The 144,179-nt window shown below is 35.1% G+C and overlaps 12 protein-coding genes and 1 pseudogene across 13 annotated transcripts in view; 7 read left to right on the forward strand and 6 right to left on the reverse strand.

The window, feature by feature from the left end:
* Nucleotides 1-6,467, forward strand: part of LOC110711422 (protein NRT1/ PTR FAMILY 1.1-like) — a 9,725-nt gene extending 3,258 nt beyond the window's left edge. Inside the window, exons 3-4 of the mRNA XM_021889800.1 lie at nt 371-942; nt 5,300-6,467. Of these exons, the coding sequence (XP_021745492.1) occupies nt 371-942; nt 5,300-6,170 (1,443 nt within the window). The 3' untranslated portion in view covers nt 6,171-6,467. The remainder of the gene's footprint in view (nt 1-370; nt 943-5,299) is intronic.
* A 5,985-nt stretch (nt 6,468-12,452) lies between these two features.
* Nucleotides 12,453-16,782, forward strand: LOC110711400 (protein NRT1/ PTR FAMILY 1.1-like). Its single transcript, XM_021889777.1, has 6 exons — nt 12,453-12,788; nt 13,013-13,230; nt 13,423-13,979; nt 14,491-15,364; nt 16,576-16,643; nt 16,740-16,782. Exons 1-6 carry the CDS (start codon nt 12,638-12,640, stop codon nt 16,780-16,782), a joined length of 1,911 nt encoding a protein of 636 aa, XP_021745469.1. The 5' UTR covers nt 12,453-12,637.
* Nucleotides 16,783-22,259: 5,477 nt separating this feature from the next.
* On the forward strand, nt 22,260-23,253 carry LOC110711401 (protein MAIN-LIKE 1-like). The gene is made up of 2 exons (XM_021889779.1): nt 22,260-22,608; nt 22,697-23,253. Exons 1-2 carry the CDS (start codon nt 22,260-22,262, stop codon nt 23,251-23,253), a joined length of 906 nt encoding a protein of 301 aa, XP_021745471.1.
* Nucleotides 23,254-32,658: 9,405 nt separating this feature from the next.
* LOC110711402 lies at nt 32,659-33,429 on the forward strand. Its single transcript, XM_021889780.1, has one exon. The coding sequence runs from the start codon at nt 32,659-32,661 to the stop codon at nt 33,427-33,429; it is 771 nt and encodes a 256-aa protein (XP_021745472.1).
* A 5,123-nt stretch (nt 33,430-38,552) lies between these two features.
* Nucleotides 38,553-39,446, reverse strand: LOC110711403. The gene has a single exon (XM_021889781.1). It carries the CDS (start codon nt 39,444-39,446, stop codon nt 38,553-38,555), a length of 894 nt encoding a protein of 297 aa, XP_021745473.1.
* Nucleotides 39,447-41,370: 1,924 nt separating this feature from the next.
* LOC110711413 (5'-methylthioadenosine/S-adenosylhomocysteine nucleosidase-like) lies at nt 41,371-46,675 on the reverse strand (the record flags this gene model as incomplete). Its single annotated transcript, XM_021889792.1, has 5 exons — nt 41,371-42,148; nt 45,168-45,410; nt 45,879-46,034; nt 46,204-46,271; nt 46,489-46,675. Coding segments are annotated over 5 exons (1,011 nt in total), but the record flags the coding sequence as incomplete, so codon positions are not given.
* Nucleotides 46,676-52,348: 5,673 nt separating this feature from the next.
* Nucleotides 52,349-60,781, reverse strand: LOC110711411 (annotated as a pseudogene).
* A 4,070-nt stretch (nt 60,782-64,851) lies between these two features.
* LOC110711406 (probable beta-1,4-xylosyltransferase IRX9H) lies at nt 64,852-68,742 on the reverse strand. The gene is made up of 4 exons (XM_021889784.1): nt 68,399-68,742; nt 66,935-68,227; nt 65,475-65,715; nt 64,852-65,045 (listed from the first exon to the last, which is right to left on the reverse strand). Exons 2-4 carry the CDS (start codon nt 67,879-67,881, stop codon nt 64,875-64,877), a joined length of 1,359 nt encoding a protein of 452 aa, XP_021745476.1. The 5' UTR covers nt 67,882-68,227; nt 68,399-68,742; the 3' UTR covers nt 64,852-64,874.
* A 7,546-nt stretch (nt 68,743-76,288) lies between these two features.
* LOC110711404 (protein FAR1-RELATED SEQUENCE 5-like) lies at nt 76,289-79,526 on the reverse strand. Its single transcript, XM_021889782.1, has 6 exons — nt 79,272-79,526; nt 78,861-78,906; nt 77,743-78,734; nt 77,111-77,584; nt 76,890-77,030; nt 76,289-76,768 (listed from the first exon to the last, which is right to left on the reverse strand). Exons 1-6 carry the CDS (start codon nt 79,524-79,526, stop codon nt 76,289-76,291), a joined length of 2,388 nt encoding a protein of 795 aa, XP_021745474.1.
* A 3,472-nt stretch (nt 79,527-82,998) lies between these two features.
* LOC110711423 (ER membrane protein complex subunit 1-like) lies at nt 82,999-89,329 on the forward strand. The gene is made up of 12 exons (XM_021889801.1): nt 82,999-83,289; nt 83,391-83,518; nt 83,612-83,674; nt 84,277-84,398; nt 84,662-84,771; nt 84,866-85,673; nt 86,338-87,069; nt 87,218-87,439; nt 87,560-87,655; nt 87,769-87,963; nt 88,047-88,160; nt 88,755-89,329. The coding sequence occupies exons 1-12, from the start codon at nt 83,189-83,191 to the stop codon at nt 89,013-89,015; spliced, it is 2,952 nt and encodes a 983-aa protein (XP_021745493.1). The 5' UTR covers nt 82,999-83,188; the 3' UTR covers nt 89,016-89,329.
* Nucleotides 89,330-93,870: 4,541 nt separating this feature from the next.
* LOC110711415 lies at nt 93,871-95,686 on the forward strand. The gene has a single exon (XM_021889794.1). It carries the CDS (start codon nt 94,228-94,230, stop codon nt 95,299-95,301), a length of 1,074 nt encoding a protein of 357 aa, XP_021745486.1. The 5' UTR covers nt 93,871-94,227; the 3' UTR covers nt 95,302-95,686.
* Nucleotides 95,687-100,863: 5,177 nt separating this feature from the next.
* LOC110711421 (L-gulonolactone oxidase 3-like) lies at nt 100,864-104,780 on the forward strand. Its single transcript, XM_021889799.1, has 4 exons — nt 100,864-101,195; nt 101,702-102,136; nt 102,702-102,957; nt 103,848-104,780. The coding sequence occupies exons 1-4, from the start codon at nt 100,923-100,925 to the stop codon at nt 104,696-104,698; spliced, it is 1,815 nt and encodes a 604-aa protein (XP_021745491.1). The 5' UTR covers nt 100,864-100,922; the 3' UTR covers nt 104,699-104,780.
* Nucleotides 104,781-107,775: 2,995 nt separating this feature from the next.
* On the reverse strand, nt 107,776-115,363 carry LOC110711397 (protein EMBRYONIC FLOWER 1-like). Of its 2 annotated transcripts, XM_021889775.1 has the most exons (7): nt 115,012-115,363; nt 113,270-113,483; nt 112,472-112,845; nt 112,115-112,207; nt 110,545-112,001; nt 108,997-109,840; nt 107,776-108,924 (listed from the first exon to the last, which is right to left on the reverse strand). In XM_021889775.1, the coding sequence occupies exons 2-7, from the start codon at nt 113,425-113,427 to the stop codon at nt 108,236-108,238; spliced, it is 3,615 nt and encodes a 1,204-aa protein (XP_021745467.1). In that variant the 5' UTR covers nt 113,428-113,483; nt 115,012-115,363; the 3' UTR covers nt 107,776-108,235. The 2 variants fall into 2 exon arrangements, with proteins under 2 accessions (XP_021745467.1, XP_021745466.1); XM_021889774.1 differs by having other exon boundaries at nt 107,776-109,840.
* Nucleotides 115,364-144,179: the final 28,816 nt, after the last annotated feature.

Below are 144,179 nucleotides of genomic sequence, written 5' to 3' on the forward strand. Positions count from 1 at the left end.
CGTAATTTATTTGTTTCCATTATTCCGTTATGCATGATTTTAGGTTTTAAAATATTAAGGAGATACTTAATTCGGTTGGAATTAGGTGTCTATGTAATGTTTTAGGATGCCCGAAAAAATTGTCACATATATGGTACGAGTATGCAAGTCATAATATTCCACGATATACGATTTAAGTGATAGGTGAACGTAGAAATGTATTAAAATATCTTTTTGTATGATCATGAGGGATTGACATAATATGGACAGAAGAAGTAATAAACGTGGATCGAAATTAAAAAGTTGCATGCTTGCATCCAATAACCTTTAAAGAAAAAATTTATTTTGTTAATTAATTAACTAAATGCATGACATTGATACTATACCACAGGGGACGATGCTTCTATGGTCAACAACTATGATCCCAGGAGCAACGCCATACAAATTCGAATCCGTCGCTAACACTAACCCATCTCCAACACCATTTCAGCTCATCCTTCTTTTCTCTTCTTTTGGCCTAATGTCAATTGGCACAGGTGGAATTAGGTCTTCTACATTAGCCTTTGGGGCAGATCAAATAGCAAGAAATGGAGTAGACGAAAATGCAAAACCGAATTGCGTTGGATTATTAGAGAGCTTCTTCAATTGGTACTATTTTTCGGTCTCAATATCGGTTCTCTTTGGTCTTACATGTGTTGTGTACATCCAAGATCATGCAGGGTGGCAAGCTGGCTTCGGAGTTCCTACCTTGCTTATGTTACTTTCGGTTGTTTCGTTCTTCTTGGCTTCTTCGTTTTATGTCAAGGTGAAGCCTCCTAAGGCTAGCTTGCTTACCGGATTCGCTCAAGTCATCGTTGCTTCTTGGAGGAATAGGCATTATGAGTTTCCAAGCGAGTTGAATGTGGACAAAGTTTATCATGTTGTGAAAGGATCTACGCTAGAATTTCCAAGCGAGAAACTAAGGTGATGTCCCTTTCTTTTTTTTTTTTCTTGAGTTAATTTGTTTCTACTTATTGCTTTGTAACTTTGTTTATTTCAAGCATGGTTGTGCAACGACCTTCACCAAAAGGGATACATAATTACCAACCCCGTCCCAAAATAATATGTCACGTGTAGAGGTGTCCACTGTGCGAGTTGTGCGAGCTGGGTTAGGGTTAGGTGGTTCGCGGGTTGGGGTTTCATGACACACGGCACGACACACGTAGGGTAGGGTGGGCCGGGTCGTGGGTTGGGTCGGAGAAGTTGGACACACCAGGGTTAGGTTCGTGGGTTAGACGGGTCGTGGGTGGGTCGAGCTGGGGTCGTGGGTTAGACGGGTCGTGGGTGGGTCGAGCTGGGTTAGTGGGTTAGACGAGTCAAGGTGGGTTAGTGGGTTAGGGTGGGTTAGTGGGTTAGGGTCGGGTGGGTTGTGTGGTGTTTTAATTTTTACAAAATTAACAATTTGATGGCTTGCTCAGTTGCTCTTAATTGAGATGCCTACATATCCTTATATTATTATAAAATAAGGAATCAAAGCCAACGTAGTTCTTATATTGTACTTCTTTTGGAATTTGGGGGGAGGAGGGGCTTGGACCTATCTTTAGAAAACTAAAATTTAATTTTGCAATTAAATTGTAATTTTCGAAAAATAAGTTGCCTACGTATCCCGAAAGAATCAAAGCCCACGTAGTTCTTATATTGTACTTCTTTTGGAATTTGGGGGAGAGGGGCTTGGACCTATCTTTAGACAACTAAAATTTAATTTTGCAATTAAATTGTAATTTTCGAAAAGTAAGTTGCCTACGTATCCCGAAAGAATCAAAGCCCACGTAGTTCTTAGCGTACCTGATTTAGACTTTTCTAGCCACCCATGTTTGTTGCATCATCATCCCCGGAAGCTGCATTATCCGTTGACGACTCCAATATCATCACAGGATCATCTTCATCGTCTTCGTCTTCCTTTAAACCTTGAGTTCTTCTTTCAGCTTGATCCCAATCTTTCTTACAAACACAAATTTGAATGCTTTCCGGAGTTAAGCGAGATCTTTTTTCATCTAACACTCTTCTACCTGCACTAAAAGCAGACTCGGAAGCAACGGATGAAGCGGGAACTGCAAGTATATCTTTTGCAATTCTCGCCAATATAGGAAAACTTTTTTTATGTTCTTGCCACCATTTTATAATTTGAAAGTTGTTGTTGGTCTCATGTTGATATGACAAATAATCATTAATAGCAAGTGTTGAAGAAGATGATGATGAGAATGATGTAGATGCTTTGTGTTTTTTTTCATAACTTTATCAAGAAAACCAAATCTAGAATCGGAAGTGCTAGTAGTAGTTGGTGTTGCCAAATCAAAACCATAAATAGATGCATAATGATCATAAAGGTCTCCCAAAACAGATTTGCATTTGTTAATATATTTACTAACATCATAATCGATACTTAAACTTGTATAATAAAATTAAAAGATTTTCCAAATCTTCAGCTTTGACACCGGGATCAAGAATAACAGCAATTTCCATAAATGATTGGAAATTCACTAAAATAAGTATGCCACTTACGTTTCATGCTATCAAGAACGGGACGAAGTCCATCAATCATCATATGCTCTTCGATGGTGTGAGCAACTTTAACACACTCAATTATGACTAAATGAATATTAGGCTCATAAATATAAGAGAAAATATGAGTTGCAATATCAAAAGTATTTAAAACATCACGAACAAAAGAAGCATTAGTCCAATGACTTTCGCTTATTAACTCAGTAGGATCAACACGAGTCTCATTGTAAAGTTGGGTCAAACTGTCACGATACTTTATAGCATCACTCAACAACTTGAAAGTAGAATTCCAACGGGTAGGGGTATCAATAGACCATTGTCTTTTCTTAAGACCTCTCTCTTTACACAAAGCTATGTACTTTCTTCTAACTGACTGAGTAATCCTAATCCATTTTATAACTGTTCTAATTGTGTTTAGCAATGGTTGCAACTCAGCGAGACCCTCTTGAACAGACAAATTCAAAATATGAGCACAACATCTAACATGCAAGAGACTACCACCCAACAACAAATGCAACTTAGAGTCATTTTTCAAATAGTCAATACACTTTGTGTTTGCAGTTGCATTATCAAGAGACAAAGAAAAAACTTTATTATTCAAGTGAAATTCTTTTAAACAATCCAAAATATGAACTTTGATGTTAAAACCGGTATGCTTTTCTTCCATAGCTTGAAAACATAGTATACGTTTTTGAATAAACCAATCATCATCCACCCAATGAGCAGTAATGCAAAGAAAAGGTTCGCCAAAACTAGAAGTCCATGTATCACTTGTAAAACTAACACGACCATCAAAAGTACGAAATAATTCAATCAAACCACTCCTATACTTATAATAAGAAGTTTGTGTATAACGTCTTAGGGTATTTCGGGGGACACGAGTAAATGCAGGTTGTAATGCAACTTTATTAAAATGCTCAACGTTTGCATTTTCACCGTAACTAAAAGGGTATTCATTAGCAATAACTAAAGTACTCATTTCATCAATCATTCTATCTTTACTATAAATGAAAGGTGTACCTCCGCCGGGTTGGTTCATGTATCCACCCAATTGTATTTGGACGCCACCCACCGAAGGACGGAGGCCATTTTCGAACAAGTCGTGTTTATTTTGCAAATGCCGACTTAAGGTTCCGGTTCCATCTCCCGTTTTCCAACTATATGACTTGACATTTGCACCTAGCGCCTTGCAAACTAGGCATGTACACGTGAACCTCTTTGGTTGACCGGGTTGCCATCCCGGGGGTGTGACCTCAACTCGTTCAAAATGTTTCCACACCCAAGAAAATTGTGCTCGACCTCTACTTTCACCGCCACCACCCTTTCATAAATCAAATTATTGAAATTAATTTTAAACGCTATTCATGAAAAGAAGCTTTTAAATTTTAAATATTTTAATTATATTTATTTAAACGCATTTTTCATGGTAATTAACTAATTGTAAATCATAGAAAATTGAAAACTAAACTAACTTTATTTTTTTAAATATTCATAACAATAAAAATTTAATTAGTAATTACCTTGAGATGAAGGTTGAGATGTTGGTTGTGATGTTTGTTGCGATGGAGGTGACATAGTTGAAATCGATGATTGGTGGGAGAAATGTTATGGTGGAGACGTTTGAATATTTTGCCTATCTCCTAAACCATAATCTCCATATTCATTGACAAATTGGTTTAAATTTTCCGTATTAATTTCATACGTAAAATTTGCACCACCACTCCTTTGGCCACCACTTCGACCACCACTTTGATTCCTTCCCATTCCTCCTCTTGGGCCCATTTTTTTTTTTTTTTTTTAATTTTTTTTTTATGATTACTAATTATAATATGGAGAAGAACTTTTTTTTTTTAGAATCTTAAGAATACTAATAATAATATATAGGAGATTTTTTTTAACAAAAATAAAACTCTATATAACACTTGAGAATTTGAGAACAATTAAGAATTTTTGAGTAAGAGAGAAAGAAAGCTTGAGTTGTGTGGAAATTTGAGTGAAGTGTGGAATTGGTATTTATAGGGAAAATTGAAGGGATGATCATACACTCAAAAAACTAGCCGGTACATACAAAAAACTAGCCGTTTTTTTTTTAAATGGATGTTAGGCCGTGTGGGTTGGGCGGGTCATGCGGGTTAGGTGGGTTGGGTGGGTCATGCATGCGGGTGGGCTGTGCGGGCTGGGTTGTGCGAGGTGGGTCGGGTTAGGTGGGTTCACGGGCTAGGTGTGTCGAATTAAATTGGTTAAAACGGGTTGTGAGAGTTGGGTCGAATCAAACGGGTTAAACCGAGCTGGGTTGAAATAGGTTGTGTTGAAAATTTTGGACCCACGACACAACCCGGGTTAAATTCGAGCTGTGTCGGGCTGTGCCAGGTTAGGTTAGACCCACGTGACCCACCAGCCGTGCGGGTTAGGGTGGGCTGGGTCCAACCCGGCCCACTGGCCACCTCTAGTCACGTGTATATTTATGTTTGTCCAAATTTCCTAAATAATATGCGTGTTATTTCTTTACATTCCTCTTAACTTACTTTAATATGAACTCTAGAAAATAAATACATTTGTGAGGTGGAAGGTGGATAATTTCAAATAAATACTCGTGTTAATGAATAGGTAAATTTTGTGTAAAATGTAAAAATTTGGAGTAACATTAAAGATTAAACCCATTTTATACACTACTTTTCTAGTCCAGCTAGGTTCATTTTTCATTTATGTCATGGTAAAACTTTGGTCTTAAGTAGTTGAGGACATGAAAAACTATGGCTCATTGTTTACATTTTGATAGGTCTCTAAACAAGGCGTGTATTGTGATGGACCCTAGACAAGACCTCACCCCAGATGAAATGGTGGTTGATCCATGGCGTTTATGCACAATAGATCAAGTTGAAGATTTCAAATCAATCATCAACTTAATCCCATTATGGTCAACCGGAATCATGATGGGTGTGCATGCAAACACAACTTCATTTCGAGTCCTTCAAGCATTCTCGATGGATCGACATATCCTAACCCCAACCTTCGAAATTCCTCCAGGCTCCTTTGGTACCTTTGGACTAATCACATTGATGTTTTGGCTCATCCTTTATGAACGTGTTATCATCCCTATGGCGTCCAAGGTCATGGGCAAACCCGTACGTTTGCACGTTATGACACGAATGGGAATTGGATTACTACTCTCATTTGCGTGCTTGTTGGTGTCCGGAATTGTGGAGAGTATCCGTCGAGATATGGCAACTAAAGGAGAAATCTTAGAAGATAAAACCTCTTCCACGGTGCCTATGTCGGCATTGTGGCTAGTGCCACAAGTTTGCCTCTTTTGCTTGGCCGAAGCCTTTTCAGCTATCGCTCAAATCGAGCTTTTTTACTCGGAATTCCCTAAGAGTATGTCTAGTATAGCATCAAACCTTCAAGGGCTAGGCATGGGTATTGCAAGCTTATTTGCAAGTTTAATCATAACTGTTGTTGACTGTGTTACTAAAAAATTTGGGAAGGAGAGTTGGGTATCTAGTGACATTAATAAGGGTCACTATGATTACTATTATTGGATCCTTGCTGGTTTGAGTTTGCTTAACTACATATATTTTTTGTTTTGTAGTAAGGCATATGAGCAAGGAAAAAGGGATTTACAAGATACAAAGGGGATTAGTGATGCATGACTACATAGTACATACTCTTTTTAGATAATTAAACTTTGTTTAGTGAAATTAATGTAGATATATTTCTATTAATTTTCATAAAAGAAAAATTTACTTAGGCCTATAAAAATATATATGTACTTCAATGTTTGGGTAGGTATAACTTGTTGATCGTATTCCTAAATGTATGTGACATGAATCATGGGATGGACTTCTTTGTGGCTATTAAGATAAGACTTGCTATGTTTTTCATACAAGTATTTGGTAACTGGTTAGAACTATCGATGATCATAGTGAATGCCTTGTGAAGTTGTGATAGGAGGATAACTATCTTTAAGGTCTTGTTCATTTCACCTTATTTTTGCTGAATTTAAATTATTTTTACTGAACTGAAATTAATTTTGCTGAACTGAAATTATTTTTACTGAACTGCACTTTTTTTTTTACTGAATTGAAATTATTTTTGCTGAACTGAAATTATTTTTACTGATTATTTTTTTTAAAGGTGAACTGAACAAGTGAGCAGGTCCTAATTCTATACTATTTTCTTCTATTTAACTATCGTTTTGTTATTGACTACATTACTTGGTAGGATTCGAACTTCAAATCTCTAGCATCTTAGGTAAGAAAAAACTTATCAAGTGAGCCAATAATTTGTTGATTTTGTAGTAAGCATATGAGCATGAAAAAAGGGATTTACAAAATACTGGAGTACAAGATACATAGTTTAATTTTCATGTCAAAAAAAAAAAAAAAAAAAAAAAATCTTCTTTGAAAGCATGACTACTCATGTTAGATAATTAAACTTTTTTGTCGAGTATATATTGTAGATATAATTCTATTTGTTTCATAAGAGAAATATGTACATAATTGTTGATCATCATCCTTACGACTTGAATCACGGACTTTTTTTTTGATATGAATGACGGACTTCTTTGTGGTAAGATATTACTTGTTACATGTTTCATAATAAGTATATGGTTAATCAAAATGGATGAACTATCGAAGAACATAGTTAGTACTTTGTAACAATGTAACCTGATAATAATCTCCTTTGTTTTAGTGATGACCTCATTCTCAAAGGTTGTAGTTTTGTTCTTTTAATTAAAATTGAATTTCATGGACAATAAAACTATCTCACATGTATCTTCAACGAAACTAAGCAAAAATAAAATATTTTATATCCAATTCATAGTATCAATCAAGTTGGTTGTGTTGTGACCAAGAACAGTGAAAGGCGGTGATAAATAATAAAGGGGTCGGCAAATTAAGTAAATTATAAGCATTAAGAAGCTATAGTTTTGACTCCTTTTGCCTAATCACTTTGCCTAATCAAATTAAGTAAATTATATTACCACATGCTTTGTGTTTGCCTTAAGTTTCTATTCCTTTTGCCTAATCACTTTGGGGCCGTTTGGTTCACACAGGGGAATCGGAATGAAATACAAAAAGGGAATGGAGGAGAATGAAACGAAACCCTCAAAATTAAGCATAAACAAGTTAGGGAATCACACCACCATTGCACCACCACAACACCTGTCCTTCATTTTTTTCCAGCCACCCCACCTCCCAACCAACAGCCACCCCACCGGCCGCACCTCATCCAGACCTCCACGAACCCAAATCCAAACCCACGCCACCCCCAAGAACCACCAAGACCGAAACCCAGCCAAGCAACCCCACGAACCAAGACCGAAACCCAACCACGCAACCCCACAAACCACGACTGAAATCCAAACCCATGTCCGGTGAGGTGTGACAAAACCACGACCGAAACCTAGCCAAGCAACCCCACAAACCACGTCCGGTGAGGTGCAACCTTTGGTTCCGGTGGAGGGGAGGGTTTTTTAAGGGTTATACGTGGGTGGGGGAAGGGTTTTCGGGTGGGAGGAGGGGCGGCGAGGGTCGGGGGAAGGCCGACGAGCATCCGGCGAGGTGCTACTAGTCCCGGCTAGGTGGTTTAGGGTTAAGGGGTATGGTGGTGGTTGGGGAAAGGAATGGGAAAGGTAGGGGGGGGGGGGGTGGGGAATGGGATTAGGAGGATTTTGGGTAAACTCAAAAATAAAAAGGGGGAATGAGAATGACAAAAGAGGGAAAACAAACACCAACAAAGGTAATCATTCCCATTCCCTTTCCCCATTACAGCGAACCAAACGCCCCTTATTGCTTTCACATTCCCAAGCAATATGCATGTTCCGTTTTAAAACATTTAGGCTAATTTGTCATAAAGAGCTATTTATGGTAATACTTTCGTCAAAAATGGCCTATTAAAAAAAGTTGACGAAAAAGGACCTTATCTAATGAACTAAATTATTCAATTAAAGTTTTGGGGGTCGTTTGGTTCTTAACGATTAATTTTGAAAATTGGCAAAAAATACCGGGAACATTTTGGTTTGGGTATGATCAAAATGAACTTTTTGAGACATTGTTGGCATGCAAAACGAAGCATTTCTGATAATTCTTTGTCAATTTGACCTCAAATTGGATTTTTAAGAACTAAAATGACCCTCAAAAAGTTTAAATTGAGCCATTTTTCCGCACGCAAATTGATACGACTTCGAACTTGCAAATCAAGACATAAATTATAACCACAAGCGAGATTAATTGGTCCGACTCACAAAATTTAGGTTTGATGTATGAGGTATGGGTTTAGAATCGAAATTCAAACCAGGCCATGTGTTTAGTTGACGATTTTAAGAAGTTTAAATCCATACCTCACACGTTGACCCAAGGTATAGAGTTTAGAAACTTACAAAAGAAGTGAGTTTGACTCATATCAATAGTTTCAGGTATCAAATAAAATAATCTTCATAATTGAACTTAATACATGATACACGTATACTAATCAAGGTCTAAAACCATAACATCATTGTTTCATTTATGATTTCAATCAATCTCATATTTACCACTACTATGTGTACTGTACTAAATGCATGGTATAGTACTGAAATTTATGTAGTAATTTAAGTAAAAAACACAATTTAGAAATAAAGTAGGATTTTTGTTGATGTTATAATAATAATGTTTACATGATCTGATTGATCACACATGAAACTTTTATACGATACACAATATTACAGCCAATAATATTATTAATTACTGTCTATAAAACTTGTTGCAATTATAAATAGAATATGGCATTATGCAAATTGGCAAGTTGTAAAAGTTTTTATCTAATTTAAATTGAGTACATAATTATTGTTAATAAATCACCGGAATTTTGCCTTTCTTTGTAGACAAAAGGTCATTATTCAAAGTAGATTAATAGTTTATACTCGAAAAAAAAGCCTATGCATGCACTTGGGAATAAATTATTAGGGAGGGAAAACTAACATTGTATCGGTATCATACCAAATTCAATCCTTAGTACGGAACTCGAATAAAAAATTCGAGAAATTAAAAACAAGTATAGTTTTTTTGCGGCGGTCAAAGGTGATCAATGCAAGTGTTCACATTGTATTGGTCAAAGCACTCCTTAGCCCCCTACAAGAATGATGAGGAAACATGTCAAGCTGAAACGAGTCGTATTGAAAGTCAACATACTTATGAGGGAATATCCCCTACAATATCCTAAAATAATTATGATCCATGTACATTTACTACGTATTACAATTTATATTAATCGTAATAATGTAAATAAATAAAATTTAATCGTAATAACGTATCTTATTTTTTTTCCTCGAAAAAAAGTAATATTCATTTCTTATGTTATGGTCAAAGCACTTCCTAAAAAGGTTAGAGTAAAATAAACAATACTTACCCAATCAACCATAACCCTACTCTCTTTGTTCTCTCGTCAAACTTAGCCATCATAGTTTAAACTCTTTGTTCATTCGTCAAACTTAGCCATCATAGTTTAACCTAATAAGTGCTTCCATTGATACATCAGTAGCCATATCATTGATGGTAAGCCTCATATACTCTTCTTCCTTTTCAGATCTTTAGTCAGTAAAGATCACCTACAATATAGTGATTGCAGTCTGTTATATTGTGTAGTGATTGCAGTCCGTTATATCGAATAGTCAGTTCTCTATAATATAATGAGATCTCATGTTGTTAGTCATGGTGGCTAGGATTCTTAGTTTTATTGTTTGTAGTGTGCGAGGGAATACAAATTAAAGTTGGGAGATTTATATTATAGATTTGTGAAATTGAGTGTCTATTGCATATATATATCAATGGAACACATACCACACCGTAAAAAATGATGCAACCTCTAAAATTATCGGAGAGCAATTCTAAAGCACGATATTATTATTTTAGGAGTGTTTGATAATTTATGTGGAGTATCTCATAGGGATAATGTGGCAAGTGCCGGTTGACTTTTATTCAATAAAATCACCCTTGCATTCCCCTATTCCATTTAATTAAAAAAAATAAATATTTATCAACAAGATATAAAAAAATGAAAAAATAGGTAGTGTCCCCCTAATTTATGATTTTTTTGCCAATTTTATACTTGTAGCGTTGATATGAGCTGCTAAATGTTTGCTACTCTATTCATTTTTCTAATGGGATAAAAGATAAATTTTGATGATGTCACAAATCTTCAATAAGTTTGCCTGAAAATTATCTTTTGTAAAGAAAATTCCTTTATAATTTTTCCTAAAGTAAATAGCTTAATATCGTGCTTATTATGGTTGTTCATCATAAACATTATCTTCAATTAGAAAGTGGGAAAAGTCAACTTGTCATTATTGACTTAAAGTTTTTTTTTTTTTTTTTTTTTTTTTTTTTTTTTTTTTTCATCCTTTGGACTAATTCGGATTTGGGGATCAATTTTGAATGATTAGGTTCCAAAAATCCTATTTTCTAGTGTTATGCCAACCAAACATCTTAATTAAGTTCTATATCTATCTACGTACCTTCTACGAGTAGTAATTTCTATTTCTCTGTGGATAAAGTTTGTTATTAGTCTTGACCCACAACACAACCACAACAATGTATGTATCTCAAATTAGAAATAAATTTGTCAAAACCCATCACTTGTAAATTGTCCATGATAACAATATATAGTCAAATTAATATACACACATGCTTTCACAGAGGATTGAGAGCCATACGAAAAGATAGAGGTTGAAGGAGAGTACGTATTCACATTGAATAATGAAATACTATAGCATATACTTGGACATAATTCGATCCAACTCTCGGATAGACAGATACCACTCTCAAAACTTTATCAACTAAACATCCACCCAACAAGGACAATTTTTAACATATATAATATTCATCCTCTCTGATAAAATATACTTCGTATTTCATATAAATCAATGTTGAGTTTAAACCATGCATCAACTTAAGTTTTTGATTTAAATAAGGGATGAATGAAAATTTCGACTCTTTTTTTGTCACGCTCTCTTGCTACATATTATACTGTATCATCGATAAAAGCCGAAATTAAAGCAACAAAATAACGATAATGCCCTCTAGTAGCTAACAAAAGTGACAATGATGGAATCAGGAATATTCCTATTGTATTTGTATTATTACTTTATTAGGATATTTTCTAAGGGTTACCAACGAGGCCACGAGGATCACGCGTATAGTAAATGGTAAACAAAATCATAAAATCTTTTTTAATTGGGTTTTTCTATATAGCAACCCTTTTAATTTCACTTTTCTGTGTTGTATCCCAATATATATAACTTTTCACACTGTAACCCCAAATATATTTTATTTTCACACGGTAACCTTGCCGTCAATAAATTTTATTAGTGGGGCAGCTCTCCATTAATTAATATTTTTTTTATCGATTTGCGCATTGGAAAATGTTCTGTTAAAAGATTTGGGGGCTATTTTGTTCTTATAGGTCCAAATTAAGCTCAAATTTCACGAAAAAATAACATAAATGGCTTGTTTTGCGTATTAAAACGTGAACATGCAAATCGAGACATTTCTTAATAAGCAAAACGAGGCATTTAAGTTTTTTTTTTTTTTTTTTTTTACCAAATATGAGCTCAATTTGGACTCTTAAGGGCCAATATAGCCTCCAAAACCTTTAACGAAACATTTTCTAATGCGCAAATCGATAAAAAAAATATTAATAAATGGAGAATTGACCCTACTAACGGAATTTATTAACGGCGGGATAACGGCAAGGTTACCGTATGAAAACAAAATTTACTGAGGTTACAGTGGAAAGTGATATATATTGGGACACAACGTAGAAAAGTGAAATTAAGAATGTTATTATATAGAAAAAACTTTTTTAATTTTATTATTACTCTTATTATTTTTTAAGGAAAATTATATAATAATTTAAAAGAGGTCGTAAAGTATTTGGCTATTGACTCAAACACTATGAAAGCATTAATGCAACTAGCGTGTACAGCTTTTCAAATACACCTCCATAATAATCCATAAATATGTTATAAAAAGTCACACTCCCAAATAATTTGTCGCAAATTTCTCATTTCCTAGAAGATCATATCATATTGTATATTTCAAACTCTTTATAGTTTAAATATAAATAGAGGATTTTACAAATGGCTTTGGAAGAAAGCAGGGTAGAATTGACAGAAGAGAAGATGGAAAAAATGGCGATTTTACCAGATAATAACAATAACTCAGATCAGCATGAAACTACTCCTAAGTCTAAGAAAAAGGGTGGTATAATTACCATGCCTTTTATTATTGGTAAGTACATTCTAAAGATTTTGCCTTTTCATATTCCTGTTAATATCTGAGATTACTGATCGATCTCAGCTCATAATGCTAGACTTGCTAGTTCATGTGTGTGAGATTGTTCAATCTCGGATATTAACATATACTCATACTTTAATGAGCATGAATTTAGAAAATAGTCGTTTTTGATGAATTTCTTTGGTTTAACTTTTGTTTTTTTTTCTTTTGGTGGACAGTGAATGAGGCTTTTGAGAAAGTAGCAAGTTATGGTTTGTTGCCAAACATGATATTTTACTTGATGAATGTTTATCACTTGGAAGCTGCAAAAGGAGTTATTGTATTATCGTTATGGTCTGGAATTTCCAATGCGTTGGCTATTGTTGGAGGTTTTCTCTCCGATTCTTACTTTGGTCGATTTCGAGTCATAGCTTTTGGAACCTTCTGCAGTCTTCTTGTAAGTTAACTTTTAGATCGGGTATTTTTTCATTAGTCTTAACTTACGACTTGCTTGGATCGGAGGTAATAAAAGAGAAATTCCACTTTATTTTCTCTTATTACCCTGGTATGCCGTTAAACATTACCCCCAATCCAAGCATGTCGTATTTGATTTCTAACAGCACGTAATAATCGTGATCATTTTCATTAGGGAACAAGTTTACTTTGGTTGACTTCCGTAGTCCCAGCACTAAAACCAGCACCCTGTGCAAAGTCTAGTTCAGAGAGCTGTTCATCAGCTACACCGATCCAATTCCTTGTCTTGTTCGGCTCTTTCGGCCTGATCTCCATAGGAGCCGGTTGCGTGAGGCCGTGTTCGTTAGCTTTCGGAGCTGATCAAGTGAGCAACAAAGACAATCCCAACAATGAAAGAGTTCTAGATAGTTTCTTCAACTGGTATTATGCCTCAACAGGGTTGGCAACTATCATTGCATTGACAGTTATTGTGTTCATTCAAGATAAATTCGGGTGGCCAATCGGATTCGGTGTGCCTGTTTGTCTTATGGTCCTTTCTCTTGTAGCCTTCTTTTTCGGGTCACCGTTGTATGTTCATGTCAAGGTCAAGGACAGCTTGTTTATTGGTATGTTTCAAGTCCCGGTTGCCGCCTTTCGGAAAAGGAATGTTATCCTTCCTCCTCTTGATGCTGAAGAGCTTTTCTTTGGTGGAAATAATGGTTCTGCGAAAAAAGTTCCTAGTGACAACTTAAGGTAATCTTCAAATACTCTCACATTTTTCAGCACTTTGACATTTCTTGGTGATTTTATTCTGTTGATATGATATGAAATTAAACATGCATTTCAGAGCTCGGAATCAATTCATATCCAACCTTATTGCATGATATATGTTCGAGTTTATGACTTGATTGTTTAGTCAATATGATATTTACTTATGTTGGCCTAATTTTAAGTCTAATATTCATGTTAGATTACCAATGAGATCTTGACCTAGTGGTTAATTAAGACTGGGAGCCTGTTAGTCTGTTACATAAGGTCGTTGGTTCAGATCCCTTATCTCCATTTGTATTGCTCTTGTGGCTCATTCGGACCATACATGTCAAAGTGGCTACTAATAGTCACTATTCGACATAGATGAATTAGGCGAAATCAGGAGTCTATGTACGTACTCAACTTAGCATAGATCAATAAGTCTACTACTACTGCATTATCTAGCTATGTGTAGTTGATTGTGATTTGTGTTAGTATCTTTTACATCTTGTAGGTGTTTCAACAAAGCTTGTGTGATTGTGGATCCCGAAAATGACTTGAAACCAGACGGATCACCTTCGAAACCTTGGAGCCTATGCACGGTAGAGCGAGTAGAAAATCTGAAATCAATTTTAAGAATCATGCCAATGTGGACTACTGGAATCATGATGCTAGTGGCCATGAACAACAGCTACACAACCCTTCAAGCGAAATCCATGAATCGACATATCAGTCCAAAATTCGAAATCCCTGCTGGTTCTTTCACCGTCTTTTCTGTTGTAACTATTACATTTTGGGTAGCATTCTATGACCGTGCTGTTGTGCCACTGATGTCCAAGTTTTGTGGCATGCCGCGAGGGCTAACACCTAAGGTTCGTATGGGACTCGGATTATTGTTATCATGTGTGGCACTGATAGTTGCTGCTATTGTTGAATCAGTTAGACGAAAAGCTGCAATCAAAGAGGGCCTGCAAGATAATCCTAGGGGAGTACTCGACATGTCGGCTATGTGGTTAGTGCCACAGCTTGTGCTGCTAGGACTTGCTGAGGGGTTAAACGCAGTAGGGCAGATAGAGTTTTATTATTCTCATCTTTCTAAGAGTATGTCAAGTATTGCAATGGCTATATTTACTCTAGGAATGGCGGTATCTAGCATCGTGGGCACGCTCTTGGTTGAGCTTGTTGATACTATCACTAGCACTGGTGGAAAGATCAGCTGGTTGTCAAGCAACCTCAATAAAGGTCATGTAGACTACTATTACTGGTTGGTTGCAATTCTGTGTTTTATAAATTTTGTGTATTTTCTTGTATGTTGTCGATTATTCGGATCATCTGGTAGTCACACAAGTCACAAGAAGTCTGACGACGACATTGTAGAGCACGAATCGGTTTGATTACATGTTCCCTTTCTAGGTCCTTCAATTTTTGTAATTGTTTTTTATACACCCTATGTTATACTAATATAAGCTTATTGTAACACTATAGACATTGATATTACAGTGATATATACATTTATTTCTTTCCTTATGATATCTTCGGATCAAGAACAAAGTTCATGTTTATTTTTTTAAGTTGTATCGCACTTCCATTACTGTTCAGTTAACATTTTGCACAAGTCTACGTTTGCTACTTTGATTGAGAATTGATAATGTCAAAATGCTCTCTTGAAGGGGTAATTCTCTGTTTCTCATAGTGAGAAACAAGTTTTGTTTCTCATGGGGCATATGTCAAGATCTGGGGCTCCCACTCATGACACATACGCGGTCCCTACTAGTGAAAAACATCACATTATTTTCCAAAATGCCATTGTGAGAAACAAAAGTGTTTCTCATAATGAGGAACTAGGGCTCCCTCTGAATGAAGGGTTGTTTTTATCAAGACAAGTACCTGCAAATATTCAGTCTGATTTATCGAGCTTGATCTAACAATAGTACAATCTTCAATTCTAATTTCTAATTCTAATTTCTAACAGCAACTTATAATCGTTGAACAAACCAAACCATCCAATGTACTTAATAATTTAGTTCATTCGATTATTTGAAAGTATGCTGATTAGCTAGTGACAAATTCTGATAGAATACTTATGCATCAGGAATAATCAGCACTTGTAAAATACGAGTAATTAACTCGATCTTGGTTGATGAGAGTGTGGTCTAGTGTTATACCCTTGACAGCTAGTGCTCTTAAACATGTACTTCCTCCGTTTTTAAATACTTGCAACACAGCCTTGTGACACGTACTTTAAGGTCGATGTTACATAATTTAAACGACTAAATTAATCAAAAAATAATTTTTACACATGATACCTAACCCTTCTCTAATCATAGTGTTAAAATTATTTTGAAAAAGAGTTCGTTTACTTTCACTAATTACCTTCTCAAACTGCATGCCTAAAGGTTGTGTTGCATATAAAAGAAAACGGAGGAAGTATATGATTTTTGATAAGGTGGAGGGAAGTCTGGATTTAGATTATTATAAATTCTTATAGATTTCTGGCAAATTTGTTAAAGAAATAACTTGTCAGAAACCATGTAATTAACATGATATAATACATATTGCATAATTAAGTCAGACTCTTTAAACTACAATTCTGTTTCAGGAAAAGGGAATAATGGCTTATCTGTCACACCAGTGTTTTATATTAAACCTATTGCCTGGATCTAAGATGTAATATCTACTCTATCTGGAGATGAAGCTGACTTCAACCGTATGACTTCATTGACATTACGACGTACATTATACCTTTCACATGGAATGCTGCAGGGGATTTACAGCTCTGAACAGCAGTACAGCACCAGCAAACTGATGTGTTTCGGTCTTTGTTGATCCCAGCACAGCACAGTGATTAAGTTGGGATTAACAGAAGACGCGAACTGGTGGAACGTTCAGTTTCTATACTTCTATACTTCTTTAATAGAAGACGCGAACTTCTACTCTTGCTTTGCTAAAAAACAATGATTGTGCTAAACAGACTGAAAGAGTTCACCATAAAACCAAAATGTTAACACTAGTATTAATGTACAAATCAGTACATAATTACATGTACTGAGTCCTTTGATATTCATTGTCAAATTGAGAGCGGCATAGTCCTTACTAGTAACGTGACAACTAAATCTTAATGAAGGTAACGCATGTTTAACAACCATAGATTGATAGATCATCATGGTAACTTGTACTTCATAACTTTATCAAAGAAAGCATGACAAACATGAGATCGATGTATCTATATGTATAAACTTTAGGCGGTATTAACTTGATTACTTCACTACATAATTTCAACAAGATATGTAACAAACAAGAGTAAAGCATTTACTCCGGATACATTTATTCCTTCACTCTAAGCTAAAAAAGTGAACAAATACGTAGTAGTTTTCATTTAAAAAATATAAGCTGAAAGATAAGTACACAACTTGCTTTCATGTTCTGCCAAAAAAAAAAAAAAAAAAAATCTGCAACCCTCTTACCTCACTACGGAAGGCATACTAAATAGTGAAGATGATGCGAAATTCGTTGTACATAGAACAAATTTTTTTTTTTTTTTGTTTTGTTCGTAACATACTATGCTATTTCCAAATTTTATTATTAGATTACTAAAATAGTTATCATACATGCATATTACCTACTATATTAGTAGTATGTAAACATAGTTTATCATATTCTTGACATGATTAGTTCTTCTAAAGAGTATCATGAGTACATTTCATTTTTTTTTTTTTAACCTAATGGCCTAGGTGCCGATATGATCCTTTTGTGGATGGTCGTTGTACTAAATCTAGTTTTATAGCTTGTATCTCAGACATGTTTATGTTTAATTGTAATGACTTAAGTATTTTAACCCCCCACCCTCGTTGACTCTGTTTTGTTTTCTTCTTCTAGTGCTATTTTAGCACCTAATTAATATATTACCCCCTTTAACCCAAAAAAAAAAAAAAAAAAAAAAAATTATTCCAATTGGTTGTTGTGCAGTATTGGGACTGTATTTAGTAGGGACGACCGTGTGTTTGATCCCACGCAACAATAATTGGAAGAGGACTGGAACTTAACCACCCATAACTGTTCTTAATCCGGATTAGTCCAAAGGGTAAACCAGGTGAAATACCAAAAAAAAAAAAAAAAAAAAAAAAAAAAAAAAAAAAAAAAGCTCAATCTTATTTTATCGGAACATTTTTTCTAAGCGTATTTTATGAACCGACCCTTAGTGTTATTATTACAGTACAGAGTATTATGTATCCTAATTTGCCAATTGTCAATTGAACTTATGATAAATCTGGTCACTCTAGTGCTACCTTGAACTACTATGTTCTATCGATTGTTGTCTCTCCTCCATTTTATTAATTACTGTATAACAAACGAATGGTAAAGAATGCTAAGAGCATGGTCACACATGATGAACTACTACCAGTTCACGGAGAAAAGATTTACCATATATGAATTTATTGAATTTGGTTCACGGAAATAATGAATTAAAAGTAGTTTATGACATGAATGGTTCTTGAAAAATCCCTAGCATGAATTGACTCACTTGCTTAGAAGTGGGCCCCACGAGTTTCGGACAACTTAAATTGATTTCCCATCTGAACGAGAATTAATACATGTTGATCAGCCCATCAACAACATTATATATATATATATATATATATATATATATATATATATATATATATATATATATATATATATATATATTTTTAATTTAAGAAAAATTAAAGTTAATCTGCAAGTGCAACTAATAAAAGTTTTTTTTTTTTTTTTTTTTTTTTTAATAAAAAAAAACAAAGGTAGATTAGTGCATTAATGGAAGAAGACAAATTGTCCATGAGTATATACGGGGAAATTTCACTAGAACAGTGGTTTTTCATCCATACTTGTTCGACATCGAACGACACTAATCTAGTGAGATGATGGGTAACACAATTCCCATTCCTCTACACATGAGATCACCCGACATAATCAAAAGAAAAAACCAAAGACAAAACATCATCTAAACAAAATTAAACCCAACATAAAGTTTTAATTTTACAGCATATTAATTAGCAATTTTATACAACTATAATACAAGAACTAACTTTATATGAAACATACTTATCTGTGATTTCTCTAAATATTTTCAATGTATATATAGAAGTTATATTTCTTTCTAATTTTTAAATTTTATAAAGAACAATGATGTTGATAAAAGCTCGTTCGACAGAATTATCCTCAAACATGAAATTAATTTAACAAATTGATATTGATGTCCAAGAAAAAAGAAGCAAAAAAAAAGTCAAACAAGCTAATAGTACTTTTTTTTAATATTTTTAATTAACTTAATCTTAGGAGTGAAACTGGTATTATTTCCGTTTCTTTTTATTTTCAACAAATGATTTTTTATGTCGTCTCACATAAAAATTAAATAAAGATAGTATTTTTTTTTTCCTCTAGTTTTACCAATTCTTTATTCTCTATATAATTATATTTTCCTTCTATTATTATCTTAATTTAATATACGCAAGTGCAAGATTTAAGTTCAATAAAATTGATTAAAAATTGTTATAGAGTTGTAGCCGTTGTAGGCATAACACATAAGACAATCGATCGCACAAGCATGTGAATGATGTGATCATAGTCATCTAACCTAATAAAGTTATGAGAATAGATCTATAGTCTTCACTCTCATAGATTAACGTAACATCATAATATAATAATCTAGTAATTAACTACTTTTGACATAATATGATATCAAAGCAACTAATTTAGATTTTCTAAGAATTATTTAAGCTCTTGGCGTTACTGTGCTTCCTCTTGGCGTTAGTACGTCTATGTATCATGCAAATCAGGCCCCACAAACATAAATATATACTCAAAATGTAATCATGCTAATAATTGCGATAGCTTTAATGTTTATTCGTATTTGTATATTAATCAACGTGTTTCATGACTTATAACATGTCCCTTTTACCAGCGGTCGATAATGTCTTTGCATGTCATTAAATACGGTCAATATGTCTCGTGATCACTACCAGTGGCGTTACCAGAATTTTCGAAGTGTGGGTTCGAAACTTCGGAAATTTGAAATCGTAATTAACAAAAGAATAAAAATATAATAATTAAATATTCAGTACATAAATAAGTTCAAACTATGGATTACAAATAGATTACACATAGAAAAATGAAAAGAAAAAAAAAAAGGACTACAGAAGCATTATTCGAGTCTTCATACTTTGGAAGCGTTCCAATACATCATCATCACTAACTCTTGAAAATAAATCTCTCTCAAGAAAAGTGACTAAATTATCATTCAATAGTTGATCACCCATACTATTTCGCAACTTATTTTTTACGTATGTCATTGATGAAAACACTCGTTCCACGCTTGTAGTTGCAACCGGAAGGATCAATGCTAGTCTTATAAGCAAGTAAACTAAGTTGTAAGTAGTATGCTTATTTGTTTCAAGCATCATAGAAAGCTCATGAATACCCTTCAAGTCTCCAAACCTTGCATCTTGGCGCACATCATTAATATAAAATTGAAGCTCATGACGAAGTGCAGTCATCGTCATATCATTAGTTGGAAACTCTTTGGAATATAACTCGGCAAGTCTCAACAACTTTTGCATATCAAATGCCGCAAATAAATTGAGCGGGTTTAAGCATGACACACAAATAAGTAACTCCATATTTTCTTCATCAAATCTACTATTGAGCTCTTGGAGTTGTAAATCAATGACTGAATGATAAATCCAAAAGGCTAATTAAAACTATCGTAATTAAAGATTACAGTCAATTAGTAAACGAAATCCAGAAGGCAGAAAACGAAATAGCATATGAAATTATGAAAACCAGAAGGCAGAAAACGAAATACGGAAATAGCATATGAAATTCTACAATGTAACAAAATTAAAAATCCCCAAATTGAGAACTTGAGAAGTAAATTAGCAAATTATAACCAAAGTTCAGCAATTTACAAAAAATCCCCAATTCGTAATGTATATTAGCATATGAATTTCAGGTATTCAACGATTTAGCAAAAAAAAATCCCCAAATTGAGAAGTAAATTACATTTGCAAACAAAATATCCCCAAATTCACTTACCTACATACACGGCTGTCAGGCTGTGATGGTGGGTCTGCTGGCTGCTGCGCCGTGTCGCCGTGTTCTGCTGCGCCGGGAAGAGAAGGAGGAAGAAGTTAGGGTTTTGCAATTTGGGGGAATGAGGAAGAGGAAAGCTGGGAAGGTAAGCTTAGGAAACAAGATAAAAAAAAAAGTGTGAGTTACGGGTTTTGAACCCACAAACTCTTGTGTGATGGGAGGTAAAAATAACCACTGGGCTACAGCTTTACTTTTTGCCATATAATACACAAACATTCTATTTAAACCTATTTCGATTTAATGGCTTCACCCATGATCACTACCTAGTTATATGAAGGAAAAAAAATGATCAATATGACTGATTGACAAGTGTTTATGATAACATGACAATATAAGTACTTCGTACAAGTCATGCATTCATGAAATTAATAATGAACTTGCATTAACATAGATATATATTGACCTAAGATAATACTTGTATTTTTCTTTTTTTCACAAATTTACCTATAGATTTAGATGTTTCCATTATCATCGATCGTTACTTATTCTAAGTATTTATCATTCATTCTACTCCGTACCAAATTACACAACATTGGTGGTTGAACAAATAATTAAAGTTTACTGATGATATGATACGAACTTTAATTAAAGTTTACTAATGATATGATACAAACTTTATTATTATTATTATTATTATTATTATTATTATTAATATTAATAATAATAATAATAATGTTGTTGGTGATGGTGTTGTTCTGAAATTATTATTTTTGAATATTAATATTTGTTGTTCAACTTTAATCAAATAGTTATATTTGTAATTATTGCTGATATTTGATTTTGTACTTATTTAATGTAGGTTGAGGGTTCGGGTGCTCGTCATGCAATATCACGACGTTTGAATACGTATGTTAGGAGGGAATCATGTCGTTCAGTAATTACGGGGGCATCGCTTCGTTATGAGCAGCAATATGGGTCTCCTAGTAGTTGGTCGGGAGAGCATCAGTCACAAGGGAGCCGTTCCATGTACTCGTCGGGTGGACTGCGTACATCTGACGATGAGGACGAAGAGCGGGAAAGTCATGATGATCGAGACGAAGAGTCGACCCTCAGGCTTATCATACGGTATATAGGGGTCAGCATGGGAGATTTAAGAGCAGTCAAGCGAGTTAACCTACTACCAGCTCAGCAGAGACATAGTTAGTGCAGCAGCCGATGCCAGGTGGTCCTGAGGATGGGACTATTATCCCTAGTTTTGGTGGTCACATGGCGTCATATATATGGGGCGGGAAGGAGCGAAATGTTTGGCGCTGTTTGAGTAGGACACAATTATGTTCTGAATTGGTTAATTGGCGAGGTCGTCTTGCACAGGAGCACCTCGAATTGATTGATGGCAGTGGTCTGTCTCACTTACCTGGAATTATGTTTAAGCGTCTCGACTGGTCTTTGATTTATGCTTTTGTTAAGAGATGGCAGCCAAATACGAACACATTTCATATGCCATTTGGGGAGATCATGATCATGTTGCACGATGTGTACCATATTCTTGGGCTTCGTGTTGATGGTTCCATGGTTTCCACTACCCCTAGCACGGACGCCATACGGGACGCAGAGGCCCTTTAGTGTCCATTATGCTGCATACATGTGGTTAGTACTAGGAGGCTCACTGTTTTTATACAAGAGTGGTAACTGCACTCATCCTTCCTTCCTCCACGAGCTTGTTGTTGAAGGTGTTACAATTAATGAGTACTCTTGGGGTTCAGCTACTCTAGCCTACCTGTATCGGCAGTTGGGTACGACATCACGAAAAGATGCTAATTCGATCGCTGGTTGTCTCACGCTTCTGCTCCACTTGATTTACGAGTACTTTCCGTGCTTTCAGCCTCAGCAGGGTACCTTGACGAGGGAGCTTGATATCCCTCGTGCGTCTGCTTGGGATGTTGGATCGGGATGCCCAAACAAGAGCATGGAGCGTCTCTTAGCTTTTCGTGCTAGACTCGATGAGCTGACCGACCGTGAGGTTAACTGGCTCCCGTACGGAGTTGATCCTGCACGGCACGTGCCACCCACTTTATTTATTGGCTGCATCCAGTACCATAGCATCATTGAGTCGTACATGCCTGATCGAGTGGTTCAACAACTTGGATTCGTGCAGGACATTCAAGGAGCATTATCAGGCCTGAGAAGGTTAAGAGACCGACCAACTTGAAGATGTATCGGGTAGAATTTCCGACCGAGATGACATCTGTGATGTGGACTAGGTTTGTCCCTAGTTCGTCTTTCAGTGTAGTTTTAGGTACCCACACCAGACTTGGTCATCGAGCTCCTACGGTCGCTCCTAGTTACATGCAGTCGCTGTATAGATTTTCTCACCCTCGTGTATCTCCTGGGGGTGGTCTATGAAGATTCACCAAAGAGCAATGGATGAGTATCCCAACATGTCGCGTGAATTAAGGGCATTGACTGAGCAGCTGATAGTTGACTGGAAGGCGATGATGGGGTTGTAGATTACTCTTTATGCGTATTAGTGGTTGAATTTTTATTACTTGTCTTCATTATTTTATATTACTTTGTATTCGGCATGTAATGTAAGAACTGAACACTTTTATATTTGGTTTTGTTGGAACTTAGTTTAATTACTTTTATTAATGTATATTACATAGCTACAACTGTTCAACTTTAGTGAAAGTATATAAGTAAGTTCACTACCTAATTAATGCATCCCACATGTTCCTTCTAACTTCATATTGCTGATCCTATCCATTAACACTTGGCTCGTGGTGCTCGGTCCACCAACCTGCAATTGGGGGAAGAGGTGAATCTTGTGCAAGATCAAGACAGATGAAATGTGACCTACCAACTGTAGCGATCACGAACTCTCGAGCGGGGTGCCATGACCGTGCTTCGTGCACGCAACGGTAACACCGTGATGCATAGGTAGTAGCAGGTTGGTACGCTGCCTATACCGAGACAAATTACCCTTGCGTTGAACCAAGTAGCAATAGGAAATAAGTCTTGAATTGCTACCATCCAATGCCGCATATAAATTGCCCCACCATCCCATCGAATACGTTCTACATTCATCCAAACCCTTCCAATCCATGTAAATCCTTTCGTACAACATTGGATGAGCGGCGACCTCGTTTGCTATTGTTTCCCGAGCGGTAAACCATTACGCTTGATAACCAAAGAAGAAGTCAGCCACACAACGAAAGTCACAGTTTCCATCACCAATGACATCCTTCCATGCCGTGATGTAAGGCAACATCGGTCCTGGAAGCAAATGCAAATACCTGCATTGAGTGATGTCACATTGATCTTCTGCACAAAATTAATGGTCATTTATTAGTACGCTACAAGATGAAATACGTGTAATTCACAATAGGCGTGTAATTCACAAGTGCAAATACGTGTAATTTCATGACATACCTGAGGTCGTACCTGTTTGTTGTGTACCACGTTGAGTGTTTCGACGGTTTACATGTTCGAAATAACAAGGATCATGCCTGGTATCATTGTTCCTTCGTTGACCTCGAACATTGTGGTTTACATGTGGTTCTTAAGGTTTGTATGATCCGGATGCAGCTCCTCTTCAATGATGCGAGATACATTTCGAAGTATAGCAGGATCACTACCAATGACCTCATCAACCAAGGAACGAAAATGTGCAGCTTCCTCGGTTGAATCGTTAACGAACACAGGTATATCAACACCATCACCAATAACCAAGGTCTTCCAGAATGGATGGATTTGCCTGATATACAAGCCTGACTGTGCAACTAGCAAATCATGTATATGGCAAGCACATGGTAAACCATGGGTCACACGCATTGCACATCCACAACGCTCATACACCAGGTAACTCAACTCCCTCATCCTTCTCGTCTCATCATCGAGAATTTTCAAACAATGTTGAGACACTTTGCCATTTATACGTGACAGTGGCAATTGTCTGTACTTCTCACCAAATTTCGATCTTGATGCCTCCAAACCATTAAGAATTGCAATGATCTGATTACCAATATGACAATGTACTCGGGCCCATACGGTATCCAAAGAACCTCTCGTTGATTCAGATTATAAAAAAAACATTATGATTTTTAATTAAAAATTACTAAAATGAAGTAAAGATAACAACTACAACATTATAACAACGAACCTGTCGATGATTCAAACCACGTCTTCACTGCCGAATGTTGGCTCTCAACTCTACAATTACTCGTGTTACCAAAGTGAAGAACTTGGTTCGTCCAAAATGTCACATATTTGATTTAATGACAAAGCCATGTTCTCTCAACGTAAGTAATCATTGCCGGATAACTTGCCCACCTAGCTTTCATTGTATCTACAGCAACATTATAATCCGCCTCAGTTGTAGCATGTAATACCCCGTATTTTTATACGTATTTTAATTTAAATAAGTATTTCTTAAAAGTATTTAAATAATTTGAAATGAATTATTTAGGGTTTTTCATTAATTTATAAAGAATGATTTTTATTAAAAGTGTATTTTTAATTATTTAATAATCTTGAAAATATTTATTTTATGATTTAAAAATATTGGGGCATATTATTTTATAAAAAGATAATTTTTAAAAATCAAAGTTTTAAGGAAAGTCAAAATCCTAGTTTGATTAGGAATCCTAGTTTGAGTAGGAAAGTGATTATTAAGGGTAGTAAGTAGGAGGTTATGAGAGAGGGTATAAATACCCATCATATGCCTAAGGTGGAGTGCACCCAAAGGTAAATTCTCTCTCTTCTCTTATTTTCTTTTCTCCTTAATTTTCCCTTCCCCTTTATTTTTAATTTTAACGTTTTAATCACGTTTAGATTCTAACTCGTCCGATTTTTATAAAAAAAAAATAGTGTTTTTCGTATGTAAACAACGTTTTAATCAAAACTCACTACCTTTGGTAATGAACACCACCCTCTCGTGTCCAAATTCAGCCTCTAAATATGGTTTTAAGGCAGTTTTTGATTTTTAACGAAGGTTTAATGTTCTAATACAATTTTCAGATTTAATTTTAAATTAAAATGCCCCAAATTGAAAACCCTAGTTTCTAAATTAATGTCTATTGATGGAATTTGATTGTGGTTAATTAAAACTATTGAAGTGAATGTTTTTAAACTAAATTACAGCAATTTTATAAGTTTTAATCATGCTGGAATTTTTATATATAGGCTATAATTAGGTTTCTTGAAAAGATTTGTAATTACCATTATTGGGAATAAAAGTAAGGTTTTAAATAAAATTTCAGATTATTTTAGAGGGTTTATGAGTGATTTAAAGAGAGTATATATTGCTAGAAATTTGTGTGAAAGAGGTATTAATACTTCTTTATAATTTTGGTATTGTAGGAGACTTTAAATTGAGTAATTTCTAGCATTGTGGCTAGATGGAAAGATGACTTAAGGTACGTTCGCGTACTTGGTAATGGTTAAAGTGTGTAGAAGCATGTTAGGCTTAGTTTAATTAATTCCAAGTAGTATCATGATAAGTGTTGGTTGGAATTGTTGATTTGGATTGATGTTGGTGATTGAATTGTGATGTATGAATTATTTGTGATGAATTAGTGATAGGAATTAATTATGTTGGCATGTTGATTGTGAACCACACTTTTATTATTAGCATGTTAGAAAGCATGTGTAATTAAACTAAATGTTTAATTTAGGTTGGAATATGAAAAGGGAATTTTACTGTGGTTCATATAATTTTTATTGATGCTATAAGCATGAGGAAGGAGCTATTTAAGTGTCTTAGTACACAGAATAAATTATATTGCGGTGCTTATAAGCACTTAAGGTGTTCTAAACACCGAGGGATAGATTTTGCGGTGCCTTATGCACTTAAGGTGTTATTTTAACACCGAGGTAGATTAAAAAGGGTTCAACTATTAAATTTATGTGGTCACTAGTTATTCAAGAATTAAATTGGTATGTTTGATTGCTTGAATGATTTACAATATTTGATTGTGCTATGGTTTGAGAGTCATCACCAAGTATAATAATATGTAAACAATGTAAAGTGAAAGAGATTACACACTAAAACTCTTGGAGCATATATACCTTGAGTATGAACATATGGGGGGAGTATGCGACTTTATATTTGACCATAACTTCTACTGGGAGTACAGGACGCTGTATTTTCCTTTTTATTATTTTTATACGCAGGACGTCCAGTCACTTCATGTGACATTTGCCTACCCGGTTAGCTCCCGGTGTAGTTTACCTCAATTTATTTGAGGCAGGGATTTGGTTGGAAACCCGTTCGATGTGTAATCAAAATTAAAAGAACATCAGTATTGGTCTAGTTAGGTGTTGAATGTTTTGTATGCTTGTAAACAGGTGCTACACAGTAAGTTGTGTGTTGATAGGATGAAAGCATGTTAGTGTGTTTTATTACGCTTATGTACTCAACATTGCTGATTGTGTGTTTGCATGTTTGTTTGGCCTTGTCTTTACCTTGGCCCTACGACAACCCATTCCTAATGGCGAGTAGTGGGGACAAGTAGAGAGGAGCTTTTCAGGTGATGAAGCATTTGCATGATGGGGATGAGTGAAGAGCGAATCATGCTTAGTTCCTATGGGAATGTGATGTGTTTAATTGTTTGGTTATTATTTATTATTTTTACTGTGTTAATGAGACTAACATGAAAGGTTTTAAATATTGGTTTGGTTTTAAGGGCCTACAATGGTTCCAAGTTGTAGGTTGACTTTGTTTGACTTAGTTTGATTTCGTTTGACTTTTTAAAAGTTGACTTGTTTTAAATGGTTTTTAAAAAGTAGTCTTCCGCTGTGTGTCTTTGATATTTGCCTTAACCGTATTCACGGTGGCGGTAATGTCTTAGATTTTCCTATTTTGTATTTCAAAAAGGGCAAAACAAGTATTTCAAAGAAAAGGAATTTCTAGGGTGCTACATAGCATCCATGATACGTTTCCATTTGCCATTTTTAAAACTCGCACCGATCTTCTTATTTTTGAACATATTAGTCACCCTAGCCTCCACATATTTGTTAATGTGCCATCGACAAAGTAAATGCGACGTCTCTGGAAACACTTCTCTCAATGCCGCACAGAGGCCAAGTTCACGGTCTGACAAAAATACCGATGGTTCTTTATCATACCCAATCAACTCCCTTAATCTCTGCAACACCCACCGATAGCTTGTCGTGCACTTGTTGCGCATGAACACATAACCAATGAGGAAATTCTGATTTGTCAGTGTTACACATACTATCTCAAAGAACGACATCCTGTATCGGTTGGTCTTGTATGTCGAATCCATACCGATTACATGTGGGTATGTGCGTAGTATGTTTACCGTGATTGGGTGCACCATAAATGCATGTTGTAGAACGCTGAGGTAATCGGCTATGACCCAGTAAATATACTGAATTTGTCTCGCCAAATGAAGAAATTGCTGAACAACTCCTCTGCCTTCAGACATCTCCGTTCTCAAGTCATTCCGACAATTGTAAATGTGTCTGATGTTTGGATGATCATCAGGAAATTGCTCTGCAAAAGTTGCCATGATGTTACGCGTTGCAACCTTGGACTTTGTCATGTCAGCACAACCTTTTTTGCATCCGGGCTCAAGCCACTAATTTTACGATGACCCTCCTGATACACAATCATTGGATGGTTATATGTCCCAATTTCATCATTTTTTGCTTGGATCTTCCAACTGTCTGTGATGAATTCATAATATATCTTGATGTAGAAAGGACAAGCATTAGCTTTGGTTTTTGTGTCCTTTCGTATTGAGTTCTCAAAATCTCTCGGATTGCTCTCCCGTCCCCGATCACATTTCAAATATCGATACGGCCGACCATCTCTGGTTTTGTTGTAAGACGATTTAACCAAAATAAATCCCAGATTTATGGAAATAGTATCCACCCATTTAATTGCATCATCAAACGTTGGAAATAAAGTGTCCGTGATAAAATTCACACTATCACCGTCGTCTTCAGACTCCAAATCCTATAAAAATAAAAGAAAACATACAAAATTCTCCAATATTATTTTTTTATTATAATATTAATAACAATATTTATAAAACAATAATAATACTATAATATCACTAATCACAAGTTAAATAATAAGATTGATCACAATAATATATTTAAAACACTAAAATAAGCAAATAATAAATAAACCAACATTAACTAATATCACAACATTAACTAATATTAACTAATAAATTATCACAAAAACAATAATAATCACAATAAAAATTGTAATAATAATACAAAGATTACATTAATAAATTTGATTAATTGGTTTTAAAAAAATGATTAATTAATCAATACAACACACAAAAAAAAAAAAAAAAGACATCCACCCAGAATTTCCAGATCCACCAAGGTGGTTTCGGATATTTTAGGCGGATATTTTCATTTCAAAAAATAAAAAAAAGTACGAGGACTTACAAAATCCTTCGACGATGCCTCCGGTGTACGATCGTTGTCGTCGTCCATCGTCCTAAACCCGTCGCTAAAGCTTAATAAATTTTTCTTAAAATAAAAATCTGATTTTTGGTGGTGGATCGAATGTGGTGGGGTTGGATGTCGTGGGCTCGGATGTGGTGGGCTCGGGAATTTTTTTAACCACGTGGTGCTAAGTGGAGGGGTCGGAATAATATTAAAATTCCCATATGTCTCATAATGGACCATTATATAGTCCAATTTACACAAAGGACAATATTGTCCTCCATGTCAAAATGGGAGCGGTGCCTTGTAAAATGGGAGCGTTGTTTAGCAGTTCACTTATTTATTTACTTGTTTTGTGCTTGGGCGATGCCCAGATGGTTGATAAAATTTTAAGATAACATTTTTACTTGAATGTTAAATATGGTCAAATAATTCGTTCTGATAATGTAGGATATTTAGACATACGATATCATATATATGGCTTATATTTATATACTAGTATGCTTTTTGTAGTTTTGTTTTTAAATAAATTTCTATGTTATTATTGACTTGAAATTATTTTTATTAAACTTAAATTAATTTCACTGAACTGAAAGTATTTTTACCAAATTAAAATTATTTTTACTAATTAAAACTTGTATTTACTGATTCTCTAATATATTTTTTAAATAAATTAAATAACAATGCATTTTGTATGCGGCTAGCCACACTATCAAAGTAACTCCTATGAAAATAACTGAATAACGAACCCCTGTAATACTAAGTAACCTCTAACACTAAAAGTTTGTGATTAAATATACTATTATAAATGGATCTTATTTTAAAGAACTTTTTAAGATGAATTTGATGATGGAAATATAAATGAGTTATAGGATATTTATTAAAAGTTATGATTAATTTTGTATATATGAAATATTAGAATTCTATCGATAATAAAACTATATACAACAATTTTATCTTAAAAAATCTACCCAAAAATCGCTTACTTAGCATCATATGTGTCACAATAATACCTATTGGGGTTTATGTTCGGCAGCTGCAGAATGGGCTGCGATTTCCTGTTCATCCGTTAGTCATCAAAGTGTTGAACGGATACAACATCTCTCTAGCTCAGCTGACCCCTGTTAGCATCAAGAGGGTCATGACTTATCAGTGAGTATGCCTCTTCTATGGGCTGGAGCCGAGCGTCCATTTCTTTCGGTGCACGCATAAACTGGCGCCGAACACCCAATCAAGCAAATGGTACGGCCACGGTTGGTGGAAGACAGAGGATGAGAAGGGTTATCTGACCACCTATCCGAATGATACATCAGACAAACATTGGCGAGGCCAATGGATCTGGGTGCGATCCCCTTCAGATGAGGATCACCCTAATTATTTTGGGGGGCCTCTCTATACAAGAAAACCCAATCCTTCGATGTCTAGCATCGGCTCTGACGATTTTACCGAAGCGGATCGTCAGCAGATGGCGCTCTTTGGCCGAACTGTCAATCTTGGCGCTACTGGCCGAATGACCACTGTGCCAACCGTTTGGCTGCCATGTTGTCATTACATCTTCCAGGAGAAGATGTTAGTAGTTGTCGGCCTTAGCCGAAGATACCAAGGTGGTAAGTTATTTGGCTGGGGCCGAAACTTTTACTTTTTTGTTTTTAAGCTTCTGCAGTTTAAGATTTTTCATCTGAACTAATGTTTTTCTCTAATGATTTTTCAGAGGTCTGCGAAGAGAATTCCGGCATTGACTACGAAGTGTTGGGGATCAGCCAAACTAGGGAGCCGATCACCAACACCCCCGTTATCACTACTGTCAAGGACCGTCCTCTTGCGCTGCAGCCGAGAAAGCTAGAGGTGGTCAGCGCTTTTGAGTATCTGGCTCAGAAGCCTTGGCACAAGAAGCTTGATCCCTTCTTTCTTCATTCAGCTGAAGAAGCTGCTGCTGCTGCGCCGAGAGGTGGTATCACACATCCACCCCCTCTATCCGAACCACGGAGAGAGGAGGATTCAGATGAGGAAAACACCGAAGAACTATTCGGGCCTTCGGTAAGTCCCTGATTCTTCTGCATGAAATTTTTTCTAAGTATAGAACTTCAGCATTTTGATCTTTCGGCTTGTGAAGAATTCTTCTAAGTGTGCAGCTTCAGCTTTAAGTACGCATGTTGTACATAACTTTTCTTAACTTGTAAGAATTTTTGCTAAGTATAGATCTTCGGATGCCATAACTTTAAGTACGCATGTTGTACATAAAAGTTGTTAAGTATGGAGCTTCGGGTGAAAGATCTGCGTGCCTTTACTTTGCGTTTTTTGTTTTGTTTGTCTTTTTTTTTTTACTCACTGCTTACACGTCTTCCTGCCCCCTCTTTCCTCTCTTCTGCAGTCTAAAGGAGAAGAAGTAGAGGAAGAAGAAGCTGCCCCTCTTCCTGAAACCACTGCCGAAGATATGGCTGGTGGGAGAAGGGTCCTTGTCCGTCCAGGACAATTTAAGGCGCCAGAGCCGCCTACCAAAAAGCCTCGGCACGAAGAGGTCCAAGAGGAAGAAGAAGCGAGGGAAGTCACCTCTCCATCTCGGGAGGTACTTATAGAAGTTGTTAAGCTGAAGACCTCTCCTTCGCCCCCTCCTCATGACTCTGGGATGTTCTCAGAGAATATTCAGCAAGAAGTGGATGCGCTGAATATCCATGCAGAGGACATTGCTACCGCTGAGGTTGAACCGCAGATGGCTAGGGCCGAAGAGCCTAAAAATGAAGAAGTGCCCTCCATCTCTGTTGCGGATTCGTTCAAGACTTTTCAGTCTTCTGATATGGGCTTTGGTTCAACGCCCTTGGTCCCCGTTCCAGAACATGCTCGGGCCTTGTTCGAGTCCAAGCGCGATACAGCCAGCGCTCACTTCGGCCATCTGGCCAATTAATCTGCACTGGACAAGGCTAGGGCTTGGATTACGGGCGCTACTACCGGGGCTGCCGAGCCTCTTAATAAAGTGCCGAATCCCTTCCTAGGGAACCAGCGGCTGCTGATGCAGGTGAGTTCCCACATAAAATTTTCTCTAGATTTCTCTTTCTTCGTATATATCATTCTATACATGTATATTTTTCGAGAAAATTTCTCAAAGTGCTGGGCCTCGGCTAGTCTCCGATTCTGCTGACTGATTGATATTTTACAGGTTGTTCATAATCATTTCTTGGTTGTAGAAATGAATGAGGAGCTGCAGTCCAAAGCCGACAGGGCCGAGGAAGCTGAAAATCTGGCTCGACTAGCCGAGATGAAGCAACTTAAGGATGAAGATGAGACCTCAGCTACAAAGCTGGAGATGCAAAGGATGGACGAGAATTTCCGCTCCTTCTGTCGAGGCCTGGAACAGACTGTCTTTCCTTGGATTGAAGAGGGTCAGTCTCTAATGAAAGGATACGGAGCCGATACCATTGTTGAGTTCAAGGCTCGTATTGAGAATAAGATGAAAGAAGAGGCTGAATCCCGGCAACAATTAATTTCAGATCATGAAAGCCAGATTGCTCTTATCCGCACAGAAGCTAAGGATAAGCAATCTGAGCTCGAAGCCGAGGTCCAGAAGCTGAAGGATGTGCTGGAAGCTGAGAAGAAGGTATCCTCCAAGGCCTCATCTGATCTCACTGCTGCTGAGGAACTGCTGAAGACCAGGATCTATACTGAAGCAGAATATGCTGAAGGATATGAAAATGGTTGGAAGGTTGCTCGGCGACTGGCCTTCCATCTTGAGCCTAAAATTAATTGGGATCAGGCTGAGGCCTGGTCCATGGATCCAGCAGATGCTCACATGTATGAGGCCAGTCCAGCTGAGGTTGCATTCCTGGCTGGGCAAGCTGAGAATGAGGAAAGAGAGAAAGAAGCCGAGAAAGAGTTGAATGCCGCCCATCGTGCTTCCTCTTCAGCCGATGTTGATGCTTTGGCTGTCCCGAATGACGTTCCCAAGAACGCTGAAGCATAGGAATTCGGGCAGTCGTCTTCTGAGTCCTGCGGATCAACGTGCACTTAACTTGTAAACGCCGCATCAGCTTTTGCCTGTTCTCTTTTTGTTTCAACCTGCCTATGTACAAACTATTTTAACTGTTTTTGTGTACTTTCGGCAGCTGTGTTTTCCGCTATGTTGGCGGTTGCCGACTTTGAATTTCTGTAACTCTAAAATTGAATATTTTCTCAGCGTTTCTGCTGATGTCTTCTCTCAGCCCTGTTTAATTGATTAGCTTTGTCTTTTAACTGCTTTGTCTTTTTGAATTTCTTCAAAATTTTGCTAAGTACGAAGCTTCGGCTCACAAATCATCTGGCTGATAATGTTTACCCCTTGCATGCTTCTTCTGCCTTGCTCGTTTTACTCGGATGTTTTACGGAAATTTTTCCAAGTGTGAGCTTCGGCTGGGAGCTACTACCTCTTGCCCTCCCAGAACTTTGAAGATAAAGTCTTCAGAGTTATGAGATATTGCTTTCACTCTTCCAGCGTAGCTGAACGATTGAGCTTAGCAACATTTTTGACACTTACTAGTTTGAACATTCATGTTTGTTTCTTATATTCTGCTTGGTTTCAATTCATCCGAGGGAATGACTATCTTGGACACAGTGCTGGGGCGATGATCATCCTTAGTACAAGGCATCATTATGCAATACTTCGAGGTGTAACCATCACCCGGAATTGACTTGCCGAAGCACAGGGCATCATTATGCAATGCTTCGAGCCTTTTATCAATTCCTATTTTTGGCTATGTCTTAGATAGGCCTATGACCTCTTTGCCGGGAGTGCAACAAATCCGTCCGAGGTACAGTGCATCACTATGCAATACCTTGAGGTTCTATTTGTTGCCCCCATATCGGCAGGTTCTTCGGCTTGCCGAAGTACAGTGCATCACTATGCAATACTTCGGACAGCACCGGGTGTAAACCTTGAATTTTTCAAAAAATGACGAAGACAGAAATAATGAAGACATAATGAAACTGTGACTAATTGCGGCTCAAAGGCCTTTCATTGATTTGAAGAAGACGTACTTACATATATTTTTCTCCCGCATTGGGATTTTACACATGAAATTTCCTAAGTACATCTGCTTTCCAGTGGTTTTTCAATTCGGTTCCATCTAACTGCCGAAGCCGATAAGTTCCTAGCTGGAGCTCATCGTATATCTCATAAGGCCCTTCCCAGTTGGCCGAGAGTTTTCCATGGATGCGACTTTTCTGGACAGCGGCGACATTCCGAAGAACAAGGTCCCCAACTTTAAGGAGCCTTGCCTGGACTCTTCGGTTATAGAACTTGCTGACTCTTTGTTTGTATGCTGCCATTCTGTCTCTTGCCGAATCTCAGATCTCGTCTAAGAAATCAAGGGATTCTTTCATGAGATGTTCATTTTCTTCGGCTGAGAATTGATTGACTCGAAGACTCTCTGAGCCAATTTCCATTGGTAAAATAGCTTCGGATCCATACACCAATTCAAAAGGTAACTGTCCCGTAGCCTCTTTTTCAGTTGTCCGAAGCGATCATAAAGTTCCTGGGAGTTCCTCTATCCACTTGGACTTTTGGTCCTCAACTCTCTTTTTGAGAGCATTGAGTATTTGTTTATTTGCAGCTTCGGCTTGGCCATTACTCTGAGGATGGCAGACTGCCGAATATGCCAATTTTATTCCGAACTGATCAGTGTACCGCTTCAGCGGCAGATTGTCGAATTGTCTCCCATGATCAAAGACAAACACCTTCGGGATGCCGAAGCGAGTAATGATGTTCTGCCAGATAAACTTTCTGACAGTTTGCTCAGTTATGTTTGAAGCTGCTTCGGCTTCCATCCATTTGCTGAAGTAGTCAATCCCGACTATCAGCCACTTTTTCTGGTAAGGAGCCTCGGGAAATGGTCCCAAAATATCCAATCCACATTGAGCAAAAAGGAGTGGATTCAGAATCAGCTGAAGGTCTCTCGACGGCCGATGAATAACTGGTGCGAATTTCTGACATTTTTCACATTTCCGCACCAGGTCCTTGGCATCTTGGATCATGGTTGGCCAGTAATACCCTGCCCGCAGTGCTTTATGGGCCAGGGCCCTTCCCCCTATGTGATTTCCGCAGATGCTGAAGTGGATTTCCCGAAGGATATAATCCGCATCTGTTGGGCCCACATATTTAAGCAGTGGGGCTGAGAAGGATTTTTTCAGCAATTCCCCATTGTAGACAATGAACCTTGAGCCGACTCTTTTCATTTTTGCAGCTAGGTTTTTGTCCTCGGGGAGGGTTCCCTGAAGCTTATAAGCCAGGATGGGATCCATCCAGCTCGGTTCAGCTACGACGCATTGGACCTCAATTTCTTGGTCAATGCTTCTGTTTCGGCACACTTCCACATATACAGATCGGTTCAGCTCGGTAAGAGTTGAGCTTGCAAGTTTGGAAAGTGCGTCGGCTTGAGCATTCTGACCCCTTGGGGTCAGCTCAATTTCAAAAGTTCTCAGCTTCGCTATGACTAACTTGATCTTGGCGAGGTAAGAGATCATTGAGGGCTCTTTTGCCTCATATTCGCCCCGCATCTGATTAGCAACCAGCTGAGGGTCTGTTTTTTAAACAGACATGCTCGGCTTCGAGAGCTATGCACAGTTCTAAGCTAGCGATTTCTGCTTCATATTCTGCTTCGTTGTTAGAAGCCTTGAACGAAAATTTGAGTGCATACTCGAAGTTTTTGCCTTCGGGAGAGGTAATCACTACCCTTGCTCCCGAACCATTTACGGTGGCCGAGCCATCCGTGAATACGGTCAAAGTCCCCTTCCCTTCGTTGAGTGTCTCCTGATAGGAACACTCGGCCAGGAAATCTTCTAAGGCTTGGGCCTTAATGGCTGCCCTCGGCTGATAGCTTATGCTGAACTTTGTGAGCTCGAAGACCCACTTTGTTAGTCTGCCTGACTTTTCAACCTTGCCGAGGACTTTTTCCAGCGGTTGATCCGTTAAGACCACTATCTGATGTGAGTCAAAATAAGGCCTTAACTTTCGAGCCTCTACTACCACTGCATATGCAACTTTTTCGAGCAATGGGTAGCGCGTTTCGGCATCGGTCAAAGTATGACTGACGAAGTAGATCGGTTGCTGAACCTTTTCTTCTTCTTTCAGCAGAACCGCACTCACTGTGGCAGGGCTAACTGCCACGTATAAGTACAAGACTTCCCCTTCGGCTGGTCTTGCTAGCGTTGGGAGATTAGCCAGGTGCTCTCGGAGCTGCTAGAAGGCTATCTTTTGCTCTTCTTCCCATACGAGCTCCTTAGACTTTGGCAGTTTCAGCGCTTTGAAAAAGGGTAGCCCTTTGTCCGAGGCTTTTGAGATGAACCTGGAAAGGGCAGCCATCCTCCCAGTGAGACGCTGAACGTCCCTCTTTGTTTTTGGCTCGGGAAGGTCAAGGGCTGCTTGAACTTCGGCGGGATTGGCATCAATCCCCCTTTTGCTGACCATGAAGCCGAGGAATTTCCCTGACTTCACACCGAAGACACACTTCTTCGGATTCAGCTTCATTTGATTCTTTCTCAGGGTGGTGAACATTTCGGCTAGGTCAGCCACATGGTTTTTCGCCTCTTTGCTCTTGACGATGGAATCATCAACATAGACTTCCATGTTGCGGCCTTTTTGTTCGGCGAACACTTGGTCCACCAGCCTTTGATATGTCGCTCCGGCATTTTTCAGGCCGAAGGGCATCATTTTATAGTTGTACACCCCAACACTTGTAACGAATGCCGTTTTTGCTCTGTCATCGGGGTGCATGAAAATCTGATGGTACCTAGAAAATGCGTCCATGAAATTAAGCAGAGCATGGCCACTCGTCGAGTCGACTAGCTGATCGATTCTCGGCAAGGGATAAAAGTCCTTCGGACAAGCCCTATTTAGGTCCGTGAAGTCAATGCACATTCTCCAGGTGTCATTAGCCTTCTGAACCATCACCACATTCGCCATCCATTCAGGATATTGGCAAGGCTCGATGAACCCCGCGTCCAGAAGTTTTTTGACTTCGGCTGTGATGTCTTGGTTCTTTGGAGCGGAGTAATTCCGCTTCTTTTGCTTAACTGGCCAACATGTGGGGTCGACATTAAGCTTATGAGAGATAAGGTTCGGATCAATTCCCGGCATGTCCGCTGCTGAGAATGCGAACACATCTCGGTTGTCCCGAAGGAGTTGGATCAATTCAACCCGGAGGCTCGGATCGAGCCCTTGTCCAATGCTGACACATTTTTCAGTATCTCCTTCGGTCAACGGTATTGACTCAGTTTGTTTATCTGACTCCATTGCTTTGGAGCCAGGCTCTTCTGGTTCGGGTCGGCTGTCAATATCAGCAGACCTCCCTTTTTTCGGCTAATCTTCGTCTGAATCTTTCGGTCCAACCGAAGAACTTGCCTTTCCAGTTCCCAAAGATGTTCTTTTTCTTGGGGACCCCTGAGCCGAAGCACTTAGGCCCTTCGGCCTTTTGGTACCTCGCTCTTTCTCTTTTTCTTCCTCATCATCCTTGTCACTGCGGCGACTCTTGGATGGCTTGAGGAAATTGAATTCTCGGGCCTCTCTTTGGCTGCCCAAGATTTTTTCGGAGCGTCCTTCGTCTGAAACGTAGATCATTGCTTGATGATATGTCGAGACGACTCCTTGAACGTCATGGATGAGGGGTCTCCCCATAATGACGTTGTATACTGACGGGGCATTGATGACCAAGAATTCGGCCATGATGCTTCGTCTTGCTCGGTCTTGGCCGAGGCTGACGGGAAGAAGAATTTTCTCGTCTGGATATGAAGAAGAGCCGTTGAATCCAGTGACCGGGTAGGGAACTAGAGTTAAGTGCTTGCTCTCCAACTTCAGCTGGTCGAATGCCTTTCGGAAAAATATATTCGCCCCGCTGCCACCATCTACCAGTGTCCGATAGACGTTGTGGTTTGCAATGCTCGTCATGATAACCAATGGGTCATCATGGGGTTATACCACCCCCCTGCAGTCTTCGGATGTGAACATCATGTTCGGCACCAGAGGTTGTGGCTTTCAGAACTCGGCATGATGAATCTGATGGGTCAGCCCCCTCAGATGGCGCTTCAATGCATTCCGAGAAATACCCCCGAAAATGGTTAATATGTCATGGTTTCCTCCCTCGGGAGGTTTATCACTTTTCCGGTGGTAATCCAGATCCTGCGAGAGTCTCTCTCAGTTTTCTTTTCTTCGCGGCGTTCCGCGACATATTTCTTTAAGTACCCTTTCTGGACCAGTTCTTCAATCTGGTCCTTCAGCTGGAGACAATCCTCGGTGCGATTTCCACGTGATTTATGGAACTCGCACCAATGATCTTTCCCCTTCTTCTGATGCCAAGAAGGAGGTGGCTTTGGTTTCTTGAATCTTCCTTCCTCCCTCGTCGCACTAAAAATCTTAGTACGTGGTAAGGTGAGAGGGGTGTAAGATTCAAAATTTCCCAGATAGGGAGCCTTATCCTTCTTCGGCTCTTTGGTCGAGGGAGGTTCTGAGGCTTTTGCCTTCCCTTTCCTCGACCCTGGAACTTCGACTGGCTGCCTTTTTGGTTTGGCAAGCGCTGATTGAGATTGCAGCTTGGCCTTGTTCCATTCCTCGGCTCGGATGAATTTATCCAAAGCACCGAGGGCTTCTTCCAAGGTCTGCGGAGGATGCATGACCATGAAATCCAGAAATTTTCCAGCTTGCAAGCCATTCCGTAGTGCGAATACGGCTAGGCTTTGGTCCAGACTTGTGATTCTGGATGACTCGTTGCTGAAGCGAGTCAAATAATCTCGGAGACTTTCGTCTTCCGCTTGCTGCAGGCCCATGAGCTCGGCAGTGGTTTTCTCTCGGCGGTTAGCCGTGGAAAACTTTCTCTTGAACTTGTTGGCGAGATCGCTCCAACCCGTTATAGAGCCTTCCTTCAGCCCTTTGGTGATCCATGATTGGGCGACACCTTTAAGGGTTGTAGGGAAGTATTTGCACCAGGTAGCTTCGGACCTGGGGTTAAGGTACATATGCCCCTTGTAAGAGGCTATGTGGTCCTTCGGATCCGAAGTACCATCGTAAGTGATTTGTGCCGGAATTTTAACTGTCGGCACATGTTCCTCCAGTATCCATTTCTAGAAGGGGAACTGGTAGGGATCATCACAGCTTTTCCCTTCTGCCTTTCCGAAGGAACTTCACTTCTCCCTCTTAGAGAGGTGGAAGTGAGGGGTGTCCCTCCACGTGACAGTTCTGGGCGAGAGCCTTCGGGATAGGTGAGACGACTGTGAATGTCCCTCTCCCTTTCCCCTAGGCGCTTGTAAACGCTTCGGCGAGAAGCGTTGTGGCTGCTTGGATTTTCCTTAGAGTTTCGGACTTGGGAATTCTCAAAGTGACCGGAGTCCCCTCGCCGTTCCCGTCCTGTCTTGCCCAGGCTTTCGGCTCTTCCGCTTCCCTCTCTCTTGGAGAGTGGAATCCGCCCTTCCCCTCCCAACGTCAGTTTCCTCTTCCGGCTTTCTGACTTCGGCGGGGGTGAAGGAGGAGTGGTATGCACGGATGGGAGGCGTCCACCCAGGGCTTTCATGAACTCCATGCAGACAGCCACTGCCCTCGCCACCTCTTCAGTCGAAGGACTCTGCTTATGAGCCTCGCTCTCCCTCGGCGAGTTCCTAGCTTGGTGATCCCGTCGGGAGGGAGATCCCTCACGCAGATTTTCTCCTCTCGGAGAGTTAGAAGCAGACGGTGAAGGTGTCCTATCGGTCCCCACCGTTATTATGCCCAACTTTCTCGCTTTTTTGGAACTTTTGGCACTCTTAGTCAGTTTTTGCGTTGGCTAAGATTGGTATGAGAATTTTGGCTGAATTTTTGTAAGAGTCCCCATAGACGGCGCCAAATTGTTTCGGTCAGAAAACAATGGACCTTCGGCAGGTCCTTCTGATGAGTGGAGATGAAGCCCAATTCGAGTGATGACCGAATTGAGGATTTCCTGCACAGTTGAACAAACGTAAACTGGCCTCGGGGGTTGTGCCGAGGAAGGCCCCTCTGATGCCGAAGTCAGTACGAGTGTAAGAACAAGAGAGAGTAGCTATGCAAGAGAGTTTGTTGCTTGAGACAATATTAGTGAATGAATGTGATTATGCAAGGATGTGAGCTTTTATACCTTGTCCCAATTGAGTGGAATGGGCTTGATGAATCAAATGGGCTGCCATTTGAGTGGGCCTTGTTTTACCTGACTTGGCTTTAGAGAATGAGGGTTGAACCTTGCCTATTGGGCTTTATTTATTTTCATTTGTGGACTGGGCCCAAATACAAGTTATTTGGACCCCAAACATGTATTATATTAATTCCTCTTAAAAGCTATAAATCTTTGAGATTATTTCTTGGTAAAATTAAAATTCAAGTACTATAACAAGAGGTCTTGGATTTCAATATTGGATTAGATAATTCGATTCAAATATAACCAGACACGTACCTATCCATTTTCCAAGTCACTATGATACTTTAACAAATTACAAGTCATTCATGCATACATATAGCTAATTAAGTTGTCCCATCTTTATTGTATCAATGTATCACTGAGTACAACATTATAATATACGTAGCAAATCATTAGGTGAGTAATATCTACATTCTTTAGACACAAAAATGCATTGAACATCAACTTTATTGATATTATCAACAAAAAAAAAATTATTTTAAATTACCAAGCAAAAAAACAAAAAATTTAGTTTCAACACTAAATTCGTAAAATCTGACGTTTTAAAAAAATTTCTTCGACTTTCGTATCAAAAATGCGCTATTTAGAGATTTTGGGGGTCATTTTTGGCCTTTGAATCTGATTTGAGCTTAAACTTTGCAAAAAATTAAATTATCAAAAATGCCTCATATTGCATGTATCACGCAAATCGAGGTATTTTTAGTACGCAAAACGAGGCATTTTCAATTTTTTTTTTTTTAGATTTTGACCTCAAATCGGATCCAAAGGACAATAGTGGCCCCTAAAACATCTAAAAAGCATGTTTTTGGCACAAAAATCGAAGAAATTTTTTTAAAACGTTAGATTTAACGTTTTTTAACCGAAAGTGTTAAATGGTGGTGAAATCTAAATTTTTTGTCTTTTTTGGATGGTAATTTAAAATAAACTTTTTTTTTGTGTGTAGTAATATCAATAAGTGGGTTATTTGTGGGTAGTAAAATACAAAAATTCCACTTTATTATCCTTTTCTAATGTTTCTTAGTTTTCTTTAAGTTCAATTTCAAAATCAAATATATGCACCAAACATCATCTCATTCATAATTCAAATGTATTCCATAAATCCAAAATAAGGAACAACATTCTTACTTAAGTTTCATGCATATTTCATTGGACGTACACATTTCAAAAAGAAGCTTTGGAAAGTGACAATTGCTTAATAAATTCTACAAGAACAAGAACAGAATTAGTTGCAGCAACCGGTAAGAAAGTATCAGCCTCATTAGACTCAGCAGAACCACCACCGGCTAAATCGGAGAGAGCGCGAATGGTGATGTGGGGAACCCTTTGCTGGTGGCACACGAGTGCTACACCGGCGCTTTCCATCTCGACCGGGCTTAGCTTGAAATTGTCAAAGAGAAAGCTTCTATAGGCTGCATTGTCTACGTAAATACTTGCACTTGCTCCTCTTAATACTGTGGTCACTTTGGGTGTTGTATCTAAGCATGTGGTTGCATTCACACATTTCTCCAATTCTAAAGTCTGAAAATATAATATTTTATTAAATTGAATTTTCAACATTAGAATTATAATACAAATATTTTTATTTTATTTTTTAAGTTGAAAATCGAGGTTTGCATATGTATAAGTTGAAGGACTTTTCAAATAATTTAGTATGCCCTTCTTAAAGATCTTTCGATTTAATCGATTTAACTTTTATATGGTATCTAATTCACATATTGACCATTAATATCTTTCATTTTGTATTATTAAGAACTTTGCGCGTGGAATTTTATTTTGTATTATTAAGAACTTTACGCGTGGAATTTTATTAGATTTGACTCGATAGTAATTTTGAATTTTAACTTATACCATATAATAAGTACCAATTATACATAATTGAAGAGTATTATAACTTTCAGAATACAATCAATGTTTTCTTATTTAATTTTGAAATCATGAATTAAAGGATGGAGCCAGGTGGAGTTATTAACATTAACAAGAAATAAGCTATTATTAGTTGGTAAAAAAAGTGACCTAATTGATGTACTATTATGAATAAATAATCATTTTATATAATTTTTAACCTTCAGCGTGAATTTGATGAATAATTAATTTATTAAGGATATAGCTAAGCTAGGTCATGATCTTTGATCATGTTAGTAATTTAGAGTGTATAAATGGGGAGAGCCCTATCCCAGTTAGGGAGACGCCGCGGCTGGGAAACAGGGGAAACAAAGCCTCGAAAAGACGCGCCCGCGGCCTTATGTGTCGTGCCCTCGGGTGACTGGGGAAAGCCCTCTCCAAGGGCACGGCCAGCATTCTACAGGTTTCAAAGGATGAGCTCCAAATCATCATGTCCGCGCCCGCGTCGATTCAGTTTTGCGGTTTTTCGTTCTTTTTATTGTGAAATTGAAAAAGAAGAGATACAGATTTTTCAGTTTACTCTCCTCTCCAATTTTCTCTATTCTCTCCACATTTTTTCATTGAAGAATCTTGCAAACTCTTCATTGAAAACTCTATTAATCTAGCCAAATATTTGAGAATTTATCCTCTAATTTCGTCTCTAAGTGCTAAGAACGATTTGTTGTCTTTTGTATCTCAAAGAGAATTTTCGGTAAAAACCCAAGCACCATTGTGGGGGAAATTAACCTCTTTAGGAAAGTGTTTCACAGGCCTAAGACAAAGTATCAAGGTTTGAGACTCATGTGGTCATTGAAATTCTCATGTTCATGTTCGTTTGAAAGGCTTGGAAGTGAGGCAAGTTTGTAATCTTTCATATTAGTTAATTTCATTGTAATTTCTGTAATTCACTGATATAGTAGTGCTTGGTTTGAATACACTTGGTTGTATTGATTTGGTTATATAATTTTATTGTAATTATACACTGTTTTAGGTTTTGTTCCCACATAAGTTTGTATTTAACTTATACTAGAAAACCTAACAGATCATGACTAATGAGGAATGGATACATTGTTATAATGAATGAACGATGATGTATAGCTTAAAATGACCATTATATATATTAATTCTTCTGGTTAGCCTTTGGTCTCCAATTATTATGTTGATTGGATAATTGATTTTGTAGAATAGGAATACGTCCAACCCTTAATAAAATAATAGTATGGTGCTCCAATGAAGTACTTGTTAATTGTAGTATATTTTTTTAAACGGATTTTTCACCATATACCATTCGGTTTTAACTTAATTCATCATATACCACCAAAAACTTTCTAATACACCATAAACCACTGAGTTTAACATAAATGTCACAACATGCCATTTTCCTTAACTCCGTTAGTCATTCTTAGTTAATTAAGCCATGTGGCAACCTCTAATTGGCTATTATTTTAATTAATTAATTTTTAAAAAAAAACTTTTTACAAAACTTATTAAGAAAAGAAAAAAAAACCACCACCATCCCCACCACCTAGCCTTACTCATCGTCACCGACTCCACTGTTCTCCCCACCGTGCCGGCGTCGCACAACCTCCCTATCCTGCGCCGATGCCCGCGTTCCTCCACTAAACCACCATACCCAACTCAAATTCCCTCCCTTTCCGGGAACGAACAACAAGCCAACCAAAATACCTTTGCCGAAAACCAGCATGTCGAAACCCAACGTCGGCGCCCAGATCCCCCGCCCTCACGTTGTCGCCACCCAATTTAGCTGCATACAACCAACCCAAAACCCCAAAACCCAAAATCGAAATCCTAGATTTTGATTTTAGGGTTTTGGGGTGGTGAATTAAAGGGGGGAAAGGGCTAGAGTTGGAAGAGGGAGGGGTGACGTAGGTTCGCCGGCACGGGAAAGGGGTTTGGGCGCCGGCGGTTTGTGCGTTGGTGGTTGGGGAGTGAGAGTTTTTAAGGGAGGGAGAGGGTTTTAAGGTGGTGGGATAGTGGTGATGGCTGGCTGAGCGGATTTCGCGTCGGCTGGTCAGATTCCCTGCTGGCTGGCTGGTCGGCTTCCGCGCCGGCAGGCGTTGTCAGGTGGTGGCTGGCTGGGTGGACGTGGGTGGTTGTTTTTTTTTTCTTTTTTAATTTTTTGTTAATTAAATTCAACAATTTTAAAAAGGAACCAATTATATGTTGCCACGTGGCTTTATTAGCCATAATGACTAACGGTGTTAACGTCTGTTAGTCATTTATGGCATGTTGTGACATTTTCATAAAATTGAATGGTATATGGTGTATTAGAAAGTTTTTGGTGGTATATGGTGAATTAAGTTAAAACTCACTAGTATATAGTGAAAAATCTGTTTTTTAAATTAATCTTATTAAATTAGATCCTTGGAGAAATTAATAAGTACTGAATTATTGTAAATATAGGTTATGAGTCGTTCGATCCATGTAAGGCTACATTCAAAGGTTATGTCCGATTTCAAGTCGAGTATATATATTATAGTCGATCTAATTAGCTATTACTATAGCTTGACATGAGGACATATTATTTGATTTTTAGGTCGGGTTTATTTCAATCCAGGATGTGTAAGTTATTACGTACGTATTATGTATACCAATATTGACTATTATATTGCGACGATTAGGTTTTGTTAATTACCTGAAGGTTTTTGGCAACGGCGAAGTAATGAGGATCAACAGGAACCCAAAAGGCATGTTGTCTTTCCTCTGGAACTCCATCAACTGTGAAAATCTCTTCAGCTTGATACCAAAATCTGTTCAAGAGATTGTCAGCCTCAGTAACATTTGCTGTGTAATCAGCAAATCTCAAGTTGCCATATTCCCTCGAGTAATCTCCTGCTGCTTCTAGGGCTAATTCATCTTCTGGTCCATGTCCAAATCTCTACACCCATCAAAACATTTTTTTATAATTTAGATTATACGTAGTAATTTGTGATGACATTATCTTATAAACAAATTACATTATTCGTGCTTCATATAACAAAAGAGTCAAATTAAGCTAAGATCAACTATTTGCCTTGTAAAGGTTTCAAATTGACGTTAGTTTTTTTACTTTTTCACGTAGTTAAGAAAAAAATAAATGTTTCATACGTAAGTGTTAGAGATAGTATACATACTGAGTATTAGGAAAATATATCATACGTAAATGTTTACATATTGAGTATTAGGAAAATATATCATCAATCACCAAGGTATGTATTACAGGCGCAGGCTTTCACATGAAAATGATGATATGCAAAGTAATAAGTTTTTTTTTCCTACTTCATCATTTTGTTTGACATGGTCATACTCCAATCCGTAATATATAGTCTTTCTTAAGAAATTTCGTAGAAAATATTAAATACTTAACCTGCCAATTCAAAAGACCAAGGTGAGCCCAATATTGAGGAATAGCAACATCTCCAATATGAAGAGAAGGATCAGCATTTCCAGCTATTCCATAGTGTACAACTCCTTCCACTCTAAAAAAATTTAGCAACAATTGCGTTGTTGTAGCTGCATTTACCTGCAAAAATTTTCTTCCTTTTGACATATAGTTTTACTTTTCTCTTTGAAATTTAAGAAATAATTATTCAACTTTATTCTACGTACTTTATTTTATTTTATTTATTTATTTATTTATTTTTTATTTTTTATAAAAATCTAAAGATAGACAACTTTAATTTGTTACGTACCATGCCAAGTCCTGTCATGACCAAGATCACTTTCTTCTCAGCTATAGTTCCGAATCGAAATCTCCTACCTTAATTAAGAGTCCATCATATATAATATACGAAGTAACAGATTTAGAAAGAAAAATCGCGTAATATTAGTTATGTATGGTGTTTATATGAATTTAAATTTCATTATTAAAAAAAAAAATATATTAAAACAATGAGTACTATACGTGTAATGATTAATTAGCAACGGACTATTTTAATTAATTCTACGAATTGGAGTACGTATTTGAATAAATGTACCTGAAAAATCAATGATAAACTTGCTAGCAGAGAAGCTAGGAGATTGAAGAAGAGGGTTGAGCTCAAATAAGTTTGGTATTACAACACCAATATAAGGGCCATTTTTGTTGGCTACATTAATATGATGCATGATTTTTTTGGGTATTTCACCTTGTGCTCCATTTTGAGCATAAATCACAAGGAGGAAAAAAAGTTATAGTTGTTAGAGAACCCATTTTTTCTCTTACAAGATATTGATATGGAGGGTGTAAGTTTTAGGGTTCGAGAACACACATATATATAGAACTTTGCTAGGACATTTTGATTGAAGGTTGTATGTGGTTAACCTAAACATCGTACGGTCGTACCCATTGTTATTATTTTATAAGAAACAATCTTGTCCATTCATTTTTTTTAACTAGTTGAATATAAATATAAAATATAATGTAAATAAGTAAGTTGTTGGTTGATTTATACATAATAAATATATTGATAGTCAAAGTTGAAATTAAAAATAAAAATAAAATAAAATAAAAAAAGGTTCAAGTGTGTCAATAATTCTAGAACGGAGAGAGTATAAACAGAAGAGGGGTTGTTGGGTGATAAATTTTGAGTTGCCCTTTTTACCTGACCCTCACTTAAATTTAGATTGGAATCACTTATAAAAAAATTCTTCAAGATATATGTTTGAAAAAAAAAATGACTAACGACATCCCCAATCCTTTCCAAAATAAATAAAATAAATCTTCCACAATTTTATTTTTTTTTTTTTTAATTTACCAATGTTCACCTTTTTTGTAAACCTTGACAACAATCTTTAAAAACCTTTAATTGAAGGTTTTATGTAAAATGCCCTGGTTAATATATTTGATTAGACCAATGAAACTTTTAGTTTCACCATTTCTATGTTTTACAAGTAACATAATTGGTGTGACAGATTAGACTGTCATAATCTTCCATAAAAAGAAGTAATTAAAATCATTTCTCCTTTCCTATTACATTAACTACTTTATCTTACAATTCATTCGAGTGTTATTTCCATTACTTTGCCAGCCAACTTTTGAATCTTGTTTAGAGTCAAACCTTTTTTTTTTTTTTTTTTTTTTTTTGTACGTATCATTCATTTTCTATTTATTTTTTGAATTTTGTTTTTGCATCAATCTTTTTATTTTGAAATTCTCAATGATGGCCTTGTATTTGTGCTAACGGAGGCCGGAGGGTGAGGGTGAGGGTGAGGGTTTCAGGCTAGTTGAGGTGAGCTGGGTGGGTGTTTCAGGGCTGGTGGAAGTGGTGGTGGTGGGTGATGGTGGAGGTTGTGAGGAGAGGAGCATTAATGCATGACTTTTCCTATCTTTTACTAACCATGGCTTAATATTTAACCAAAATTAGCGTTATGAAGGTCATTTATGGGAATAAATTTTTATTAAAGTCATTTTGTATAATAAAAATAAAGGCTGCTATTTCAATGTAACATAAATACAGGTCACCATTGAGAATTTTATTTTATTTTTTAAATTTTGTTATTTACAATTAATTGAAAAGATAAATTTGATTCTTTATACAAGTACTTTGAATCCACAAAAAAAAAAAAAAAAAAAAAAAAAAAAAAAAAAAAAAAAGTTAGTTTGAATGCATTTCCATTTTGTAGATACAGTCAGCCCAAATATGTAAAATTGTTACAATTTCATGCTTGAAAGATCAATTTATACTCCGTATGAGCTTATATAAGTAATAAGTTTATCAAAAGTTGTGGTTTTGTCAACTCCTTGCGTCCTACCCTACTCTTGTACCGAGTATATATGATATGATTTTCTTTTTGAATATTCCGAAATAAAATCGATCTTATTTCAATTGTTGATTATTTTTCCTTTTAGGTATTCCATAATGGAATCAATCTTATCTCAATTGTCGATAGGGCTTACTTCCCTTGAGATTCATAGGCCGATCTTAAAGATAGGAGGACCTAATTCGCTAGGTCCCCAACAATTTTCTAGTTCTTAAACAACGAACCCATATTTTAATTGCCGACATACGTACGAGAAAAATGGAGTACAAAACTAAAGTCATTGTTCCCTCGAAAAAAAAAATATATATATATATATATATATATATATATATATATATATATATATATATTATATATATATATATATATATATATATATATATATATATATATATATATATATATATATATAAAATTAAAGTCATTGTTGTAATGGTAGAATCATTTTCTTTTGAGATTATTTAGGACCATCCCTTATTCCTTTGCATTATCACGGAGTTGTGAACATTAATTTTTCTGAAAATGAAGGTAATTGGCAATTCAGTGACACCTGACACTACTTTTCCTAGCAAGTACTTTTTGGCAATTTTGGTTAAAAAAAATAGATGATAAAAACCTATAGTTTTTCCTTTAAATAAATGAAGACTTCTTGGTACACATAGGACATAGCCCAGTTAACGCTATTATGACAATGGAGAAATATGCACAATAATTCTTGTGTATCAATTGAATATTAAGCCTAAAACTAAATAACATGAAAATTAATTTTTATGAACATAAGAGTTATAACTTAGGTGATGTTATATTCATTGAAGTTTATATTCTTTTGTTTTAGCCTTCATGCTCTTTGATTGTTTGCTTAATGTTCATCGGATGCACAGTGTGCCATTTGCACGTGTTTCTACCATTCAATTATTGTAAGACTTACTCGTATAACTTATATGACATGATAGTAAACCGATATTTTGTTTGTTAAATAGGGCTCAGCTCTTCTAGGTTTAGAATTTCGAATCCACCTCTGCTACTACTCAAAATCTCCAATCCCTTTAATTTTAATGTTGTTTTCAGTTATAATCGCTACACAAATCTTGTAATAGGTGTTAATAAGTCAACAAAAATGTTTGGTCAGCATGGTATTTGTTTAATAAAATCAACAAGCATGGACCCTTTGATAAACTTGGATTCTCTCTATCCTACAAGCTAAGGGTGCTTAAGAGAATGGGGAAAAAAAATCCTCTAACCAATAAGGTAAAATAGGGAAGATTTTTTTTCCAAGGGATTAATTTAAACAAAAGTTTTTTTTTTTTTTAAAAAAAAAAAAAAAAAAAAAAAAAAAAAAAAAAAAAAACTTTACAAAACAAATGGATTGGAGTAAATAATTTTGAATGCATTTCATTTGCATCAGTACATACGAGTTTGGCTAGAGTAATTTTTAATCCACATGTGTAAAAGTGTTGCACATATAATACGTAGTGACTCAATAATTCATTTATTTTTGGTGAAAAGTGACTCATTAATTTGATTAAACGAAACTTGGTTGATTAAAATGCTATAAATTCCAAAGTTGTGTGACTGTGTCCAATTTCCTCATTTGGTTCTCTTAATAAAACTATACACTACATTTTCCTAATTTGATAATTTCTGTGTGTTTGCTTACCCCTTCTATCCTAGGAATATACTCCGTACTATATTTGACTCATTGATCATATCAAAACTTGTTTTATTATTCAAACTCTTGACAAAAAAAGTTAATTGTTTACTTTTCTCTCTTAGAACGATTTCATGTTTTATAACTACTTCTGGAACGTAAGAACTCAAGGTCTCATGAACATACTTTCTTTAAGATCAAATTTAAATATCTACAGAGTTGGTTCGCCTATGAACCAATGAGAGAAAAAAGAAGGTAGATCGATTTCGCCCCCAAGTATCAATAACCAAATCAACTCCCTTCTTATGGCTCGATAAGGAAATCTATACTTCTTTTGTCTCAAATTATTTGCATTATGATATTTTTACTCAATTCACACACCTTACTTTAATTTCAAAATTAAAACTTTATACGATATATTGATGATTAAACTTGTACATTAACATGTATGTCCATTAAAGTGACGTGACTAACGTGAGTAATCTAAAAGTAGCGTTACCTTTTTTTTTTTTTTTTAATGTGGACGGTTAATCTTACATGCATAAACCTCTCATAGTCTCATGTTAAAATTGGTACAATTTAAAAGTGGTACTATTTCTAAAATTTATTGCCAACTATTTTTGTACCAAATATATAGATAATATTGCCAACAGACGTGAAAACTGAAAATGAAGTATGTATTAAGTTATTATTGTGATGTCAAATAATTGGGAGTAAAAGTTTAATACCATCGCTTGCATTATCACGGGGTAATGGACATCTTCGATTATGAGTATTTGTTTATTTTATGATTTTTATATGTGTCTGATTAGAATGTGGATGATTGATGATTAATTGATTATGATTTATTGTAGGACACTAGCAAATCATTGACCAATTATTGAGGCAATTGGATTACCTATTTAGTAAACCCTTTTTCTTAATAATTTTTTTAATTAACAAATGGCCATTGGCAACTATACTATATAAGATATAAGATGAGTATTGAAAGTTATAATATATTTTGTATTTTTATGTGTGTAAAATATTACATGTCTTTGGAAAACAAAAACATAATAACATTTGCTAACAATAACAACAATCAAAGTCTTAATCTCAAATACGGAGTCAGCTATATATCCTAAAATATCTACTCCGTATTCGAATTTCACTTGCTTGACACCATATGTGGCATGAATTATACTTAATGAATTTAAGTAGGTGACAATTTAAATTTAGATGAAGTTTCTTACAACATATGGTTACTATGGAAACTCAACAGATTGGCAACCTTACTTGTCTAATTAGCCCTACCAGTAAGGCAGTAATATATCAATAAGTTTATTGTGCACCCTGGTCCATCTAGAATAGCTGGACCATAAGCTCATTTACGCTATAAACTTCATTTCTCGCTGAAAACCTAGGCCAAACACTCCCACTTCCTTTCTTTCTTAATTTCGCTCCCAACAGACATTTTTTAAAAAAAAAATTGACAAAAAATTTAATTCTTTCATTTCCTCTTTCAATTGTTGAACTACACATTCTATCTCCTCTGCAAATTGACGAACCGACATGGAAGAAAAACAAGAAAATAGTGCATAAAGGTAAATTAAATTTGAACACTTAGTAAAAAAAATTTGGACACTTAACAAAAAATGAACATGTCACAAAAAATGAACATAAACATCCAATTTTATATGTTCATACTTTATAATGAAATGTTCATTTTATATGCAGTAAATGTTCAGTTTATATTACAAAACTATTGAATTATTACGAGTTAGACAAGCTTCTTTCAAAAAATTGATGTTTATTATATAGTGTTGTATTTAATATACTACATGTTCAAAATTTGCGATTATTCAGATTTTTTTACTAAATGTTCAAAAGTATAGGTATGGTACATTGCGATTGTTCATATATTTTTACTAAATGTTCAAAATTTGCGACGTTCGAATTTCTTTACTAAATGTTCAAAATTTGCAATTATTCAGATCTTTTTAATAAATGTTCATATCATCAACATTTTCTCACGTTTTACTAATTTTCTCCCTATTCTTCTATTGATATAACGCCTAGATGTATCAATGTATGTGTGTCACAAAACTTGTATGTGTGTCATAAAACTAGTTAAAGAACAATAAATGAGTCGAAAATGAACATTTCGAGCAAACCCATAATCATCCGCAATTAAATGGGTTGAAATGAACATTTGTACTGTAGCAAACCCTTATTCATCCGCAATTTTTAGGGTACACTTTGTTACACATTTTACACATGTGCTCCTGAATTCCAGAAATATATAGGATGACGAAGCATAGAAAATAACATTACATGGCAATGAATAAAAACCACATGATTTTGAAAATAACATGACAGTGGATGAAAATTAATGCAAGATGTTTTCCAAAAATATTAACATTGGTTTGGAAATACTGCTACTAATACGCTTTCGAGAACAAAGGGAGTACATTGATATCGCCTTTTATTTACTTCTCTAAAACCACCTTTCAAATCTCAATCTCGCCTTTATTTATTTATTTATTATAGAGTTTAAAATTTGAAGAATAATTAAAAAGGAGTTACCTTGTACTTGTACCTATACAGAAAGTCGGAAATCATACACTAATTCTCGAAACATTGTATAGATCAGCCACTGCACTACACAGAACTAATGTCCTGTGGCTTCAAAGGCCAGGAGGTTTCAAAAACGGAACCCAACCAAAAACTGACTCCATATCTATTGGAACCCTTAGAGCAGCGCTTAGGATCTCCGGGGTGGTTGTTCTTCCTTTCCATGCCTCAAACCATGGTCCGCCACCTACCTCCACAGCCGCCATGATACTGGTAACCTCCAAGATAACCTTGAACAATTAACCATTTTGGCATATCAGAATTTCACAACAAAAGCCCTTAACCCCCAAAAAAGAGTAACATTAATAGCCCCATGGCTCCCATTCTTCATCCCCAAAGCATTCTTCGGAAGGGGAGGGGAAAGGGGGAAGGGGGAAATGAAGCCATGTTACATTATCATCAATCAGTAGAACAAATATTTCAGTTGTTTTGTGATGACCTTGATCACTTTCAGCACACAAATAAAATTCCAATAGAATCAATGTCAAATAATTTGATCAATAATAAACAATTTTAATCAGCAATAAGATAGGTTTAATCAGCAAAACTTAGTTTTAGCAAGTAAAAATTGGTTCAGTAATGTTAATTTTTTTTTAAACAAATTAGTCAAATAGAGCATGGCCTTACTCTCATATAAGGATATTTTATGGTTATAACTTATAAGTAATAATTCTACTCAAATAAGAAACTAGCCAGCCTAGGTACGTACTGATGATCAAAACAATATTGAGAAAATGAGCAAACTAAAGTGCAAGAAAAATGAGAACCTTTCCCTTGCTACCATCAGATCTTCGTTCCCACAGTTGCAATTTCAGTTGACCAAAACAAGTGTCTTTGCATGCAACAGTAAGGCCATTTTCTGGGGTAGGAGCACGCAAGGGTGTTCCTGGATCCTCTGTTCTCGCCTCTAATTCCACCTACACGTGGTGAGGAAAAATATAAATAGGTGATTTCCCAAAAATAAAAGAGATTTTACTATTTTTTTTTTTTCTTTTTGTGTGGAATTTGCGTTAGAAAGGAACTCATCTTTAATAAGTTTGTTTGTTCTTGGTTCAACTCGAGTATTATTATATAATCAAAACTTTCCTCAAAAGAATATATAAATATATCAATTCTGGCAAAACATATCAGAATAGGTATTTTTATTTCTAATATGCTGGTGTCCTTACCAGGTATGATCCATTATCAGCCGAAATCTTCCAGTAGCCCCATGGTGCAATCTCCCACTCAACAAACCCACTCCATGGTACGAATTCATAGAAAATTCCAGCATGGTGCACTCCAACCTGTAAAAGACTCTTGAGGTATTAGCAAATTCTTAATTTATGAAGTTGTTTTGCAACATAATCCACAGAACAAAATTACCACAATATATCTTAGCAACACCCCCCACTTCACCCCCTGTCGAAACAATAAATTATTCACCTCCGGTCACATGAGCTTTTGAGAGCCCAATCTGGTGCAGTTTCCTCAAAAGATATGTTTTTCCAGGGAACAAAGACGGAATTATTATTTTTTGCGATCTAACGTTCATTAAACGCAGTTTTTTATTTAGTGTTAATGTGTATCCATCATTTTCATCTATTCCATCTAGCTACTTAACCTTCTAAAATGGTGCACTGTTTTTATCTCCCACTTACTAATGCCTTAATTGCTAGGTTATTCCAGTGTTCATTTGTTAACCAGTTTAAGGCAAAAACGGACAGCAGGAAGCGCATAAAACTATGTCAACAAGTGTCTTTGAATTTCAACACTAAATTTCAAGAGATGGTGAAATAGCCAATCAACTTTCAATTTTTGTGATAAATAAATACACAAGCTCCGTAAAGTAGGCTCAGCAGCATATTCAGACACTATTGCTAAACTAGGGCTCAGGTACACTATCCATACAGGTGCACTGATCAATTAATTGCATATCAATCAACTAAGAAACCCTAACATGGAGGCATAAAAAATGACTTCAAAGAGAGAAATGAAGAGTAGAGATTACAGAAGATATAATTGGAAAAGCATACCAAAGCCGCATTCTCAATTCTTCCACCAGGAAGCTCTCTCAACCCTCCTGCAGAAGTCAAAGCAACTTCTCCTTTAGCACCCTCAAAGACATTACACTGGACCTGGAAAAGGAAGTGAACATATTTAGTATTGTCCACAGATTAGACAAAAACACAACATTCTGCATTGAGACTCCACTCCTCCAGTAGCTAGTCACTAGACACTGTTGCTCAGGTAGAAAAAGCCTCAAATCCAGGAAGCACCTTGAGCAGCGAGGACAAGGCAACAACAAAAGTTTAGAAATTCCTATAATACTAAATCATAAAAAAAAATATAAAAAAAAAAAAAAAAAAAAAACCTAATGCATCTATTCATAAATTCATAGTTCATGAAATGGTGGATATCTTCAACCGCCTACCCAAGCCAAGTTGACAAGTCATATGGCTCAACTAATAAACCAATATTCATCAATTTTATAAATAATTCAGAGAAAGAGGCAAATTAAAATGAGAAGCAGAAGATAGGCACATATGCCCACACAAAGGCAAAATCATTTAGTAAACAGCATATAGGCGAAGATAACATTTGCAAAATCAAATTTACTTCAAAAATTGTTGCCTTCTTGAAGAACTTGGAATTTATAAGAAAGATAATCCCATCTGTTTTTATAAGGAAAAAAAAAAAAGGAATTTTTCAAGCAGAAGATCTTGTTTATCAAAATGCTATATTGACCTTAAGTCCTTAAATCTTGTGTGAGAGTTTTTTAAAGTCAAGGCAATATGTAAACTCAAATTTTGGAATAGAAATTGTTGGCAAAGAGTCTATTCATCCTTGGAATGTAGAAGAATTAACTTAGCATTGCCAATTCTCCCAAGAGGCCAAGAACTGCATAACTATCATATTTAGCACCCAGGAAATGCAGCCAACTCAGTGTTTCACGCACAAAATTTCCAATTTTGAGGTGTTCATTCAACAATGTTTCTTCTTGAATATGTGTCTAAGAGCTTACAACAGTAAAATAAGTACACAAATCAGAAATGGGGAGTATTGCATTTACCCAAAACCATTTTTTGGGGAAACCTGCACCCCAGTTCTTTTCCGAATATGAAGGAGCATTTTCAAACTCAAATCTTTCACCATCCCACTCAATCCATCCTGAAATGAAGATCATGATCAGGTGTAAATACAACAGAATAAACCCCCAGCAAGATACTTCAGCTCTAATTATTATGTTTAAGTGCATAAGGTAAAGAACTGCCATGCTCACAGCAATCAGACAAGTTTTGAAAGCATGTGAATATGTTTCAACTTCAAATGTACAATTGAGACATAATAAGACTACTGATAGTCTAGTGAGTATAGCATCTCATGTTTTCTTATTAATACTCTTAATAACATCATATTGAAATTTGTTTCATGCTTTTGCAATGAATCTCTAATGAGCACAGTATGCAGAATAATCTTGATTCATTAAAGAGTACAAAAAGAGAATCAAAACTAGTATGAAGGTAGCAACATAGTAACAAAAGGAAGAAAAAAATATACGGAGTAATACAATTTCTCACCATAATACATCTCAAGCCTATCAAAGAAACCCTTACTGACACATTTTATATAGGCAACATTTCATGCCTTTCAACTACACAAGTAACAATGAAACACTCATTAAGCCAGAGATCTATTGAGAACATAGAAGTACCTGTTGACAGTCCCCCTGCCATGCATACTTGCCAATGAGGTTCAAAAACAGGAAAAGCAGCAAGCCAACCTGCAGTGGATTTTTGTTTTGAACTGACATTGCCCCAGCCATATACAGGACGAGTACTATACTCCCAGCGAGCTGTTTTCACTGTTTCAACATAGTCTGACCTGTCAACAAAAGACATGATGCGTAATGTGAGGCAACAAAAAGTATAATACCAAGTCCAAGAACACTAAATTGCACAGAAATTAAAAGTGCATATTTGATTTAAAATAAAGTTAAAAAGCTCCCGTAAAAGCAAGCTATTAATGACGGAAATATTAAGCCAAAGAAAGATGCTCAGAGTAAGAGCTTCAAAGAGTCCAAACAGAAGACCCATAATGTAACTAATAATTCCTTCCATGTTTACAGTATTTGCCCATTGAAACTGGAGAAGGGTGTTTGATAAAAGAGGAGAGTCAAACTGCAGTAGGTGACTTGCTATAAAAACCCTAATATTACACATACTTTAAGTAAGCAGAAACATCAATGATGCAAGAGTAATCCCAAAATAAAATAAAAAAATGCATATTAGAAGGAAACAAGCAATCCTGAACACCTATAAGAATCAAAATCAGCTATTGTAATTTTTTGAGGTTTGTAAGTCTTGAGAAGAAAAGTCAGAGCAAATTAGCTCTAAGTCATATAGTAACACATGTAAAACAAAGATAAAAAAATAAAAAAACAAAAAATTCAGGAACATAAAATAACAATTACATGAAAAAAGAGCCTCCTAAAGGGAGGGAGGGACAATACTGAGAAATGGGAAAGGGTTTCACCTGCCATCGTCACGGATGAACCCTTGATGCCAAAGTGGGGTCACTTGGAAACCCTCAGACACACTCCTATTGAATTCCTATCAAAGGTTACCGTCAAAAATATCAGCAACAATGGTCCTAAAAGTCTTCTATTAACAATTGTGAAAACTGAAAAAACCATAATCCATATAGAATCTTCATATAGGTAAACACCACTATTCACCTACAGGATTTAAAAAGAAATCATTAGACGAGAATTATTACACAAAATACAATTCTTCCACAAACCAGTCAGTACTTCCCATTGTTTTCTTTGCTATATGAAGACTATGCAAAACAGAAGGGGTACATGTACATCAGAAAGATTTTGAAGTGTCCTCGTACAGAAAGATCAACAAAAGGGTTAGAGAGTAGCTCATCTAAGAGCTTGACAGTTGTATATATGCCCCAAGAGTGTCCATTGTGAGAATTCATGATGTTCACCTCATAATTCCTCATTGATCATCACATGATGGGGTCTCCTTTGCTGGTAGGAATATCTTGAACCTCACATTGAGGGGTTTTCCCTCACATAATATCTTGCCTTTTATCTTGTTTTAACTTCATGACTACTTGGTTCAATCATAAATTGAAATAAGGCCTGATCTCAACACTCCATAATACAGTAAACAACATAAGCTCTTAGACAAGGACAGTAAACAGGAGGCAATGAATTAGTATGCTTCATTTACAAAGCTACTACACACGGGCAAAACAAATATCATTGACTATATGTTTGTTTCAGTTGTAGTTATTGACCATATGCTGAATCCTAACATAGATCTCGTATCATTCACAAATTGGCATCATCAACAAATAGTTTTTATATATGAAACTTCAGCCATGACAACAGATGGAGAACAAAATTCACGTATGCTCTCTATGAATTAACATATGTTAAGGTTCTAAGGGTCAAAGGAAACTACTAGACACCCAAATGGCTCACCTTTCCTAAACAATATACCTTAAACATTTACATTTTTTGAAGCCAATTTAACCGTAGATGTTCGATGCTCAATGCTACTAGAAAAATGTAACAATCATATAAAAGGTCACTTCAGAAAAAATATACTAATACAAAATTAAACAAATGTCAAAACAAGTAGCTTACTTTCTAAGATTTATAAAAAATGCACAGATATAATCATATAAATACAAAATATAGTTGAAGTATATGGCACCTCTGGAGGAACCTCTTTGGTGAGAGGCTGTGAGCTTCCACTAGATTTGAATGTATGTCCCAACATTAGCTCATGCCTGTCTATATGTAACAAAAGAGTCAATTTAGTGCTGGGGTACAAAGACTTTAAACACTACTGTGCTAGATAGAAAAATAATGGCTTAACGTTTTTGCAATTTTAGTAGCAAGCTACATGAGCACCACAACAATACTGGAACTTACTGTGTGCTATGATATTAGGCTAACAATATCATAGGCCTAACTTAGAAAAAAGATGTGCAAGTACAAGGCTCACAAAGAAAGCCAAAGGGCCTTTCTTACAGCAACATACAAGTCTTTTTCATTTTCCATTTTTTTCCAAGGATTGAAGAATAAAAATTTAAAATAAAATAACTCAAGGATAATAGATAAACATTCAAAGAAAAAGGCAGCACTAGACACTTAAAAACATATGTAAATTCACTAACCTCACCAATCTATAAGCTCATCTAATGAGATTGCAAAAGACACATGTATAAAATGGCATCATCCAGTAACTTACCTCCCCAGAATTTTTGTGATTCTTCCGAAAACTGGCAGATGTACTTGTCATCAGCACCAAGAATCTGAGCTCCAACTCCAGTAAATCGACTACCATATTTTGCTGCTTCTACAGGGGTCAATTTCTTGCGGAATGCAGGATTCTCAACAGAATACATGAAGCAGAAGCTTTGCCTCTTTTCTGGAATAGAAACCTTGAAATACCAGCCCTCAAAAAATTGCCTAGGGCTTCCATCGAAATGATACCTTCCAAAGTAGAAAACAGAATAGACATCATTCAAAATTCGGCTGTCACTCAAATACAAAGGACACTAAGGAACTTAAGCATAAAAAATTACATTTTACAAATGTGCAGTCTCAAGACTCTCAACAGCAAACAACACACGCAATATTGATTTGAAGTTAAGAAAGCACGCCACAGGCTCGAATAGATTGATAAATTCAATCTTCTAAACAAGATGGGAGCTATCCTAAGTTTTCAGAAAGGTATAGTATGTGAAATATAATGCTTTTTGGTGGTAAACATTAAAAGGTGAAAACATAATAGCTATTTCTTTGGACAAGGCTTAGCACATATCACGGATAATTATCACCTATCAACAACATCGACAATGCTTCACTAACACGTTTTTATTCCCACTAGGTGTTCACATAATTACTCTTGATCAAGATGGATCAACGATACAATGTCATCGAAAAGCCAATTCTACTCTAATTGAAACTATATCCCAATAAGACATTATTGAATGAGCCATCTCATTAGTCATTAATGATTTCAGGATATCCAAAGAGGCAGTACAAGTGAATATTACAGAATTCGCCCAATTGTAAATAAATTTCTATAATATTTTGTTTGAACTCAAGAAAAATGTGCACAGACACCACTATTTAGCCACTCCTACAGGAAAGTCAAAGTTAGACTAGCTAATACTTAAGTCAAATTGGGTCACATAACTTTGGTTAGTGGGGTATAAAAATTATGTTCAAAGTTCCCTTTTTCAAACTATTTTTCAGGTATTTTCCTTTTTTAGCACATTGGGTTTAAAAGGTTCAATCAATTGATTTCCAGTGTATTGTACACTGACAGAGTATATAAACCGATCTTGGGCTTCAACCATCAGCAAGATCGGTTTATATACTCTATCATATACAACAAACTCCATCATCCCAAATCACATAAAAGTCAATTTTTACAACGGAGTGACACTTATATGATTCGAATCGACTAAATACACTCAGTTATACACAATACCTTCTCCATTTTTACAATATATAATGGCATTAGTCAACTGCAAAGCACATAAACATGGATTATATAGACCAAAAGAAAACTGAATTAATCAAATTAAATTCTCACGCTAACATTTCAAATCAAACGCATGCACATTGAAATTCAAGCCCAAAACAAAAAAAAAATGAAGAAAATTACCCACTATGAGGAGGCCGAACCTCACGATTTGGGGAGTAGGAACATAAACTGGAGTAATGGCGACATTTTCTCTCTCCTCCGCCATTACAGAAGATTCTGGAGTAACCCCACTTTCAGCCATTGAAGAATGAAGGATTAAACTCCTTTTACTAGTAAATTGAAGCCTTAAATTTGAGGGTAGTTGAAAATTGGAAAGGGGGAAATTGTCAAATGGGTTTGAAATTTTGTGGGGTTTGATTGATTGTAAAGTGATTGAAGATGATGATAGTCCAAAAGAAAGATCAGTTGCTGAAAAACTCATTCTTTATTTTTTTTATGATACTTGAAATAAATTAATTCATGGCAATAGTATTTGAGAGAAGAAAAGTGTATAAAATGAAATGTAAAGAGTGAAATTGTGTCAAATATGCAGCCAAGTTTAGGGTGAATTATGTGGAGGAACTGAGTGCAGGAAAAATGTTGTTAATGAATTGTCCAATTTCGATGGAGTAGGCAATTTTTGTAACGAGGGAGGAGTGAATGGCCTGATTAGAGGCCAACGGATTCACTAGAGACCAATGGCCTGTTTCGGATTGTATTTGGGACAATTTATGCATAGTACGGAGTAGATTAGTTATGTACAGAGTAATTTCTAATTACGTACTTCTTACTCGAGACCTCGAGTAAGACTATATCATTTTCAGTAGCAAGTTACGCCAATTTTTGGTGAGAAAGCTCGAATTCCCGCTTTATCAATTGTTCTTCTCAAATGATAAAAGTGTAAATAAATCAACAAAATATCCGATCATCGTGGCATTTTCGTAAATATATCAATTGTGAGGTCCATAGGTAATAAAAAAATATTGATTTATTTACCGTTTTAACACCACTTGATATCAAGGTTAACTTGTATTTTCTCAATTTTGGTTAGTGTAATATCGAATTATGTGATTTCCAATAGAAGATTCAAGTCTAGTATTTTAGGTATGTTATTGATTAGTTTCACAATGTAAAGATTTGAGTCCATTTGACCAACTGATTTAGACATCATTTTTTTTCCTAACTATGATCAGATCGATTCAAGATTGGATTGTTTCAAGGTCTAGAATTGCTCAAGACATTATTGGATATAGATCTTTCTCAAATTTCAATTTGATCAAGATTATGGGCCATAACCAATTTAATTGAATTTTAACAAAAGAAATTATCTTTATAAATTTATAAATGGAAGTAATAGGTGGAGAAAGATTAGAATCAAATTTGACTTTTAAAATGTTTTACATGGATTGAGTTCACAATAAGCTCATTGTGCATCTATCTATAAGCCATAAGCCACAACAAGTTGATGTAAGTAGTTACACCCTCTCTTTGACATACATGCTTTAATTTATGATAAAAAAAGTTATCCTTAAGTGAGATGATTAGCCATAAAGCAAGCATTTCTTTGTCAACGATAAAGAAAAATAGAAAATGCGGAGTAAAAAGATCAATGTGCTTCATATTCCCTCCTTCCCTTTCGTAGCACCATTTTTCTTTTTGTTTTTTCACTTTTGAGTGTGTAAATGACTACAAGGATATAAAATGATATAAAATGAGGATATCACTTTTTATAAAATGTAAGTAGTTCAATATGACAATATCACATCCCTACATCCCAATCTTGTCTCTTATTAATTCCACCAATGGCACCAAATCATAATAAATTAAAAAGGTAATAACATTCCCACCAGACAAACAAAAAGAAACAAAGGATTTTACATGTCTCATAAAAAGTTTGATTTAAGGGTTCAATCCAGCAAGTAATTATACTAGCAACTTTTTGCAACGTTCAATTATGAATTAACAATTTAAAATCAATAAGGGACAAATTTATCTTCAATCAATTCCTTCAATTATTATTCATTAATGATCAATATATTTACAAATACAATGTATGTGTAATACAATGAAAGCAATTATTAGAGGTAAATCAAATTCAGAAATCAATCATTTTTTATTCAAAGAAAGTTTTATAATGGCTATAAGAATGTTTTTTTTTTAGAGAGAGCCACAATGGCAAATGATGTAGACGAGATTTAATCTCAGGTATTGAGTACCACCCCTCAAAACTTCAATCAACTAAGTTAGTTGATCATCCACTAAAATACAAGAATTGTGACCTTGAACTCAATGTATTGATTAGCATACTTACTATCAATAGGGTAAAAATATTTATTGCAAAAATGGTTAAAATGAAGTTGTAACCATCATAAAAAAAAAATCCAAAAATAACCTTTCTGTATAAAATGGGGGTCATTGTCACCACCAAAAATGTGCAAAGTCGCCCATCGATCATCAATAAATCTAGAGACGAGTACTGAACATACAAAGCAATGTGCATCAGAATGAATGGCAGCCTTTGTGACGAACCAATTTACGCCGAAGAAATACGCGTTGAACCCATGGCTTGAAGGACAAAGCAACACAAACTGCATGATGTAGTGCAGTATAAAGTGCCAAAATTACGCCCAACATGAAATCAGCTATTAGTGTTTCGAAATAGGAGGATAACAGCAAGAAGGTTTCATAAACGTCTACAAGGGCGAGCAAGAAGAGAGAAATTAGAAACGCGAGTAAGAGGCAAAGTACGATGGCAAAGACAGCTAGAAGAATAATACAAGAAAAGAAGGTACCATAGAGGAATGCGAGGAGGATGAGATCGATCATGGGCAAGAATTCAGAGCTATGGAGGAAAGAAGGAAACAGAAGAGAGGTGTGATACTTCAATTTATGAAGCAAAGAAGAAAGATGGAGTGAAATGCACTCATACCATTTCAAATAATCTGGCCCCATCACCATCTTTTGGATGTTTTTTTTTTTTTTTTTTTTTTTTTACTAGGATGAGCATAAAGGAATTGCAGGTGTGAAGTTATTCTTACCTGCAATTCATCACTAATCATCCTTTGTCGATTAATTAATGACTCTAATAACATTTTCGACAATATTTTACCAGATCCAAAAGCTCGATTAGAATCCGCCCAAAATTTGGAGTTTTGAACACAGTTTTTCTGTCGGAAAGGCAAAACAAAGCGAGAAAAGTAATTGAAAAATGATTAGACACAATAGAGAACCAAGCTGTACCCTGGCAGCCCAAATTATGACCAACCTGACTGAATGACTGATGAGATTAGTTTGATTGCAATATTAACAAGTTAAACATAACCAAATCTGACTCTTCTGAACTTTTACATTGCTTGCTATTCTCTTCATTTTGCTTTATAGAAAGGAACAAGTGGACCATACATATAATAAGCTTACACATTATTATACCGACTTCCAAGTTTGCTGTTTATTCTCAAACACTACAAAAAGGAACAAAGAATTTCAAGAAATTACAGAATAATTTCATATCTACGGTATCATATCTACGGTATATATGAATGATACAACTGATAAGCATAAAGCTTGTAGGCACAGAGATGTGTCAATGAACTTCCTCACAACCAACAACATGAATTACAGTTTTTCACGAGCCTGAGACTAGCAAAGAATAAATGCAAAAATGGGCATCAACTCCCTCGATCACTCGCTCTAGTTTGAACAATTTTACCATCCTAGCATTAAAATTTCAACGCACTTTTGCATCTTTGCAAAGGCAAAAATCAATATAAGGTAAGTCAGCCAACTCGAAGGGCAGAGCATAACTGAAGATCTGTACAAAAACAATGCCTAACCTTACGGGGAAAATTTGAAAATCCTAGATACACTCCCTCTTCTTGTGGGGGCGTTAATCTTAGTATAACCTTCAGTTGGTGTCTTGATTTCATGATCAAAGCAAAAGAATCCATGATTCTGCTGCCAAAGGTAGATTGTGCAGTTGTTATATGCTTATAGCTACTTTTCTTTCTGCATTTCAAATGAACAAGATAATCAGTATAAAAGGAAATTAGATAGAAATCAAATCATCAGAGCATCACTAGCTTTACAGCTACTTAGAAGGGGGATTGTGCCCAACACATTGAACACATGCTTAAGATGCCACAGAATTCACAAATTTTCGATTTTTCAATTATTACCTATTTAGAATTATAGTTGAGGGTGAAGCATAAAGTGGTAAATTGTTATTACAAAAAAATATATACACTAAAATGGATAGGGAGAAAAAATTCTATGAGAGAGGGGAAGACATGTATATGAACTACTGTATATTAGTATCTCAAATAACTATTTCTCCAAACAACTAGTCCATAAAGACATCACTTCAACTGTCATAAACTCATAATAATAAGGTTTCACATGATTAGGAAGTTGGCATTTTCAGGCATTCTGGAAGAATAGTCACTCATGGCCTTGGTCAGGGTTGAGCAACTAAGCATAGGAGCTGAAATCCTTAGGGATCATATGGTTATTATGATTGTAAGGTGAGAATTTTAGAAGGTTAGAGATACCATGATGGTGGTTCATGCTAATTTTGGAGAAATTTCCTTGCATTTACAAACAAGAAATCTCTCTGTTGTCATCGAGGTTTCAGGTAAAGCCCGAGTAGCTAAAACATTGCCTATCTAAATGAAATATACGAGTATGGCATAGTTACTTAAGTCAACAAGACAATAACGCATTCAGAAAGCCAATGTTTTTTTTAGCTCATTGTTAAACTATTTTAAAAAATAAATTGAGAAACAGAGGATTTCAGATACCTTCTCACTTTAGATCAATCAGACTATTTAGTTGTTAATTGCTTCTCCACATTCCTGCTTATGACCCACTGGTGAGGGTAAGATGAGGAAAATGATTCAAGTGGAAGGCGCCATACCATGATGCTCAAGCAATTCCCTAGCAACCCTTCCATTTGGCTTTCATCTTCGACAACTTGCTCAATAAATGTGCTCACCTGTAAGGCATAGTAAATGGAAAATGCATTAGCCCTCCACATGTGATAGAACGAATTTCTCTAGAGAGTTCAAGATGAAGAAAGCACACAAAATGCCAAATGCATCTGTCATACACCAATATAACTGGCAAAAAAATAATCTTGAGTTTTGTTTCCATAAGACGCTCATTTAAAACCAAATATAGTGAGAACTGAGAAGTAAGAGATACATGAACCACATTTCTGTAATAGTTTTCTTTTCAAAGATAATCCCATTTGAGCAGAGACATGGATTAATGAAAATGGAATACCATAATTATTGAGATCAATGTTAAGTATTCTTGCAAGCACAAAACTGCACAAATTTGAGAACCTAATTCTTCCAGCTAGAAGGATAGAAATTGCACACTTTGCCAAGACAAGATTGCACAAAAAATTTAAGAAACCAACTTGGAATTTCTCTTCCACTGTGTCAAGCTGCCGTATAGGCTCAAGGATAGGACGATGCCATCTCTTTGGATCCCATAGTATGGTACTATTGAAAGCAAATCCAGAACTATCAGCATGAAATCTTCGAGTCATTTCATCAGTCTTCCAACCAATAATTTGACTCCCATTACATACAGGACCATCATGAAAAGTTGCACCACGAATCACTGAAAGTTTGGCCAATTTCCAAGTCCCAAATCTCCTGGAATCATATGCAAGGGAACCAGAAAGCATTAGAGGAAAGGCAATAGATAGAGACTAACAAGTTATAGATATTAAAATGTACCACCTACAACACTCCTATTCTGTCTTAAAGAACACCTTGTTAATGTGGGATCAACTACAAAGGGATTTGGCAAAAAAATAAAGCGAACCTCTTCCACCATAGAGCTAGTTGGCATAAATCTAATTGACAGAGAAATGCTTTCCAAGAGGATTCTCCAAAAAGCTATAACCATTGCTTATTAAGTAAATTACTAGGCCACTGCCAGAAGACAGACATTCATATATACCCAGAAGGGTAAAAGTTCAAAAGCCCAATATACCCATTCTTATGCGCTTCTCAAGAGGAAAAAATGCAGAGTTGAATCCTATACCTCCAAATAAACATCGAAATTCTCACAAAAACCCAATTACTTGGATCCACATGGAAGCACGTCATAGGGTCAAGTGGTCAACCAACTAAAACTAGTTTATTATGAGAAAAAATAATAAATAACTATATCTATCTTTCCAGTGCGGTTAAAAACGCTTAGCAAGTTAGGTAGTGTAATAGCTCTTATATTGTGAAACCACCAGTAGCAAACAATAACTTATTGTGCTCATACTCAAAGAAACTGATCACGGTATGACCCAACAATACATATAGACTTAACATGAAGATGAATACATGTTGAGATGGTAGACATCAACTTAGTGGCTCCTGCATGGGGTGTCAGCCAAAAGAAAAACTTATATATCCTTTTTCAATTTCCTAAAAATATACTTATATGAAGTAATTTATAGCAGTTTTGACCTCCAAGGGCAGGTGCATCAACTAAAATAGGATGTGATAAACAATTTCTGTTGCAAGACAAGTCAGTTGTTTCCCCTTTGTAAACTTATTAAAGCTGCATGACCCAGGATACAAACAAACATAGTATATAATAAACAAAGAAAAAGGAGGGAGCTAAGGATGATAATGATTTTATAATGAAGCAGTAAACATTCTACTTGATCTGACCAAGATCTAAAAATGAGAATTTCCATGGAAAATCAAGAGAAAACTGAAAAAAAAAAAAGAGTGAAAGTATAATGGCCATAAGTACTTTTGCCTACATTAAACAAACTCAAAATTAAGTAACAAATATAAAAAAAAGTCCAGAAAGAAACAGATACTCTTAAATGGATTTAAGAAATTGAACAACCATAACATGCATTACCTTATCTGCCTCAACTCTGCAAAAAGATCTAAAGAGTAGACATTGACATCATCTGCAAAATAGACAATTCCATCAAGGCGATGTGTTTCAATGTGTGCCAAAGCCACATTTCTCTGGTGAACATATCTGTCCCTCACATCTGTTATGTTCTTATTGCAAACCAGATGTCTGTACATAAGTCCGGTCTTCCTCAAAATCTGAGTTGTTTCTGCAGATTGAGAATTCATCTCAATGACAATCCATACCAAAGGTGGTGGAACAAGTTTCAATGTTTGTGCCAACCGATTCAGATAGTAAGCTTGGAATGGCCGAGGATATGTAGGGGTGACAACTATCAAGAGTTTGCGAACTTCCAATGGTGGATTCTCAATGTCTGGTTTAACAGTAAGTGTTTCACTTGCCATCCTTTCCATCTGCACTTTTGACTCTTGATGTTGCTCGTGCGAGGTAGCATTCTCAATATCCTGTGTCCCACCTATGGATGTACGATTTTCCAGTCGGGTCTCATCTATAGAAGAAACATTTCTTGCACTTACAGAATGATATCTAACTGCAGAAGGGATCATGTCAAAGAAGAGAGTCTGGTGCTGGGGCATAATTCTTCCCGGAAAATTCGATGTACCAAAAGGAGTCAATCCAATGAAGACACCAACCAAAAAGAAGACTGAAAAATGCAGGATAGCCCTCCTCCATACATGCCCTTTCGATTTCGATCTATCTAGGGAACGCGATGATCTATGTGAGAACAAACCAAGAACAAAATTATGCACCCTATACAACGCATACTCCAACGAGTTATAAGACGAATACGATAATCCACTAGGCTGTAGAGGGTTCTTCTCAGCTGAGGATGATTTGGATAACGGAGAAGCCACCGAGCAGGCTTCACCATTTGATCTCGAACCTGGTCGTGGAACTGGAGAAAGTGTTCTTCTAATTGAAGCCATTTAAACTAATCTAGTCACCCTCAACACACAGGCAGATACTTCGTATTTATCCCTAAAAATCCAATTTTAGAAACACTTGATTTTTCAAAGGAAGACAATCAGATTCTCACTCCAACACTTCTTCTTCAAACAATATCAGTAAAACTACAACCCCAATGCAGCAATCAATCTACAATTTACATCAAACACTAACTTCTCGCATACTTTTCGAAACCACAGCAGCATAAACCATGCCCAAACCCCATTTCCAAACTTTTGGGAGCATAAATTTCCAATTTATCACTTCAAATTTGCCCAACTCATCCAATATCATACCATGAAGATCTAACTCAGATTACATGAAAAACTAAGCAATAGATCGAAATTAGACAGGAAAAATCTAAAACCAAATCAGCAGAAATTCATATCTATCAAAACCCACCAAAAATTAAGCAACACCCAGAATCTTAAATGAGCAGAAAATTCAAAGATTTCAACTTGGGCATGAAATTAAAGCAGAAACATGAATCAGAATTACCACAAAATGTGCTTGAAATCAGCTGCTTTCCGCCAAAATACATTGAGCAGTGAGTAACCCCTTAGTTTTTACTTCATTCAAAGCGGTTTGAGGATGATTTTGGAGGGGAAATGATTGGAAGTGGAAAGGTGAAAGTGTTGAAGATCTCTATTACCCTGTAAAGAGGAGAGAGAGAGTGGGAAATAATATAACATTCATGTTCATATGCCCACAGGGAATCTTCAGTGCAATTTTCCAGCGAGGTATTGTGGGAGTAAATGAAGCAAACCAAAATAGAGTAAATTCGTTTTGGGTTTTTTCTTTATTTAGCACCAGATAGGTTTGCGCAATGATATAATCGGAATTCAATTTTAGGTTTTGGACTGTATTATAGTTGTAATTAAAGGCTCATCAGGTAGTCGATTATAAATGATACAGTACTACATAAATGAATTTAAGTGAAATTTTACCAACTTTAGTCCATAATAATGTAATCTCATTTTAAACTTATACTTTTCTTCTAAACTGTACATTAATAATTTAATAGCCAATGATAGTATACCACCCCAAATGGTAATCAATGGTACTGTGACCGGAAAGAGATAAATTTTGGGAGAATATTATATAGTTCCTCTATTGTGTTAAGCCATTGCAACATTTAGAACTTTACATTATATACGCATTCTCTACTGAGTCTTTGATCAAGAAATGTAATTATGTAAAAATTTGTTACATTTGTCTTGTTATATTATAAGTAACCATAGACATTACAAGTCAAAATTATACTATTATTAAGTGGCATATCTTTTTTTTTTTTTTTTTTTTTTTGAAAGAAGTGGCATATCTATTAATCCCTCGGTCTCCAATTTGCCTCAAACCTAAAAAATCACTTTATTAAGGCTTGGGCAAAAAATGGTGCACATGGGTTGACACAAATATCAATGAGTAGAGAGATAGAGAGAGTTCAAGTGGAAAAACATGCTAAAAGTAGTATGGAGTTATCTTTTAGGGACAACTAATAAAAGCAAGTGAAGCAAACAATTGGAGACGGAGGGAGAAGTTATATGGGAAATCCTTTTGTAAAGCGAGTGGGAAAACAAAAGAAAAAGAAGGATAAGACTTTTAAGAATGAGATTAATCCTATAATAATTTTACTATTTTAGTGATTATCCAAGAAATAAAGGTATAGATCAAAAGTTGCCGTTAAATGGGAAAGCTATGGGTTGGAATATGGTGGATTTGAGCCGTTGATTGTGAATGAAGAATTAAAGACTTGTTTGTGGGTGTGATGACATAATATGGTCAACACATTTTTGAAGAGATGTGCAGGTTGTTTATTTTTCAATGCCATGATTTCATATATATCTCTTGTGATATTGACATGTATAAGAATAAAAGAATATTACTATATTAGTCATATATATATACATATAAGAAATATAAGAATATATATATATATATTTTTTTTTTTTTTTTTTTTTTTTTTTTTTGAGGTATATTAGTCATATATACTTTACTATTCTCCTTTTCTTAAAAAAAAATAAATAAAAAAAAAAAAAAAAAAAAAAAAAAAAAAAACTTTACTATTCTCCTTTTGTTGAATTCAGATGAAATAGTTTCCAAATCTCTAGCATTGAAGGATTTTAAACCTACCTAAGAAAAATGAAATTTGAATGGCATTGATTTTGTTGGAACATTATTGTACGTATATGTACTCGATAAATATTTGGATTTGATTGAAAATTTTACAGTTGTCTTTTGAAAAACGACAACCATAACTTAGATTACATGGCAGATTCTTATTTGTCGAAATTTTTAAGTCATCTTTTCTTTTTGAATTATTTTAAATGCCTAAAATAATTAAAAATAATTTTTAAATTTCAAAAATTAAATATTTTAAGTTTCAAAATTCTATTTTTATTTTATTATTTAACTAATTTAATTATTATTGAAATTAAAAACTAAATCATGGGTTGTAAATTCCCCACCCTTCTTAATATATATTAGGGTTCATCCCCAAAATCCAATCAGATCATCAACCAAATCATGGCGTCAAATTCATTAAAACCTTCATGAAGAACTAACCGATCAATTTCAACAAGTTCGAACACAATTAAGCAAACACAAATTTTTAAAAAAAAACCGGTGTTCATTAATTTAATGAATGGCGGAATTTTTGGACAAGCATCAACTGCCAATTTAGTGGGTTTGGCACGTGCTTCCTAATGATTGCCAAAATAAAGAAAGAAATAGAACTTTTCTCTCTTCATTCATTCACTATAGCTTTCTCTCTCTTCGTTTTTCTCTCTCTAAAAAGCAAGTAACTGGCGATTTCGAGCGTTTTCTCTGTCCTCCATTGTTGATTTTCGAGCTTTTTCTTTCTTCTTTTTCACTGGTGAAGTTGTTATTTGCTTAATTCAGGTTCGTTTACTTATTTTTTTGAGATTTTTGTTAGTTTAAATTGTTTTGATTCTTCGATTTTTAGGTTTTTTGATTTTGATTTTGTTTTCGATTTTCGTTGTTGATTCTGCAATGGTGAAGAAGAAGATTACAAAGAAGGTGTAGATGCTGAAGAAGGTGTGTTTACTTAAATTTTTCATCATTTTTTCAAATTTTTCAATTGAAATTTCGCTTATATATGTCGAATTACTAGTGCATGTTATTTTTTTATAGTTTTCAGTTGATTTTTTATGCAATTATGATAATTGAATTTGAATTATGAAGTTATTATGTTTAATTTTGCTTTATTTTATTGTTCATTGTATATAATTGATTCAAAATTTTTCTTATTATTCTTCAAATTTTGTATGTTAGGTTTTAGTTAGAGAATGCTAATTAAACTGATTATTTGTTTAGGTTTTATGTTTTAGTTAGATTATGTGTATAATAGGCATATTCGCATTGTGTTTGTGCATCTGTGTTTGATTAACATGCATATATGCATTGCTCATTGTGTTTGAGTAATAGACATGTGTGTCATTTATATGTTTTGACAATGTTCACTTTATGATGTTAAAAGGGTGACTTTATGCTGTTAAAAGAGTCACTATATGTTGTTAAATGATTAACTTTTTCAGTTAAGAGGGTCACTTTTTGCAAAAAAAGGGTCACTTTTTGCATATAAAAGGGTCACTTTATGCATACAAAAGGGTCACTTTATGCTGTTAAAAAGGTCACTTTGTGATGTTAAAAGGGTCACTTTGTGATGTTAAAAGGGTCACTTTATGCTGTGAAAAGAGTCAGTGTATGTTGTTAAATGAATAACTTTTTCAGTTAAAAGGGTCACTTTTTGCATATAAAAGGGTCACTTTATGCTGTTAAAGGGCCACTTTATGCTGTTAAAAGGGTCACTTTATACTGTTAAAAGGGTCACTTTGTGATGTTAAAAGGGTCACTTTGTGCTGTTAAAAGGGTTACTTTGTGCTGTTAAAAGGGTCACTTTATGCATTTAAAAGTGTCATTTGTGCACATTATTCTATATTTTTCCATGAGTAATTTCTGAATTTGTATTTATATTACTTTAATAATTAAATACAGGTGGTTCAATAGGTGGTTATCGTTATAAAAAGCCTACAAAAGGAAAAGGAAAGCCTAAAGAGCCTGCTAAGCCTAAACCAGTACCAAAAAAGACCCAGATAGCTCCTGAGAAGAGCAAAGCAGTATCTAAAAAGGCTGGGAAAATTCCTGAGAGTGACAAACCAGAGTCTGAAAAGGCCAAAATAGTTCCTAAGAAGGCCAAAATTGTACCTAAGAAAGCTAATACAGTGGAAGATTCTGATTATGAAATGCTTTCTGAATCTGATTCTGAATCTGTTATGTAAGTATACATATTTTTTTATTACTTTTTTAATTATATTTTGTTTTTATTTTATATTGTTTTAGTTACATTTTCTTTCTTTTTTTTTTCTATTTAGGGAGCAAAGAAGAACCATTGCAAGATGTAGACCCTATTCATTGGAAATATTGCTGCAGAACTTTAGTCCTGAGCAAAAACAGGCTGTTGAAGAAATTGGTTTTGGAGGTTTATTACATCTTAAATTGAAAACTCTTAATCGTCAAATGCTACCTTGGCTTGTTGAAAACTTCAATGCTGGTAGCTGCATGTTTACCATCGTTACTGGTAAAGAATTTGTTGTTACTAGAAATGATATATGCGATGTGTTTTGCTTGCCTTTGAGTGATATTTGTGTTCCTGAACTTAATAAAAATTCTGAAGATGAAAGTGTAGATAAACGTATCATTCAGGCATTGAGATCTGATTATGGTCTTTCTGGTAAGCAACCTCTTCATTTGTCAAAATTGGAGTCTAGGATGGTTGATTTGGTTGATGGAGGGGAAGAATTTAAGAGGTGTTTTGTTCTTCAAGCTATGTCTAGCTTTTTAGCTCCTACTACTAATAGGACTGTTTATTGAAGTTGCTGAAAGCCGTTGAAAAAGTTGATGAAATTAAAACTTTTGATTGGTGTTCATATGTTTTAAAAAAGTTAAAGAAGGCTGTTCAGAAGTATAAGGATGATGAAAATGCTCAAAATGTTAGTGGTTGTTTGTTGGCTTTGCAAATTATGTATTTTCATCGTCTAAATTTTCAAGGTGAAAAGGAAAGTAGTACTCTTCCTTTAATTCAACATTGGACGGATGTAAAGATTAAGAAGCAAATTAAGTTAGAGATCAAAGCTGGTGGTTATGGGCAGGGACCATTGGATACTATTACATATCCTGTGTCACAGCTTAATTTTAGGGGAACTGTTTTTAAGCCAGCTCCTACTTTGGGTTATGGTAAGGGTCCTTCTACAAGTGGTACCACTGGTCGCATTGTTGCATTTGAGCTTCCAGAAGGTATTATGACCGATGAAGAAATTAAAAAAATTTCAACTGATGTAAGTGTTCTGTTTTCTTATATGTTTAGTTTAATGGAATTAGATTTCCTACTTATTTTATTATTTTTATTTGTAACATTTTTTTTTCATTGTTCATATGTTTGTAGGTTGTTCATGAAACGTTTCTTTTGTTTAAAAGAAATATGGATGTTTTATTATTTGTTCAGTCAACTGGTTTTCAAACCTTGAATGATCTGATTACTTCTCGCAGAAGTGTTTCATTATCTTCTGATGATTTTGTTTCAGTTTCTCAAACTGAACTGCTACTCTCTGATCCTCATTATTTGAAGATCTTAGATGGTTTAATTGATGAGTGTAATAAAATGAAGTCTGTACATGATATGTTTCGCGGTTTTTATGAACCTACAGAAGGTAACAAAGATTTTGTTCCTGAAAAAGAACCTGCACAAGATTTCAATGAAAATATTCCTAAGGATGATGACAATGGTCATGGAAAAATAGTTAATGAAGGCCTTAATGGTTCTGGACCTTCTGCTATCATTCCTGGTCCTACTCAAAATATTCCTGTCGGGCATATTGATCAAAATGAACCTCCTCGACTCAGAGCAAATAAATCTCTATGCTCTCTGGACTGTGGACATGTAGGTGTGCAGGTGCCTTTTGTAACTCTTTTTGTAAAGAGCAATGCTCGGATTTTCAAGAATTTGCCTCAGTTACATTTGGAAATTCTCGATTATTGTTTGCTGAAGGATGTTTCAATGGATAAGAAGTTAAGTGTCCTTTTTTATTATAATTATTTTTTTATCTGTTTTTTTCTTATATTTTTTTTTAATGTTGATCTTATTTTTTATTGTTTCAGTGAGAGCCTTGTTACTTTTGGAATGAACTTTTTAATTCCAAGAGAAGACATGGTGTCCCTTGTTGCTCCACTCAGGATTCAATGGTGCGTTATTGATTGCTTCTGTCTGTATTTGAATGAGAAAGCATGTTTTCAGGCTACTGGTCCTCGGAAATTCTTCTTCGGTGTTAGGCAGAGTGTAAGTTATTTCATTCCTTTTTTTATATCTTAACACATTTACTTTATATATATATTATTGAGATCTTATACTTTAATAGTTTTCATTCTTGCATGTTTGTGACAATATTGGCAAAGGTAACATATCTAGTGCTGTTAAGGATTTGCACGACATATGGGAAGGTTGGGTTAGCTATGAGAATCCAGAATGTAATATAATGGATGCTGATCTGGTATTTTTATTCTAAACTTAATGTAATAAATTTAAAAGAGTTCTCTTTATGATATGCTCTGTTTAAATCTCTTTAATTTTGCTGTTTCAGATCTATTTTCCTGTTCTTATTGAGAATCACTACATTTTGTATGTTATTGATCATACAAAAGAGTTGGTATATTATCTTGACAACATTATCTGGACTGATTCTGCTCTTGTTTATACAAAAGAATTGTGTTCAAAGATGGTATGTTTACGTTTGTTTTTTTTGTTATGTTACTGTTGATTCATTGTTTCCATTTTAACTTTTTTGATTTTAATGTATTCTAAACTTTTATATTTTATGTCAGTGTGTTCAAATGGGTGCTTTTCTTGGCAAAAGAAATCATCCAAAGAGTTCTCAGCTACCTTCTTATGGTTTTGAAGTTGTTGAGTTGGAATGGAGAAAAGAAAAAGTTGACAATTTGGACTGTGGGGTCTTTGTCATGTATCACATGCTCCATTTTGTTGGTGAATCGTTCAAATTCAATGATCTCAAAACAGTAATTATCTATATAGTTTCTGTAGTTTTTTCCTTTCTATTGCTTTTATTAATTACATATTGATAATTTTTATTTTTTTTGCTGATTTGAGATTAATGGAAGGAAATTTTTACGAGGAGAGATCTGTACCACACTGGTACTGTGTGATTTGAATGAATCTAGGAACGATGTGTTGTTAAAATTACACAAGTTCAATGAGAAGAAGAAAGATCCTGCTTATGTCAATGGAATTGAAGAAAGATTAAAGGCTGCAATTGCTGCAAAGAAGAAAAGAGAAACAGAAGAAAGAAAAATGGCAGCAGAAGCAGAAGCAAAGGCAGAGGGAGAAGAGGAAAAGAACAAAGGAAAAAGGGCAAAAAAGCAAGCAAAAAAGTTTACTCCTTCTAAATAGTGAAATAATTGATAGTTGTTAGCTGATTAGTTCAGGGGGTTTTTTTAACAATGAAAAAACTTAATGTATGTGCATACATTAAGTTTAATGATGTAATTAAACTTAGTTTAAAGTCTTTAGTTGTTTTTGGAATACTGATGTATGTGAATACATAAAGTAATTAAAAGGTTTATTTTTATGTTTTTTATGGGGTAACTTTTATGCAGAAAAGGGTAACTTTTATTTATAGAAAGGGTAACTTTTATTTATAGAAAGGGTAACTTTTAAGCAAGAAAAAGGTAGATTTTATTGTTAGAAATGGTAATTTTAGCAATGAAAAGGGTCACTTTTATGTAGAAAAAGGGTCACTTTTTTCTGTAAAATAAAAGGGTCAGGGGTTTTATGCATGAAAAGGATAACTTTTAGTGATAAAAAGGGTAACTTTTATTAACAGAAAGGGTAACTATTAGAAAAGAAAAGGTTGATTTAGTGGATAGAAAGGATAAAAAGGGTTACTTTTGTGGGTAGAAATAATAAGTTTATACATGATAAGGTATACTTTTGTGGGTAGATAGTGTAACTTTTATGCATGGAAAGGGTAACTTTTATTGATAAAAGGGTTAACTTTTATTAACAGAAAGGGTAACTATTGCCAAAGAAAAGGTTGATTTAGTGGATAGAAAGGATAACTTTTATGCATGAAAAGGGTTACTTTTATGCATGAAAAGGGTTACTTTTATGCATGAAAAGGGTTACTTTTATACGTTAAAAGGGTAACATAAGTTGATGTGTTCCAATAATTAAACATGTGCTAATAAAAGTGTCAATCACATTTTCATTAAACTAGTCATAGAGTAAAAAAACAAAAGAAAAATAGTTTAACAATACAAGGTATATTAATTTCGAAAAAAAAAATGTTCTAAAAAAAGATCTTAAAAGAGTCGTAAGTTAGGTGTCTTTGATCCAAATTCTGAATTTGGAGGTGGCAGTGCTGGTTTTCTTTTTCTCTTGCTTTTTTCAAGTCCTCCTTTTGCTCTCTTGCTTCTTCCTTTTGTTACAACCCTTTTAGGATCAAGAATTATTGGTACACATGTGCTTGTACTCGATGCTGAAGAAGCGTCAGTATTGCTTTGAGTGTTGTCTGCCACATCAGGAATGTTAGAAGCAGCTTCTGCACTTTCTTTCTGAGCAGCACTAGCAAGTAAGTCTTCCACCATTTTAAGACTGTTTCTGAAGCTTTCTTCCATAAATGCTCTTGTCTCTTCATTTTCTTGACTTTTTAAGATTAGATTGTAGTATTTCCTCATCATTGTTTGCCTCCATGGAATATATTGCTGTTTAGGATCCTGATTCTTCAACCTATCCCATGCCTCTGTTTTTGCAAACTTAGTCCATCTTTTTGAAACATACTTCTGGTATTCTTGTTACTGAATGCAAATGTAGAATTCTGATGCAATGATAACATAACCATTCAGATGCTTCAAAGTTTTTGCAAGTACACCATACAGTTTGGCTCTCTTGTATATAGTTTACTTGATGTGCAGACCATGGCTTGTCTTCTAGTGTTACTTGATAAAGTAGGAATTCTTCATTACTGCCTAACATCTGAACAGTTGTTGCCATAGAGTATCCAAACTCCTCTTCAAAATTTCTAAAGAGTGATAAAGTGAAAACCTGTACATCAAAATCATGTAGCTTCATTTAAATTGCCATATATTAGGTGTAATTTATGTACTTGTCAGTTAACTTTTTACCTGTGCAGCATGCTTTAGCATTCCAGATAGAGGCAATGAAGTGAATGCTATTGACTTGCTACAGGTAAACTCATCATATTTCTCTGTGCTTCTCCAACGATTAGTTGTCTTCTTAAATATGGTATAAAATTCTGTCAAAGTAGTTGCTTTACTTGCTCTGAATCCTATGGCATGATTAGTGCTTTCACTCCTTTGTGACGATAAGATCCCTGCTGAAAAGAAATCTCTACAAAGGACAGGACACCATTTGTCTTTCAACTCATACACTCTTTTGTACCAAGAGTGTTCTGTCAACTCATATTTTTGCAACATTGCTTGCCACTTTGCTTCGAATTCTTGTTCTGTCACACACATCTTTAAGCACTGGTTGAATGCAAATTTGAATTCTTTGTCTGTTTTAAGAGCTCCAAATCTGGTTATGGCATTTTGCTCCAAATGCCATATACAAAGTCTATGTCTTGTATTAGGAATCACCTGCATTGAAAATAAAGGGGTCACTTTATGCTGTTAAAAGGGTTACTTTATGCACTAAAAAGGGTAACTTTATGCAGCTAAAAGGGTAACTTTATGTGAAAAAGGAAAACTTTATTGTCATAGCTCAAATCTGTAAGATGTCAATATAAATCTTTTACCTCCAGTATAGCATTTGCCATTGCTTGGTCCTGGTCAGTGAATATTGAAGTTGGTTTTCTATCCTCCATAACTTTGAAGAAGGTTTGTAGTAACCACACAAATGAATCTGTCGTTTCATCCCCAATAAAAGCACAAGCAAACATACAATTATGCCAGTGGTTATTTATGCCAACAAATGGAGCACATATAAGATTATATTTGTTGGTTCTGTATGTTGTATCAAAGACAAGAACATCTCCATATATCCTATAGTCTTCTAGCATCATTGAATCTCTCCAAAAGATATTGCAAATTCTTCCTTCTTTGTCAAACTTCACTCTAAAAAAGAAGTTTGGATCCTCTGATTGTTCCTGACTTAAAATGTTCACTAAAGTTTGAGCATCTCCAGCCTCAATTTGTTCCATTCTTAACCTTGAGCAGAAATTCAGGTGATCTACAACACTATGGCCTATATTCTGTTCTCCTCCAGCCTCTGTAGCCATGTAATTGTAAGTGTCCATTGTAGTTAGACCTGAAGATTTCATTGTTTTGATTGTTACAACTATTTCCTCTGTCATTTTTCTTTCAGAACGATGCAAATAATGCCACTGTGGCTTTGTTAGCTCGTGGTTATGCTGAATAACATGAGCCACCACCTCAAACTGTCCTTCTTTATTCACTTTTGCTCTTATGCATGCCTTGCAATTTGATCTTGTAATGGATACTTGTCTTGGCTTTCTTGTTTTTACATTTACATCCTCTTCATCAACCATTTCAACTAACTTTGTTTTCTTCTGACCTGAATGTCTCTTTCCCTCAGCAGAACACACATAATTTTTCTCAGTTACTATTTTTGTGTGTTGTTTGAATCTAGTTGTATGTTTTCTTATTGAAAACCCCAGTATAGCAGCATGTTTTTCATACAATTCCAAAATTTCTTCAAAAGTTTCTCTTACCACACCAGCAAATGATCCTCTAAGATCTAAACCATAAGCATCAATTGGATTTGTATCTGTTATGTAATACAAACAAATCAGATAATAACCACAGACAGCATAAAAAAAAGGGTAACATTCGTTTGAAAATAGGGTAACTTTTATGCATGAAAAAGGTAACATTTAGGCATTGAAAGGGTTACTTTTTGCATACAATCTGAGTGTAACATTTGAGCATAAATAGGGTAACTTTTATGCATGAAAAAGGTAACATTTAGGTATTCAAAGGGTTACTTTTTGAATACAATCTGAATTTTCAGCATACAATCTGAGTGTAACATTTGAGCATAAATAGGGTCACTTTTAAGCATGAAAAGGGTAACATTTAGGCATTCAAAGGGTTACTTTTTGCATGCAATCTAAAAAGTTCTGCATTCAATCTGAGGGTAACATTTAGGCATAAGTATGGTCACGTTTATGCATGAAAAGGGTAACAATTATGTATTCAAAGGGTTACTTTTTGCATACAATCTCAAAAATTCGTAGAAATTACCTTCAGTTGCATCTGATTTGGTTGTTTGTTCTGAATTTGAATCAATTGATTTATCAGGAACCACTTGATTTTCTGCATTATGAATTGCGTCTTCTGCATTCTCAATTGCTTCATCTGCATTATCGATTGCTTCATCTGCATTGTCTGGATTGTTGAATATTGGTACGAATTCATCTCCAAAACAATTAGTTTCTTCTTCTTCTATAATCGAACGATTTAAATCGATTTCAAATTCAGTCTCAATTTGCCTCTGTTTTTGTAGCAATTCGTGAATGAGATTGCTGCAATTTGTTGTATCGAAAGTCGAATTCTCCATTGATGATCGAATTCTGTAATTTGTAAGTTTTCTCACTTTCTTTGTCCTTAATTGATGATCGAATTCTTCTATTTGTGCGTTTTCTCACCTTTTTTCTCCTCGATTGATGATCGATTTCTGCAATTTTTGCGTTTTCTAACCTTTTTTCTCCTCGATTGATGTTCGTTTTCTGCAATTTTTGCGATTTCTCACTTTCTCTCTCCTCAATGGATGATTGATAGCTGCGTTTTCTCACTTTCTCTCTCCTCCATGTTGTTCTGCGTTTTTTTTTATTTTTAGGTATTTGAAATTCTGCGATTTTTTTTTTTAAAAAAAAGCACGTGCGAAAACCTGATGTATAGTAAAAATACTGTACACCGGGTAGATGCAAATGGGTTTGTTAAACAAAAAGCAAATATTCGAATCAGCAATTAAATCCCTCCTCCTACATTCCTACTCCACTTGTTCTTCACTAACCCAGAAACTCTTCTACGACGTCGTCAGCCGCGTTGCCACCATAACCGCACTCGAAATTCCAACCCAGATTTCGTTCAAACCCAATTTTCGACCAAATTGACAAGTATCATGAAGAAACTGCATCGCTCTAATAGATGATAGTATAGACGTACGATTTGGTGATCTTATAAACGAATTTCAAATTTTCGGCAATTTATCATGTTTCATGGATGAACAAGTTGAGCAACCTTTTAATTTTAATTTTAATTTTCTGATTTTAGTTTTTTTTTCAATAATAATTAAATTAATGAATTAGTAAAATAAAAAATAATTTTTAAAAAATGATTTTTAATTAATTTAGGCATTTAAAAATAATTTTAAAATTAGCCAATAAGAATGTGCTACATGTCAAAGTTATGGTTGTCATTTTTCAAATGACTACCATAAAATCATCCAGTTTTGATAGATGCGGATGTGTTTTTATCAAGTATTAATCGTATTTTGGACTTCAAATGCAAAAGCAAGACCAAAAAACACAAAAAATTAATATAGTTCATTGACAATGTTTTCGTTAGGTCCATCATGCAAAAGAAATGAGTATTATAAATTGATCTTGTGGAAACTCATTAAGGAATTTGGATAGATTAAGGAATGAAGAGTCTATATGCTACGCTCCAAAACAAAAATGAGATAGACTCGTAAAATATACTTGAATACAACTTGTAGCTCAGTATAACATGTACCACAGATTTCAATTTTCACCCTAACTCACCAACTCGTGCTACATTACTTGAAACAAAAGTCTAATCCACATGTTTATCATTGTTATTTAACTGCAAATTCAATGTACATTGTTTTCCACAAAGTTTTATATATTAGTATATAGGAATTTTACAATGGGATATGTTAATAGTAATTGAATAAAGGATTTTTAGGAAATTTTGCAAAATAACACCACAAAATAGTCAAAAAATGGATTATAATATCACACAATTTTAAACTTTAATAATAACACCACAAAAAAAAATCCAGAAATTGGATTTCACCACCACTTAACCGGATTTTTTTTGATGGAATCCATTAGTGAGACCTACTATATATATATGGACACGTGTCAACAAGGCATTGGATTAAAATTAAGATAAATAAAAATGAAAAAAAGAAAAAACCCTAAACCCTAACCCAGCCACTAGCCCACCAATGGCCACCCTAACCCCCACTGTCAGCACACCCCACTGCCGCCATAGCCACCACCAGCCCTCACTCGGTCACCCCACCCTCCTCAACCAGCCCCGACAAACCCCATCGACCACCAGCTTCCTCGAAACCCCCACCCCATCCTTCCCCCACCCGTGCCGTTCGACCCCCAGCCGCAACTCCCTAAACCCTAACCACCACCAAAAACGGCCACTAACGATTGAGAACGGGCGATTTAGGGCCTGAGTGGTCAAATTTTACCCTAAGTCGGTCGATTTCGACCGCTAGTTGCTAATTTTGTTTTGGGGAGTAAGAAAAACGGTGATAGGCTAGTGGCTATCGGTTTTGAGTGGGAAAGGGAGGAGGGTTCCAGTGGCTATCGATTTTGAGTAGGGGAAAGGGAGGAGGGTTTCGGTGGCCGTTGGTGTGTCCGACGTGGTGCAGGTTCCGATGGCTGTGGGTGTGTCGGAAATAGGGGAGTTCCGACAGGGAAAAGGGTGACAGGTGGTGGGGACGGGTGGTTGAGGTTAATTTTGGGGTTTTTTTTCTTTTTAAAATTTTTCTTTTTTTAATCAATAATATAGTGACACGTGGCAGCGTGGACCCCACTTAACGGATTCCATCCAAAAATCCGTTAAGTGGCGGTGAAATTCAATTTTTGGGTTTTTTTTTGTGGTGTTATAATAAAAGTTTTAGATTTTGTGGTGTTATAATCAATTTTTTGACAATTTTGTGGTGTTATAAGTCAAAAACTCCTAAATTTTAATGATATCTTGAATAATTTAAATTCAAATGTTGGAAGAATGACCATCAAATTAAACTTCAACTATGTCTAAACAAACACTTATTAGACTATAGCCTTGTTTTATTTGGACTTACTTTAAGTTTAGTTCAGTTTAATTTAGCTTACCTTAATTAATTATTCTACTTCACACGAGTATAGCTCAAATTTAGTTTAAAAGAACGTGGCCTATATCTCACTTACACATGCTAGTTTGTGCAGACTTTCATTGACACATCTACTTTGACATAACTTTCATTGGACATTTACTTTGGCATCAATTCTCTCATATAGAATAAAGTCAGTAAACAATTATAAACTTGTAACAACAAAATCATTAAAACAATTTAATAAGGGACCCATACCTGCGGGTATATGGAGTATTCGTTTTTGTGAATTGAAAGTAGAGACATGAAGAGTACAAAAACTAAGAATAACGGGATGAAAGGGAAAAGCGAGTAGAGTATAGAAAAACAAATTTTCAATAACAAGGATTACGAATCATATCAGTCAGCTTAAAAATGATATACACCAAAGTATTAAAATCTGTATTTTCAATTATTACGAAGTATATACATACATAATTGAGTAATCAGTACCGAAATTGGTACCCAATAGCTTTCGAATTTGGATCCAGTCCAACTGATTTTGGAATCCCTTAGCTTATTTCAAAAGAAACCATTATAACAAAATCTTATGGCCACAACTTCCACTTCCTCAACCTAATCTCCCTTCTCTACCTTGTCTAGCTCTCTAACAAAGCTTTATTCGAAGATCATCCAATATTAAGATTTAAAGTATTCGGTAAACCGAAGTTAATAATTATTATAAAGTAAATAATTATTAATAATTATTTACTTCTAATTCATAATAAAGTATTCGGTGAACCGAAGTTAAAACCCATAACTAAAACCCTATTTTATAATTTCGTGATAACTTATTGAGTTAAATACAAGTATAATACAATATTACACCTGAATATTCGATGTATATTCATACTATACTAGGTTAAGTAATTTACCGATCAACACAACTCGGGATAGCAGGCTCGACAATTTGAGAATCGAGAGATAAAGTTTTCCCTTTCATCTCATGTGCACCCGATAAAATATCATAATTTGATTCTCCATATAACAACACAGCTGAAAAACGAGTCTTAAACATCTCTCCTTCAGAGTGTTGAACCCCAATCAGATCTCTACCTCTATTTTCTCTCTCCTTGAGAGCTTTCAACGCTCAGCTACTCGCCATGGCAATGGCGATTAGGGTTTCTCTTCTCTTCTTCCTCTTCCTTTCTTCTTCCTTACTCGTTTTCTCTCTCTACGAAGATCAAGCAGGTCTCGCTGACTGGTAATTTTGATTTCTCTTTCCTAATTCAATTCATTCAACTCAGTTTTCATCTTGTTTCAATTTTTCTGAATTTCATGGTGTTTTTTTCGCATTAATCGCAGGCATCAGCAATACTTAGGGAAAGTAAAGCAAGCAGTTTTCCATACTCCGAAAGCGGGGAGGAAGAGGCTTGTAGTGTCCACTGAAGAGAGTGTTATCGCATCTCTTGATCTTCGCCGCGGCGAGATTTGTAAGTTGTTTGGAATTGATTGAATTGTGATATTGTATTGAATGGTTAAAAGTTAGATTTTGTTTTGATTTTGATTGGTGATTTTGTTGTTAGTTTGGAGGCATGTTCTTGGGGAGAATGATCGAATTGATCACATTGATATCGCCCTTGGGAAATGTAAGTGTTTCGCTGTTGTATTCGATTCGGTTGAGCTTTTTTGTGATGCAATTTCTGGATTATTAGTTGTGAGTAAGTTGATTGGAATTGCAATTTAATTGGAATATTTTGAGTTTTATGATGTTGACTATTGTATTTATATTGTAGTAGATGTGCAATGAGTTAACTAGAAGATATCTTAAACCCTGTAGTAAGTGATTTTGTGATCGAACGTGAATTTACTGTGCTGTGGATGTTGACTTTGAACTTCTTGTCTTTTGGGCTGAATTTTAGGGTTTTATTATTTTGGAATTCTAGTTTGTATATTTGTAAGTGATCAGATTGTGCAACCTTTTTGATTTGTCGAGAGATGATCGGCACATAGAGAGTAAACACAGAGTCCAACTTTTTTGCAAGAACTTTGGAAGGTGGACTCTCTTAGTCCATTCTCTGAGATGGGTTGAGTGTTTACTATTTTTAGTGGGTGACAGTGAATGTTCTATTGGTAATACACTGCAAAAAAAATTAAAAGAAAAAAAGCTAGGAAGATTGTATTATGTTGCTGATATCAAACAGGAACAACAATCGTTAACATATGTATTTCTGTTTTAATTTTTGTCCAGATGTGATTACACTCTCATCAAAGGGAAGTATCATTAGAGCATGGAATCTTCCCGATGGGCAGATGGTGTGGGAGTCATTCCTTGTTGGCAAGAAATTATCAGAATCTTCATTGTTGACAGTGGTTGGTCATAACATTTCCTCATTATATAATGTTGTAGATTTAACTTCTGCTGTCTGCTATAGCCGCTGAATTGTGTCCATTGTGTTCTTGATTTTCTAGCTTAATGATCTTGGCTGAAATATCTGGTAACATCAAAGTTTCTCCGTTTCGTGTAGCATTTCGATTGGTTTTGTTTATCTTTACTGCCCCAAAAATTTTGGTATTTTTGCACATGAACATATCATATAGCCATCTAATAACATTTACTTGATTCTGTCATGCAGACTGATTTGAAGGTGGAGCGTGATAATTTAATCCTTGTTTATAGTAATGATTGCCTTCATGCAATTTCAAGTGTAGATGGTGCAGTCCTCTGGAATATTGAACTTAAAAGGTTGAATTTTTTATCTAGTTTAGTTTCTATGCCTTAATTGTCCAAAAGCTAATGTTCTTAACTTCATATTTTATATGCCAACTTTTCTTGCCAGTGTGGAGCTTCAACAATTAATCAAGCCTGTTAGTGGTGATGTCATGTATGCTGTAGGAATTTCAGGCTCCTCTAAGTTACATGCCTATAGATTCAATATCAAGACCGGTGAGTTACTAAATCAAGATGTTGTAGACTTTCCTGGTGGACTCTCTGGTGAAATATCTCTCGTCTCTAGTGAAATCTTAGTAGCTCTGGATGCAAGTCGCACAGAACTGGTACTAATAAGCTTAAAAGATGGGAAAATCAGTTTCCAGAAGACAAATATTCATGATCTTGTTCCTCAATTTTCTGGGGAAGCGGCTTTGTTACCCGTTAACCTGGAAGGGATATTTGCTGTAAAGAGCAATTCTTATATAGTATTTTTGAGAGTAAATGACCAAAGCAAGCTTGAGGTTGTGGACAAAATTGAGGATTCTTCTGCTGTTAGTGGTGCTCTTTCATTCAAAGAAGATCAGCTAGCTTTTGGAATTGTTCAACAAGGGGGTAGTCAAATTCATCTCACAGTGAAGCTTGGTAGTGATTATAGTACCGATATTTTGAAAGAAAGCATCCAGATTGATCCTAATCGAGGGACTGTTCAGAAGGTTTTCATTAATAATTATATCCGTGCCGACAGATCTTATGGGTTTAGAGCATTAGTTGTGATGGAAGATCACTCTGTATCATTATTGCAACAAGGTAATATTGTTTGGAGTAGGGAAGATGGGCTTGCTTCAATTGTAGATGTCACGACTTCGGAACTCCCCCTAGAAAAGAAAGGTGTGTCAGTTGCCAAAGTCGAGCAGGGTCTTCTTGAGTGGCTGAAGGTATGCATTTTATTGTTGGTTTATTTTTATAATTGAGAGCTAGGCGCGGCAGTAAATAATTAGTTGTGTGATTTAATCTTGTAAATGGTCATTGCATATATAATCATTCCAGGGTTTAGTCTTTATTGCTTTTGCACTATTGCTAAGTCTGCAATACCACAAGTGTCTAGTGCTGCATGTTTGAATAACTTTGCTTTAAATGACTTATTTTGACATCAACTCACTCAGTAATCAAATCACACTAGTTTTATTTCTGTTAGATTGTCTTCCCCTTTTTTTTTTTTTTTTTTTTTTTTTTTTTGGGGGTGGGGGGTGGGGATGGTGTCTACATGAAAGGGCCCATTTCAAAAAGTGACCGTCCCCTTATCCCCTCCTCATTGGCAACCAAAAAAGTGAATATATCATGAATGACAGTATTTGTGACAAAATGATTGTTTTATATATCTTCTTCCTCTCCTAAAGAGAAGCCTTTGTGAATGAAGGCCTTTTATTTTTGGTTTGAAAATGGACTTTGAGAAATAAGTATGCTATTTACCGGTCTCATCAACCAACTTGCCAGGAGACTGCATTGGCTTTCTGTTGTTCCACAATTCTTGCGGCAGGCAAGTCTTATACGGAATTTTCTACATTTGTGTTATTTAGCTGATTAACTTACATGACACAGGGACACATGTTGAAGCTTAAAGGTACTCTGATGCTTGCAAGCGCTGAAGATATGGTTTCCATCCAGGCATTGAGGTTACAAAGTTCCGAGAAAAGCAAATTGACCCGAGATCATAATGGTTTCAGGAAGTTGCTAATAGTGCTGACTAAATCTGGGAAAGTTTATGCATTGCACACTGGAGATGGAAGAGTTGTTTGGTCTACTTTTCTGCCTAACTTGCGCAAGTCTGATACATGTGAAAATCCTGTAGCTCTTAATCTGTACCAGTGGCAGGTTCCTCATCATCATGCTATGGATGAGAATCCAGCTGTTCTTGTTGTTGGCCGCTGTGGGAATGGAATTGATGCACCTGGCATTCTTTCAATTGTTGATACCTACTCAGGGAAGGAGCTTAGCTCTCTGAGCTTGACTCATTCTGTTGTTGATGTCATTCCATTGCCATTTGCTGATTCAACAGAAAAGCGTCTTCATTTAATAGTAGATGTAGATAGAAATCTGCATTTATACCCTAAGACTCCTGAAGCTGCTGTCATATTTGAGCGTGAGTATATTAATGTGTACTGGTACTCTGTTGATGCTGAAAATAACATGTTGAGAGGACATGGATTAAAGAGCAAATGTATGAGCGAGATAGCTGATGAATTTTGCTTCAGCTCAAGGGATTTGTGGTCGATTGTATTCCCTTCGGACTCGGAAAAGATAATTGCTACCGTTGCTAGGAAAGCAAGTGAGGTATGGTTTTCGTATATATTTTATTATTTTTTCGATTGGAAGGAGGGGATTGAATGTTGGTTTGATCTTTGTAGGAATTTTTATTCGGTAAATGTATATTGTGTTGCTCGTCTGATATGGATTCTAAAAAATGTTTGCTCTTCTGTAGGTGGTACACACTCAAGCTAAAGTAATGGCAGATCGAAATGTGCTATTCAAATATATTTCCAAAAATTTGTTATTTGTTGCTACTGTTGCACCCAAAGGTGCTGGTGAAATTGGATCAGTGACCCCAGATGAGTCATGGTTGGTTGTGTACCTTATAGATACCGTGACTGGGCGGATATTACACCGCGTGACGCATCATGGCTCACAGGGTCCTGTTCGTGCAGTAAGTTGAATACAGATTTTTCCTCCCTATGACATTAGTTCTCTTAGAGTCTTAGTAATGTCAAACCTCTGTTCTTATATGCCTCTTTTTTTTTTTTTTTTTGGCTGTATCCTCTTGAAGGTTTTCAGTGAGAACTGGGTTGTCTACCACTATTTTAATCTCAGGGCTAACCGATATGAAATTTCAGTGATTGAAATCTATGATCAATCCCGAGCGGTATTATTTCAAACTTTTATAAGTGCTTATTGTATATGCAATTTCAATCGGCTTATATGAGTTATATACTTATACGACCCATTCATGTTTTCTGATATTCTTTATATATTCAGGACATCAAGAATGTTTGGAAGCTCATTCTTGGGAAGCATAATCTTACCTCACCAGTTTCATCATACTCTCGACCAGAAATTATGACAAAATCGCAAACTTACTTTTTCACCCATTCTGTGAAGACAGTATCCGTAACATTGACTGCTAAAGGAATAACAGCAAAACAACTTCTAATAGGAACTGTTGGCGATCAGGTTAGGCTCGGTGTTACGTGCTATTAAGGCTCTAACAACTGCTGTGGGCTAATTATGTTGATTTTGTGCTATATCTTCAATAGGTTTTGGCTCTTGACAAGCGCTTTCTTGACCCTCGTCGGTCTGCAAAACCAACCCCAACTGAATTGGAAGATGGAATTATACCTCTTACAGATGCGTTGCCAATCAATCCACAGGTATATCATAGGCAATTGGTTGATTGCTTTTTTTATTTTTGCATATAGTATACCACATTGATGCATGAAGCCCCAAATCCCTTTAGATGTGTGATTGAATTGAGAATTTGGAGGGGAGGGACTGGGGAAATAAAGAAGGCAATAGACAAGGACTTCATTTTCCCTCGTTGGATACAAAAAATGGGAAGAAAATTGAAGGGGGCCATTTTCCTCCCATTTAATAAACCAAATACTCGAAAGATAATACAAGTCCATTCCTTCCCCTGCCTCACTTTCACTCTTCTTTCTTTTGCACTTTGATTTGAATTTCTAATGCTGCTGTAGAATTATGTTGTACTCGTATAAGATAATAAGGCTGAGTGCCCTGTAGATTTTTGTTTATGGAAGCTAAATTAACAAAAATTGTCCCCCCCCCCCCCTCCAACACACTCAAGCCCCTATCCCAATTTGCTGATGCTCAAACTCGTATAACTATCAGGATTTAATTGCAGACATGCAGGAGCCTTTTGTAGTGTATCTGTCCCATTTTTGCTAGTCATTTACACTGAATTATATATAGGGGTTTCTCATGTATCTTATAATGCTGTTTTGCAGTCTTATGTGACACATGCACTCAAAGTGGAAGGTCTTAGAGGCATAATTTCTGTACCTGCCAAGCTAGAGTCCACTACCCTCGTCTTTGCGTATGGAGCTGATTTGTATTTAACCCGACTTGCTCCCTCAAAAACTTACGACTCCCTGACAGACGAGTTCAGCTATGCATTACTTCTCTTAACCATAGTTGTGCTTGTGGCAGCAATCTTTGTCACCTGGATCATGTCTGAGCGCAAAGACTTGAGAGATAAGTGGAGGTGATTTCCCCATGTCACACTTTACATTTTGCATTCTTTAAACAGCGTTTTCTCCTGTAACTTTTAACAAATTTTGTAGCATTATATTCTCGAGGTAGCCCATTGTCGTTGTAAATCTAGAAGCACTGGAGGGTATTTTCACATTATAAGATTTTACTCACACAGTTGAACCAAATTGTAGTTAGAATCACTATCTTGTTTTTGACATCAAAATTCATTAGTTGACACTAGCTAGAGTTTATCCTATGTTTACAATTTGCAATGTGGAATGCTCTATTTTCGGTTGCCATTATCTTGTTTGAGCAATTTGCTCAATAATTGGCCAATCTTCTAGTTCAAGGCTGTCTAACAATTATGATATGGAGTACTTCTTATATGATTTTTTTAGCTAATTAAGGATGACTATAATTGTGAATTTATTTGCTAATACAGAGTAAATGATTTGTCCAGTCAATGTCGTTCTATAAAATGTTTGGTTGGATTTGTTAATTGGCTTTAAAATGACATTTCATGACATGATTTTTTGTGCGGAATATCTTTATTCAGATTTTGCAAGCAACTTTGACTAGTCTAATGCAAGCTCCTTTCAATTCCCAAAATTACCATCCCTTGGTAAAATTCTATACCATTTACCCAAAACTCTCCTCCATTACCATCACAACCTTTGAACTGCCTGGCCCAGCGTCCCGTCTCTCTTTATCAAGCACGACCTTAGAATGGCACCTTATGAAAAGGGCAGGAAGGTGTATGCCTTATTCAAAGGCGGTACATAATCCGTGGCAATCCTTAGTGTACCATTTCAATTAAGTGAACTAATCAAGGACACTATAAGCATCATCCTAGAGTTGGTAAGATTTTACAAAATTCCCGTCAGCACGAGTCTAGGGATCTGTTAAAATACCTTATCGATCTCAACTGATTAGCTAGCAGTACAGTCGTATACATCTAAAATTCATGTAGAGCTTGCACATGGAGGACTAGTAGTATTGTACTATTGTGAACTAGCCACCCACATAAAATGAGGGGAAAGAAAACTTGCACCTTTTTGTTATGCAAGAGATAACCTTAATAAATTACTAGGGGTGGGACTTTTCAAACCGAACCGTAAAACCGTCCGTTATCGAACCGAACCATCACGGATCGAACTGTTTATAAACCGCTAGTTTTAAACCGAAAACCGAACTGAACCGTATAATGTCAAACCGAAACCGAACCAAACCGATTAATGTTAACCCGTTACGAACCGTAAACCGATAACAAACCAAACCGTTTATAAACCGAAACCGTTTGAACCGATTAATGTTAACCCGCTAACTGTTTAAACCGAACCGATTATAAACCGAAACCGTTTGAATAGTAGGAAAAAAACCGTTTAAATCGAACCATTTACAACCCGCTAACCGTTTACACCAAACCGTTGTAACCTGTTAAGCCGTTTAAACCGAACTATTTTCAAACCGCAACCCGTTTAAACCGATCCGATTACAAACTGTTTAAAACAAACCGTTTACAACCCGTTCCATTCAAATTGGACTATTTACAGCCTTTAACAATTTGTTAGAATTCCACGAATACATTTGATGTTTAATGTAGTTTAACAGTACAATTTTTTGTACGTATAATTATTAATTTAAATTTATAAATTTTTTTGCTATTATAAAATTAAAATTATATTCTTGCATTACTAAATTAGGAGTTATAAATTGAATAAAAAAATTATAAAAAATCTGGCCACCCACCCAATCCAACACCCTCCACCTACCCACCACCGTAACCCACCCTAACACCACCCCCGCCGTCACCCCAGACTCACCCTATCACCACCACATCCCACCACCGTCACCCCAGACCCACCCTAACACTACCCCCACCCACCACCGTTACCGTAACCCACCTCCACCCCACCACCGTTACCGTAACCCACCCCCACCCCACCACCATCAACCCAGACACACCCTAACACCACCCCACCCACCATAATTATCATAACCCACCCCACCCCACCCCACCCCACCACCCACCGTAAATACAAAAAAACCCAGACCCAAACCCCCACCCACCCCATCCACCACCGTCACCGTAAATAATAAAACCCAGACCCATACCCCACCCCACCTACCACCATCACCGTAACGCACCCCACCCACCCCACCCACCATTGTCACTGTACAAAAAAAAAAAAAAAAAAAAACCAGGCCCAACCCCAACCTCACCCACCACCGTCACCGTAACACACCCCACCCTACCCCATACGAAAAAAATCGGAAAAAAAAAAACCCAAACCCACTGTAACCCCACCCCACCCATCCCCACGAAACCCAACATCCTCGAAACCCCCCCCCCCAACTCACTCTAACTACTCACCCACCATAAAACTCCCTCCCTCCCTTGAAAAATCCTCCCTCCCCTCCCACCCGAACCCACTCTAACCGCCGCCGAACCCACCCTAACTTGGCCCCCTCCGTCGCCCACAACCTGAAAAAAAAGGAAGAACGAAAATACCTTATATATTATTATATTAATCCCGAATTTGGCCTCGAATTTGGTTTTAAAAGGCCAAATTCGATCATGCAACAACTAGATCTAGAGTTTCGTGGTCGAATTTGACCATAAAAACCGTCGTGCGTGGTGCCGGTGGACGGTGACGGAAAACGAGATGGAAGAAGGAGAACATAGATGGAAGAAGGGAAAAGAAGAAAGGAAGATGGAAGAGGAGATGAGAGAGAAAACGGGAGAGCAGTGAGCATATTAGCAGCCATGGCTCAAAAAATTGATAATATTACAGAAGAGGAGAGAGAAAACGAAAGAGAAATCAAAGAGTACTAAAGAGACAATGGTAAGAGTGATTTGATTAGTGGAAAAGAAAACACACAGATCATGAATTGGAATGTGTGCGATGATAGGCCGTTAGATGACATGCAAATCAATGGCTGATATTTAATTTAAGACGGTGACACGGATCGTGGAATGATGGATTAGGATAGTATGTTTTTTTTTATTCATAGCTACGTACTAATAAAAACACTATTGTACTCTTAAAAAATGATTAACTTTATGTAACTTATCAATTGTAAGAAACAGAAATGTTTGGAAATTCAAATTGATTCAATACGACATATTTAATGTATATTAGTTATTATATGTAATAAATAATAATGTATGGTACGATTGGTATCATACTATCATTGGTATGAATAGATAATAAATAAATGTATCTGATTATTAAAACTTAAAACAGTTGATGATCGATCTAATTGAATATTTCTACTTCTCCATCCGTTTTCTTTAACTTGCAAGTTGCAACATATATATGTTGCAGCCTTGTAGGCACGTAATCTTAAAAGGTGATCAGAGAGGGTAAGAGAACAAAGTAATTCAGCAATATAACTTTAACACCAAAATTATGGAATAGTTACAAACAATTGTCAATTATTACTTTATTAGACTAATGGGAAATTGAATAATTGTGATTTTAATTAAATATCCAAATATAGTTCTGTAACATTAAATTATTAGTTTATTACAATATCAATTATCGATTTATCGTATTCAAAGTACCAACTCATCAAATCATGGTCATGACGCGATCTTTAAAACAAGAAGTTGATAACCTGATAATAATCAATAATGAAACAATAATACATTAATACCTTATAAATTTGTAATAGACTAATATTTAATAAACAACAACAAGACTATAACCAAACTTGAAACATAACACATTAACATGATATAGAATATGAGAATTTCTGTAATTCTATATAATCTGATATCTGAATCGATTTATCATATTCAAAGTAGCAACTCATAAAAATATGGTCATGACACGATATCTAAAACAATCCAACAAGAAGCTGATAACCTGATAATATTTGATAACAATAATATATTATAAATTTATAATAGACTAATATGATAATATCTAATAAACAACAACAAGAGTATAACCAAACTTGAAACATAACATATTAACATGATATAAAATAATTGAATAAATGAAGATTTGTGTAATTGTATATAATCCGATGTCTGAAAATAAAGTGACGAAATACCAACTTGATATAAAACGAAACCAGCTAATCGGTCAAAAACTCTTTAAACCCAATTTCTACTCGATCCATTTTTTTTTTCACCAACCTATACTGACCTGCTAATGAAATGGAAATACTAGTCCCAACTTGATATAAAACAAAACGCGCTAACTGGTCAAAACCACTTTTTAGAACTCAATTTCAACCCGAATCAAACCGACTTTATCTAGTTCGCTAAAGAAATGAACCTTTTCAACCCGATCCAATTTAACCGATTACCAAACTAACCCGAATGATTTTAGCACCAAACCGAGTATAAACCGAACCGATATGAATCGAACTAGCATTAACTAGGGTAAACCCGCCCCTGAACCGACCCGTTTCAAAATAATTCGTTCATGACCCGAACCGATATGAACCTGAACCGACGTTGACCCGGTAAAACCGCCCCTGAACCGACCTGTTTCAAACCGATCCGATTATGAACCGAATCGTTTAAAAACCGAACCAGCATTGACCCGAGTAAACCCGCCCCTGAACTGACTTGTGTCTAACCGATCTGATTATGACCCGAACTGTTTATAAACCGAATCGTTTATGACCTGAACCGAATTTAAACCGTACAAAAATAAACCGAAACCGAATCGACCTGTGACTAATCAGAACCGAACTGAACCGACCCGCCGTTTAAATGAAACTGTTTCAACCCGAACCGTTTCAAACCGAAACCGTTTCAAACCGAAGTCAAACCGAACTGCCAAACCGAATTCCCACCCCTATAAATTACAGAATTAGCTTTCAGCAACTGTCTGTCTTTCTACTGCTACTTTCTCCCTTTCCCTGTATAATTTTCACAGACCCTCCTATATAAAGACCCTCCCTTTTCCTACCCTCATAACTCAAAAGAGCCTTAAATTTATGGGATAGGTACCCTCCCATAATAAGGATTAATCCCCACCTTCCCAAATCTCTTTGATAGGAAACTGCTTCAAATATTTACACCAATCCCAACTCACATTATCACAACAGACTGATACTGACATATCCTGCTAAACTCCACACTCCTTCCGTACTCTTCTTCACCCCCCTTTTACCTTTCTTTTCTTAGCTTTCTTGGAGTTAGGAATCTCATATTCTCTACCATTTCTAACTAAACATCTTTCTCTCTATTCTCTATCTTCCACCATGAGAGCTACTCATCCAAACCACCACCATAATCATAATCATCAACCTTCTCAGAAGCGAAGCAGTGCTTCAATCTTCTCCTGCGCTTTCTTTCGCCACTGTACTGATTCCCCTCTTAGTCCTAATACTCCTCACTCTTCGCCTCCACACTTTTCGTCGTCTTTGCCTCTTCCTCCTCCTCTTCCGCCACCGCAGGTAACTAGCAGGATTCTTTCTTCTGCTACTCATTCTGCACCACCTCCAACTTTGCCTCACCACCCTGTTAAGCCTTCTGATTCTGAGTCCTCTTCCTCTTCTACTTCCCAGAGTTTCACTCAGTGGCGTTTTCCTTCTACTTTTCCTCATCCTCCACCTGAACACTCTTCTCCCATGCTGCCGTCACCGACGGCTGCGGGGAAACAAGGGTTTCAGTTTCCTGATCTTATTGAGCTTTACCATATGGCAGAGCTCCATTTTGCTTCAGGGTCGGATTCGGATCGTCTTGCGGCTCTCCATATGTTGGAGCAGTCTCTTGTCCCGAACCCACCCTCGGATGCTGTCCCTGAGAGTGGGGCTTCAGTGGTGGTTCCGACGGTGGTGGTGGATGAGGTGTTACAGCACATGAGCCAAAAAGTCTCGGCGAAGTCGGCTACAAAGGTCCTGCTGGCGCTCTGCCTGGCAGAGGGGAACCGACGGATGGCAGTGGAGTGTGGGGCCCCGTTGCGAGTGGTGGATGCTCTGCCAGACCTTGAAGGGTCAGTGGCAGAGCGGGCATTGGCGGCACTTGAGCTCATGTGCACAATACCTGAGGGAGCAGCCGAAGTGCGGGCCCATGCACTCGCGGTGCCAATGCTGGTGGCAACCATGGGGCGAATGGAGGGCCGAGGGCGGGAATATGCAATTAGTGTTCTCACAGCGGTGTATGGTGGTGGTGATGAGGACCATCAGGTATGGGAGGCGGCGCCACCCGAAGAAGTAGCGCGGGCGGTGGTCCTGGCCATGCAGCAGGGGGACTGTAGTGCTAGGGGGAAGAGGAAAGGTTCTCAGCTTCTTAAGGTTCTTCAAGAAAATGGGAGGGTTGATTTAACTCAGTAATTGTGATGCAAGTTATATATTATGATTATATAGTGTATGGTTTGATTCTATATGATTTGATGAGTATCAATTATGCACCCCTGATTCCCTGAAGGCCTGATTCAGATAAATCCCTTTAACAGCAGAATCTTCATCGAATTTCGAAATTATTATCTGGTTTAGTTCCTGATTATAGCAGTCCATGTTAATTTTCTTTTCATGATCTTTGTATAGTTAACTAAGCCTGCATGTACGGAAAAATATAGATCAAGTATGCTTGCTTTTGAATTTTTGATATATATATAAGGTGTTATGGACTTATGGGTGAATATATATTTATATTGCATGTATTGTTCATGAATTCGATAAAAGTAAAGTAACGAGCGGAATAAAGGTTATGTTCTCATCATTTAATGTTGAGTTCTTCGCTTTATTATTGTACGGAGAATAAGTTTGGATACTTCAAAATCAATAAATTTAGACAAGTCAAGTTTAGGTTTGATATGAGTTAGTGTTAAGGACTATGGTGGAAGAATGACAATAACATAGATTTTTGGGTATTGTAAATTTGTAACATATCATTTGGGACCTAGAAATGAAGTGGACAGAGACGAGTCCAAGTGAAATATGAACATTGGCTTCAAAAGAATCAATTTTTAGAGCCATTATTGATAAATGGGAGATATATATGATTTGTAATAAAGAAACAAATAGGATGAGAAGAAGGCATACGTCATAATTACGAGTCATAAATAATTTTGATTACGTTACGTCATTATTATCTTTATTATTAAAAACAAATTTTGATTGCAAAATATTTGAATTATTTTCTTAAAGTAAGTAGTTGTGATATGGGAGATATATATGATTTGTAATAAAGAAACAAATAGGATGAGAAGGAGGCATACCTCATAATTACGAGTCATAAATAATTTTGCTTACGTCATTATTATTTTTATTATTAAAAACAAATTTTGATTGCAAAATATTTGAATTATTTTGAATTACGATAAGCCAAGTCATTTGTCGTTTTTAAATCCCGACATCATTTTTTTTGATAGTTAGTGTTTCACGTTTAAGGTTGAACATGGCACATAAGTTGATAAATATCTTGATAATCCTTTGTCATACAAAAATAAAATGTTACCCTACTTTTTTTTTATGAAACGATAGCAAATTGAAGATTGTCTTTGATAATGCCAAAAGCTCCAAAAGAATAAAAAAAAATAAAATATCAAGCTACTGTTTTGTTTGGAGCTACATGCGAAGTTGCAATCATCTACTCTAATCCTAAAATAAGTAATTATATGTACGAGAAGTTTCCTCAAGCTGTTTAGATGAATGAGAGTAGTGTTTGACAAAATAACAGTCATGACAATTGATATTGGCCCCTATATAAAAACTTATAGGTTGCGATTTGGCGATTTGTGTATTAGATTAAGCTCAATAATACAAAAAGATACTCGTCATATTGGTAAATGTTTCACTACCAATAATAATACGAGTATTAGAGTCTAATATTATTGTGTACTGAAATCCATGAAAAAATTTGAGAAATTGCTCGGAACTATTAAAAAAAAAAAAATCCCATCACAACAAATTCATCATCACTAGGATGAAGTCTCTTCATCAACAAGCATTACATCAACATAACATTTACAATGAATGTTAGAATTGAAATCACATGTGGTGGGACAAAGTTAGGGTTAATCACAGGAAAGATTATGTACTGAGTCTGGTCTACTGGCACTACTGTAGTAGTGAGCATATGTCAGAATTAGGGTGACATAAAGCCAAAAAGATGACAATTACAGTTCAAAGACCTACAAATTTTATGAAAGCTCACACAAGATTCCTTCAGTACACAAATTTGGACAACTTTTTTGAAAGCTTAGAGTAAGCTCTGGACTACATTTGTCTCCCAATCTTCACATCTTTTGTTCCTATTTGCTAACTGGGAAATTGAATTTAATGCTCACTTCTTTTTGGGTAAATTTCTTAGAAATCACCTCTAACTCTTACAAATACTTCCACTTTTTGTTTCAATTCATGCCAGGAAAGGGAGTTTGTCTAGCTAAGGTGACCTATTTACCTTATTTCCACTTACTATCGCATAAAATATACTCCGTAGTGTATACGTTTAATTAGTTCAGATAAGTAAAAATTATTATAAAGGTTGATAAAAACTAATCAACTGAATTTACGGCTACATAAGTTCTACTCTGTAATATAAGTTCATATAAATAATTCTACTATGTCATACGGATTCAAATAATTAAGTTTAGATGTGTTTGATAAGTGAAACAAGATGTATTGAACAGGTGGGTAGGAGTGTACATCGAAAAAATCATCTTCAATGACATGTTAATTATTAAATTAGTTTGTCATGCACTCATTGACAATGTAATACAAGTATACAACCATCCAAAACTTGTTCAATACTCTGTTTTCATACAACTGATTTACTTATTTAGTAATGGGGAATAATACTCGTATCTAACATCTTATTAATAAAATCTTTAACAATTATATTTGAAAAAAACGCATTGTTACGGATTAAACAAAATCTCTCAAGATACATTTTTTTTATAACAAGTATGAAGTATAATTTACTACAACGGGCGTGTTTTATGTGCGGCTGACCACATCGTATAACCCATGTTATACTGATAGAGTAACTCATATAACACTGACAGAATAACCACTATGATGCTGACAGAGTAACTCCTTATTATACTTATTGAGTGATTAGCCCTTGAATAACAATTTAACCCCTACAACACTAATAGAATAGCCCTTATATTATTAAGTAATCCCGAGAGAGTAAATTATAGCTCAAGTGATTAGAGCTTCCTCCCGGTTTTAGGAGATCTTGGGATCGATTCTCACTATCCGCCTTTGTGGCTCTCTAAACACCATAAAAATAAAAGTAGCCCCTATAACCCTAACAAATTAACCTCATGAGTCACAAATCAGAGGTAAAACTTTGATAATTGGATTAATTGGATAGTAAAAGAGAAGAAGTTTATATAAATGAATGAAGTACTTTGCGATTGAGGAGTAAATGACCGACATGGATGTCATTTCAGGCATTTATGAATGATGTTTATAAATACGGAAGAATAATTGGGCATCTACTTTTTTTAGCTCGTACGACTTAAGGCGGTAGGCCCAATTAATGTACGGTATGGATCTAAGTTTGATACCCTTTAATTAAGGGCCCAGCCCAAATAGGGGATTGCTATTAAAGTTACTATTCCTTTTTTTAAAAAAAATATTTATTTTGAATTACTTCATCTGATAATTTACGGCTTGTCTTGTGTGCAGCTGACCACACTATATGACCGGTTGTAAATGAGCAAAGGAACCCTAATAACACTGTCTGTGTAACTCCTATAATACTAAATGAGTAACCCCTATAACACTCATCGAATAACCCCTATAACACTGATGAAGTAACCCCTGTAAAAACTGTCTAAATAACCCTTATAACACTAACGAAGTAACCCTCATTATGGTAGGTCACACGGTGTAGCTAGCCACATATAAGAATTTGTAAATAATGTATTATTTTGATATTTTTTTTTTTCCGAAGAAATGTATTATTTGATTTTTAATTTTGTTAATGTAATACAAGTAAATAATTAATATATTGATATATAAAACTACAAATTCAGTAATGATTAAGTGGGTCCATTGGCCACCAAAAGCCCAACCAGACATATAACCACCTAATGGGTCATGTTTTGGGCTTTGCCAATTGAGCATGCTGAGATGACTGGTATTGTGGTGTACACAAATGCTGGTTTAGTTGGAACCAAATAGAGGGGCAGTGAGCAATTTCTAAGAATTGCATATTCAACTTCTTATTTGGTTGGAATAAAATGGAGGAATTGAGACTTCATTCAAACTTGTCCCTCATCTTCCTTTTCTATAGTAAGTCGCAATTCTCATATCAAAGTAAAGGAATGAAGGTTTGAAAATGATTTTTGAACATGAGGTATTAAATTTGAATAATCCAATGAGTTTGTAGGTCATCGAGTGTGCCTAGCATATTGTGACCAACTTTCAAAAAATTAAAATTTCTCACCCTATTATCCTTCACGTCTCTCACACCATTTCCACCGGTCACCAAACCTAACCTCCCCCACTAAACCCAACCTCCCTCCGGCTTCTACTACCACCAGCCGGCATCAACCCTTTAATGACGTGTTTGTAAATATAAGTTAGGATCGAGATAAATAAATATAACTAAGAATAGGGAGACTACAAACATTGAAGGTGAGGTGGAAAGGAATGTTTTTGAATGAAATTTAGTGGGAAAGTGTTGATGTAAAAAGTGACCAACACAAATAGTCACCCTAAGCTAGCTAGCCAAGTAGCTAATGGTAATTAAGTTATACTTAACTACTTCTTAAGTAGCTCAATTATGGTAATTAAGTTGTACTTTACTACAATGTAGCTTAGGGTGAAGATATCCGATAACGTACGGCGTGGGACTTTTTAGGTGGTCTAGTAAATGATTGTTAGAAATATGAGATCTTATATATTTAGAAAATATAAATATGATAGGTATATATTTTCCTAATATCTCATAACTTTAACAATGGTCCTAACCCCACCAATTTTTATTTCGCTACCACTTTTAACTACTCAACTATTTAGATGCATACGTGCTAATATTGTCATCTGAAAAAAAAAATAATAAATAAAAAAATAAAAGAAAAAAACCTTAAATTACGATTATATCAATAACTTATCAGTTGAACAAACTCTCTTTTTTAAAAAAAAGAAAAGAAAAAAATGATAGAATTTTCTTTCCTATTTCACATTTAGGAGGTCGTGTGTTGAAGGCAATTTTTCCTAACCCACTAGAAGAAGCTTTTTGTGTGATCATGTTTAAAAGCACACCCGAGTATATTATTTATTTAATTAATAAATATACTAGTAATACAATACAGAAGGGTTGGTGCTAGATGGAGGATGTTTTGGATAAAAAGAGAAGCGAGAGGGAAGAGTAAAAAAATTGATAGTTATTCCATATTCCACCTGTATAATCGATTAACGTAAATACCGAATACAACTTAGAATAGTGGAAAGATTTGCATCTCACAACTATAAGGTTGTGGAATCAAACCCTATTAAAGGCACTTTAAGGTGGAAATTTCCTTATCCTTTCCCACCTTTCCTTCACTCTTAATTAAAGAGCTTAACTTACTAACCTGAACCAAGTTAACTCGTGAGCAATTTAGGCATGGTAAAACCCTTATCCTTAACTACCAAAAAGGAAAAAAAAAAAAAAAAAGGTTAGCGTAGGTCAAATACATGTAAGCCTTCATTTTTCAAAAAAAGACTAAAATAGAAAAGTGGTGGAGCGTTGTATTTATCTAGCCTTTCTCCTATGGCAACATATCCATTATGCCAAAAGACAAAGCAATCCATTTAGAATCCCATATTTTAAGGGAAATATTAAAATTTTCAAATTTACAATATCCTTACTTTCTAATTTAAGCAAATAACACGTGAAGACATTGTATTTGGACCCACCATAACAACAATAATTCAAATTATAAATTACAAATATCATCATTACTCCAAGAAACAAAGTTTCTTCGACATTTTCAAGATCAAAATCCAGCTAAATGAAAATGGGAAGAAAAAAACTTATGTTAAACTTTCCTACCCTAATCACAACAATTTTCTCCTTAATCATTATCTTATCATTTTTACCCCAAAATGTTAATGCCAAACCTCCACCAAACCCAGTCCAATGTAATGGTAAAGTATGCACACTCAAAAATGGTTATGGTGTTTGGGGTGATAGAAGAGATTGCACCTCTCCAAGCATAAGTTATCCAACTACTGAAGAAGAGCTACGATTAGCCGTCGCGAATGCTAATCGTAATAAACTCAAGGTAATCTAACATCTAAATTAAACCATTTGCTTTCGTATATTAATCTTAGGTTATTTAGACTTGAAATGAAAGTTTATATTTTCCGTGTAATATGATTTGTTACCGTTTACCTTATTTTTACTGATTTGAAATTATTTGATAAAATTTTATTGTTTTACTAGTGTTCTTTATGTTGTATATGTAGACATGATTTTTATTTTTATTTTTATTTTTATTTTTATGCTAAAGAAAACATAATGCAGGGAATCATGAATTCATGATTTTGTCTAATCAAAAAAGAATATTCATGATTTTGTGATTTACTACCATTTATATATGACATTTTGACTTTTGAATCCAAAGATATTATATGGTGCCTTTGACACACAACATCTTTGGCATATATAGTTCACAATTTACAATTTAATTTTACTGCATAATAAATCGAACCACGAATTACGAGTTATATTTTGAACTATAAAGAATATATATTTTTTTTAATAAAATTGTGAAATGAATTGTAACAGGTGAAAGTAGTGACTAAATTTTCACACACCATACCAAAATTGGCATGTCCTAGTAGCAAAACAAACCAGACAACGCTAATCAGCACAGAACGATACAATTCCCATATCGAAATTGATACGAAAAACATGGTCGTAACAGTCGATGCAGGAGTAAGTCTAAGAGACTTGACCAACAAAGTGGAGGGTGCCGCGTTGAGTTTAGTTGCGGCACCCTACTGGGAAGGGGTGACTGTGGGTGGCCTAATAAGTACCGGAGCCCACGGGAGCTCGTGGTGGGGTAAGGGCGGAGCGGTCCATGACCATGTTGTGGGTATTAGCCTAGTGGTTCCTGGGAAGGAGTCTGAAGGGTTTGCTAAAGTTCTTTGGTTGGAAGGCAATGACCCTCTTTTTAAGGCTGCTAAGGTTTCTTTGGGTGTTCTTGGGGTTATCTCTAAGGTATGTCAACTTCTTTCACTTGTTTACTTAATTATTTTTTTAATAATTAAATTGAACAACCTTTTTATTATATTGATCACATTTTTGGTTTAATTTATTATGTTTGTCGAAAGACAATTATTGCATATGTTTATGTTTAGGGCCAATTCATGACACATCCTAATAAAATAATGAATAAATGTCATAAAATATTAAACCATTCAAAAAATAAAACAATTATCGAATATGTCATTTTGTGATATATAGGTCATCAAAACAATTATTAAATTAATTTCATGATAGTCTACTGACCGTCATAATAAGGTTATACAGCTAATAGCTAAGAACATAAATCAAATTCTGTTTACATCAATACCATCTCTCACTACAAAAATCATTTAACATTAGACCCACCAACAACAAAAGATGAGAATGCCAGCTCATGCATAATGTTAGAAATACTTTAAAGTTTCAACCTTTACAATAATAATCATAATAATGGAGTACTCTCTATATATAATAATAATGAAATAGGTAGGAGTAGCATAAATTTAAACAAAGCTTGTTTGATTGATGATTAATTTAGGTGAAGTTATCATTGGAACCAGCTTTCAAGAGAAGTATAACCTATGATTTTACAAAAGATGATGACATCGAACAAATTTACGTAAACCACGCCAAGAAATTTGAATTTGGAGACATAACGTGGTATCCTTCAAAGTATACGGCTGTTTATAGATATGATAATAGAGTTGATATTAATACTTCTGGTGATGGAATCAATGATTTTCTTGGGTTTCAATCGCAATCTGTTTTAGTCTCCATGGCTACTCGATCAACAGGTAATTTTCTAACTCTTTTGTAATAATTAAGTGGTCGTTTAGTTGATTATAAGAATTATTAATTTTAATGAAATTAGAATTTTCACGAAGCATTATAAAAATTTGCCTAGTATTAGAGCTTCGACCTTATGTTTTGTCCAGAAATAAAACTCAATACATGTTTTTATGTTAGCCAAACAACCACTTAAGAAGCAAATTATGGAAAACATTTTAGAAATTACTTTTTGTTTTTTTTTTCCCCTAAGCTACCATCTTTATTAACTTAATATTAGCCAGTAAACAAATTATCCTTTGATTAATTGACAATTAAACCTAAGCTAGGACAGAAACAATCTCTTTTGGCTCATTTTCTTCCTTTAAATTTCCTCCCCTTAATGGTCACCTTTAAAGAATCAGCTATAAATATATACTAAAAAATGGTGTAGTCTCATCAGTACTATATGTAGGAAATTAAAATAGTCCGTATCGTTTAATTTAGGTGTACGCTTCAAGCTAAGCTTAGTATATACGGAGTACAAGTAGTTTTTTGCAACTTTTTATGTACGAGTATGTTATAAAAGTGTAGGAAGAAGATCATATTGTACGTTTTAGACTCACGCCCGTAATTGCTAAGTCTTCATTTTTTTAGTTGTTAACTTATAATAAGTGAACCATTTTAACATTTGGTGTAACAAGTAGTACTTTTTGTAGTTGTAGGGGTTTCACCTCGTAACCTAATTGAGTTCAGGGGTTCGACCTTTATCCTTCTCCTTTACCACAAGGGTCTAACATGCATAGTTGAATTGTTTTATGTGCAAGACAAGTCATGTAATTGTATCAATTCATGTCTCGTACATTATTATACATATGCTAATGTATGTGTTTTTTTTCGAATTTCGTGATTTATGTAGAAAAAACATTTGAAAATAGCAAAGATGAGAAAGGCAAGTGCACAATGGCAACAACATTTATGGCATACAAGCAAACCATAGCAAATGGATTAAAGAACAACAAATTAATCTTCACAAACTATCCAGTTATAGGCACTCAAGCCAACATACAAGCATCCGGTTCGTGTTTATACTCTTCTCCTCTAAGACTAGACCTTACTTGTGGTTGGGACCCTAGAATCAAAGGTCTCTCCTTCTATGAAACTACCGCGATTTTCCCTGCTACAAAGTTTGGAGACTTCATTAAGGATGTCAAGAAACTAAGAGACCTAATCACACCCCAAAAACTTTGTGGCATTGACATCTACAACGGCTTCTTAGTTCGTTACATCAAGGCCTCGGATGCATACCTAGGGCAACATGAGGACTCCGTCGTCGTTGATTTCAATTATTATCGCGGTGATGACCCTAACATCCCTAGACTAAACCAAGACGTGCTTGAAGAGATTGAACAAATTGCATTCTTCAAGTATGGAGCTAAGCCACATTGGGCTAAAAATAGAAAGTTGGCATTCTTAGGTGTGCCGAAAAAGTTCCCAAATTGGAATAAGTTTGTTGAGGTAAAGAAGCAAGTTGATCCTCAAGGTATGTTTTCGAGTGAATGGTCAGATGAAGTATTGTATGGAGAAAATAGAGAAAATGGAGATGGTTGTGCTTTGGAAGGGTTGTGTATTTGTTCAGAAGATAAACATTGTAGTCCATCTAAAGGTTATTTTTGTAAGCCTGGTTTTTTGTATTCTAATGCTAGAGTTTGTAGGTTTTCACAAGGTGAAATTCTAAGTTCAAACCTAGATTTAGGAGTTATATCATGAAATATAAAATGTGTAAATTCTTAGTTTTAATTTATTACTTCATAAGATGATATAATATTGTCAATATAATGCTACACTTTATTTGAACAATGATATGATATTGTTTTTGGTTACTTTTTTCTTCTATATTCTAGATTATTTATATGTTAATTAAGTGGTACTTATTTAGGGACCAAAAAGAATATGAAAAAGAAGTCCATGCATTTAGTTTTTGTTTGATTTGTTAAAAAGAATTTTAACAAAAACAAATGATAATTGATACTCCATCTAGATGTAATTCAATCTCATCTCAGGGAAGTTCATTTAGTGCTTGTTTGCTCTAAAAGATTTCTTTGTTAGAGAGTCACAAAGAACAACTTCTGTAGACGTGACTTAATTAATCTCAACTAATGTCGATCTCTCTCTTGCTCGTCGCCCTCTAGCTTTATTTTTGGATTATTTGTTATTGCATGTTTAAAGACTTCAAGCAAATTTCAAGTCCAAAACTAAAGCTATATCCATGATAAATGAGTGGACATAATATTTACAGGTATAAATTTCATCTATTAAAATTGTATTTTTTGGTTTTGATGTGTACTCATTTTTTTGGGAACCAGCAATGTACTTCATACAATTTTTATTTCCCCATCATCTTATTACTGTATACCATGTGAACAATCAAACTGTTTGACTACACTAATTTTTAAGGTACATTCTAAAGCTAGGGTTTTACTGCGTAAATTATAATTACGTATTCATCTATATGTATCAAGCGATTCAGGCCACCAACTATTGTAAAGTGGGTAGAATATAATGCCTCGATTTATAAATAATGTCATTTTGTGCGACTAAAAATATCATGTTATACCAATTCTATTCTTTTATTATGATAGATGAAAGGGAAATATGATGGTCCTGGACTATTTGATTTATGTTATTGAATTTATAGATTGCGACAACTCCTTATTTTTTGTAATGTTGATCTTTTTTTTACTGTGATGTGGTAATGTTCGTTGTAACACTAACAACTTGTGCATGTGTTGGAATTAATTCTAAGGTGTTATGTATTTGTGTTGCAATTTTAGATCACTTTTGAATTGTTTGTAAGTGCCGTTTGACTATTTTTAAAAATGAAATCATTTTAAAAAATAAAAAATAAAAAAAAAAACAACTTGTGCACGGATTGTTTAGATATGTACCATGTCGGATTTGGTTAAGCTTAATACTAGTTTAAGGGACTAAGTAACTAACCATCCTAGGTCTGCCATTGTATCGTACAATCAAGGATGAACCCTAATCAAATTAGGATCAATTCTAAGCCTATATGTATACAATCTAACAACAAGACAAATTCTGTAAAATAAAAGTTTAATATTAAATTATTATGAAAAAAAATAAAAGATTAATAGAATTACGAGTATATTGAAGGTTTAAAATATTTTCATACCGAATCGAGTCTAAACCGAATTACTAGTCAACTTTAATTTAGCCAAATTTCATTTGTAACCTAGAGTATTTTAGATTTTCACCATTAGTCCTGTAAAATGGTATGTATTAATTAGCTTACAATAATATTTTATTTTATATTTTTTGACAGGAGCTTACATTAATATTAACAATACTATTCATCGTCTAACTATTATCATTACTATCGGATTGGTTTGACTTTAAACAATTAATTATATCTAGCTAAACATACATTTATGCTTCGTACTTCCTAACTCTTTTCCCCAATATACATTATATTTTTAACTTGTCTTGAACACTATGAATGGTCCTCATGCCTGAAATACGAAGTAATACATTGGGTAGATAGCTGGCAAGAAAGGGAAAGAAGAATTTGAAAGCTAAGGAGTACAATGGTACAAACATTATTGTAGGGGGTACTTAAAGAGTTGTTCCATGGTGCATCTCATGTAGATAGCTAGAGATCTTGCACGGACAACTATCACAAAAAATAATTATCTCGTTTACATCATTGTTTTCTGTGACTTTATATAAATTCCAGAGTACCATAAAATAAGCGAAAAAGGAACACATACAATTTGGATGCTTAGGGCACTCTTTCACTTTAGTTTTAGTAGCTGCACTAGTACAAAGCGAACAAAACGATAAAGTGTTGGGGGGTACTCAAATAATAAGGAGAGAGAAGATGCTTACTTCTATTTTGGTGATGTGCACATGAACAGAATTGTGAATCATTTGTAAGTAAAAATATTATTTACTGTGTTTTGTAAATTTGCATATTTTTTTGGCACCACCACCCAATATAAAAAGAAGACGACTTAGGTTGTTGCTTTTTTTTTTTTTCCCCTAATTTAATCGTACTAATGGAGTACTAAGCGCTTTTTAACTTTGTCCTTTGTAGTGTAGATCGATTGTATTGGACATGGACAACCCTTTTTATGACATTTATCTTAATTTCTAAGAGTTCTTTTATTTTTACAGTAATCTTATTATATGCGCGTGATGTCGTGATGTATACATCTATAATTTTATATGGAAATAATGTTCTTACCTCTATTCCTAAATGTTCTTTTCCTTTTGATCAATTCCATTTTGGCAAGGAATACATACCCAATTTATCCTTATCCAACTCATCATTCTTATTAACTTAATTGCAGTACTTCAGTAGATGATATAATATAACTCACTTACATTATTGTTACTCGTACTTGTTATGGGCAGAACATAGGGTTTGCCTCCACACCCAAATTTTTGAAAAATTTTATTCAAGGTAAACATGTTAAAAAGTTATATGGACATAGGGCAATTTTTACCTAGTCTCCCCAAAAAGTCTAATACAAAACTCGGTCCCCTGAAAATAATTTTCTAGTTTCGCCCTTAATTATTTGGACAATTAGTAATCCACAATCACTTTTTTCTTCGTTGCCCTACCTTTATACTTTGTCCTTTTGAGTAAATTCTCGTGCAAATAATAAATGTCAAAATTTTCAAATTAGTTGTGCAAATAGTAAGTGTTAAAATTCTCAAGAACATTATAGGACAAAGAATATAAAAAAAATATATTACCATCACTATAAATTTTCTATCTGCTAATTATTTGTAGAAGCAATCATTGCTAATGAGAAAAAAAATCCACAACACAGTCCAAAATTCCAAATATGGCCAGTAAATTGACAGGACCATTTCAATTACCATTAGAAAACAGTGAATTGAAGGTTCCAATTTAAGCTTTACAGACCTTTGATACATGAACAAAACCTATATATGTAAATTACATGACCATTGTTACAAAAGTAAAGTTTCTATACTTCTGTTACATAAAGTTACTACAATCTCAGGTTTTATTCAAAAGTTTCAACAAAACATTTTAATTAATTAAAACAGTCATTAAAATTTAAATCCAACCCACTCTTTTCTCCAAAAGGGTTGCTGTCCTACAATAGCCTCACCCTAATTTATCCAACAAAAACAACTGTATGCTAAATCTTCTCCTTGCAGAAATGCAACTATCTTGATGGAACTGCTTGACTAATTTATTTATAATCAGAAGGCCTTAAGCTCCATCAACTGTCCTCCAAAATGCGCCGATAGTCAGAGTTTCCTCTGCTTTTCGCGCTCTTTGCCAGAAGGGTTAGGCCTGTTATGCCGAATGACTTGCCTCTTGGCGTCTCCTCTAGGCTTGGCTGGTCTTTCACGATGAGTTCCCCTTGGCCTCAGTTCACTTGGCCCGATCATATAGTCATTCATCACCTCCACACTTAACTCGCTTGGATTCTGGTTCAATCTGCAAACTAATCTCTCAGGGATGGGAGCAACAGCCCTCTCTTCACACCTGACATTCCCCCTTCTCAGAAAATTAGGTGCAGCATCTGTCATACCTTGCAAAGGGTTGACATAGGAGGGACGTGAAATGACAGAGATATCCCTCCCATTCTGCAGGGGAGAATCCATTTGTTGTCTTTGAGGTCGGAGGACTCCACTTTGAAGGGCAAAATGGGAGCTCTCCATGTTCCGCTGCCCTTGCAATGTCAATGGAATGTGCCCTGCAAACCCTGCATTATTATTCCTGCCAATGCTGGACCCATCACTCTGAAATGATGGTGAAAAGGGAAGGGCTGTGGGAATGGCAGCAGGATAACAGGGATGACGAGAGTTGTCTTGCACATCCGGAGTTCTACCATTCTCCATGAAGGGCTGCCTTGAGCTTGCAGGCCGCACCATGTTTTGAGGGCCCAAAGACAAGGTTGCATTTTGCATTTGTTTTGCATTATGCATTTTTGCTGCATTTTGCATTAGGTTCAGTAAATGCATTGCAGAAACAGCATCACTGGTATACTTATCAGTTGACTTACCAGAACTCTCTCCAACGCTATAACCATTTGAGAAATTAAGGCTCTGCTGTTTTCCGCGGCTAGCAGCAGCAGAGGCATTGAAATTCAAAATGCTGCCAGATGTCTGATGATGGAGTTTCCCTTTATTTAGAGCATTGGAGCCTTGGGGGATCATCTGCGGGTTTGCAATTCCTAAAGGCATGCTTCTTGTCACCACAGAAGGCCATACACTGGAGGCATCAGTAGTATTCTGCCTCGGTGCACTAGGTCCAAGTCTATATGACTCCACTGCTTGGAGAAAACTCGGAGGGTACCTTTGTGTTGCTCCCAAATTAATTGTCCCATTCCAATTGTTTAGAGTCAGATCACAGGTAGGGTAAGGGGGACCGTGCTCTTGGCCCTGAGAAAGAGAAAGAAACCTAGCAGAAACTGGGTTTTCTCTAGGAAGACAGCTTGGGACACTCTGAGAATTCCTGTTTAAGTCTGGAATATGACCTGCATTTCCATTAACCATACTGCTTCTAGCATCAGTAGCTAGTGGCGTTTGCATGCTGAGAAAATGGGGTTGTCCAAACTTTTGCCAGCTTTCTCCATATGAACCATTGGTTCCGTTATCCCTGATGCATCTTCCAGAACTACCAGAAGGTGATGGATTATGCTGTTTCTCTTTACGGTCATCCAGTTTTCCCAGTTTTCTCTCGTGTTGATTCTTAGCCAACAGCAAAACAATATCCATGGGTATTTCATCAGTATCACCTTGTTCTGTTACTTTGTCATCTGTTGGGATACTATTGATATCAATATCATGTACACGCCCTCGAACTTCATTGGTCGGTGCCCTCTGATTAACATCTGAGCTAGTCACCTAAAGATACATAAACAAAATATCATCATTGACAGACTAATGAGTGTGCAGAGATGCTAGTCATAAATTTCATTGAAAATCAACCAACAAATAGGAAAGAATCTGGAACACTTAAATATTTGAGCTAGCAACCTCTAAGGGCTCTAACCCGATCCAAAGTTATTGAGAGTAACCCAAACCCAATACAATACGAACAAGTACTATCTGATTTTCCCCTTTTATAATATATTTGTACTTATATAATAATATTTTTGTAGTTAGTATATAATGGTTTACATAATTTTAAAAATATATAAAGCTTGACCTGAAACCCAAATATAAACCCGAACCCAATCCATGTACCTATATTTCCAGCTCTACTTACAATTATAGTTAAGTGATATCCAGAATCTACAACAGAGGGCATATCTGTAGGAAAGTTAAATGTGAAAATTGAGCTAGGAAATCAACTGATTATCAACTCATCTTTTCAACAAATATAAATCATATGATAGGTTCAAAAAACAACAGATTAAAAGCAGTAAATGTACTAACTGTATTTCATGTCATAGATAAATTACACATCAAAATTCATTGCAGTTATTCTGCAGCATAGATTCCAGACATGACTAATTGAGCTTGCAACAGCCAACAAATAAATAGCATAACAAAAATGCAGAAGATTTATAGGAGAAAGTAAGTGGTAAAGAAGAAGGCACACAAACCTGCAAACGCATATCCCGTGCCAGAGAACTGCCCTCTTCGGCTTCAGGGGTCATGGCTTGCTTCCCCTTCAAATTCGTCTTTGCACCAATGCTTCTCTCACCATTTCCATCAAATGGATTTCCTGTATGAGGAGTGCGGCTAACATCAATAGTCCTAGAATCTACACTAGCCTCCCCAACATTATTTCTGTTATCTTGATGTTTTCTCAAACTGCTGCCGTCAACAAGCATAGGTTCTGCCTGAGATGACGAAAGAGATAACCCATTTTCCCCTGGAAGATCACACGCCTGACAGTTCCTCTTAATAAGATAGTTTCTGGAGAAGGGGTAAACATTTTCAGAAGAAATTTGATCCTTCTGGGCAGAGATTTTCTCGGCATCGACATCTTTTTGGGTGGCTGCAGAGTCTTTGGTATTCCTGTTTTTACAGGGAATAACAGAACCTGCCTCCTTTCTTGGTTGATGGAGTTTGCCTCTCTTCTTGGTCATAACTGAACTTCTCTCAATTAACTGGTCAGAATAATCACTTTTTCCAGGCAGAATCTCAGAAGATTTCCCTTTTCCATTACCTGCTGATCTGGACATGATCTTTTGCCGAGATAATGAAGAAGAACCATCATGGTCCAATTTACTCTTCTTGTTCCTCTTCTCCTGCAAAGGAATTCTAGACTTGCACCGCCTTTTTTCCAAAGCCTTAGAGATTACCTCCGTTGATACATCATCTGAATCAGCTGCATACTCTGAATCAGGTTTAGAGATTTCAGTAGTTTCAGTAACCTTCTTGGTTCCATTATTTGAAACCCTGATGTCTATAGATTTTGATCCCTCATCCTGAGAACCCACCTTCTTTCGTTTGACATTCTCATCCAGAGAATTAGTCACAGAAGGGTTTTTCTTTCTCCCCCTGGAAGAACTTTGGGTTTCGTTTAAACCCAATAAATCACTCAGAAATCGTACCTTAGGATTTTTACGGCGCTCAGCCCCCAAATAATCGTCATCATCTTCACACAACACATCATTATTACTATTAGTAATCATGGGCTCGATATTTTCATCATTTGGAGGTTCTCCACCACTATTAGTAACCATGGGCTCGATATTTTCATCATGTAGTGGTTCTCCACCACTATTAGTAATCATGGGCTCGATATTTTCATCACATAGAGGTTCTCCACTACACTCATTTAAATCTGGCAAGTTTACTACACGAACTCTTCTGTCATTAATAGGTCCGTTAGCTAAACCAGCTACCTCTACTCCCATATCATTGGTTGCTAATTCTGCACGTCTGTCCTCTGAAGAAGCCTGTGTATTTACTTGACAGCTTTCAATGGCATACTTCCCATTGTGGTTCGCATATCCTTGAGAAGGTCCGGCTTCAAATACCTCCACTCTATTGCCCTTCTGAAGATCATTGATGACTGCATCTCCATTGCATCTTGATCCAAGTTCAACTGCTACAAAATACAATACTATCATCATTATCACCAGCAACCAAATAACAAAGAGACAAATAAATACAACAGCCGCATACAAATCCTCAAAGAATACATAATGTAATGTGTACTACCTTTACTACTGGTTGCAAGTGTAACTTCAATTTCGCCATTAGTTCTCCGAAAATTCTCTTGGCTTGAATCCTTGAGAAAGCCATTTTTCCAGGCTGAGAAAAAAAAATAGCATACAATCTATTTTAAATTCCGTTTCATATAATTGCAAGGTGTAATAATTAAATTTCACAAGAGTTACTGAATTTTGAAAACTTTCCTTTCACAGTCTGCCTTGCTTTCATTTTCATTTACAATTGGACTAAATAAATTAACCGCTATAGCACAATGGTATGGTATAGGGAGTGTTTTTAAGGCTAAGAATATATAGATTGCTTGTAAAAAAATTAAAGAAAGGAAGAGTTGAGCATTCAGGAAACCTGAGGGGAATGTAGGCTCGTCTTCAACATGAGCTTTGCCTTTTCCTTTTGGATCAGCACACACATTGAATGGAGAATAATTTCTGTTGTTGTTTGAATCAATAGAGGTATTAGCTTCAGCATTTCGTAAACTAGAAGCATTGACCTTTGAGAATTGCCCTACTAGAGACACTGAAGTATTTGCATTTTCTTCAGTCTCATGAGCTTTTTTATCATCGACACCAGTTTCTGGGACACAACTCACACATTTCCACCACTTAAACTTGGGAACTATCATAGGTGGCAACTCCATAGACAGTGGTTCGGTGGAGTCCTTCAGAGAAAACGGATAGCAAAGTTTTGGATCCCTTTTGCGAACTTCTGATACATATCCACTGCAGAAAACAATATTAGAAACTTTAGACCAGTAATATTTTTAAAACAAAATGTAGCCAACAAAAACAATAAATGCAAACGAGCTGGCGTGTGCTAGAAGACACATACAATCTTTAAATAATAATGACTAACAGACAATTGAGTAGAACAAATATGTAACTTGTTATCATTAGTTTCGTCGGTTTTTCAGTAGGCATCAGTTACATGCAGACAAGGCACCACAAAACATGCTGATTTCGAGCTGCAAAGCAAAACAAAGAAAAAACCTAATCCGAAACTTATGCAACCTTCTGCAATATAATAGTACTCGGATTTTATTTGGAAGAGCAAAAGAAGTATAATAGATCATAAAGTCATCACTGAAGAAAACTACACAGTTGAAGGCCAAAAGATAACTAGAGGCCTGAACTGCCTGAATCTTACCGTATGGAAAAATGGCTGCAGTTTGCTGTAACCTCGTCATTTTTCTCAGCAGTAGGGCTATTCAGAGGTAACACATCCATTGGAGCACGCGGTTTTGTGGATTTGGTAGCAAGACTAGAGTCACTTTGCGGATTTAACTCCCCGACAGCACTAGCCATGTCGAATTGTCCCAACTTACATAAGCCAAATCTTCAGAAGTTTCCTGATGAGATCCCTAGAACCAAGTAAGAGAACAAAGCCTTAGATATTGCAGATTCGCCAGGAAAGTACTAAACATTAAATTACTATGACCCCATTCTCGTGAACTCATTAAGATAGAAGTAGGTCGAAGAGGTCAACTGCACCTAGAAACATATACAAGTTTTGGGTTGTATCATAAAGATACAACAATTGTTTGGTAATCGAAGATATCTAAAGGATCTCATTGATATTAATTGAGTCTGAATTATTAGTCTCTAAGTCAATAAAGTAGTCAAAGGGTTTAACAATAATTGGACATTAACTGAAGAAGATCATATAATCAAACAAATATGGTAGAAAATAATTACTTCTTTTCCTCTCTTATATGAAAATCAAAATAACATCTTGGGCCATCATTTGATTACATGTGAGCTTGAATCTTGTTGGACTAATTATAAACTTTGATATAAAGGATTAATTTTTACATAAGAGAAAATAATGGTTATCAATCAAAGACATCCTCTATGATCAAATTCGATATCAATCAAGGACATCAAAAAACCCCACATGAAATCATAGAAAGAATCAAGCTAGCTATACGATATATAACTCGAAAAATGAAAAGGAAAAGGCCTATCCTAGAAAAGTAAATCAAAATCAAAAGCTAACACGATGTCAATGTTGAAAAATCATACAAAAGAGCCATAACCATTAGTTTGAAAATGAAATAAAATGTGTGGCCCGTCCCCCTCAATTAGTGGCTTGACCTATGAATAGCACATACGATATGACAGCGGAGTGCGACGCTAACTAATAAAGGCTTCAATTGAAGGACTCACTCAAGAATTATAGATTCAATACAATTAAAAGAAGCTAAAAACTATATGATGAACCCAATCAAATGAATTCAACATTGAAAAGTACAAACCCTAGATCTCAAATGATAGGCAAAATCGATACCAACCACCACAAAATCCAACAAATTCGCCGATGATTATCAAATTAATGTAAGTGACTAATCAAGCAACCAACAAGTGAAATGAATTGAAAATCTTATCGAATTCGATTCGATAAGGTGATTAGGGTTTTATTCAAATGAAAAAGGAACCATTTTTCACATAAAATATAAAAACCATTGAATTATCCAAAATTGAGAACACCCCAAAAACCCAGTTCACACAACAAAGTTTAAGCCTCATTAGTCAGAGAAAGGTGTCAACTTTAATATTAGATTATCAAAAACTTAGGGTTATAACCCAATTACCCAGAAAATATAATAAAATCTAGGGCTTCCCAAAAAAAAAAAAAAAATGTTAGTCCAAAATAATAATTATTTTTATCATCATCATCAATAAATTTACTGAATTTACATTTTCAATAGGAAAAATAAAAGTTTAAGAGCAAAGAAAAATAGTACAAACTACCAAACAAAATAAAATTAGTAAAGTTACAATCTTTAATCCCAAAAAAAAACATGAAAAAAAAATATATACAAAGATGACTATAGCTAAAATTTATAATCAAATGAACAAAAACCCAAAAGAGGAGAGAGAAAAACTGACCTGGGTCAGCTGAGAAATGAGGCAAAAATCAATCGGGTCGGGTTGTCGGGCTTGACTTGGATCTGAAACGGCGCCGTTTAGAGTTCTTTCATCATCTACTAGCTCAAAGCTGAGAGCTTTAATTAATTAATATGAGATGAGATTATTACAAGGTGTTTGTATGAATTTGAGGGAGAAATTATTGCTAAAAACCCTAACTTTTATATGGGTTTAATTTTATTTTTGTTGGGTTTTAATTTAGAGATGAGGTTTCGATTCTCCAAAGAGGAGAGAGAAAATGCGAAAGAGAGAGAGAAAGTGTAGTGAGAGAAAATGGAGAGACTGAAAATGAGATAGAGAGAGAAAATGGGTTAAGAGAGAGAAATTAAAGAAAGAAAGAAAGACAGAGGCTTCTATCCTTTTTTTTTTTATATATTTATTTATTAAGTCTAGTTGATGTTGTTTGTCCTTGAAAGGTGGTTTTGTTGTATTGAACTACACACATCTCTATGTCCCCATCTAACCCTCCTTTTTCCATTTATTTATACTCAGAAAACTTATTATCGAGTCGAAAAATTATTGTAAGTCTGTCTCACCTACATATTACGATTTCTGGCTATGTATATACCCTTTGTGTACCGTTAACTAATTTTTCTCAAAAAAATACTCAAAAATAAAAATGATGTATTACCATTTAATAAATCATCAAAGGGTAAGTAATGGAAAAAACTGTTATGTTTTGATGTATTTTTTTATTAAAAAAATTTGATAGGACATGTCATGTTTAATGGATCATACCATACATGTTTTTAGAGAGAGAATGAGGAAAGAGAAAAGAGAAGAAAAAGGGAAAAGAAAAGAAAAGGTGTCAACTATTCAATTTTCTCTCTCTATCTGGCTACTACTGTTCGACCTTAGCTAGTGCGTTCTTATCACAATCCATTTAATTTTAATTTTTAAAAATAATATTATAATATATTTATTTAGAAAGTAAATTTAATTGAGAGAAGAAATGAGAAAAAGAAAAACCCTAGAAAGTGTGTTTCACGCGCCATCTTGTCAGAGTTTGGCATTAGATGCCACACATCCCCACAAATCAGGTACATGATTGGAGCGTGTGGGCCACGTGCTTTTGGGGAGAAGAAATAAGGGTGTGAGAAAAAAAGTTGGGTTGGTTTGTCCCACCAACCCTAGATATTTAAGGTAAAAAAACCCTAAATTTGTGGCAAGTGAAATCTAACCCTAAAACCTGGGGCCTTTAAATAGGGTAGATGTTAATTTTTTACTGTTGATTTTATTGGGGTAAAAAAATTACTTGTAGATTTTTAAAAAGGTGGTAAATTTATCTTTGGGTGTGGGTGAAAAAATATTTTTTGAGAAACAAAAAAGTGGGGAGTTGTATAAGGTAAGGTCGGCCAACTATATATTTGCATGTGCTAAGTGCATAGTAATTTGGAACTCTTAATTACAATTGTGGTAATGATGTACGTATGTGGGTTTCTTTTTGTGCATTGTTATTATTGTATTCTTGTAAGGTTTTTAATTTAGGTGAACTAGTTACATGTACAATATATGCTTGTGTGGTCATTTTATGAGATATGAGAACTTGGTCATATACTTGTATATGGTCATTTTTATGTGAACTTGTTATAAGCAAGGTTAATAGAGATATCTTGTGTGGACATGAACTTTGGATGGATACATGAGTAAAAATTAGATCAAAAGGTATGTATCAACGTGATGCACGCATCTTTTTTTTTTTAATTAGATAGAAAATTCTGAATGTTGTAACAAATAGAAGATAAGATCACGAGATAATCACCTATCTTACAAATACAAATTATTTGTATTATGATATGACAGCTAATATTTATGCTGTAACATTTAATTATTGCATATTTTATTAAAAGTTGTATTTGACACACAATTATGACGTGTTCGTCGTTTTGGGAAGCTTAAATATAATCACAATGGATATGATTCGGAATCACAAAAAATGAATTATGTATGGTAATATATCAAGAAGATGAGAAATAAATCAAATACAATTAAATCTCTATTGATTTGAGCTGTAAATAATAATTATTGTATATCAACAGCTCAGCATACATTATTGTAGGGTAATTAAACCCTCCCCCCACCATCTGGTCAACATACACTGCATGTTAAGCTCTTCCCCTATCCCTTCCAGGTCAGCATAACATACATTGTATGGTAACCCCCACCCCCAAAATCAGCTATATACACTGCATGAAAAACCCTGTCCTGGCCCACCCCAAGTCAACATATATATACTGCATGCTAACCCCCACCCCCGCCCCTCTAGATCAGCATGGCATGAACTGCATGCATGGTAACCACCATCCCCGAAATCAGCAAACATTGCATGGTAACTCCTGCCCTGCCCCCACCCCCATCCTAACAAAGATATTACTTTTACTATACAATCCATCCTTGATTTGAATTGTAAGATAGTTATTCAAAATTTAGATCAATCTAGATGCTAATATAATATCCCTCAAAAAAAAAAAAAAAATCATGTACGTTCAATGCATGCAGTAATTTGAGTTTTATGCAACCTAGTAAAATGAAATGTAGATTACGTACAATAACTTATTTTTAATAACAATTTTAATAAAGGTCATCTATAGACTATATAGTTAGTCTCATAATTACAACTCTTGTACGTGTTAAGTTGTACACAAACTTTACAAAATACCTCCATGCATAATACGTAGATTTAATAATTACAAGCGAGGTAGTGATTAGCGTGAGTTAGATCACAGATACCTTAGTTGATAGATACGTAGTTTATATAATAAGGCACGATGATCTTAATTACCGGCTTCATATATATGGTAGGATCGTAGATCTAGCTAGCATTATTATGTTATGTAATTATTAATGTATTACTTTAATATCATCATATATATTCCTTTTTCACAACTATAGCATAAAACCAGCAGATCATCCTAAGTTTTATGAGTTTAAATATGAACTATGACTGATAATAATAGACGTACGATTTTATACATCTTAGAAGCAAGTTCATTATTCAGGCCTGTATGTACATTGCAACAAACATTTAATCGTACATCATCGTATTCGCCTCGCTGAGGGGCCCGTTCCCTGTAGATTTGTTCTTTAATAAATATTACACGAAAATTATAAAGGTTAGCGTATAAAAGTAGATCGATGGATGAGCGTGGATCCCAACTTTAAAGAAAAATTCCGTATCCAATTAAAAAAAAAAAAAAAAAAATTCGTATTGTGAATTGGAGTATTATTTTATACCGTGGTATTGTTAGAGAAGTCAACCGTGACTATCTTTTCTTTCTTTTTCTTATTATTACAACTGAAAGAAAATATAATTGGTTACAGAATGATAAAGCTTATAAGATGAACCAAATCTGAAGGCACGCAATATACTCCGAAATTGTCGTTAATTATAAGTGAAGTGTATTGCAATTATGAACTACGGAGTACAACTCAGTATGTACTATGTAGTGCATGCAAAACTAAAATTGCTACTTGCTACTGTAGCTACTTTAATTGCATCATATTTATGCTAAATCTACTTTTTTCGCTCACATTGATAAAGTAAATTTAATCAAACTAGTAATATGACAACTAAATCCGACCATGAGCATTATCACACAATAATAATTTATTTTTTTCCAAAGGATCCAAGCGATAAAAATTTGTAGGCTATGAATATTAGTTTACTGTATATATGTAAAGGCAAAATCACCGTGCACATTACATTGTTCGACGTGCTTCTTAGATCTTGTAACGCAAATAAGTTCCTGTAATCTAGTCAGAAGTTACCTAATTTGCTAACTAACTGAAACGAATTAAAGTATGATCATAAAACCAACATAGAAATAAAAGAAAATTTCATAAACAGTTGGACCACAATATATAGACTAAATATATAACTTATTTGTGTCCCCATATATTGATTGGTATACGGTGATCTCAGTGATTTAGGTTAGAGGTATAGAGATTAAAAGATGAGCCTTAGCTTCGATTCTGTAATTATTTAATTATGGAAGGTAGTCCACTTAATTTATTTTGCAAAATATAACTCGATCATTTGTCTATAGTATCAAGTGAATATTGATCTAAGGATGAGATTGATTGTGGTTTTGTGGAAGATTTAGAAAAAAAATATGTAGTGGGGTCATCAAATTATAATTGAAATATTATTGTTGGTGTAGTCTTGTTGTTAATTTTATATATACTCATATGTAATTTTGAATAATTTTAGTACTAAGTATGGTATTATGTACATTTCAAAAAAAAAAAAAAAAAAAAAAAAAAAAAAAAAAAAAAAAATTATAATTCGTATGGGGTCAATTAACCCCACAAATCCTAATGATCCTACATTCCTACATATTACCCTGATTGTGTGGTAAAATATCACCTCAATTTCTTGTGGTCTAGAGAACGAGTCTTGCTCGGATTATTCCGTAATACTTGAATAATTTTCTCATAGTCCCCGTCTCTTGTTTGTAGACCTTTCTCTTGACACCCAAAAAAAGACAATACTATAGCATTTATATACCTTTTATTTTATTTTAATTTCTTACTAGTATGTCATAATCTATATGAATTTCAATTTGATTTATTTGAGTATTGAGAATTTGAGACCAAAACATGTTGCATTATATAAGCTTGCATTGCATTGTGCATCATCAATCATCGTAACTCTGTTAAAAGTAACATCATTGGTGAGACTGGATTTAGCTTAGGTCTTCAAACCGGCCAATTCTTTATTTGATTATCATTATAATAAGACATTAATTAATTATTTGTAAAGGAACTCAATTCGAGAGTCAACACTACGATGATGATACCCTGAACAATATTTTTTTTTTTTTTTTTGGGGGGGGGGGGGGAATTATAACTTAAACAAAAAACCCTTATTTTTTACTATCTCAATGACATGCATGTGTTCATGATGAAAGTTGGCCAAATAAAATAAACCAATTTGACCTAATACTAATAGATTGGATTGAGAATTCAACCTATTTAATTAAATGGATCAATTTGAGCACAAGCCTCTTTAATTAAATGGGGTTTGGTTATGTTTGAATTTCGAATTGAAAGTAGCGACCCGTCTAACTCGCTAATATAATTAGTGGTTGCGTTTATGTACTTAGCTCGTTTATATTTTCTTGCAAGTTAAAAAAAAATTAATATGTTGATTGCTCATTTGCAATTTCTAGTTTAAATATACATAAAAAAAAAAAAAAAAAAAAGTGAAAGTTTCCATCAAATTTCAACCTATATAATAGCATGACCGAGTTGGAAATTTCAATTAATTTAGATTAATTAACAAGTTGGGTTATAATTGAGACTTGTCAACGCCTTTTTATTTTATTTTATTTTTTTTAACGGGGATAGATTCTCATGACTTACTCTAAAGTGTGGGTGAAATATTACAAAAAGGCAACTATAACTTTACTGATGGACCACATACGCTCACTTCTTAATTATGTGCCCTTGAGATTGATCCCATATTTGCCAACTTATTTCCTTTTTAGCAACATCTCCAAAGGGGGGCTCCAATTTCAACATTCTTTCTCTTTCTTGAGACTCATTATTGAATACACATTGGAGTAACGAATAAAAAGTCACTTTAAATTGTACTCCTAAGTTGATCAAACCTATAAATATTTTTGGTAAAAATACTCTCTTAGATAGAACTATATTACGAGTAAAAGTTATTGTATCGATCATTTGTGTCAAATGATGGGTTTACTTTATTATTATATACTCCGTAGGTAAACTTCATGTGTTATTTTCCATTACACGATTGTCATTCTTCTCATTTCCCTCTTAAAACATACTTTGTACTGTACTATGAACAAAAATCATTAATCATATATAATCCATTTCTATAAAGTGGTAATTTTTTTTAACTTACATATATATTATAAGACAGATTTACTATACCTTATTATGAAATAAATCTAATGTCTTTTAATCTCTACTTTAAGTACGTAATGACTTGATCAACAACGACTACTTAATTACTAATTCATGTACTCGGATCCATCCATATCATATTAAAAAAGTTTCGGATTGGATCCAATTATTTACAAGTATTTATATACCCATGAGTTTACTTTGCCCAAGATCGAGTCGATTAGTTGTAACTTTGACCCGATCTTGACCCACCCACCATTACTCATTGCTAATTGGTAAACTAATTAGCCGGTTAACTGAATCGACTTGGGCTCGGGCTCGGACTCGGATTGAGTCAATTGGATTAATTAACCAAGCTAATAAATAAAGAAGTCGTTTAGTAGGGTAGTAATGACTTTTGCCTAAAAACATAGGGGGAAAAAAATATTACTCCGTAAAATGACAACAGTACAGTGGATTCTGTAACAGTGGTCTCACAGTGAATCTGTCGCACATAATAAAAGTCACGCTGTCATCCTTAAAATTTTGGGGGGCCCCCTTTTGTCAGTCCTTTTCTCCAATTGGACGCTTGGCATCTGCATAAATCCCTTCCATTTATTATTTTTTCATTTAAATTTTTTATACAAATTATTACTAAATTAGTACTCTGCGATACACGGATTAAAAAAAATATTGGAATGCAATAACTTATTTCTGTTATTTATTTCTCCGGACATACTTATAAATTAAATTATAAAAACATATCTATCATCATAAATTACATATAAGTAAAAAAATATAAAAATGAAAGCCGACCAATCTGATCTAATCAAACCATATGCATACGAATTTATATGTCATCTAAGAGTTCGATATACAAATTAAAAATACTTGTAATTTAAATAAATAGAAGCACCTTGAAAATACAAAACAAAGAAAATATTTACCGACAACATTAGTTCATTTTTTTATAGCAAACATCCATATTATTAATACATGACTTCATAGTTAGGTTATTTGCACAATCCTTAGTTAAGAAAAAAAACACACACACATACACAAAATAACATTAAAACCTTAAAAAGATAAAAATAATAATAAAAAAAAAAATCGTAGTTACCGAAAAAAAATTACGGAGTATTATTTATTTATTAACACGGTTAAAAGATTGAAATGAAAATGATTAAAAATAACCAAAAATATATATGATATCATAAGTGCATTAGAAGGGAATTTTTTTTATGAGAAAGCGAACGTATACAGTTTGGAGAGATGATGATGTCAACAATTTTCTATTTTAGTAATAGTTAATAGATATTACTCCGTATTATTATTATTACTTCCTCCGTTTTTTATTAAATGTATCATTTTTGAAATTACAGATTCAGAGGGTCCATATGATAGGAGTTAGATAGAGAGAATCAATAATCAATAACTACATACTATAAGCGAAATCAGAAATGACACTTGTCATTTTCTGGTTAAAATTTTCCCGCCCTTTTGTTCTTTCCTTTTTCTTTTTTTTTTCTTTCAAATTTTAATAACATCCATTTTATAACCTACATTAGTACTAATTTCCATTTTGACAGCATATTTAATCCAATTATACTCAATTAATTTTTTTTTTTTTTTTTACATATATTCACTTTATGTACTAGGAAACTTTTAGTTACAAAAATACTAACATAGATTAAAAATAAGATATTGGAATATATTATTATCCAAGATTATTATAATATTATCAAATTTTTTTTCTCCAAATTTTATCATTTGACAATAAAAATTATTTTGATTAAAAAAGAAAAATCATTTTGGTAGCATACTTTGTGTAAATCTTAAAATTATACATAATTTTTATAAGAACAACCGAACAAAATTATTTTGTTATAGTATACATAACATATATTGGAAAATTCAATCTAATTACTCTAAACATTTATGTGATTATTAAAAAAAAAAATTAAAAACCCCTACTCACTAAAAATATATTTTAAAAAGTTGATTACGAAATACTAATTATCCTAAAGTAAAATAAAATCAACTCAATTTTCATATAATGCCGGTTAAAGTGTGTCAACAAAATATAAGGCCGGGCAAATGTATATGAGCTGAGTTTGTACATGGGTACTAACCTAAACTAATATTTTCATTCTCTTATATAAAACCTTATAGCTTCTAAATTTTTATTACAATTTTATGCAATCCAATTCAATAACCTTTACGTATATGGTATTGGTATAAAATAAAATTCAAGTTATTTTGTTACAAATTATTTTTGGATAAATTATTGTTGAATTAACACCATTATTTATAATTTATTTGTTGTAAACTTTCATATATAAAAAGTGATACTTCTAATAAAAAATAAAGAAAGTATTATTATTACGAGTATTATTGAAAAATTAATTAGATTTAAGATTTTAAGGGAGAGGTATTTCAATAATAGCCGGTCAGAAAGTAAAGGGCATCTGCTACTATATTAGGGAAAGTGAATGTCAAGTATCAAAAGTCAGTCAGAAAATTATTACTCTTATTTTGTCACCTCTTTTTGTGTTATTATTATTTCTTCTTTTGTACTTAATTTTTATGGAGTATTTCTTTTCTGTAACTATTTGGTAATTTGATATGACATTTGAGGTTAAGTGATGTTTTTAAGAAAACAGAATGACAAAATTAGAAGTGAGTAGCCAGAGAAAATTATTGGGATGAATTGAGTAACCAATCGTTATTTAATACTCCTTCTTTTTTCAAATACTTAATCTATTTTTCTTGGGCACGTATGTCAATGTCAATCTTTGATCAATAATATTTTTAATTATCAATAAGTATAAATTGTAACAATTGAAAATTAATAATCTATTCATTGAGACGATTCCAACAAGTACCCACAAAACTATATTTTTTCTTATGTATAAATCACAAATATTAGTCACAAGTAGGACAAATATTAATAATATATTCATTAATAATCACAAATATTAGTCAAAGTAGGACAAATAAATAATGCAAAAAGTAGAAATTGAGCAAGTATTTAAAAATAGAGGGAGTAATTTTTAAAAGGCGGCTTATAACTTAAATGGGAAACGTAAACTTCATTATGAGAATTGAATCAATTTTATTAGATTGCGGGTAAATTAATTTGGGACAAAGAAATAGTATCATAATGATCTAGCACATTAAGGCTCATGTCGAACCCTAGGATGGCCGAAACAATCTTCGTGGATCATGCTACTTAGGCCTCGTTTGGTTGTATATGGAAATTAAATGCCTATAGGCCGGAAGTTACAATACATGGGAAATTTTATTGTCTAGGAAATACTAAATTATGGTTGGTTGACATATAAGAAATTGGATTTTCCATGAATTAACTTCCTATGTTTTGTTTAGTTAACTTTATGTAATACCCATATATTATTAAAACTTTAACTACTTTCCCAAAATTTTAAGGACAATAATGTAATTTCACCTAAAATACATGTGGGAAGTTTGAGTGACCAAGGTAGAGTGTGGGAAATTAATTCCCATATTTTGTAGGAATTTCCACTTCCCACATTTTTACTTTTAACTGTTAACCAAACAACCATCCTTAAACACATTTTCCATGAATTTGTATCTCCTCCACTAATGAAATGCAACCAAATAAGCCTTTATAAATTGTGGTATGGTTGATCGCCAAGTTTGACATGGAGTGATAATGAACTATTCATCATCTAATTTTCACTAACATAAACTTATTCATTGGAGCTTAATTTGACTTACTTGAGTGTAATAAAAACTTATTAGTTGTACATTCACTAAACTTGGATAATTCTTAAATTAGTAATTCATATAAAAGCTTTTTTTTTTTTTTCCTCCTGGAAAAAGTGAAAATTGGGGGAGCAAATGATATGAGAGCATGTATCTCTATACTATCACAAATTATATACAGAGCAAGGGTGAAGTTATTTTACTTGTAATTTAACTTTGATTATCCTTATCAGAAATCATTTCTAAAATACGTGTATATTATAGGGCCTATAACTCTCTTAGTCCTTTTTTTTTTAATCTTTATATTTTGACTTTAATGGCCAACTTTTAAAACTTTTACAGGAAAAAACTCATTGTTATAAATATGAAAATTATATCACGTACGTAGGATCGTGCTAAATTCATTATACCTTATTGAATATGTTTGTGGTCAAAGATGTGTATTAGATACCGTAAAATTTAGTTGGCGAAAAATAAAAAGGGGGGAGTAATTTGTCTCGTAAGATAGAATTAAAGGAAGTGAATAGAAAGTCTCTTAATAATGATATAAGGTTGAGACAAATTTAATAAAACCTTAATAAGCATCGCTAAGCTTCAATTATCTTGAGCTAGATGATATGGGGCTCATCGAGGATGAAACGTTTGAAAATTATCGTGAATATTGAGTTCTTTAATTAGCTAGGTTAACATTCTTATACAATAAGAAGTGTGAGAATATTATCAAAGAAGTTCTTAGTTGTTCATCATTATATTTTATGTCCAATATTTAAAACAATGTTAAAGGAGCTAGATCAGAGTTGCTTTTTGGTGTCAATGTCAATATTTTCATTTTTGTTTATAAATTTTAATTGTCATATGGTATACATTATACTGAATACGTACATAAAATGATAACAGTGAACTTAAAATTATTCATACTTGTAATAATCTTGTATTCTGCGAACATCAAAAAATAAAGAGTATCAAAGAGGGGCATGTCATTCTTATTTATCGTTGTTTTGAATGTAATAAACTAATAATACTTTTTTGACAAGAATAAACTAATAATACTTATGTGGGCATATGTAACAAAATTATACACACTCAATCTTTACATGAACATACTTGTAAACATGAGCACATATAATGAACATTAATTGATTTAATTCTAGTTAGGGTTGGACATAAATTACAAAGTTTGAACAAGCTAAGGTAGGACAACATAATTATGAGGAAGGACCTCATCACATTTCAATAGCCTCCAAAAACTTGACAAAACTATATAAAGGCAAACAATAATAATAGCTCTCACTAGGGTTGGACGAATATCTAAACATATGAAGATGACGATGGATTAGCATTATAAACTTAGACTACTTTATTTTAAAGGAAAAATTGTCAGGAATAATCCGACCCTTGCCTCATCCGCCCAAAATAATCCCAACTTTCGATTATTTTTTAATAATCCGACTTTTATACTCAATATGCTCCTAATGGTCCCAAATGACTTGAAACCGACTAAAGAGGTTACAATTTGTAACTTTGGATCGTTTGCACAGTGTCACCACGTGATTGGACCAAAGAGAAATAAAAAATTAATTAAAAAATATTGAAAAGTTAAACAATAAAAAAAAACTACGGCCACCACCCCTCTGCGGCAGACCCCAACGAAACCACCTCCCCTACACAGCCCGGCCACCGGAATCTCCTCCTCCACACAGCCCAACCACCAAAATCTCCTCTTCTACACAGCCTAAGCACTGAAATCTCCTCCTCTACCCATCCCAACCACCGAAACCGTCCCTGTTTGCGATTTGGGTGATGCGGTGTGTTTGCAATTTTGGGTGGTGCGTTTGGTGTTTGCGATTTTGGGGCTGATTGGATGGTGCGTTTTTGGGGCTGATTGGGTGTTTGCGATTAAGGGGCTGATTTTGGGTGGTTCGTTTGGTGTTATCGATTTTGGGACTGATTGGGTGGTGCGTTTGCGAAGGAGTAACAGCAGGAGTATCGTTGCTGTTTTGGTGGTGTTGCAGGCTAGTGCTGGGATTGGTGTCGGCCGGAAACTGGGAGGGGAAGGAGAGGGGATTTGGTGGCCGAAAACAGGGAGGGGAAGGGATATGGTGGTCTGAATGGGTAGAGGGCGGTGGCTGAACTGCCAGAGGGTTTGTGGGTTTTTAATATTTTTTTTCTATTTTTTAAAGTTTTTTTTAAAAAAAATTTTAGACCAATTATAGTCCGACATGTGTCTAGCAACTTGTAATAACAGGTTGGATGACCGGTAGGGACCATTTAAAGCGGAAGAGGTATAAAGGTCGGATTATTAAAAAATAATCGAAAGGTGGGATTATTTTTGGCGGATGAGGTAAAGGTCGGATTATTCCGAGCAATTTTTCCTATTTTAAACCTAACTATAGTTCAATCTCTAAATTTATTGGAAATTAATTAAATACTTCGTATTATATTAGAGAGCATCATTAAGTAGTTTGGTTCATTATTTTTAAAAAGCTTGTTATGCCATTTTATTTTATTTTATTTTATTTTTTTTTTTTTTTTTTTTTTTTGGTATTAGGATGGAGGAAGAGGATCTACAATCTACCCTACTTTTAGATTATGACGACAATTTTTTCTCTCCTCAGACAATTTTTTCCCCAGCTTATATGAAAATTTTATTTATGTGTTTCGTGGTATTTCTTTCAGGTGAGATTTTGTTAGATGTGTTTCATTCGATATTTTTAGATTTCTATTTTCTTACATTGACAAAAATAACTAAGTATGAAAATTTTCTTACAATTAAAAAAAATAAAAAAATTAAGCATGAATAATGAGATCTGAAATGGGCTATCACCCAAATCTCACCAATATTATTCTATCACCCACTGTAGTAGCTTCTACAATTTTGTTATGATTCACAAAATTATAAATGATATTGAAAACGACATCCCAAATATCACCAACACCATCTTCCAACAATAAACACAAACTGTAAATGTTAGAAATTTAAACACAAATCAATAAATTATTCTCCTAATTTTGAAATAATCTTAAATTAATGACTAATTTGGTCGCATCCAAGCACATTAATCTGACTTTTTATTTTGGGGGAAAAACATAAATCTGAGTTTAAATTCTATTTCATCAATTTTCAAGTCACCAGACTCACCACCTGACCACCGTCAACGACCAACCACCAGTTCTCGTCCAATACCAATATTAAATTAAAATAAATAAAATGCCAAAAAAAAATAGGATTTTTAATTTTATTAATTGTTTTATATAAGGACCCTTTTTCATGATTAAAAATTATAATTATATTTTTGGGGTGAAGGAAAAGAATGTGGTGAAGATTTGAAGATGTGGGTGTGATGTGTGATTGAGGACAGAGAGTGAAACAGGAGCGGTGGAAATAATTAAATAAGGATAATTATCCTTATTTAATTATTTATTTCGTACTCGTAATTGATTATTTTGTGTTTCCTCACAAAATAAAAAAAATAAAAAAAGATTATTTTGTGTCAATATTTTTTGTAAAAAATACTCTGTATATGATTATCACAAATTACTATACGTAGATGGTCACACCGCGTATGGGGTTACTTCGTTAGTGTTATAGGAGTTACTCGGTTAGTGTTACAGGGATTACTCATTCAATATCATAGGAATTATTTTGTTCTTTTACAATCGGTCATACGGTGTGACTAGCCGCACGCAAGACGAGCTGTTTAATTATTCTATGTCAAAAAAATAATTTATTCTTTATCTGAGTAGAATGTTATATAAAAAAATACGTATAATTTTATAATGAAGAAAAGGTTAAAAGTTGGAGTAACTTGTAATTTGACGGAGAATTGCTAGTCCTAATTTTACTTTAATACATACTTAGTATTTAAAAACACAAATCCCATTTGTCACGTGTCCTTTTCAAACCTCATTTGCCACGTGTCCTCCTTTCCTTTTACATTTCTTTATAATCCTTTTCCTTTATTGGTCTTCTTTTATAAATTTATTTGTCATTAGTTATTGTAGAACTTCTCCAGCTCCCCCCCTTATTTATCAATAACTCTTAAAATTTTGTATCCTCCTCTTTAAGTCAACACATTGAATTCCTTTTAATCTTTCCTCTTCTCCTTCCATCTTTCAAATTCAATTTCATTGAATGTGTTATTTAATTCGTCATTGACCTTTTATCATACATCCTTATTTCCTAACCTAATATAAATTTCTAATTAAACATTTTTGACATCACCTAAATTCCCCTAATAAAACTGATATAAAAATATCTCCAAAAATATTGTGCAAAATCTGTGCTACGATTAATGTTACAAAATTGTAAAAGTTATTTTAGTAAAATTATTTTTTGTAGCATAAATAATAACTTAAACGCAATTCGTGCGTAGAACGGGCCCAAAAGCTAGTTAACCTTTATAAACCTTCAATTAATCAAATTTTAAAAATAAATCGGTTCATCCAAGTGCGCATCCCGAAGTAAAGAACCACTTTATCCCACTTCGTAGTGGGCCCAGTTTTTTTCAGGTAAGGTGAAAAAAAACATTCCCATAGCAAATCTTGTTTGAATCACTTTCTTAACTAGTTACAGTGAAATTCCATTTCATACTACTGAGTATTTTAAGAGAAGTATAGAAGATATTGATTAAAACTTGTCCAAACTTAACTCAAAAGTCCCATCGTAACTCCGCTCTACCACTTACTTATGGAAATTGATTTTGTCACATCCTTAATTGATTTTGGCACACCTCTATGTGAAAAGAGCATAGAAAATTATACTCTCATATTGAGGTGTGCCAGAATCATTTCCCCTTATCTTCATCTTCTTCTTTCATTCTCTTTGAAGCTCATGACAACCATCCAACGTTTATCGTCGCAAGTTTGTGGCCCGAAGAAAACGGATTTCACCGAATTTGTACTACATGAAAAAGAAAAAAAGATCTTTTTTCTACAACATTGCCTCTGTTGGAGGCGTCTTATCACCCGTTGATGAATAATATCATTCAAATAATCAATGACATCATCCAAATAATAAATAATAAATAATATCATTCAGTCAATGACTCCAAATAAATAATGATATCATCCAGATAAACTATTGTATCATATCATCCAGATAATTAATAATATCAATATGTACAATTAATGTATTATCAACATAATTGATCATACCATTCTTCAGCCTAAATAAAAAGAATATAAATAAAAATATATAATCTTACATTCCCACGCACAATTACTAGATACTTGATCACATCTTCCACACAAATAACAATGTCATCCAGTCACTTAATTATATCATTCAGGCAATGTATGATATCATCAAGCCTATAAAAAATAATATTAATTCATCTCACGAATACTAATTCAACCAGACAATTAACTATATCATCTATATACAATGAATAATATCATCCAGTCAAGACAAAAATATAAAAAATGATATCTACAATATCATAAAACCTATACAATTACTGATATCATCCAGTAGACAGATGATTAGACTGAAAAATTGTGTGTCTTATCAATGGTTGGGTGAGGCTTGTCTTGCCTATACTTTGTGTTTTTTTAAACACTATCATTAATAGTGATGATGTTTTAAACTTTATACTTATGGATGGAGCATGGGTCTCCTCTAGTCCTCTTACCTAACAATGGTTAATACTAAATATTTTGTACTTGTATTCCACTTGAAATGAAGGGCGGATGCGATTCGAACCCATCACTTTTATTCTTGTCACGCTGAATCATAATATCGTGTTATGAACCAACTCAACTAAAGCTTAAACTGATGATATAAAGATTGAGCAGATTTTACCAACCAAATTAAGGGTATATCTTAGACGTTGGTTTAATTGGCTAGCTAGCACTTGAGGTAGGTGTTGCCTCAATTAGTCAATTGGCGTAGTTGTTTTTTTTAGGAAGAAGACTCCTCCTAAAATTCCTCGAGGGAGGTTCGCTGTAAAGAAGAGTTTGTTGGTTCAAATATTGTACAATTTTTTTTAAAATAATATATTCTAAATTTAAAGGTTTAACACGGAAAGAAGTGACACATGTCATAAAAATTACGATGCTATATCAGTGTTTGTGAAAGATAGCAACATGAGGTGTGATAACAAATATTTAACAATGGGTTTAAATAATAGTGTAGTATAGATAACTCTCATAAACCGCAACGAATTAACCTGCCCTTCCCCATTTGTCATATCCTTCTCCGGAATTCCCCTCACCCTAAAAACGTTTATACATCCTCATCCTCAACCCCATACGGCCACATCGGCCACAATTACAACAATAACTTTATAATTCATGAGAGTAAGATGTATTATTAAGTGTGATCGCTAAAAGGTCATTATCTAATTAAGGAGGTTATACATTTCAAACTACTCCGTATCATTCTTTACTAATTAAAGCACATCGATTTAAAGGGATTGGCTAAAGTTTTTCATGTTGAGTAAACTTTTGACAATTCTTAATCAATCAAATTTCAAAAATTGACCTAACATAGAATTGATCGTGGGTCGACACTCCGTGAAATTAAGTTTCACACTTTACGCGGAAATTTCTATTACTCCCTTCGTGTTTTAATAAGTGTTATATTTTCTTTTTTGGCAAAAAACTACATTTAAATATTATATCTCTCTCATTTCATGGTCCCCACCTAAAACCGTTATTATTTTTTTATTATATTTTTCCTCTCATATTCATTACTTTTCAATAAACTATTAAATTCACTATCTTTCTTTTATAATTTTGTAATACTTCAAGTACCCCACTTACCTTTTATTTTATTTAAATCAATTAAATTGTCTAAAATCATGTGCCGACCAAAGTGTAACACTTATTAAAACACGGAGGGAGTACTATTTTGACTTGCTTGGAGTTAATAAATTCTTCGATTTTGTTTTTCCCACAATGCTTGAAACGAAGGGAAAAATTTGGAATCAAATCCATTGTTTAATTTATGATATCCTATAGTGCAAAAATAGTAAAAGACACATGGCAGAGGTGTAGGTCAGCAAGTAGGACACAGTTGTTTGTTTGTTGCCATTGCCAATAAAATAAAATAAAATAAGAGCATTAACAATTTCGTTACATTACATTTTTTTTTTCTTTTTGCAAGGAGAAGAGCCTTATCGAGTCCAGAACTTCTCACAGGTTCTTCCGATCTAGATTAGCGAATTAGACACTTTAAAAGTGGGAGGGAAGGGTAACAGAATCCCCACCCCAAAGTACTTCTAATGGGGTTTGATATCACAACTTTACAAATCTTACCACTAAACCAAGTTATGCTTGATATTTCATTACCTTACATGTTTACATGATTTAGGCCTTGTTTAGTTCAACTTATTTTTGCTTATTTCATAAAAAATAAGTCCAGATCAGATCAGATCAGAAAAAATAAGTCCAGATTAGATTAGATTAGAAAAAATAAGTTCAGATCAGATCATCGTTTTATGTGCAATTTTTTATCACTAAATATCTTTAATTTCGTAATGAAAAAAATTATGAAAATTAAATATTAATAAAATACATATTATTACGAATCTAACAAGATCCCACTTGATATATTTTTCTTTACAGATTATCGTAAACTTAAGGTCAAAGTTTGGTCAAATCAGATAATAAGATCAGATCAGATCAGACTAGATTAGATAAGATCAAATCAAACCAGACCAAATCAAATAAGTTGAGATAAGCAAAAATAAGATGAACTAAACAGGGCCTTAATCTCCTAAAAACAGTATACGTAGTATTAATTTAAAATTATTATTTTTTATTTATCTATATATTTATGTAATTCTTCCGTTTAAGAATTGTCTACCCTTAGAATTTTGATGCCTTGTTTTTGGAGCTATTTCCATAAAAGGGCGTACGTTTTGTTATAGAAGTTGTAATTAATAATACTTTTTACTTTGTAGTCAGCAATCTCTATCTTATGTACTTTTTATAAGTATATATCAAGCCATACAACTTTCCACTATGCTTTTCTATGGGTCTTGTTTAGTTTATTAGTGATACGTACACGAATATAGTTGTACTCTGCTTTAAAATTTCTATTTTTGCTTTCGTAATAGACTATGATATTCGGCAATTTCTACTATCCTATAAGTTTTGTGAGATTGCCCAAAAGTATCAACAAAACAACAACCTATGAAATTTGTAAAGAATCTCAATCTTGACCCGCTCACAAGAAACCCTCATCGAAAACATGTATTTTGATCATAAAAAATTGTACTTTACAAACTTTCAGTGACTTTAAATTGCCAAACGAGTTATTAAGATACACATTACGTAATAATTCATATACAATACTATCGTGCAATCGATTTCTAAATTTGGTTAGGGTACGTATTACATATACAGTCAACATTTCAATTAGTTAGTTTGTAATAAGGGAATGGTCTTTTTATAATTTATAGCATGTTTTCAAATGTAATAGGGAGAGGTACACACTTTGATTCAAGCCATACCTGCCTTTAAGAGTTCTAATCTGATTTGGATTTAGTATTTTAGTCATCAAACTGATTACTTTTAAGAAAAAGGTAGACGACATAAAAAAGTTACAAGTAATACTAGTTAAAAAAAAAAAAATGCCAAAAGTAATACAACCTTTAGGAGGTGTTAATTTTAAACAAGACAAAATCGGATATTCGGTGGGTTTTGAGGTGGGAGAAGGGGAGTGGATATTCCCCCCTTCCCAATCCCCACCACCAAAAAACTCATCCCCTCCCCTTTCCTAACCTCGAAATTCACCGGATATCCGATTTTATCCTGTTTAAAATTAACACTCCTTAAAAGTTGTATTATTCAAAAATAATCAAAATGTTGTATTATTAAAAAAGAATAGGTCAAAAGTTGTATTATTTTTGACAATTTTTTCCTAAAAAAAAGGGCTAATTTTTGTTTGTACTAATCAAGCAAATCTTTTTATTGCAATATCTCAATCAAAAAGGAAAGCATCACTCCGTGTTATTAGGAGGAAGTCCTAGCACATCATCATTAGACACAAATAAAATTGCATAACGACCTTTTATACTACTGAAAGTCCTAATAGTACTAATGAGATTTTTTTTTAAGTACTACTAAGAGTGTCTTTTATACTACCAGAATCATATATAGTATTACTGAGAATGTTTTGTAGTATTATATTACCTCTCAGTAGTACTCTCAAAATGTCATTATTTACAAAATTGCCATTATTATGTATTTACTTGTGCATAACTATGAGGTCCTGGAAAGTGCTAGCTGGTATTTTTAGTACTACTCGTAGGATGTTATAATCAGTAATTTTTTTTTTTTAAAAAAAGGTCGGTTCATCAAATATTTTCAATTGCATGCATATATTCGTATATTTCTTATAATTAATTTGCCATCATAATTCATACTAAGTACATTGTAATGATTGTATATATACCTGCCGACATCTATATATTATGCCAATATTTTGAGTAGATGTAATATGTATTCAATCTAGCCAAACGGATTTCGAAATGATGATTTTGGTTTTCGAGAAATTTATCAAAATTTTATCATAATCTTTCTAAGATGTACGTACTTGTATATTATAGGGCTTGGATTTTTTATATTTTTTATTTTTTTAAAAAAAATGATGCCATAATGATTCTAGATTTCGAATAAAGTAATTTTTAGACATGATGTTTATGTAACTAAGTAAAATACATTAATTAATTAAGACTTAAATATTCAACTTTATGAGTTGGTTTGTTCTTATTCTTTTTATTTTTTAGACGGACACAGATCAAGATCGGTAAAAATGTTGTTTATGAATAATAACAAACATTTTTGTAACAACTTTTAGGTGGCCTATTGGGTTAGTAAAATGGATTGGAGTAACTAGCTAGCCCGATTTCTTTGTGTGTTAATCTTGATTCTTTCCAATTCGACACATCCTATTTGAATTAGTCCATGTAATTCAAAATGGTACAAGTATAGTTAAAAGACACATTATACCATCCATTTCGCTTTAATGATTATATACATTTTTCACAAGGACCAATTTAACGATTGGAAGGTGAGAGAGAAAAGTTGAATGTTATAAGGAAGAATAACATGAGGGAGGAAAGTACTCCATAATTTAAATTGACGAATAAATGTTTTGAAAATAATAATATAATACTTCGTAATCTATAGTGATGTAATGTTGTAAAAATTAGTAATTAATAAAATAAGGTAAGTGGGGCAAAAATGATTAGAAAAGAATGAAGTTATAAAATAACGTGGGTCATATGTCAAAAATGGTAGAAAAAAATTTTGAACTTTTACTTTTTATTATATTCATTTTTAAAATTTTATAGCACTCGTAGTTTTAATTAGAAAAACATGTAATTAAATAACTAAATACTCTATAGTACATGGAAATGGATAATTTAATGCACAAATGAAGTTAATGAGTATACTACGTATTTTAAGTTGTTCGTGGGAGTTAAAAATAACAAAAAAAAGAGATTAAAAAAAAAAAAAGAAAAGAAAAGAAAAAAGAGAAACAATAATGATATAACTGTGGTCCATGTTAAAATATGAATTGCTTTAGTTATTATTTACGAGTAGAAAGTATTTGTACTTTCATCCATTTTAAACTGCTTGCAAGACTTCCAACTAATCTTTTTGGCAAACATTTTAACATAGAGATTAAAGAGAGATAATGGATATATAGATTATCTATAAATAATTTGATACCTAATAAATCCTTCTAATCGGTGGTAAAGTTACCAAAAAAAATATACTTGTGTATTCATTTATCCTTTTAAATCTCATTCTCAAAATGCTTGTTCAAGAGTTGATTTGCAAGTATTATAAGACGGAAAGTTTTTTTAAAATGGAGGTTGTATACTTTGCATACGGACTACGATGATTTAGGATACCCTAACATTTTAATTTAGCAATTATAGACAAAAGAACCCTAACAAATAAAGACACCTTTTTTTGGTAAAATAAAATAAAATAAAGTGGGCAATAGCAAGAAGAAAGTGAAGGTTGTCCGTACCTGCAAAAATATAGACTATGGTGCGGGCCAGGGGCACCATATGGAAAAGGAAAGGCCCCACTCTCCTCCTGTCAATTACTCCTGTCCGTTTATGTTGTCATCACACAGCTAGCTGCCCTCATCATACTACTGTATTTTTTTTCAAATATACATCCTTTTTAATTTATATTTCCTTGTCGTAAAAATACTTCTTTCAATTTTTTAGTTGCATTATTTTTATAATTGCTGATTTTTAGGCAATTTTGGAGTTAAGAGAGATAGAGAGAAGATAGAGAATCCATGTAATAGGAGAGAAATATAGAGAATTTATTAGCTAAAAGAGAATGTTGGGTTTGAGAAGTGTGGAGAACGGTTGAAGAACGCTAAGGGGGTGCATAGCTTTGGTGTTAAGCTATGGATTGATTGCTTGGTGCAAAGCAACAATGAAAAGTAGGATCTGACTTCAAATGAACATATCTCAAGATCTAGGAATGATATTGAGATGATTCAAGTTGGAGGTGATATCTCGTTTCAAGAGCTTTCTAACGGTTGATCATAAGCTCGATTTGGTCAAGAATTGAGGGAGTTATGACTGCTATAAGGAGAACTGTCTGCATAGTATGGAAGTTTGACCGAACTTTTGAAAAGTTTGGTCGAACCATTTGAAGGAAATCAAGTTTTGCTACTGACTCGAGAGTTCAACCGAACCTCTTGGAGTTTCAACCGAACCACCCCTAGTTCGACCGAGCTCAGGGTAGAACCAGATGCCCCTGTTCCAACGCTGCAATTTCTTTAAATTCGCTCGGGATGTAATCTTAGCCTTTGATCTTCTTGCACTATATATACTCATGTTTTGTCATTGTAGAAAGAGTAATAGGATGAAGGGAAAGATGTAGAAAGAAAAAAGCCTCATGTAAACCCAAACAGTTAGGGTTTGAGTGTTTGAGAGGGTGAGTTTGGGGTGAGAGCTTTCATGGTGATTGAAAGCTTATAAACTACATTAATTTTCATTGAAGTATTACTCCATAGTGGATTGGTGGGTTTTTCTCCCGCTTTTCGGGTTTTCCACGGTAAATTCTCCTTATCTCGTTTATTACTTTTTTTTCCGTCTTCGTCATTGTTGATAGCCATTAATCGCAAACTAGCTAGCACATTTGTTAATCCTTTCAGGGAAATTAATGCATCTAAAAAAAACGTAGGATCGGAAGTATGATTTTTACGCTTGTCAATACACATTTTATAACTTTAACTCTTTAATATACTTCCTTTGTTTTTTTTAGTTGCAACAGTTTGATTTTTACACTATTCATTTGTTTCACTTTGACTAGCTTTAATGATTTTATACCTATGCAAAAATATAGTTATGTGGGATCTTGTTAGATTCGTCTTGATTTATACTATTTTAATATCAAATGTTTATAATTTTTACATATTGGTAATTAAAGATATTGAAGATTGTAACCATGCATCAGCAAGCGTGAAAAGAAAAGTGTTGTAACTTTAAAAAAAACCGAGGAAGTATTAAGCTGTATTTCTATAAAATTATAAAGAATGGAAATTTCAAAATTAATTTGATTATCATCTTCTAATTGAACACTTTATAATTATAAGTCATAACAATGAATCAATGACTATACAATAAACAAGTATATACAAATATACCTAAGTTCGGGTGTTAAGTTTTACCCATTAGACCATTAACCCGTTACTATGTATTTTCTGTACCGAAGGAAAAAAAAAAATGTAAAAAGGTGTAAAATTGCTACGGTAATACGAGTATATAATTGTGTCTCATTTTATTCATACGAAGTATAGAGTATGACATTATGACATAAACAATCAAATACTTGTAGTTCCGAACTTACGACCTTAGTTTTTATTTTTGTGATGAGAGATAAAATCACATGTTTTTTCGATAAAGATTGTCTCAACTTTTTATAACATTGACCTAATCAGATTCTAGTCATTGTACTTTTAGGCATGGTGTGTTTGGCATGATCTTAAATATAGGGTTTGGGTCCATTAAAATCAACCTAACTTTAGGTCAATTATCATTAAAAGTTTGATTTATTATTGTTAGTATGCAAAAAATTTATCAAAACATAAAATTAAAATGTGGTTAACAAAGACATACTCCATTTACTTGGGTTAGATTATAAAAGAAGTCAAGATTCTTATTTATATTTTTTAATTGGTAATTATTCAATTATACGTCCTCTGTCTTTTTTTTTCCTTGCAATTGGTTGATTATTGATTATTATGCAATCCGCTTTAATACCTTTGATGATTTATAGTTAAAAAAAATACAATTGTGTTTTGTCTCAATCATACTTTTACAATATATATCAAAATTGTTACCCATTTATAATTAAAAATATTAGTGATTAAAATGATATATTGACAAGCATGAGAAATGAAAATTGTTAAAAGTAAAAAGGCGAAAGAACTATCTAATTTGAAATGTATGTTATTCTAATTTGCACGTGATTGTATTTTCATACTGATATTTTTTAATTACTGCATTATACATGTTTTACATAAATAAAGGTGATGCAATCCACAAACTATATTTGGAAAATTGGAAGGAGAAAGAACTAATATGAACTTTTCTCATTTTATACACTACGGACTTGCGGAGTATGTTTTTTATCCTTTTATATAAGTAGTTATTTAGATATATAATTTTTTATTGTCTAATTATCTCATCTAGTCGGGTATAAATCATAATCTTTATAACTGTAAGTCTGGTCTATTTAAACTTTATTTATTTATTTTTTTTATTTAGGAACGGTCTGTTTAAACTTTATTGGTTTGATCTACACTTTTTTGTAATAATCTAGTATGACATGGGTTAATTATTGGGCCTAATTAGTTTTAATTTTGGGGAGTAATTCTTAAATCCTCAATATTTATCTTAGCCTAATCAGGCAATATTAACACTTAATATATAAAACAAAACAATGTAATACTTCAGCTAAATTGTGTCTTTCTAATGGCATACAACATGCTCTAAGTGTACTTAGCTTATTAATATTTAAAACAATGTAAAACTTCAATTCCACAAATTAAATTATTTTGTCAAGGAATTGAGAATGACACTCCATAGATAATAAGGAATCAGAAGTGAAAATATTCATTTAAATTATCAAATACTTCGTTACACAAAATGGCGCATGGTCTTTATCATACTATACATGTTAAAATTAATACTCCATGAGTATCAATTTAGAAAATGTAGTAATTTGAATGTTTATATGCAGCGGTAAGGACAACTTATATTAAATCATCACCAAATTATTAATAATTAAATTTTTTTGAAAATATGAAGTAATTCTTATATGACATTTATTTTAATTTGATCTATTCCGAACTTATTTTCTATAATCTGATATGATCTAAACTCATTTTTTCTATTCTAATCTAAAATTATTACCTAGTTAAAAAAAAAGTGAACTAAACATGATATAACTGTCTAAGTATTTCTTATTGTTAGTAAATAAATATCTACTCTGTATCTTCCTATCATTTAGAGATTAGCTTTGTTTACAAAACACGTTACATGAAAGTAACATCAAAAATAAAATTCTTTCTTCCACTGCATAATAATCCTGTATGGTTTGTCCCTAATGTCTCCTTCCACTAGGAATTTGGGCACTCTTATTTTTACATGATAATCTTTTGCTTTTATATAAACACAGATTATTTATACTACTACGTAATTTACGAAGTATTTATTTAGGGAACAACACAGAATATTCTTTTATTTCAGCTAGATTTAGGAATCCATAGCTTGACCCCAGTTTATTAATAAAAAAATAAAATATTTTGGACCAAATTGGAATTCTTTTTTTGCTACTACGATATAAGCTAGATAAAAAATACTTGGAGTAACTAATACTTGTTGTTTCGGGGTTTTCTGATGTCCTGCGGGAGAGTTACAATTCCGAGACTGGAACCGGACGCCTGTACCTGCAAAATAACGGAGACTCCTGTGAGCTCCGCCTCCAACGGTCAAGTTAGTACCTGATTAAGGAGTAATTAATGCGGAAATTAAAGTAATAAGGTCTCTCTAGGTGAGAGTGTTTAATGTAGGTAATCTGCTTTGTTAGCGAGATCAGCCGGTTATTAGTGTGTTCCGTAATGTTTCTGTCCCTCTCCTTAATGAGGATTAAGGGAGGTATTTATAACCTTGGGAAACGTGCCCATCCTAGGTTTAGGTAAACCTAGGGCCGATTGGGCTTCCCTCGGAAGTTGGGCCTGGGCGGCCGGTTTCTCCATTAGGCATGGAGTATGCCACATGTTGTGACATAACAGGTCCAAGGTGGACGAATAAGCGCGTGCCACGTGGCAAGCCCTGACAGTTCCAACAAGGGGACACTTGGCAGGTCCTGATTGGCCCACGTGGTGCATTCCGATTGGTAGGAGCAAAATCCCCTAATCATTTGCCCCTCACAGGTGGCACGTGATTGGTCACGTGTTACCTGTGACAGGTGTCGCACTGTAACGGGCGACGGCCTGCTACAGGTGTCAGCCGGCGAATGGACGAGAGATTTTCCCGCCCAAATTTTGAATTCTGGAAGTGACCCTTCGCCTTCTCACTTCGCCTATATAAGGGAGAGTTGCCTTGAGTCATTTTCACACTTTGAGAACTATTTGAGAACATTCGGACCCCTGAACTTGCTCTGACATTTTGGACTTTTTCTGCCTACCGCCTGTTCTGACAAGCCGACTGCACCGGATTTCCAGAACTTCATCAACCGTCACTCGTTCAGGTAACTCAGTTCTCTTACTCTTAATTTTCTTTTTATTTTCTGAAATGGCACCACGGAAGCACACGACACGACCTAGGTTAGTGATCAGCCGGTCACCGGGGACGGCTGAATCTAGGACTAGGAGTGCCGCCTGCCCTTTTCCGGACCCATCTTTGCCCTTTATACAAAGTCCGACTGTATCTGTGTCTATGCAGAGCAGGATGGCCAGAACGAAAAAGACAGCTAGGATCTCAAATTCAGACGGCTCCTCCCACAGGGTGCCGATTAGTGAAACATCTGACCAGGCGCCAGATGTTGAAGTGAGACAAGGCGGCCTGGATGCCGGCAATTCTGTGGGGGGAGTCATAGTGACCCCTTCCAATTTAACAGTTGACAAATCTGCTCCTTTTCAAAGAGAGGAGGCGGGCCCCTCCGGGAGAGGGGAGGAGTCGTCCTCTTCAGACTCGTCCGAGGACGATTCCTCGTCAAGCTCTTCTGGCCATGCTTCTTTGGGTACAGAAGAGAAAAACAGCCGCCTGCAAGAGGCGAGACTTTCTCACACAGTTGAGAAGGGGGACAATTGGGCGGAACCATCCGCCTCTTACCGAGAGCTAAATACCCCCTACTACTGCACGGTACCTCGGGGCCGAATCACAGCCATGCAAGAGAAAGTGGAGAGCTTTATTGCAAACCACACCATGGGCCCCGACTTTCTAGTGTTTGTGCCGGATCCAGAAGACACAGTCGTCTGGCCGGCTGGTTCCAGTTATGATAGCGCCTGCTTTGGCTGCTACGAGGCGGCCATCAAGGCAGGGCTGCGCTTCCCATTACATCCGGCTGTTCAGCGGATTTTGGATGGGTATGAGTTGGGGTTATGGCAGTTAGCCCCAAACTCCTGGGTCAACGTACTCGGCTATGTGGCCGGGTGCGAACTGCACGGGGTGGAGCCGAGCTTCGAGGCTTTCGCCCATATGAACTATCTCAGCCGGACCCCTAAGACAGGCGGTACCGGCTGGTATCAATTAACAAGCCACAGGGGCTACCTCATGACGAGAGGTAAAGCAAACAAGTGGAAGGACTGGCGGAGTACCTTCCTCATCATTGAGAGTTCAGACATTGAGCTGAACAAGCGCTTCAATAGGTGGAACAGGAATCCGCCCCTTCTTGCAGGCGGCCGTAGCATGCCGCCTGTTCCCCCCAAGGCTAAGAAAGAGATCCTTGACAAAGGACTCTTTAAAGTAGAGTCGAGGGTCGACTCTACTTCAGGGGTACGAGAGCAAGTACCCCTGCACTGCGTCCCGAGCTTCAAGTGGCTCTATGACGAGTACTTTTTGGCCGCCTGTGGCCTTAGTAGTCGGTGCTCAAGAGGTAGTCGTCCTGTCGAATACTCTGTTGTTTCATACATTTGCTGTTAATCTTTTATTAACTTTGCCGTTTGTTTTTGCAGCTGACGCCATGAGCAAAATCACCGCCTCCAAGATTGCGGCGGCCATGTTGCGGGCCTCTATTATGCAACAAACTTCAACCGACTCCCCCAAAAAGGGGGCACCCTTGGTGAGCTCCGAACCTTTCACCCTCTTTTTGGAGTGTTTATGCATATACTGACTTTTTTCTTCTGTTTTAGACGGGTGCTCCAAGAGCTTCATCTTCCCAACAGCCGGACCCCAAGGCCCGGAAGACGACTGTTGGGAGCTCTCCTGGTTCTGCCAGGAAACAGGTGGCGGCTGAGAAACAGCCGGCCACTTCTTCTAAAGCTCCAACTGGACCGCCTAGAGGTATGAAGTTGTCCTTGTAAATTTTAGACTTGCTCCCTTTGTTACTAAGTCTAATCCGTTTGTTTATGCTTGATGCAGCCGGCCCCCAGGAGCCTGACTTGGTAGACATGGCCAAGTCTATGATCAGGGCAGTTCCTCCAGCTGAAAGGGAGGCGGTCAGGGGTGTCGGCACCCTTGATCTTGACGGGATTGCAGGGGTCCTTGCTGAGGTATACTTGGCATAATTTTGAGAATTTAAATTTCTGGACGCCTGTTTTCTTTTTTGTTTGGAAACTGACGCCTGTTTTTTTTTTTTTTTTGTACTTAGGCCCTGCTCCGAGTTAACGGCCTTCGCAAGCCGCTTGATCGGAAGAACAAAGAGGTAAAGGCTGCAAAAGCTATGGCCGCCTCTGACTGTGATAAGGCAATGTTTCAAATTGCCCAAAATGAAGTACTGACCACTGATATTCTTTATTATCAGGCGCAGGCTACCGCCGCTGTTCGGGCTCAGTTAGAGGCGGCCCAGAAGAAGAATGACGAGCTGGAGGCGACCATCAAAAATCTTAAGGCAGAGCTGAAACCTCTTCGCCTAAAAATGTACTCTTACGAAGCCATGGAGAAATCCTTGGCCAGCGTAAAAGAACGCCTGGTGAGCCAAGAGAAGAGTCTTACCCAAGAGCTCTCGGAAAAGGCCGAGCAAGAGAAGAAAGAGCTCGTCCGGGAGATGATGGAACACTCCGCTCAAATCCAGCGCATGACCTGGGGCCGCCTCTTCCCCAGTGCCGACTTTGCTTCTTGGGAAAGAACGTACCGCCAGTGTTCGGAAACATATAATCAAGAGATCCTGGCGGCTGCTGAAGAAGAGGCGTTGGGAGAAGCGTTGGAGGAGGAGGAGGAGCCGGTTGTGGCGCTTGTGCCACTTGGGGGTAAGGCATCAAAAAAGGATGCAGCTGAAGCCGAGTCCAGCAAGAAGAGTGCTGACCAGGCGGCAACTGCTAATACTGAACTGCCCCCTTCTTAAGCTTAATGTATTCTTTCCACGGCCTGCGTGCCGTTTGCTTTGTATTTACCCGGCCAGGGGGCCGGGGCTTTGAATATTTTGCTGGTCTTTAATGACCGGCTTATTTTTAATGAATTTTTGTTTGCTTCAAATTTGTCCAAGTATTCCATATCTAATATCCAATTGTTTACTAGACCGACTGTTGTACATGGCTGAACGTTGCAGACAGGTACGGATAGTTAGTACGCCGCCTATGCCCCTGGACGACTGGTTGTCTGTTTCCAGGATAGACGATCAGTCGGCCATTTATTCAATCGGTATTCGAACTATTTTGTCTGGATCCTTTTTAGGCAGGCGTGCCTGTCTTTTTGTAATTTTAACCAAGTAGGAAAGTGGTCTGACCAAGTAAATAGAGTATTACCTAGTCGCCAAGGAATTGAGTAGTAAAGATAACAAGCGGCGGGTACCGGTTGTTTCCCTTTATTGCCAATGTTGTTGGCTTTTAACTCATAATTTGTTAACCTAGCAAGAGTAGTGGTTGAGAGCCCCTGTTTGTTATAAACAGGCGGACGACTCATACCTTTTAGGCTCCATACTAAGTTTGAGTGACTATTAAGTTAACATAGGAGTTACTTAGTCTTCGTCACAATCTAGATTGAGTAGTAGAGGTACCGGGCGGCGGAGGCCGGCTGATCCCCTTGATTTGCCAATGTTTGTTGGCTATTAACTCAATAGGTTACCTAGTAGGAATAGGGGTTTGAGTGCCCCTGTTTGTTAAAAACAGGCGGACGACTCAAACCTTTTAGGTTCCATACCAAATTTGAGGGAGTGACTATGAGTTAACATTGGAGTTACTCAGTCGCCGTCACTTTTGTTTGAGAAGTAGAGGTACCAGGCGGCGTAGGCCGGCTAGACCCCTTGATTCGCTAATGTTTGTTGGCTATTAACTCAATAGGTACCCCCTGCATTTATCCCAAGTAATACAGGCGGTCATCTGACTCAGATGTCAACTGCTACCACTGGTTTGGTTAGTGATAGAGTTATCCTTGTCTCAA

The sequence above is a fragment of the Chenopodium quinoa genome, unplaced genomic scaffold (assembly GCF_001683475.1).
Source record: "Chenopodium quinoa cultivar QQ74 unplaced genomic scaffold, ASM168347v1, whole genome shotgun sequence".
NCBI lineage: Eukaryota > Viridiplantae > Streptophyta > Magnoliopsida > Caryophyllales > Amaranthaceae > Chenopodium > Chenopodium quinoa.

Excerpts from the sequence above, each read along its gene's own strand:
- LOC110711400 (XM_021889777.1), top strand. The coding sequence starts at position 12,638 with ATGGCTTTGGAAGAAAGCAGGGTAGAATTGACAGAAGAGAAGATGGAA. Across the intron at positions 13,980-14,490 it reads GTTCCTAGTGACAACTTAAG|GTGTTTCAACAAAGCTTGTG; the intron begins GTAATCTTCAAA and ends TACATCTTGTAG. Across the intron at positions 16,644-16,739 it reads CTATTGCCTGGATCTAAGAT|GGGATTTACAGCTCTGAACA; the intron begins GTAATATCTACT and ends GGAATGCTGCAG.
- LOC110711401 (XM_021889779.1), top strand. The coding sequence starts at position 22,260 with ATGCCAGGTGGTCCTGAGGATGGGACTATTATCCCTAGTTTTGGTGGT. Across the intron at positions 22,609-22,696 it reads TCTTGGGCTTCGTGTTGATG|TACTAGGAGGCTCACTGTTT; the intron begins GTTCCATGGTTT and ends ACATGTGGTTAG.
- LOC110711402 (XM_021889780.1), top strand. The coding sequence starts at position 32,659 with ATGAATGAGGAGCTGCAGTCCAAAGCCGACAGGGCCGAGGAAGCTGAA.
- LOC110711403 (XM_021889781.1), bottom strand. The coding sequence starts at position 39,446 with ATGTACCTTAACCCCAGGTCCGAAGCTACCTGGTGCAAATACTTCCCT.
- LOC110711406 (XM_021889784.1), bottom strand. The coding sequence starts at position 67,881 with ATGGCTTCAATTAGAAGAACACTTTCTCCAGTTCCACGACCAGGTTCG. Across the intron at positions 65,716-66,934 it reads GCAGAGTTGAGGCAGATAAG|GAGATTTGGGACTTGGAAAT; the intron begins GTAATGCATGTT and ends ATATGATTCCAG. Across the intron at positions 65,046-65,474 it reads CAGTGGAAGAGAAATTCCAA|GTGAGCACATTTATTGAGCA; the intron begins GTTGGTTTCTTA and ends TATGCCTTACAG.
- LOC110711404 (XM_021889782.1), bottom strand. The coding sequence starts at position 79,526 with ATGGAGAATTCGACTTTCGATACAACAAATTGCAGCAATCTCATTCAC. Across the intron at positions 77,585-77,742 it reads TGGCAAATGCTATACTGGAG|GTGATTCCTAATACAAGACA; the intron begins GTAAAAGATTTA and ends TTTTCAATGCAG. Across the intron at positions 76,769-76,889 it reads AGCCATGGTCTGCACATCAA|AAGTATGTTTCAAAAAGATG; the intron begins GTAAACTATATA and ends CAAGAATACCAG.
- LOC110711423 (XM_021889801.1), top strand. The coding sequence starts at position 83,189 with ATGGCAATGGCGATTAGGGTTTCTCTTCTCTTCTTCCTCTTCCTTTCT. Across the intron at positions 85,674-86,337 it reads GTCTTCTTGAGTGGCTGAAG|GGACACATGTTGAAGCTTAA; the intron begins GTATGCATTTTA and ends TACATGACACAG. Across the intron at positions 87,440-87,559 it reads CACAGGGTCCTGTTCGTGCA|GTTTTCAGTGAGAACTGGGT; the intron begins GTAAGTTGAATA and ends ATCCTCTTGAAG.
- LOC110711415 (XM_021889794.1), top strand. The coding sequence starts at position 94,228 with ATGAGAGCTACTCATCCAAACCACCACCATAATCATAATCATCAACCT.
- LOC110711421 (XM_021889799.1), top strand. The coding sequence starts at position 100,923 with ATGAAAATGGGAAGAAAAAAACTTATGTTAAACTTTCCTACCCTAATC. Across the intron at positions 101,196-101,701 it reads CTAATCGTAATAAACTCAAG|GTGAAAGTAGTGACTAAATT; the intron begins GTAATCTAACAT and ends GAATTGTAACAG. Across the intron at positions 102,137-102,701 it reads TTCTTGGGGTTATCTCTAAG|GTGAAGTTATCATTGGAACC; the intron begins GTATGTCAACTT and ends TGATTAATTTAG.
- LOC110711397 (XM_021889774.1), bottom strand. The coding sequence starts at position 113,427 with ATGGCTAGTGCTGTCGGGGAGTTAAATCCGCAAAGTGACTCTAGTCTT. Across the intron at positions 112,846-113,269 it reads TGCAGCCATTTTTCCATACG|TGGATATGTATCAGAAGTTC; the intron begins GTAAGATTCAGG and ends TGTTTTCTGCAG. Across the intron at positions 112,208-112,471 it reads CGAGCCTACATTCCCCTCAG|CCTGGAAAAATGGCTTTCTC; the intron begins GTTTCCTGAATG and ends TTTTTTTCTCAG.